At 36.5% G+C, this 129,564-nt stretch overlaps 2 protein-coding genes and 1 non-coding gene across 5 annotated transcripts; 2 read left to right on the forward strand and 1 right to left on the reverse strand.

The window, feature by feature from the left end:
* Nucleotides 1–12,247: 12,247 nt before the first annotated feature.
* Nucleotides 12,248–61,520, reverse strand: IPMK (inositol polyphosphate multikinase). Of its 2 annotated transcripts, none has more exons than XM_046027490.1 (7): nt 60,877–61,520; nt 48,085–48,179; nt 40,524–40,620; nt 31,630–31,802; nt 19,174–19,255; nt 16,163–17,459; nt 12,248–16,122 (listed from the first exon to the last, which is right to left on the reverse strand). In XM_046027490.1, the coding sequence occupies exons 1-6, from the start codon at nt 61,064–61,066 to the stop codon at nt 16,837–16,839; spliced, it is 1,260 nt and encodes a 419-aa protein (XP_045883446.1). In that variant the 5' UTR covers nt 61,067–61,520; the 3' UTR covers nt 12,248–16,122; nt 16,163–16,836. The 2 variants fall into 2 exon arrangements, with proteins under 2 accessions (XP_045883446.1, XP_045883447.1); XM_046027491.1 differs by having other exon boundaries at nt 48,094–48,179; nt 60,877–61,519.
* On the forward strand, nt 24,827–24,933 carry LOC123955839. The gene has a single exon (XR_006821384.1). It is a non-coding gene; the product is annotated as a U6 spliceosomal RNA (small nuclear RNA).
* Nucleotides 61,521–62,486: 966 nt separating the features above from the next.
* CISD1 (CDGSH iron sulfur domain 1) lies at nt 62,487–79,527 on the forward strand. 2 transcript variants are annotated; one of them, XM_046026959.1, is made up of 4 exons: nt 62,487–62,700; nt 68,229–68,323; nt 69,236–69,441; nt 78,865–79,527. In XM_046026959.1, the coding sequence occupies exons 2-4, from the start codon at nt 68,284–68,286 to the stop codon at nt 78,952–78,954; spliced, it is 336 nt and encodes a 111-aa protein (XP_045882915.1). In that variant the 5' UTR covers nt 62,487–62,700; nt 68,229–68,283; the 3' UTR covers nt 78,955–79,527. The 2 variants fall into 2 exon arrangements, with proteins under 2 accessions (XP_045882915.1, XP_045882916.1); XM_046026960.1 differs by lacking the exon at nt 68,229–68,323 and having other exon boundaries at nt 62,495–62,700.
* Nucleotides 79,528–129,564: the final 50,037 nt, after the last annotated feature.

Genomic DNA, 129,564 nt, shown 5'->3' on the forward strand with positions numbered 1-129,564 from the left:
GAAAAAAGACAGCCTCTTCAATAAATGGTGCTGGGAAAATTGGACAGCCACATGCAGAAAAATGAAATTGGACCACTTCCTTACACCACACACGAAAATAGACTCCAAATGGATGAAGGACCTCAATGTGAGAAAGGAATCCATCAAAATCCTTGAGGAGAACGCAGGCCTTCGACCTCTTCGACCTCAGCAGCAGCAACATCTTCCTGGGAACATCGGCAAAGACAAGGGAAGCAAGGGCAAAAATGAACTATTGGGATTTCATCAAAATCAAAAGCTTTTGCACAGCAAAGGAAACAGTTAACAAAACCAAGAGACAGCTGACAGAATGGGAGAAGATATTTGCAAACGACATATCAGATAAAGGGCTAGTATCCAAAATCTATAAGGAACTTAGCAAACTCAATGCCCAAAGAACAAAGAATCCAATCAAGAAATGGCAGAGAACATGAACAGACATTTCTGCAAAGAAGACATCTAGATGGCCAACAGACACATGAAAAAGTGCTCCACATCACTCGGCATCAGGGAAATACAAATCAAAACTACAATGAGATATCACCTCACACCAGTCAGAATGGCTAAAATTAACAAGTCAGGAAATGACAGATGCTGGCGAGGATGCGGAGAAAGGGGAACCCTCCTCCACTGTTGGTGGGAATGCAAGCTGGTGCAACCACTCTGGAAAACAGTGTGGAGGTTCCTCAAAATGTTGAAAATAGAACTACCCTATGACCCAGCCATTGCACTACTGGGTATTTACCCTAAAGATACAAACATAGTGATCCAAAGGGGCACGTGCACCTGAATGTTTATAGCAGCAATGTCTACAACAGCCAAACTATGGAAAGAACCTAGATGTCCATCAACAGATGAATGGATAAAGAAGATGTGGTATATATACACAATGGAATACTATGCAGCCCCCAAAGAAATGAAATCTTGCCATTTGCGACGATGTGGATGGAACTAGAGGGTATCATGCTTAGTGAAATAAGTCAATCAGAGAAAGACAACTATCATATGATCTCCCTGATATGAAGACATGGAGATGCAACATGGGAGGTTAGGGGGATAGGAGAAGAATAAATGAAACAAGATGGGATTGGGAGGGAGACAAACCACAAGTGACTCTTAATCTCACAAAACAAATGGGGGGTTGCTGGGGGGAGGTGGGGTTGGGAGAGGGGAAGGGGGTTATGGACTTTGGGGAGGGTATTGCTATGGTGAGTGCTGTGAAGTGTGTAAACCTGGGGATTCACAGACCTGTACCCCTGGGGATAAAAATACATTATATGTTTATAAAAAAATAAAAAACTAATATATATATATATATATACACATAACAGATTTATATGCACATTTGTATAAGTAGGAAAGAAGATAGATATTTAAAATACATTCTAATATATTAACAGTTATTGTGTCTGGGAAATGGAATTATAAGTACTTTTTTTTAATTCAGGCTGCTTGCTGATTTATAGCTTGCTATAAACATCAGTATTTTGTAAATAAACAATCTTGAGAGTATTGTGTAAATTAAAAAGAAAAAAAAAAGAAAGGATGAATACCCAACTTTTGTATCAACATGGATGGGCCTGGGAGACATTATGCTAAGTGAAATAAGTCAAGCAGAGTCAATGATCGTATGCTTTTACTTACTTGCGGAGCATAAGGAATATCATGGAAGATGTGGGGAGACGGAGAGGAGAAGGGAGTTGGGGGAAATTGGAGGGGGAGAAAAACCATGAGAGACTGTGGACTCTGAGAAGCAAACTGAGAGTTTTAGAGGGGAGGGGGTTGGGGTGTTGGGTGAGCCTGGTGGTGGGTATTTTGGAAGGCACCTATTGCATGGAGCACTGGGTGTGGTGCATAAACAATGAAATCTGGAACACTGAAAATAATTTTTTTTAAAGTGGGGGTGGGGGAAGAACCTTGCTATCAAGATGTTTCATACAAGGTAGTTCTTTCCAGAGAACCCAGAACACTGTAGTGGTGATTTGAACATTGCAGGTCCTCAACACTTTCTCTTCAGTGTTTCTTCTTTAGTTAGTTTGAAAGACATTCTCACCTTAAAATACATTTCCTTTAGAGAAATACCTAGTAGTGCAATTGCTGGGTCATAAGGTAGCTCCATTGTTAAGGAAACTCCTTACTGTTTTCTGGAGTGGCTGGAGCAGTTTGCATTCCCACGAACAGTGCAAAAGGGTTCCCCTTTCTCCGCATCCTCACCAATGTCTATTGTTTTCTGAATCATTAATTTTTAGGGGCACATGAACCCCAATGTTTGTAGCAACAATGTCCACAATAGTCAAAATATGGAAAGAGCCCAGATGTCCATTGACAGATGCATGAATATATGGTATATATATACCACTTTTTCATATATATATATACAGCAATATTATTCAGCCATCAAAAAGAATGACATCTTGCCATTTGCAATGACATGGATGGAACTAGAGGCTGTTATGCTAAGCAAAATAAGTCAATCAGAGAAAGACAAATACCATATGAATTCACTCATGTGAAATTTAAGAAACAAAGTAGATGAACATAGAGGAAGGGAAGGAAAAAATAAGATGAAAAGAGAGATGGTGGCAAACAGTATGAAACACTGAATTTTAGGAAACAAACTGAAGGTTGCTGGAGGGGAGTGAGGGTGGGGTAATTGGGTGAAGGACATTAAGGAGGGCACTTGATGTAATGAGCATGTTAAATGCAATGGATGATTCACTAAATTCTACCTTGGAAATTAATAATATAGTATGCATTAACTAAATTGAATTTAAAGAATTTTTAAAAATAAATAAAAGAATCACCAGTGTCTTGAGGTTTCCAAACAGTCTTAGCCTGCTGAATGATGGTTGTTTCAGAACCAAGGACAGCACCAGCACCTACCGTTCCTATACTATATTTTCTTTTCTATCTACACTTGTAGGAGTGGTGTGATCAGAATTCCCCACATATTCAACTACACCACTCTAAGAAAATAATACCACCAGTACAATAATAGTAACAATATGTTACAGTTAGAGCTTAATATATGGTATACATGCATTGTTTAATTCCCATAACAACCTTACAAGGTATTTTTATTATCCCCAGTTTACAGTTGAGAAATTCAGGACAAAGATGTCAGGTGGCTTTACCACAATCACATGGGTAGTATAAATCAGAGCCAGAACTGGAATCTAAATTATGTATTTATTATTATTCAATTTGACATCCCTAATTGCATAACTCTTTGCCAAAATTATTTTCACCCTGAATAATTTTTTTAAGATTTTATTTATTTGACAGAGATCACAAGTAGGCAGAGAGGCAGGCAGAGAGAGAGAGGAGAAAGAAACAGGCTCCCCGCTGAGCAGAGAGCTTGATGTGGGGCTCGATCCCAGGACCCTGGGATCATGACCTGAGCCGAAGGCAGAGGCTTTAACCCACTGAGCCACCCAGGCACCCCACCCTGAATAATTTTTTATAATAAAGCACTGTTTTCTAGTAATACTATCAGAAATATGTACATTTCACTATAATAACACTGTTGATCATATTTAATTAACCTTGGAACATTGAGCTCCCATGAAACCAGGTAACAGGTGGAGTCCCCAGCAAGGAGTCATACTGAAAGGCTGAGGCAGGCGTCCCCTAGTTAACCACCGCTTTCAGTCTTAACCTGTGAGTGAGGCAGTTACTGCTACCAACAGGGAGGAACCAAGAAAGGGAATAGTCATAAAAAAATTACTGCCTTTCAGGGACTTTGTTAGGCATTTTTGTGATATGGTGAAATTTGATGTTCACTTTTGAAAATAGAGTTTATTGTTTTTTTTCAACTCTATATGCTCGAGAAAAATAAAATCAAAAGGAAAAATTAACTCATTTTCAAATGCCTAAGTATAACCACTCTTTCTATTTTTGTGTATTTCTCTGCAGCCTTTTCTTTATAAAGTTACTTTGATCAAGTCAGGGAGTAAGTTCATTAGGATCCTGGCTTCAAATGATTTATCTTTGCTTCAAATAAAGCTGTTAAGCATTTATCAACCTAAACATACTGGGATCTCAACTAAACTCTCATTCAAAGAAAAGATATCATTAGTTTTTAAAATTAAACTTCAAAAATTTATCTAGTAAGGATTTTAGATAAGATCATGGATATTTTTGAGTTGATTTTCAAAAAAATAAACCATAGATATTTGTAGCTTATGTTGTGATCCCATTGAATGATTGTCAAATCGAGGATTTTGAGAACTCCAGTATCAACTTGCTATCTACATAAACACCACTAGGTGGTAGTAGGCGATTTTCCTTTTTAATTCAAGTAGTAAAGCGTGTGTGTATGTGTGTGTGTGTGTGTGTGTGTGTGTGTGTGTGTGTGTGTTCCTACCTCAGGCCTGTTAAAAACAGTGAAAAAGTGGAAATCGTCTGAGGAACAGTTTGGGGGTAATGGAAAATTCTAAAATCGATTGTAATTTAAATCTCAAATTTGCTAACAGGTCTTGAATTATACCTCAATAAAATGTAAAAGGATAAAAGAAAATTTTCCCGTGCATGGCATATCTTGATAGCCTTCATTTGCTTTGTCTATATATTCATGAGAAAGCTCTGCTTAGCAGTAAGTTAAAATTTTAAATTAATTTATATAATGTGACTATATTCCCACCGTGGTACTTTTAGCTCTAATCTGCACCCTTTCAAATTTACCTAACAATATCAGAAAACCACCACAATGCTGCAAATATCTAACCAGTATAATTAAATACATATTTAAAATCTCCATTCCTGTGTTATATTGTATATTAAATAGAGACTATTCAATTTTTACTTCCATAATTTTAACTTCTTTATTTCTTTTTAGATTTTATGTTATTTATTTTAGAGAGTGTGTGTCAGCTTTGGGTGGGGACGGGCAGGGGGAGAGGGAGAGAAGGTCTTAAGCAGACTCCATACCAAGTGCAGAACTGATATGGGGCTAGATCTCACAACCTGAGCCAAAACCCAGTCAGTCGCTTAAATGACTGTGCCACCTAGGCATCCCTCTCTATGCCTTTTTAAGTTATATTTATTATTTTTCTTAGCAATCTGTACACCCAACCTGGGGCTCAAACTCGTGACCCTGAGATCAAGAGTCACATGTTCCTCTTCCTGAGCCAGCCAGTTGCCCAGAATATCTCCGTGGAGAGTAAGAGTTCATAAACCCACATTTCTTAATTCGGATAATATTTTCAGCATTTGATTGTAGGTGTTTTTTCCTATAGGTCAGTAAGTGGCATATTCTTACTCATCCAGACATTCCTTATTAGGGAATTTAAAGAATTGAGAAGTGAGCAAATCTAGTGTGGTAGTTAAGCAACTTGGCCTCTTAGATCTAGGTTGAATTTCTTGTATTAAAGTCTGAACTTTAACAAGTTACTTAATCTCTATATAGGCCTTTTCCTAGTCTGTAAATCTGAAATAAATCTTTCTTATAAAGACTTTGGGAGGATTAAATGGATTTGACATTAGCAACATAAAGGAGGAAAATGGACTTAAAATTGCCACGGCCAATTGTGCTTGCCGAAGAGTGGTTACCATAATTCATTTGACTTAAACGAAATCTCTGTTCTTCTATTTACAGATATTGCTAGGAAAGCAGGAAAAACAAAGACTAATGACTATAGTAACTATTTATTTTTAATAAAGTTCCAGGAGATGGGGTGGAGGGAAATAAAGGACAATTTAGGGCAAGGATGTTTAATATTCTATTCTGTTTTTGTTACTGCAACGTAACCAAGTTTTCAATTTCCCAGACTTCCCTAGCCTGCTATACAAATGCCTTGTGCAAGCAGTTTGAGAGTAAATCAAGAAAAAAGAGCTGAGTCCCACTCTTGGCTTTGTATGGAGCAGAAAGTACAGTTGTAGAGATAAATGAAATGCTTGGAGAAATATACACTTGGGGCTAGTTCCTATTGAGAACAAGCCCTCGAGAAGTATATTGAACTTCTTACAGGATGTGGGATAGGTGGTTCTAATCAATCATGCCTAGACCCCAAACTAAAAGAATTGAGTTATAAATGATTATAATATGTAAATAATGCAGTGGCTGATATAAACATTCTCACTCTATATTACAGTTGAACCTAACTATTCATGGACTCCGTATTTGCAAATTCACCTACTCAGTAAAATTTATTATAGCTTCAAATCAATATTCATGTCATTTTTACAATAATTTGTGGACATGCACAGAGTAGCAAAAAATTTGAGTTGCCCAGCTGAAGTTGAACAAGGCAGTGCTCTACCTTCATTTCACTTCTCATATTATCTTTTTTTTTGTATTTTGTTTTGCCCTATATTTTTGTATTTTTGTGGTTTTTTTGGGTGATATCATTGTTTAAATGGCCCTTGAGCAGGGCTGAACTTCTACCTAGTGTATCTGAGAGAAGAAGGCTGTGATGTGTCTGGCAAAGAAACACATATATTAGATAAGCTTTGATCAGGGATGAGTTATAGTACTGTTGGCCATGATTTTGATGTTAATGAATCAAATATATAAATTTGTGTGTATATATATGTACAGACATATATATACACATACTAAGGTGATTTAAACAGAAACACACCTTAAAATACTGCAGTATAATCCTGATGCTAACCTCTCAGAGTTTAGCATCACACTCCACAGGTTAAAGGACAGTTTCCAATAAGACCGTTCTTCAGACTTCAGCCACCAGTTTGAGTGCATATACACGGATATCTCCTTTAAAAAACTCCACGGAGAGACTGTGACTGTGAGCCAGGTCACAGTGATGTATTTGACATCACTGGAGGGCTGTGAGGAGAAGGCACAGTAAAGAGAGAGAGGGGTACTTCACAGGAGTTTGCTTTTGCTTTGTTATGTTTAAGAAGGAAGCAGGAATAACAATGATTCTGGAAGTGGCTACACAAGAACTATCACCTCCTGGCCTAAAGTTGTTTAGGTAGAGGAAAAAACAGCTCACCACTTACCTTTAATGTCTTCTTCTGAAAATAAGAGAAATTGTGCAATGCTTTTTGGATGGATTACTATAAAGAGTTTAAGAACATTGTGACACCCGCAGTTATTTGTAGCTTTGTTATGTGAAGCTTCTAATATATAATTTGCTATATATGGCTTACCTCAAAAGTTTATATTATATATATTTTTAGAAGATCTAATTTATTTAATTGAGAGGAAGAGAGAGAGGAAAAGCTTGGTGCGGGCCAGAGGGAGAAGGAGACTTTCCACTAAGTAGGGAGCCTGAAGCAGGGCTGGATCCCAAGACTCCAGGATTATGACCTGAGCTGAAGGCAGATGCTTAACTGACTGAGCCAGCCAGGTGCCCCTGAATATCATATTCCTAAGACTCAAATACTTGAGCCCTTTTGTAAAAGCAAGGTCTCTACAAAAGCTATAAAAGAAAAATAAAGATCGAACAGCCAGGAAAAGCTACATAGCATGTATTTGTGTAGTTACTGAGCAAAATGTCTAATTTTGCTCAGTAACTACACCTATTTGATGTTATACAGAATTACTAAGAACCTAGAAACTGGAAATTAAGGATAAAATTCCTGACTGCTTTGGATAAGTAGAGAGATGTTGTTATTCTTTTTTTTTTTTTTTAAAGATTTTATTTATTTGACACAGAGAAAGAGATCACAAGTAGGCAGATAGGCAGGCAGAGAGAGAGGGGAAAGCAGGCTCCCTGCTGAGCAGAGAGCCTGATGCGATGCGATGCGGGGCTTGATCCCAGGACCCTGAGACCATGACCTGAGCCAAAGGCAGAGGCTTAACCCCCTGAGCCACCCAGGCACCCGAGATGTTGTTATTCTTTTTTTTTTTTTTAATATTTTATTTATTTGACAGAGAGAAATCACAACTAGGCAGAGAAGCAGGCAGAGAGAGGAGAAGGAAGCAGGCTTCCCGCGGAGCAGAGAGCCCGATGCGGGGCTCGATCCCAGGACCCTGAGATCATGACCTGAGCCGAAAGCAGAGGCTTTAACCCACTGAGCCACCCAGGCGCCCCAGATGTTGTTATTCTTAAAAGAAGACTTGTTAATTTTATTTTCCCCAAGAAATATATTCAGAACATACTAAAAGGGTAAAAACCATAATAGTATCTCCTCCTGGAAAAATGAATGAGAAATTCATAGAAAAGAGAAATTATGAAATAAACAGACATTCTTCCTAATAATTTTCACCCTTAGGGGCACCTGGGTGGTTCAGTGGGTTAAGCCTTTACCTTTGGTTCAGGTCATAGTCCCAGGGTACTGGGATGGAGCCCCACATCAGGCTCTCCTCAGCAGGAAACCTCCTTTCCCCTCTCTCTGCTTGCCTCTCTGTCTCTTGTGAGGTCTCTGTCAAATAAATAAATAAAATCTTTAAAAATAAAAGAATTTTCACTCTCAGTGGTATATTATATACTAACAACAGAAAAAATAGTGGGGAGAAAATGAAAATCTAGCTAACCTGACAATAAAACAGCACATTCAAGTTCAAATAATATTTTAGAATAAAGTAGCTCTTGCACCTAAAAACTGAACCAAAAGTACTAGCTCAATTAATAAAACAGTTTCATCAACTGGAAAACAGTATCTACATATGTAATAGAAAGTACATGTCTTTTGCATAATTTTTGTCATAGAAATGTAAGTTTATATACACTTGAAAGAAAATTGACACTCAAGTTATCACCAAGGAACTCCATTAAGATTGCTTAGGATACCTTGTGGTATTACTCAGCCATCAAAAAGAATGAAATCTTGCCATCTGCAAGGACATGGACCAAGCTAAATAGTATTATGCTAAGTGAAATAAGTCAGAGAAAGACAAATACCATATTTCACTCATAAGTGGGACTTTTTAAAGATTTTATTTGAGAGCAGAAAGAGAGAGATCATGAGTGGAGGGAAGGGTAGAGGGAAAGGGAAAAGCAGATGCCCTGCTGAGCAGGGAGCCCTATGCCAGGCTACATCTCAGGAATCCAGGATCATGACCTGAGCCGAAGGCAGCCACTTAACTGACTGAACCACCCAGCACCTCTGTATGTGGAACTTAAGAAACAAATGAACATGGTGGGGCGGGGAGAGGCAAACCAAAAAACACTCTCCTAACTATAGAGAACAAATCAATAGTTACTGGAGGAGGTGAGACTGACGGGAGGATGTGTTAAACAGGTGACGGAGATTAAGGAGAGCTCTTGCAATGAGCACCTGGTGTTGTAAGTGATGAATCACTCAATTCTCCACTCGAAACTAGTATTATACTGTATGTTAATTAACTTGAATTTAAGTAAAAACTTCGGGGAAAAAAAAGAAAAAAGTACCAAAAAAAAAAAAAAGGTACCAAACCATTCCTCAAATAACGTATTATTACAAACTGAGGATGGCAACATTGTGAGACTACCCAGAGGGTTCTACCTAGGGGAGGTAAAGTGTGGGAACCTAGGTGAAATCTTTAAAAAAGGGAAAACAAACGAGATTTTTAAATTTGCACACAGTGTTTATCCTGCTGCCTCTGTTCTGATCAATGGATCATTCTTACGGAATGCCCACATTGTCCACTTGATCTGAATTGCTGCCTGATGAAAACATAGATGATGATAAGCCAAGACAATATTTTGGTGTCCTATATGAGTTGGTCTGAGTTTGGAGCATGTGGTTGATTGCATCATGCCCCTCCGTAGCTGCCCACACTAACTGGATTTGGCAATAATAGCAAACTTGACACAAACAAACTTGAAACCTGTTTGCATGTTTCAGTGTCTTCTCTTGGACTCCCACAACTACCAAAAGAAAATGCCGGGGCTAGCCTGATGAAAGAAGGTTAAGACATGTCATCCCAGCCATCCTAGACTAGCTCACAACCCACCCTCTCCCAGCCCCCAACTCAGCTGACCTGAGAGCTGACTGTAGAAACATGAGTAAATCTAGCCAAGATCAGCAGAATCACCCAACTGACTTGCAAACCCATACAAATAATAAAGGACAATTGTTAAACCACCTACATTTTAGGGTGCTATGCAGCAATCATGCTGACAGAGTGGTCAGGCTAGTCCATTACTGAGATTGGTCTCTCTGCCTCTGGCATAACCTGGATGGGTTAGAGTCGACCATAATAGGGAGTGGAAAATGGAAGTTAAGACTGATGAGAACTAAAAGTTATGGTTTCTTTACAAACTCACAAAAATAAAGATACTCTTTGAACTGGATCAAAGCCCTATAAGCTCTAAATTCAGCCTATTTACCTTATACTTACAACTTTAAAATGTTTGAGGTGATACTGTTCATTCTTCCATAGATAACAAGTGTCCATATGATGCTTCCACATTCACCATCTTTTTTGTGCCCATCCCAAAGCACTTTGCCAAATTATATTAGTTTAATAAATAACAATTTTAAAGACCTTTCTTTACGCCTGGGTGGCATAGTCAGTTGAGCATCTGACTCTAGATATGGGCTCAGGTCATGTTCTCACGATTGTGAAATGGAACCCACATTGGGCTTCACAGTCTAAAATTCTCTGCCTGCATGCCACACTCTTTAAAAGTAGGGTGTGATGCATAAACAATGAATTATGGAACACTGAAAAGAAATTAAAAAAAAAAAAAGGCACTTGGGATCAGCCAAAAAAAAAAACCCTTAAAAAAACCCCCAAACCTTCCTAACTTCTCTTAGAAACATATAGACTCAAAACATCTGAGTATCCAAACCAATTGTACCACATCATTTCTCCCTAAAGCAAGTACAATGTAATTAACAAGCATATGCAGACTGTTTTCTTCAGTTGGCAAAGTAGGCATCGTTCACACATGTGAAAAGCTAACAGCTGCAAATAGAAAAAGATTAGTCTATTGTTGCAGGAGCCCTAAGACCTGGAAGAGGAAAGTTTAATGGCCTGACATAGCTGATGAACTTTTCTTCCATTCAAGAATGGACAGTATTAACTTGAGCCATTACTGGCTGTTATTTTCTCACATTCTTTCTCAGCACTCTCCCTGGCTTTCAAATAGCTCTGGTTGCTTGGATAAAAGTGATCCAAGTTCTACTGCAAATTCTACACTGAAAGAACTTTTTGAAAATCTTGCTACTAAGGAGTGGTCCATGGGCCAGGAGCATCACAGACCCCATCCAGGCCTGCTGAATCGGAATCTGCATTTTCAATGAAATCCTCAGGTGATCATTTTCACTTACTTCATTTCAGCTTTTACTTAGTTCTTACAGTTAGCTGTAACTAGGGGACTACAGCTATGGGATTCTGTTATTCTCAGCAGTTAGGCAGCCAGTCTTAGAAACTACTTCACATTGTATTGCTCCTTCCCATAGTTCACAGTAGCAGGCATAAAAGAGGAATGCCCTCTAGCTTTCTGGAGCCTTGACTCACAATTGCAATGAGGCTATGAATCCCTTCTTCTTGCATTTTATCAGAACTGACTCCTCTCACAGCCCTGCTGGATATTGGTTAAGTATCAGTCATACCCCAATAATATTTTACCCCATATTTAAAGTTTTTTTTCTTTCTACCAGATAGTACATATTTTGAGAACATGTACTGAATCTCTTATGCAGCTTTTCAAAATCTCCAAAGTCAAATATGGTGCCTAATATAGGACAGGTGTTTGATATACCCTCTCTTTTGAATTAATGAATGAAAATAATTAGGTCACTGATTAAGTAGCTGATTCACAAAACTTCAAATACAGGCAAAACTATCTTACCCACTTCTGAAGTTTTACAATTGCAATATATATCTTCACAGCCAAGTCAGTTTGTTCTCCTGTTTTCCACTTCTCCTACTAGGTTGATTCCAAAGATTTTAGTACATCTCACAGAAAAACATTCAGGCAAAAAAGTTAACATTTTTTTCATTTGCAATGCATTTTTTTTTCTGTTACTAGCTTGTCTTTTTTTTTTTTTTTTTTTAAGATTTTTTACTTATTTGACAGAGAGAGAGCACAAGTAGGCAGAGAGGCAGGCAGAGAGAGAGGGAAGCAGGCTCCCCGCTGAGCAGAGAGCCCGATGCGGGGCTCGATCCCAGGACCCTGAGATCATGACCCGAGCCGAAGGCAGAGGTTTAACCCACTGAGCCACCCAGGTGCCCCCTGTTACTAGCTTGTCTTAATCATCCTTGAATCCTTCATGATTCCTGTAGTTTCTGGTACATAACATGCATTCAAATATTTGTTGAATGAGTATGTTATTTTTAAATTACCATGAGTTTGTTAGCATAATACAATTAATGAAGAAAAGCTCCAATTGCAAAACATTTTAATAGGTTGTCAAATATACAGTTATTAGAATTATCTAAATATCACTTATAAAAATCGGTATATCACATTAGATGATTCTATAAAATAAAAACACAAATCACACATTGACAATAACCCCTGCAGTCCAAGTCCAAATACCCCCCGTCAATACTACAAATTACAAACACATTAAAAAAAAAGACATTGTGTAGACATTTAAACCAAAGTAACTTTGACTACACTAAATACATTCATTCATCAAGTAAAATAAATTTAGCATAGTCACTAATACAATTTTAGGTGCAATTTCACATGCTTTCATAAATCTTCCAGTACAACTCCCTATAGTAAAGTGTCTTTGTGCACACCAATTTCATTTATACGCAGGTGCATTACTATTTGAAACTATTTTACTTCATAATTAAACTTACTAACAGATTGTAAGTGAACACCAGGCCAAAATATAACCCCATGATGACAAAGTTTAACAATTAAAACTTTAAAAAGTATATTCTAATTTAATCACACAAATGCTATTTCCTCTTATTAGACACTATCAACATAAGTAACAATTTAAACATCAAAAAACGGAGACTCCAACCTTCCTAAAATATTAACAAGCATTTTAAGTAACAATACAATCACTCTGTAAGTCAAAAATTTCATATTCATTGCCAAATTTAAAATACCAGCGGTTTGAAGATGAGACTGAGGTCTAAAGTACTTGTATGAAATTGTAAAATACAATTTTAAAAATGTGCAGTAATTTGCTTGTGAATATGTAATGGAATGTTTTTCACAGTAATGTTCTATTAAAACACTACTCTAAATGGACAGCCTAAAAATAAACGTACCTTTACCAGCAAAAAAAGTGAAAAATTAAGGCCTTTTTATCCTATCTATAATTACTACCTGAACTTAAGAGTCAAATAGAGGGTATAATGCTGCAAGTATTATTTTTCACCCAACATATTGTCAGTTGCTTCATCTCAGCTCAATAATCATTACCTTATCTTTACACAAACTCAAATGCTAGTTAGCTTCACTATTGATAATGCATATTTTTCTGTATGTTTCTTTTAATTAAGTCCCCAGACCCACCCCATCCAGACAGAATGCAAACAATGGTTAGGGCTTTGTCTGAACTGCAAATTCAGGGCCAAAAGTGCTGGGCACATGGTAGACATCCGATAAATATTTTTGAATGAATTAAGAAGCCTGGCCTATAGGCAACTCTACTTCTCTTCCCAAAGCATTGATAGACAATTGCTACCTCTTTACATGATCCAATTGATTTTTTTTTAAAACAAATTGCTGTCTAGGCTATAAAAATATTGCAGGATGTAGTGGAATGATAACTGAGGCTATAATCATATCAAATCAAGGTTAAAGGCACTGAATAAGAAAGATTATTACAAAGCATTGTAAACAATTTTAAGAGCAAATAAAGTTTTAAAGTATCAAATGTCTATCTGTTAAGAGTACTAAAATGATGACAGTGTTTTAAAAACAGTAATTTCTCTAATTTCACAAATAAAATTGTTTCATACCATTTTCTTTCATCCTGTATTTTCTACAATATTCCAAATCCTAGAAACAAAAGTTTTCAGTTGCATGAAATATGAAAATTACAACTGAAATATCTCTGAAAATTAATCCCTTTTTCTTAAGTTATATTATCAATATATAGGTATTATAGAGATAATATGAAGAACACTGCCTTAGAAATCATAAAATAGTAAATTATACTGAAAATCAGAAAAAAAGTTCTTATTCAGTTTAACACAATCTAAAGCCCCATAATAGCAAATTGTAGTGTAAAGAGGAATACTAAGTATGATCTTTCTAGACATATAAAACAAAGAATAATGAATACTGAGTTGAAAATACCACAAAGCTCCATGTTAGAGCCACTTAATATACACATTTTCACAACTGTTTCTTGAAAAACTATTTAGATAAAATATTTAGCATTTATCAATTTTTATTTGAATCTATGCAACTTCTATCCATATTAAAATATTAGTGTAAATACTTTATTATAAAACTATTATACAATTTAAATTTTTATTAGAGAAATGTATTATTATACTATCCACAATCTCTTAAAGTCCTTTTCATGAGTGCATTCCATAAGAAATACACTAAAATCATTATTTATGTTTCCTAGGGGGAAAAAAAACCTATGATAATCCTATTAACCCAAACTACATCCTTATTATGCTTATTTCTTAAACATGTACATGTTTAAATATGGTTGGTGAATAGTGATTATTCTTCCCCATAATTTCAGCATAATGCTTAATGGCTAACATAATGTTAAACTGGGCTAAACAGTAAAATATTCACATGTAGATTATATGAACAGATACTTCCTCTGTGATATGTAAGCTTACTTATAAAGTAACATAAAATGGCCATTGGATAAGTGATAAAAATGTAAACAAACAGAATTAAATGTTAATCCCTTCCCTGAAAAACAAACGATAAAAGCGATTTTTGTTTTATTAAAACAAAACCAAGATTATCTACTATATCAAAAAGGTAAGACACTGATTTTTCCAAAACTGTATTTCCAAATATGGATAAAGAAAATCTAGAAAGCTGATTCACACTTTATTGAGTTAAAATGTGCAAAAGTCTGGTAATACTTAGATTTATTAAATTTATTGTACATAGACTGATACCATCCCTTACAAAAAACCTCTTGTTAAAAGACTCAAAATTATTAATTATCTGAGCTTATTAAGACTTACTGAACTACCGTCCAAATAAGAACAACAACAACAGAAACCTATACTGTAGGAGAAAAAGGTAAAATTAAATAATTTTTGACTATTTATGAGCACTTGAAATTTATCTCCCCCAAAAAGCTATAGCCAATACCCATTTAGGCAGTAAGAAAAATATGAAGTCTCTACAAAAAATACTTATACTGACTCTAAAAAAGAAAAAATTTTGCTCTAACAAAACTTATATGAATTTTAAAGTAATTCAGGTTTAATAGATTTACCACACATAGAATCATAGAGCATTTGGTACTTCTGTCTGTGCTCAGATATTTGCAAAGTACCCTTAAAGATAAAGATAAAATTGTGATACTTTCCTCCACACCAAAAAAAACTGCTTAGATTTAAAACTTTAATTTGTAATTCTAGGGGGAAAAAGAGGGAAAAGTCCAACAGCCCACAAATCTAAAACATTTTTCAGGAATATGGCAAAACTGTTAACTACTTAGATGGGTTATTAGTAAGTCAAAGTACAATTAATGCTTTCATAAACAGCTAAAATATTTGTAAATCCTTTTTCAATAACTGTTTTTCTAAAAGGTGGTAAATGTGAAGTGCAGATAATACTTAAAAAAATCTCATTTTTCCAAGAAAAACAGCATTCCCCCCACCTATCACAAAATTAAATCATAATTTCTCTCTGGAATAGGGTATAAAACTGTTTGAGTAAGAGTGACATAGAAGCATGGATTTAGATATGCACCAAACTCATAGAGATGCACTAATTTACATAGTACTTTTGATAACACAATACTTGATGGTGTCCTTCACTGCTTACTAAAATTCTGAGAAGTACTTTTTTGGCCACATATATTTATACTACTGTTGAACTAAATGGGGACATACAAATACATGAATTTTAAATGAGAAAATCCTCAAGCTATTTAAAGGAGAAATAAGACAAATCTTCAATCATCTACCTTTTGAAGCTGCATTTAGAGCAAAAGGTATTATATGGTTTACAGCACTTTTCAAATGTAGTAAATATATATTCCAATTTTCACATCAATGAAAGATTTTAAAAGAAAACCATTTTGTTCCTTGCAAATAACTTATTTCTTCTCCTAACCCTGACAAGAATAATTAGTGACCTTAATTTCAAGATTTTTGTTGACAAGAATAATTAGTGACCTTAATTTCAAGATTTTTGTTGTTGTTCTTGTTGTTTAATTATCTTTCTCATGAAGTATAATATATTGAAATATGCATTTTAATGAAAATTAAAGAGAAAATCTGCTTTTGGAATGCAATAATTCTAAATCACTTTACTAAGAAGCACCTTTTGATATGCTGGTCTGAACTTTTAACATAAAACCTAAACAGTACTTAATTGTTCTGAAGTAGAATTTTCTCCAGTTTTAATGACTTCATACATAGTAATACCAAGGACATCAACCTGTGCTTTCTAGATTTTTAAAAGTGTTCCATTAATTTAATGAGTTTAGATATGGCTCATTGTCAAGGTTCAGTAGACAGAGATTTCATGACAAATTGGCTACAGAAAGCTAAATAAACTCTTAATGACTGAATAATGGTTTGCATCTTGGTTCAGCCAGATGTTTAAGCCATGTACCACCACATTCCCTGCTTAAGATTCCTAAGTTTCTTTATTCTTCATAGTTTTCTAATGAGCAAATAATTAGTTTTCCTGAGTAAGATTATAAAAAAGATAACCCTCCTACCAAAAGTATAAAGACAAAATGTAGACTCACAATACAAATTTTTTACATAGCTTTACAAGTACAGAGATATTGACTGCTGCTCTTATGATTGCCCCATCCCTTACAAAGACTGCAGCAAAGGATTCAATTGTCTAAAATACTTTGCAGTACAGTAATTAAATGCTTCAGCCCATAAACATATCCCTCATCTATTGAGTTGCTAGGGAACACATGAGCAAAATCTATCATTCGCACTTCTGCTTCTGAAATCTCTTGGCAACCAGTGGGAAGATGATAGAAAACTTTTTCCAGTTGGGAAAGTACATTTCCATTTAAACGTTCCTGTGACATGCTTTTCCACCCATTGTCTTGCTCTATATTTTCAACTTTCAATGAAGTCTGACTGTGATGCCTTTTTGAACACAATTTTCTGTGACGAGCATACATCTTGGACAGGCTTTTGCCTACTGAAGCATCTATTTTTCCATTCTCTGCGGAATTTAACACATGAAAGTTATTATTGTACTCTAATACATCTGGGTCTGACAGTTGCCCTTTGGACAAAAGTTTTTCTACCAAAGTTCTGTCATCCGATTTTGTAGTAGCTGGCCGAGATGAACCTTCATAAACAAACAGTAATGAACTTGCATAAAAATTAAGCTGCTTCTGATTTTCAAACCATTGCAGAATATTCTCAATCTTCCGAATACTGGCAGCAACAGCATCTTTTCTTAAGCAGAATCCATTATGAAAAAACCTGGAGACTCCTATAAACAGGAAAATATTAGGATTATAATGAAATTATGAACTAGCCATTACATGGGAAATAAACTCATCTTAAGTATAATTCTTAATTATATTTTCTTCCTATAATTATAATTTCTTCCTATCACCCCTTGCAATTAGCTGGACAGGTAAAATTCTAGTCAGACATAGAAACATGAACCTCAACATAATTTTTAGTGAAGATTCTCTTATTAGAAAATGACACTTATGTAAAGTGAAACATACTATTTAGATTAAAAAAATTATTACACAAAGACTGGTAGTTTAGTTCTCTCTATATATATTCTCTTAAGGAATGTGATTCCAAGATTTGCTTCATTTGCTAGTGTGAGGGATTTATTTTTAATAAGATTACTTGTTTGTTAGAATCACATTCAAGAGCTAATCTAAAACCTAGAGTCAAATCACAACTACTTGTAATGGCCCATTACCAAAATACCAAATCATAACTATAATAAATTCTTTCTGTTCTTAATAATATTGATTAAATCAGTCTTCACAAAAGTTAAGCTCACTTTCGGGATCAAAGCTACTCCAGGTTGAATATGTTATTCAAAGTTGAGACTTTTACATGTTTTAAACTATCAGGTTATTAAGCCTCTTTTCACGTTGTTTATGCCTATTTTATCATATTTGAGAATTTATGGGTAAATATAACTTGATTTCTGCTTTTAAATAGTTTGTTCCCCCACTATGGATAGAAATTGCTAAAAACGTATACTCACATTAGCCTGCAAAATATTTTAACAAAGAGTCAATCTGAGTATTATCCTGCTATTGGTTAAGTAAACCAAGGCAAATACTGTTAAGATCACACTGTGTATGTTTGTCTTCTATATATAAAATTAAAAATTTTTTTCAAACTACACTACACATAAGCTCTTTCCCATTTTAAGCAAAGCTAAGAATAAAGTTTTTTTTGTTTAAATTTTGTTTATTTATTTGACAGACAGAGATCACAAGTAGGCAGAGAGGCAGGCAGAGTGAGAGAGGGCGAAGCAGGCTCCCCGCTGAGCAGAGAGCCCGATGTGGGGCTCAATCCCAGAACCCTGGGATCATGACCTGAGTCGAAGGCAGAGGCTTAACCCACTGAGCCACCCAGGTGCCCCAAGAATAAAGTTTTTAATAGAATATCATTTCCAGAAATCTATTAGAGTATCGTTGCTTTTGTAATAGCTCGGCTATAACTATTTTAGAGGTATGTATGTTAACAGGCTTTAAACTACTTCTAATGCCATTTATTTTTACTATGTGGTTCTAGAAGCTTATATGCAGCTAAATTAGACATGGGAGATTTTGATAAAAATATATTACATACAACAATATACATCTTAAAGTCTCTTATGTAAAAAGCAGTTTTATTACACTATGATTTACACACTAGGATTTGAAAGACAACCTCTAGTTTCAGGACTTGAACTATATGGCTGGTTCACAGATGTTCATTATTTTTTAATGTATAATAAGAAATGAACTAAAATAAAAGAAGGCACTCATGGATTCATAGTTTTGGTGTATTACAAACTAGGGATTATGAATAATCCAACTGTGTAAATTTAAGGGTTTACATTTATTTATTATGGATCGAATCATTATACCATCATTATACCAAAGAACTGAGACTGAAATTATTTTAGAATTATTTTGATAACTGTGCAGTAATAAAAGTATTAAAATAAGTTTTTCAATCCATACCATCTTTTAGAGTTTCTTTTGTTAAGCTTCTTCCATAGTGCTGATTTTTTGTCTCATAGCTGTCAGAATGAACATGGTAAACCTGTGAGAAAAAGCACTGAATATTAAAAACTAATGTCCTTGACCATGTGGAGTTTACCCAACAATGCAATGATAGTTAAGGATGGGAAGATCTACTCATATTTCATTCTAGTAGACTCAAGAAGAAAAAAATTCATATCATATCAATGGATGCTGAAAAGGCATCTAAAAAATTTATATCCTCTATTGATGAAAACTCTTTAAAAGGACTGATAAATATTTCCAATATGAAAGAACTATCAACATCAATCCACCAAAAGTTAGCCTCGAGTTTTAAAAGGAAATAAGGAAACATCTGTCCTAAAATACAAGAAGCTTTTAGAAAAAGTCTTCTACCACAATTTTTTTTTTTTTAAGATTTTATTTATTTGACAGAGAGATCACAAGTAGGCAGAGAGGCAGGCAGAGAGAGTGAGAGGGAAGCAGGCTCCCTGCCAAGCAGAGAGCCCGATGTGGGACTCGATCCCAGGACCCTGAGATCATGACCCGAGCTGAAGGCAGCGGCTTAAACCACTGAGCCACCCAGGCGCCCTACCACAATTTTTTTTTTATCATCTATCTAATATCGTTCTAGAATTTCTAGCAAATATAGACAAAAGAAAGGGTATAATAATTTGGAAAGAAGGAGATAAAAATATTACTCTTTATAGATAATAGTTGTGTCTTAGAAAATCAACTGAAAAGCTAATACAAACAATAAGAACTTGAAATAGTTACTGAGTACAAATTGATATCCAGAAATAAGCTTTCATATTTACAAATAACCAGTTAGAAAATATAATGGAAGACCCTATTTACCAATGCAACAACAAAGAAATAAACTAAGTGTAAGTCTATATAAAGATATCTTTAAAACATTCTTAAGACATACAAATGCACCCCCATTGTTCTCAGACTGGAAACTCAGCATCATAAAGGTATTGATCCTACTTAAATTAACAATTTAATTTCCTTAAATCAACAACTAAATCAACTTACTACTACTTAAATCAACAACTAAAGTGAGATTATAATAAAACAACTTTTTTTAACCATATAAACTAATTCTGAAGTTCATATTAAAAAAAAAACAATAAGCAGGAAAAATCCAAATAAGAATAATGAGGGACTAGCCTTGCCATCCTACTAAATATTAAAATATATTTATATTTTCCAGCTTTATCGAGGAATGTATGAGAAATATAATCATACATAGTGTACGTGATTATTTGCTACACATACCCACTGTATAATGATTACTAAGATCAAGATAATTAACATGTGCATCACCTCACAGTTAACTCATTTTTTGTGCATGTGTGGTGAGAAGGTACAGTACACAGTACTGTATTATTAACTAGAATTACCATGCTGCACATCAGGTCCTCAGAACTTATCCTGTAACTGGAAGTCTGTACCCTGTGCCATACATCTCATTTCTGCCCTCCCCAAACCCCTAGGAGCCACCATTCTAATCTGTTTCCATGAAATTGGTTTCTTTCTTTCTTCTTCTTTTTTTTTTTTTTTGGTTTACGTGTAAGTGGTACCACACATCATTTGTCTTTCTTTGTCTGGTTTATTTCACTCAGCAAAATGCCCTTCAGGTTCATCCATACTGTTGCACAGTAGGATTTCTTTCTTGTGGCTGAATAATATTCTATTGTGTGTGTATATACACAAATTACATCTTCTTTATCCATTCATCTGTATGTGTACTGTTTCCGTATCTTAGCCACCACTAATAATGCTGCAATAAACATGGGAGTTCAGATATCTCTAAGACACTGATTTCATTAAAACATATCTTTGGAATCAAATACATGAGAAGTTTGTGAGAACAGTATTTTAAATCAGTAGAAAAAGATGGATAATTTATTAAGTAATGATAGTGCTTTAGGTAGTGATCTGGAAAAAAATAAGTTGTATTTATACCTTATACAAGGATAAAGTCCAAATATATCAAATATCAAAATGCACAAAATGAAATGATAAAAGTATCCCCATAAAGATGGAAGAATAACTGATATTAGGGAAGGCATTTCTAAAACAAAACTCAGAAATTTCCCTCATACAAAGTATGTTTTAAAAAACGTTCATAGTCTCCCTGATATGAGGAAGTGGAGATGCAACATGGGGGGCTTGGGGGGTAGAAGAATAAATGAAACAGGACAGGATTGGGAGGGAGACAAACCATAAGTGACTCTTAATCTCACAAAACAAACAGGGTTGCTGGGGGGAGGGGGGGTGGGGTTATGGACATTGGGGAGCGTATGTGCTATGGTGAGTGCTGTGAAGTGTGTAAACCTGGCGATTCACAGACCTGTAACCCTGGGGATAAAAATACATTATATGTTAATAAAAAAATAAAAAATAAATTAAAAAAAAAAGGTTCATAGTGTTTTTGCCAAGCAGAAATCAAAAGACAAATAGACACAGAGAGAAAGTATTTAAAATTTATACAATGAACAAAGGGCATGATTACTCTTACGGGAAAAAAATGAAAAAAGGATCTGAACAGTTCACATAAATCAGCTTTCAAACACAAGGGGAGCACAGCCCTCCCCCAAATCGTGAAAAATCAAGTGTCCTGGACTTTGCCAAATGTTTCCCTGGAGCAAAACTGCTCCTGGTTCAAAACTACTGCTCCCTATCAGGAAGACTGCCAATATCTACCAAAATTACAAATGCATATAAGCTTAGCAATTCTCCTCTAGGAACTTGTCCCATAAATATGCTTGCATACTGGTGAAATGAGGTAGGTCTCTGTTTATTCATCTGTAACATTATCTGTAATAGCAAAAGACTGGAAACAATCAAAGGGAGCTGGTTAAATCATGGTTTAATAACAGTGTGCCACTGTGGAGAGATCTTTATATGTTAAATGGACAAAAAAAAAGTAATATACAAAACCGTGTTCAAAGTGGGTTTTTTTTTTTAAAGATTTTTTTTTTTTTTTAATTTATTTGACAGAGAGATCACAAGTAGGCAGAGGCAGGCAGAGAGAGGGGAAGGAAGCAGGCTCCCTGCTGAGCAGAGAGCCCGATGCAGGGCTGGATCCTGAGATCATGACCTGAGCCGAAGGCAGCAGCAGCTTAACCACTGAGCCACCCAGGCGCCCCCAAAGTGGGTTTTTTGATAAAAGAACACATATATGCAGTATTTGTATATATTAAAAATATCTCTGGAAGGATACACTGGAGAGAAAATAATAACATCCTATGTGGAAGGTGACTTCTCACTGTGTATGTTTCTACAGTTTTTGGAGTTTGAAGCATATAATAATGTACCTTCTCAAATATTAAATAAATATATATATTTTAAAGATTTATTTATTTTTGATAGAGAGACAGAGCATGCACAAGTGGACAGGGGGGCAGAGGGAGAAAATCTCAACCAGACTCCCCGCTGAGTGCAGAGCCCCACCTGAGCTGAAACCAAAAGTCACATACATGTTAAACCAGCTGAGCTATCCAGGCACCCCTTAAATAAATATTTTTAAGAAGTATTAAGAATATATTGATTTGGGGGTGCCTGGGTGGCTCAGTGGGTTAAAGCCTCTTCCTTTGGCTCAGGTCATGATCCCAGGGTCCTGGGATCGAGCCCCACATCAGGCTCCCTGCTCAGTGCTTCTCCCTCTCCCTCTGCTGCTCTGACTGCTTGTGCTCTCTTGCTCTCTGTCAAGTAAATAAATAAAATCCTTAAAAAAAAAATATATACACACACACATATATATATATATATCATTTATCTTGAGCAAAGTGTTACTATGAATGGAAGAAGGCACTTTATAAACGTCAAAAATTACATTTGGCTACAGGAAATATTATTTTTATAAGAACAGTTAAGTATATCCAAAATGTGTTTTAAAATAACCACTCATGTTCTCTATACACATAAACAGGTTTAAAAGAGGATTCTTGAAAAAAAGTAAATAAATTCATTAAATAAAAAAGAATTTCCAACATGATAGAGGTGTTAGCTAATCTAATGTTAAGGTGGTAATCATATTGCAATATATAAATGCATCAAATCAATATGTTGTGTACCTTAAAATTACACAATGTTATATGTCAATTATATTGCAATAAAAAAGGATGAAATTGAGAAAATTAATAATCTGAATAGATCAATGCAAAAAATGAGAATTTTCAAATTTTCAAGTGCATAGATATGTGAACCATAAACTAGAAAATGTACAAAAAAACCCATTATTTTCAAAATAAAAACGATTCTACTTATTCAGGGGTATATTATCTGAGCTAAATTGTACTTCCCATATAAGAATCTACATCTCACACAGAGAATAAAGTTAAATAGTTTCAGTGGAACTCCTTTATTGATCTTCTCTTTTCCTCTATTTCTATTTTACAGTTAACACTGGCATGGAAAGAGAATTTCTCCATCTCTACTGACTGCCCAGTCTTGGTCAGCAGCAAAGATACTTGTAAATCAAAAGTTACACACCAATCTTGAAAACATCTAAGCATGTAGGAAAAAAAAAAGTTTAATGGAAAGGAAAGCTGGGAGACATGAGTAGGGCAGAATAACAAGCAAACAGGCAAAAGCTGGGAGTCTGGCTGGCTCCGTCAGTGAAGCATGTGACTGACCCTTAATCTCACAGTTGTGAGTTTAAGCTCTACGTTGGGTATGGAGCCCACTTAAAAACAAAAACAAAAAAACAAGCAAAAGCAAGTTCTAGCCCTTCTGGATCATATTTCACCATATGAGTTGCTCATTTTATGTGAACTTAAATCTGGAGTAAACAAATAAAATATCTTTAGCAAAACACCTTTCCTATTAAGTCAATTCAAGATGTAAAAGGTGGGGCACCTGGGTGGCTCAGTGGATTAAGCCACTGCCTTTGGCTCAGGTCATGATCCCAGTGTTCTGGGATGAGTCCCGCATCAGGCTCTCTGCTCAGCGGGGAGCCTGCTTCCCCCCCTCTCTGCCTGCCTCTCTGCCTACTTGTGATCTCTGTCTGTCAAATAAATAAATAAAATCTTAAAAAAAAAATGTAAAAGGTTACTATCATCATATTATAAAGAAAAAAAAGAGTCTGATCTTTAGATAATGTGATCAATAAATACCAAAAGAGAAGAATCATTTCCCCAGTTAACTAGGAATCAGTGATTAAGAAAAGGTACTTCCCTTCAAAAGTATTTCTTTGTCAAAACTTTAAGTTGTTACCAAAAATACACTGGAACATCTGAAAATTAAATCATTTAAAATCTTGAATTCCATGATTTAAATAAATTTCAGGTAAATTTTTATACACTGTATTTTAATTACTTTTGGCTAATAAATCCAATAAACCCCTGTAATTACATCTTGGTTTCAGAATCAATACAAAACTGGAAAATTAAACAAGAATGTATATAATAGTCAATCCATAAGGACACTATTTAAAAAAAAAAACCAGTAAGTCCTAAAGCAGGTTACTTCTCTTAAATCTAACACTTTAAGGTAATACACATCCCACCTACCTATATATAGTATGTTCCAGTCACCTTACATAAACCCTATCTCACAATACACACTACTTCTCAATTTTTTTACTTTCCCTTGTTGCCAGTTCAAAAAATAGGTAACTCTTGTGCTCGCTTCGGCAGCACATATACTAAAATTGGAACGATACAGAGAAGATTAGCATGGCCCCTGTGCAAGGATGACACGCAAATTCATGAAGCGTTCCATATTTTTCTCTGCCTACCTCTCTGTCTACTTGTGATCTCTGTCAAATAAATAAATAAAATCTTAAAAAAAAAAAAGATATCTCTTGCTTTCCAAAAGTTTGTGTAACCCACCTTACATTCACAAAAGAACTACATTAGTATCTGCTTTTGCTAACCAAAAGAGGTCCAAAGAGGATTTTCATTTCTATAAAGAAAGGCAAAAAGTGAAAATAGTGTTCAGCCTTTGTTCGGAGGTAAATGTTATAGAGGCAACATGAACCCCAGCAGCAAGAGCAGCACCCCCAAACTCCTTCACAGGGAACTGCAGTCAGCATTCCAGCATCAGGATGCCATACCTTTGAACTGTGAGTACCTGTGTTTTACTTGATGAATTTTGCGCATCCATTAGCAAAATGGAACCTAAGGTATCAGAAGAGCCTGAGGGGTTATTTCTTGGGTGTGGGAAAACTAAAAACTTTTCCATATAAATTAATGGTAACTGAGTTTTCACTTGAGGCCGTGTCAGATCACAAAAATTTTCACAGGAGCACTCTACTTTCAGAGATCATGGAAAAACTGTACCATCTTTTTAAAGTCACTCTTTAACACATTCTTGACTCCCTTGCTCTTATAGGCTCTACTCTGTTTCTACCTGTTTTGTAACACATATCTCAATAAATCTTGTTATTAAGTCAGTGAGTCTTTTTTTCAAGTTTTTTTTTTCATTTTTTAAGTTATCTCTACACTAACATGGGGCTTGAACTCACAATCTTGAAACAAGAGTTGTGTGTACCACCAACTGAGCCAGCCAAGCACCTGAAAATTAATTTTTTTAAAGCTTTTTTTTTTATATTAAATTTTAGATAGTTAACATAGAATGCAATATTGGTTTCTGGAGTAGAATTCAGTTATTCATCACTTATATACAATACCCACTGCTGATCACATCAAGTACCCTCTTTAATACCCATCACCCATCTAGCCCACCCCCCACCTACCTCCCTCCATCAACCCTCAGTTTGTTCTCTACCATTAAGAGTCTCTTATAGTTTGTTTCCCTCTCTCCTTCATTTTGTTTCCCCCTTCACATATGTTCATCTGTCTTCTTTCTTAAATTTCACATGAATGAGTTCATATGGTATTTGTCCTTTTCTGACTTACTTCACCTAGTATACTACATCCTAGCTCCATCCATGTCATTGCAAATGGCAAGATTTCATTTTTCTTCAGTCTTATCATCCACATCATCTTGGGATCAATGAAATATAGTATAATTACTGAAAGTCCTTAAAAGTAAAGAATTTCAAGGGGCACCTGGGTGGCTCAGTCGGTTAGGTGTCCAACTCTTGATTTTGGCTCAGGTCATTATCTCAGGGTCGTGAGACTGAGCCCTGTGTCAGACTTTGTGCTGGGAGTGAAGCCTGCTTAAAATTCTCTCTGAAAGGGAAACCCTCCTACACTGTTGGTGGGAATGCAAGCTGGTGCAACCGCTCTGGAAAACAGCATGGAGGTTCCTCAAAAAGTTGAAAATAGAGCTACCCTTCGACCCAGCAATTGCACTACTGGGTATTTGCCCTAAAGATACAAATGTAGTGACCCGAAGGGGAACGTGAACTCAAATGTTTATAGCAGCAATATCCACCACAATAGCCAAACTATGGAAAGAACCTAGATGTCCATCAACAGATGAATGGATAAAGATGTGGTATATATATACAATGGAATACTATGCAGCCATCAAAAGAAATGAAATCTTGCCATTTGTGATGACGTGGATGGAACCAGAGGGTATTATGCTGGGCGAAATAAGCCAATCGGAGAAAGACAACTATCATATGATCTCCCTGATATGAGGAAGTGGAGATGCAATGTATGGGGTTTGGGGGGTAGGGAAAGAATAAATGAAACAAGATGGGATCGGGAGGGAGGCAAACCATAAGAGACTCTTGATGTCACAAAACAAACTGAGGGTGGCCGGGGGGTGGGGGGGCAGGGAGAGGGTGGTGGGGTTATGGACATTGGGTAGGGTATGTGCCATGGTGAGTGCTGTGAAGTGTGTAAACCTGGTGATTCACAGACCTGTACCCCTGGGGCTAATACATTATATATTAATTAAAAAAAAAAAAAAAAGATTCTCTCTCTCCCCCCTGCTCCTCCCCCTGCTCACACCCACTCTCTTAAATAAATAAATAAAACTTAAACAAATAAATATAAAAAAAGAAAGATCCTAAATCAGCATAGAAAACTGGCAAGTTATTCTGCCCGTAAAACCTCTTCTACTACTGGCTGAACAGAACAGAAAAATAGTTAAATATATTTTTGAATATTTGATATATTTGGTAAATTTCAGTCTAGTCAGTGATAACAAGGAATTTTTTTTGTTTGTTTGTTTAGAGGCATGACTTTCCTGGAGGGAAATTTTTAAACATTAGAGTATTAATTGCACATATCTCTATGATAATTCTGTTTTCATTTCCTTGGATATATGCCCAGAAGTAGAATTGCTGGATCATGTGGTAGTTCTATTTTTTCATTTTTTGAGGAACCTCCATACTGTTTTCCATAGTAGCTATACCCAATTTACATTCCTTGCATTTGAACTATTCAAAGTTCTAGTGGTTTGATGCTGAGATGCTGAGTATAATTCCCAGAGGAGTGTTAATTCCCTTTTTTCCATATTCTGGGCAATTCTTGTTATCTCTTGTCTTTCTGATGTTAGCCATTCTAACAGGTGTGAGGTAATTGTCATTGTGGTCTTGATTTGTGTTTCCCTGAGATTAGTGATGCTGAGAACCTTTTGATGTTCCTATTGGCTATTTGGATGTTTTCCTTGGAAAAATCTCTATGTAGTTCCTCTGCCCATTTTTTTAATTAGATTTTTTAATCTGTTAAATTGTGCTTCAAAGGAACTGTCAAGAAAGTGAAGGTGAGAAAATATTTGCAAATCATATCTCATCAGGTATTTGATAAAACTCATTCATAAAAAGACAACTATCCCAATTTAAAAACGGCCAAAGGATCGGAATAGACATTTCTCCAAAGAAGATATACAAATGGTCAATAAACACATGAAAAGATGCTTAACATAATTAGCCACTAGGGAAATATAAATCAAAACCACATGGAGATACCACTTCACACCCATTAGGAGGGCGATTGTATTAAACTGTATGAGTACTTTATATAGTTTAGATACTAACCCCGTATCAAATATATGATTTGCAAATATTTTTTTTGGAACCACACTGTCTATTAATGTAGCCTTGGAGTAAGCTTTGAAGTCAGAAATTGTGACAGCTCTAATGTTATTCTTCCTTTTTTCAAGATTGTTTTGACTAATTCTGGGTCCTCCTTAAATTTACACTTGAATTTTAGGATTAAATTGTAATTGTCAGTTGCTGAAAAAAAAAATGCCAGTTTGGATTTTGGTGAGGATAATACTGGATCAATTTGTGTTCCTGTTATTTTTGTTCTCATAACTTCCTTTATACAGTAGTAAACATATTGTTTAATTAGGATGACGATGGTTAAAAAAAAAAAGATAGTAATGAGTGTTGGGCAAGGATATAAAGAAATTGGAACCTTCACAACATCACTGGTAGGTATGTAAAATGGTGCAGAACTTTGGAAAAACACTTTGGCAGTTTCTTAACAAGTTAAATTTAACCACAGGTCCTACCAATTTCAAATTCAGAAATCTATCCAAAAGAAATAAAAAACATGCATGTGTAAAAAAGCTTGTACAATGATGTTCATAATAGCATTAATAATAGCCATAAAATAGAAACAGCCCAATGTCTATCAATAAATGAGTGGATATGGGACACCTGGGTTGCTCAGTCAGGCAAGCATTGCCTTCATTATGATCCCGAGGGTCCTGGAATCGAGTCCAGCATCGGGTTCTTTCCTCAGCAGGGAACATTTTTCCCTCTGCCTGCTGCTCCCTCTGCTTGTGTACTCTCTCTCTCTGACAAATAAATAATATCTTTTAAAAAATTAAATAAATGGATAAAGAAAATGTGGTGTATGTGGACACTGAAATATTATTTAGCAATTAAAAGGAATATAATACTGATCTATGCCACAACATGGATGAACTTTTAAAAACCTTAAGTGAAAGAATCCAGTCACAAAAGACCACCTATTATATTGTACAATTCCATTCATGTGAAATGTCCAGAAGAAGCAAATCTATAGGGATAGAAAGTAGATCACGGATGCCTAAGGCTAGGGGGAGTTGAAAGACTGGAAGAAAAAGAGGGGCGAATGCTAGTCGGTATGATATTTCTTTTGAGGGTGATGAAAATATTCTGAAGTTGAATGTGTTGATGGTTGCCCAACTCCATAAATATACTAAAACCAATGAATCATATCATATATTTAAATAAGTAAATTGAAGGATATGTAAATTATATCTCAAAAAGTTGTTATTAAAAAAATACAAACAGAAGAACTACTTGTCTGGGGAAACCACATATCCCAAGAATGCTAAATCACACAATGTCTTATTGATCCTATATATGTACCTTAAGGGTAATGGAAACCCACTGAAGAATTTTTAAATAGGCTAATGTCCTAATTAGATATGTCTTTTGCAACGTTTGATGAACAGACTGGAAGAGAGCAAAACTGAACTTGAGCGATCAGTTAAGACTAGAGTCTGGAAAGGGATAATGGGGCTCAAGAGACATTGGGAATTAAGATCAATAGAAACTGATGAATGGTTCTGAGATGTGATAGTACTCTAAGTTTTCTGCTTTGTCAAACTGTATGTATGGTGATGCCATTTACTGGGATAGGGAATAACAGAGATGTTACTATTGTTGTGGTTCTTAGTTTGCAAGAGGGATGGATGTGTGTCAGTTTTTAATGTAGTCATTCTAGATGTCTTTACATTATCCAAGTAAAGGTCGGATTAGGAGAGCAAAGATAAACCAGAGGTAGAAGATAAACATTGGGTTTAACCAGTGTAAGTGAAAATGAACCATTTAAGAACAAAAGACACTGCTCAGGAAGAAACAGAAAGAAAAACGGGGGAGTAAAATGGAACTGAGCAGAATACATCAACATTTAAAGAGTAAACAGGAAAAAATGAGCTGGTAAATAAGACAAGTGGTCTTAGGAAAGTGGTCTTAGGAAACAGCCAAGAGAGGGTGTCATGGACACTAAGAGGGAAAGTTTCAAGGATAACTTAGCACTGAAAGTTGCTTTTCAAAATAAAGTGAATAATGAAAAAATGTCATTTGGACCTAGTTAGCAATGAAGATTGTTAAGGTCTTTAGGGACCTTAGAGAGAAGCAAATCTGGAGGGATGATCAAACAGAAGGCAGACTGGAATAAGTTTAATATTGAGTGGAGGGGAGCCTGGGTGGCTCAGTCCTGTAAGTGTCTGACTCTTGATTTTTGCTCAGGTCATGATCTCAGGGTCATGAGCTCGAGCCCTGCGTCAGACTCCGTGCTTATTTCTTGTTTGTTTTAACATTATTCCATTACCTTTTTTTTCTTTACCATATAACCATATTTAATTGTAATATTCTAAAATGAAATAACTGTACATTTTTTGGTTTTATTTATAACCAGAATACCAAATTCAGCTGTGCTATTATTACCATCACATTATGATGTAATTATAATACTTCTGTATTATAGTTTAAAAGTCAAAAGGAACACCTATACATATATCATCTTACATGATGAGTTTCAAAACTACCCACTATACTTATATAGGTAAACAATCATTTATCATATATCCAAATTTGGCCTCCGCACATCTAGAAGGCATACCATTTATTTAGAGAATTTTATTCCACATCACTTCTTAACTGTGGCATACTGTTTGCAAAGATGGCTTCAACAATCCTTCCCATCCTTGTGTGCACTACCATTTATATTGTGACTTCTCCATTCCCACTATCAGAATTGAGGTCTATTTCTTTTCCTTATCAATATGGGCTGGCCCTGTGATATTCTTTGTCCTACAAATGTCACATCAAATGACTTCCTAATGTAAATTTCAAGAGACCTTACAGCTCTCACTCTTGCCTTCTTGGAATATGAAGAAGCTCCAGAGAGCTTGCTGGAACACGAGAGATCACAGGGAAAAAGGCCCAGCCAACAGTATGATCTCCCAGACATGACAGTGAGGTCATTTTAGACCATCTACCCCTAGCTGAGTCATCAAATGAACACAGCCATATGAGGGACCCTAATTGAGATCAGCAAATTATTTACGTGAGCCCAACTCAAATTTTCAACCTATAGAATCATGAGCAAATAAAACAACTGTTTTAAAATACAGCCTGAAGAAATAACCTAATTTTTAATTTTCTTTTTCTATTTTAAAAACACAGAAGAAAATGAATATATAAACTTACCACTTTTCTCACGGAAAAATCACGAGTAATATCACTTTTACTTATCATATTATTTTGCACCTAAACTTAAGCTTCTTTAAAACAAAATTATCAGAGTCAGAGTCTTATGGTTTAGCCATTCATTCATTTATTAATTACATACGTGTCAGAATAACTCCAGACACTGACCATCTATTAGTGAACAAAGGAGATTAAAATCTCCACCCGCACTGGGGAGATATGGATAAACCAAATCCAAAATATATTATCTTCTAATATGTCAGTATTTTTTTTAATATGTATTATAATAACATTTATATTTTCAAAGGGAAGAACATGTAAAGAGAAATGTTACCAATAATCACTCTTACCCTCATGCCAAGCACCAAGAACCCAATCTCTTCCATTAATGGGTACTTGCTGACCTGTTGCTTAATCTTCTCAGATGAGGCAAAAGGATCATAACTCTTTCGCCCTATCTTTACATCCATTATACAGGGCTTATTAAATTTATGGGTTACATCTTCCAGTTTTAAGTATAAATCTGTTATTAAAGAAAAAACCTTAATTAGTAATAGGAAAACATATTACTACCCAAATAACTTCCACAGGAAAACAAAATGAGAAAATCTTAAAACTGAGAAAAGTTAAAATAAAACCAGAGTCAACAATTATTATTATTCCAACTGAAAGAAGAAGAAAAATGGACCAACAAATTTATAGCAAGTATAAATAAAATTCTTGCAGGAAATTATTAAATTAATATTCAATCATAAGCAAAAGGATGAAATAGATATAAGGTTCCTAAGGACATTAAAATGAGATTATTTCAAAAGCTTTTTCAGAATGCATTCCCCTTTTGAATACATTTTATGTCATCTGTGCTTCAGCAGATCTCTTAGTATTTTAATAATTCCAAAAAATTTTCTTTTAAAATTAATAGTAGGAATAAATCCTTCCCAGAGTACACAACAGAAGCATAGTTTAAGAAAGTAAATCTATCTAGGGGTGACTGGTTGGTTCAGTCATTAACTGTCTGCCTTTGGCTCAGGTCATGATCTCAGGGTCTTGGGATGGAGCCCCGCACGGGGCTCCAAGTTCAGCAGGAAGCCTGCTTCTCCCTCTCCCACTCCCCCTGCTTGTGTTCCCTCTCACTGTGTCTGTCTCTGTCAAATAAATAAATAAAATCATTAAAAAGAAGGTAAATCTATCTACATTATGGTTACTGCCAAATACACATTCTAGTCTTACTAGTCTCAAAAGAAAAATAAGTATCTTGCTTTTTAGAATATAAGCATTCATCAAAAAGTTTATCTGTAAACTACTTTGGCATCCTGCATACATCTTCCCACAGAAAACTACTATAAATGGAGATTCAAGTAAAAAATTATAAAAGTTCTAGTTACTAAATACTGTAACTGAACTAATTACAGCTTAGCTTGAAAGTAAAGTCTAGGTACAGAGGGAAGAAAGGAAAAAAATTCTTTACTTGATGAAAGCATCTTCCCAAAGTTCTGATTGAGATCATAACTTTCAGTTATAAATATGTGAAGCATTTCTCCTAAACTTTTTCTCAAAAACAGAGATTTTATCTGCTTTTTACTAAAGTAGCAAAGTTAGAGAAGATATGTATTTTTTATGAATAAAAGGCTACCAGAGAAAAAAGACTTGCCCTATTTTCCTTTACCTTGACCCACACCAAGCATAGTTATTAAATTACAACAAAGAAGGCTGTGTTGAACTAAAAATGAGAACAATCCTCACAGAGCTTGTGAAAGTTTTAAGCCCCTCAGATTCAAGGGGCATAAATATTTTCCTTGAAAGGATAAGAAATAGGGGCGCCTGGGTGGCTCAGTGGGTTAAAGCCTCTGCCTTCCGCTCAGGTCATGATCTCAGGGTTCTGGGATTGGGCCTTGCATCCGGCTCTCTGCCCAGCAGGAAGCCTGCTCCCCCCTCCTTCTCTCTGCCTGCCTTTCTGCCTTCTTGTGGTCTCTGTCTGTCAAATAAATAATAAAATAAAATCTTAAAAAAAAAAAAAAAGAAAGGATAAGATATAAAGAGGTAAGTTTTATCCCTTAGTGAAAGGAAGATGGGGGCAAGGTCATGATTTTGTAGAACCAGGTGAAGTCAAGTGCAAATATGACAAAAAACTATAGCCTAAGAAACCAGCACTGGCACAGAGAAAGAAGTAGGACACATTTTAAAAAAGGACTCTCACAAACAGACATGTTCAGTAAGAGAAAACGAAAGGTCTGGACACAGACACAGGACTGTTGACAATGAAAAGTAAGGGCACTGTGGGAATATCCTGATGAAGAAATTGGAACCCACCCAAGATTCTGTGCTTTCAAAGACTAACCACAGGATGGGATGAGAAGATGGGGAAGAAAGCAGCACAGAACAGTCCCCTTTGTATTCTCTTCTCTCATCTCCAGCTACCTTGAGTGAAAGTAAAGGAAACATATCCATCCTTTTGCTACAGCTATGTAAAAATTTCAGTAACAAGGTTTATATTTCAAATATCAGAAAAGACTCATTAGAACCTAATACAGTAAATCCCTGACATACACAAGTGTATCATTACTTTCTGTAACTCAAAGAGAACCTGAAAGTCTTGAGGAGAGTATAAAATAGTGTGTGAACTTAGCTAACTATCACAGCATCTTTATCTCAGTGTACAATTATTATTTTCTACTTGCCAACTTGGTAGTGATTTGAAAACAAACAATAAACTGTTTCTTGTAATAATTAGAGATGACAGAAGCAAGAGTAGATTACAAACCATAATATAAAATCTCTATTTCCTCCTCCCCTCTTGGAAGAAGGAAAATACAAATTCAAATCCCATATATAGTAGGAATACAATAAATGTTTGCTGAATGAATGAATGTTTGCCTTTCTCATTCCTACTGCCCAGTGGGACTTTGGATTTGGCCTTACTAACACTGTAATAACTGAGTCATTCCTTCAGTAAACAGGCCTGACCATCTTGGGTTTTATTTGACATATATTTCAACTAGCCAAATGTGTTTTTCTTTACTTTACTTTCAGGTTCTTGATATGGGATATATGACTCAAATTACCAAACAACTGCTAGAATATTATTAACCTTACGTTAATAACTTTTTTAAAAATTTTTAATTTTTTTTATAAATATATAATGTATTATTAGCCCCAGGGGTAAGTTAATAACTCTTAAATTAAAACCTGCTGAGTTGGCTTAGTGTTTTTCTTTTAGTTCCCTGGCCTTGATTTTTTTTGTAAGTGAAACTAAGAATTTGAGACTATAATTTCTATTCTTCCCTCTTAGTTGTAAAAATAAAACATCAAAACCTGCTTCAGAGATGCAGTTTTTTTTTTTTAAGGCTATAATGTCATATATCTAGCAGCTTGCCACAAGTATTTTTGAATGAAATAGATAAATAGGAAAATGGGACATGATCTGAGCCCCATTATTATCCCTTCACTAAGGGATAAAAATCTGAGGACTGACACATTTACAGATTTTTTTTAACAGGTTGTTATCACTAGAGTTAAGTCTGAATATTACTTCTTTCTGCAAAATGCTATTAGCAAATTATTTCACTAGCATACAGCTTAATTCAAAATAAGTCAATCTTGAGATTCAGTAACTTAAATGCTCAAAGGCATTTTACTACAGGGGAGTTTCACTTGTAAAGCAATGTCACAGACTGGATAACAAAGGACGCTTTTTCAGCCAGGCCCCTCTGGCTATAGAATGGAGTAGTATTTTTTTTAATTTTCAGGTAAACAGAAAATATGTTCTAAAACTCATCCAGGGTTTTAGCCACCCTGAGTGGCTCAGTCGGTTAAGCGTCTGCCTTTGGCTCAGGTCATGATCTCAGGGTCCTGGGTTCAAGCCCCACATTGGGCTCCCTGCTCAGCGAGGAGCCTGCTTCTCCTTCTCCTGCTCCCCCTACTTGTGCTCTCTCTCTCTCTGTCAAATAAATAGAAAAAAAATCTTAAAAAATAAAAAATAAAACTCATCCAAAAAATAGGATGGACTAAGAGTAAGTGTTCTATCTGGAATATTTTTAAGTTCATTCTGACCAAGGTCAAGGAAATAAATGAAAATACTTTCATACGATGTTTGGAAAATAATGATATGATTATTTAATATGATGTAACTTGCAAGATATGATTTTGAATGAAGAAAAGTGATTTTTACACATACATGTGTATACCTGTATGTTGTATACATCATAAAGATTGACAGAATAATAACTAGATTTACTTTTTTAAATTCTGAAAACCTCTATTTAAGACAACAGATACTGATAAAACCAGTCTGCCAGAGGTCAAAGGACTGGCATTTATGAAACTCAGATCTAAGGAGATATTCTATAATAATTGTATAATAAATAAAAGGCCATCTACTTTCCAGAAATACATGGAGCTCATTATAAAAGGTCACAATGACTAGAAATACAGTTGAGTTTAAGAGGCTATGGCTATAAGAGATAAATCCATTATTTATCTACTAATTCATGGTAGTATACACAGAATTTCTATAATTCATTAATTTTTTGAGGCAAAGATCATGAAAATAACTACCAGGTATTCCAAAATATACCAATTCATGCTGTTATAAGCAGATTACTAAGTAAAATTTCTCAATGGCTCTACCAATGACATGGTTAGCATGCTCAAAATATTATATACTTCATGCTGTTGACGATAGTATAAGATTACCCAAGGTTAGTATGGCTGAAGGAAGCTTCCTATTTTAAATATATTTTCTAATTAAATACGTATAATTAAATATAATTACCTTTAATATAAATTAAATGTAATACATTGCTTTGTAATACATTATGCATAAAAAATTCCTAAGGCAAATTTTCTACTGCTGGAATATATTCCTGACACTCTAAGAAAGGGGCAGAAAATTCCCAGTATCAAAGAGAAAAAAGTAGAAACATTTGAAATACTGTGGAAAAACTGAAAGACCTACATATAACTAAACAGTAAAGATAATTAGTTTCTTTAAAGGAAGGACAAGGGAGAGGGCATTCAGGGAGTTGAAGGAAGAGTTATTTAGATGCTCTTATACTAAATATTACTGATTGTATAAATTATGAGAATATGGGTTCCAAGTTTCATCAAATTCTTCCCCATCATCTCCAGAAAGTCCAGTAGGTATTGATTACTATCTTCATTTCTGAACCTCTCAAAAAAGGAGACAAGGCCAGATGAGGAGCCCCCGCCCAACTAGGAAGCCATATGGAAAAACAGAGGAGGCCTTTTGCTTCTGCTTTCAACTGCAATCATTGGTCATTTCTAAGGGCAAGATAAACTGAAAGCAGAAAGAATCACAGGCAGAGACCTTGAGCTTCCAAATTTACCTAAGTGTATAGAAGCTTATTTCAGTGCATGCTTCCTAAAATTTGACTAGTAGCTAGATCCAGAAACCTAATAATTAATTCAGCTGGAAAGTATATTTAAAAACTCTCAATTTGCTCAAACCCACTTAAAGATATACTTTTCTATCTCCCTAGATAAATATCAATAAAATCTTTTTGATGGTATATATCCTAGGCATCATATGTTTATGCAGATAAGGATGAGATTTAATATATGTAACTAACTCAAAATCTTCAAGGATAATTTATAAATGTTTTAACTTAAAAAAAACCTATTGGTCATGTTCTAAAATTAGCTAATGGTGATGATTTTACAGCTCTATGACTATACTAAGAACTACTGAATTGTATACTTTAAATGAGTGGGTTTTATGATACATAAATTATATCTTAATAAAGCTATCATAAAAAAATCAAAAGGAAAAAACCTTATTGGTCAGCATGATCTTACGCTTCACTTAAGTTACAATAATTTGCTAAGCAAATTTGCAGTACTTTCTACATTTTACTATTCTGGGCTGTAAGAACTACATCAAGTTTATAAAACTACCATGAGCACCTGAAAAATAATAATTTATAAAACTACCATAAGCACCTGCCTGGTGAGTGGGTGGGGGAGGCCAGTTATTCCTACGTAAAATAGAGTAATGCAAACCACAGTGTTCTAAAATTTAAGAAAATATTTGGTTTCATGATATAAATATTTATATTTGTTTCATTATCAAAAGGATAACAGAAAAATGATCCCATGGATTCTCTTAAAAAAGCTAAACACCTGCATAGTGCAACAATTTTTGTGTAACTTCTTCCAGAGCAAAAAAATTGAAAAGCAATAGGAAATCTACCAAGGCAACTGTTCAATTACTAAACCACTCTAGATACAGATACTTTTTATTCCTGTCATTTCCACCCTTTTATTTGCATTTTCTCCTCTCTTCTCTCATTTTCCTCACCTCATTTTCTTATCCCAGTAGCACCAATTTCTCCGTAAGAGAAATTCAGATAAGAATATTAGAATTTTCAAAGCATTCTTATATAACATGCAACTTCTCAAATCTATGTGGTATTATTTTCAATTTATAAAAGAAAAAGTAGAGCTCAAAAAGGTGAATGAGTTGGGGTGCCTGCGTGGCTCAGTAGTTAAGTGTCTGCCTTTGGCTCAGGTCACGATCTCAGGGTCCTGGGATGGAGCCCTACATTGGGAGTTATGCTCAGCGGGGAGCCTGCTTCTCACTCTTCCAGTCTCCTACCTTGTGTTCCCTCTCTCGCTGTGTCTCTCTCTGTCAAATAAATAAAATCTTAAAAAAAAAAAAAAAAAAAGATTCATAATTTAACCAACTTCACAAAATTTGGGAAAAATCGAGGCAAAACCAAGTCTTTTGGGGCATCTGGGTGCTCAGTGGTTTAGCTTCTGCCTTCGGCTCAGGTCATGATCCCAGAGTCCTGGGACCACGCCCCACATCGAGCTCTCTGCTCGGCAGGAAGCCTGCTTCCTCCTCTCTCTGCCTGCCTCTCTGCCTGCTTGTGATCTCTATCTGTCAAATAAATAAACAAAATCTTTAAAAAAACAAAAACCCAAGTCTTTTGACTTCAAACTACTCTTTCTATTTTAGTATAGATGTGTCTCTATTTAGTACTGAAGACCAAGAAGATTATTAATTGCTAGTAAGTCCTTTATTTTTAAATCATATGCTAGTAATTCCAAGCTATGTTATTTTTAATTAAAATATTTCTTCTTACCCAGATTCTTTCTATATACTGTACTTTTCAAAATAATGATGCTGTTTGCTCAGTTATTCCACCCCTTCCTAACAACATTTTTAAAATGAGTATTTACTTATCTGGATGTTGAATACAGTACCATCCTCAGCGACCTCTGTTAATCTTTCACTGTCACTTTAACGATGAATAATGATTTGTTCAAAATTAAACATCAACCAGTGGCAAAGTTTAATGGAATCCAGATATCTTATGTTACAACAGAAACCTCTACGAAGTAAGGTGATCATAAAGATTTGTGAAATAACTTAAGTAATATGGTGATCTCAATCAGGATATACTATATATTTGGGACAAAAAGACAAAGAAAGAAGGAAGGGAAAGAGAAAGTTAAGAAATAAAGGGAAAAAAGAAAGAAGGAGGAAGACAAAAGCTAAACTCACTCATTTTTTTCTTTCATATTACTGAAATACAGAAGAATCCTAAATACCCGGGGAATCATAGATTTACTATTACCTAACTGAGGATACCCAGGAAGATACCATGATTCCCTACAAATGACACTTCCTTACCTAGTAAATAAGTAGAAGAAAAACAAAACTGATGAAGAAGTCCAAGCTGGAGCTCCTTCTCTCCCTCTTCTCAAAATGCAGTTCAAGTACTAGCTACATCAAACAAAGTGTAGCTTTTTTTTTAACAAGCATATCACTAAACTCTAACATTAATCTGCATAATCAAAACACTGGGAGTTGAGCCTATTAATTTGCATTTTAACAAGCCTCTGGGTTATTCCCAAACTCAGTCAAGTTTGAAACTCTTCACCCATTCATGAATGATTCTTCAATCATTAAGCAGTCATGCTACTTGTTTAATTCTGCTCTGTCAAAGGCTTCGAAAAGGCAAATACTCCTCCAAGTATTCATTAAGAAAGAGATGTGCCCTTACATAGATCATTTTGTCCTCTAACCACGAAACTTAGCAGTATTTTTTTAAGACTGTGATTTCTTTAAAGAGAGGGAAAGGGGAGGAGCAGAGGGAGAAGGAGAGAGAGAATCTTAAGCAGGTTCCACACCCAGCATGGAGCTCAATCTCACAACCCTGAGATCATGACCCGAAATCAAGAGTCAGACTGACTGAGCCACCCAGACGCCCCTAGAAGATTGCAATTTAAAGCCTAGAATGAGACAGAGGAAGTTATGTAAACAAAATATTTTTCTTGGTATTCCAAGAAAACCAAAACCGTTTTCCTCAAAATGGAAAAAGAAATTGCCCAATAAATAAGAAAAAAGAACATTTATAAATTTACACAGTATTAAGTACATAGATTTTTTATTCAATTATAAGAAATTGATCATTAATTTTTTTGAAAAGACATTTATTTTAGAGAGAAAGAGTGTGCACATGTGAGTGGAGAGTGGTGGAAAAGGGGCAGAGGGAGAGGAAGGGAGGGAGGGATAGAAGCAGACTCCCTGCTGACCACAGAGCCAACAGAGGGCCGAATGTCATGACTCAGATCATGACCTAAGCTTACGTCAAGAGTTGGTCACTCAACCGACTAAGCCACCTAGGTTTCCCATTGGTCATTAACGCTATACATCATTTAAGAAACTGGGTATGAAAAACAAAAGCAGGGGCACCTGGGTGGCTCAGTCAGTTGGTTAAGTGTCTGCCTTTAGCTCAGCTCATGATCCCAGATCCTGGGATGGAGCCCCACATTGGGTTCCCAGCTCAACAGAGAGTCTGCTTCTTCCTCTCCCACTGCCCACCCCACAACTGCTCATGCTTGCTCTCTTTCTCTCTCTTTCAAAAAAATAAATAAAATCCTAAAAAAAAAAAAAAAAAAGTACGATTCCCTTAATGAAGTAAAGAAAAGACTAGAAAGAAAACCACATATATTCTGTCTGTATAAAACTAGGCTTAAATTTATATACAGGCGTTTAAAAAGATACTCTCAGGTCATGATCTCAGGGTCCTAGGATCGAGTCCCACATCAGATTCCCCTGCTCAGTGGGGAGTCTGCTTCTCCCTCGGCCCCCAGCTCCCCATGCTTATATACTCTCTCTCTCAAAAACAAATAAAATCTTTAAAAATAATTAAAAAAATCAAAATAAAGTCATTGTCATGAATTAATAGTAAAGAACAGATTTTTAAGAAAAGATTACCATTCGGTGCAGTGGGAGGCGACCAGATGCCGTAATATTTTGGCAAATATTTTCGTAGCTCTAAAAGAATACCATCAGTACAGTCAGCAGCATAAACCTGAAACAGAGAGAAATATAACATTTGCATGTCAGTTTCTTATAATGCTTTATAATTGTCCTACACATTTCTCAAATTAAAATGGTACTGGTGAATCATAATCTATCTCGTATTCAGTTTCAATTGGAAATACATTTGGAAGCAAAAAAAAAAAAGATTACTTTGTGTCTCCAACAAAAAAGTATGATTGTTTAGAGCACATTTTTCTTGGTTATCTAATTCTAGCCTTTCACTGTCCTTGAACTATTTACAACTAAGTTGTAGATAAAACTTCAACAAATGCAAAATAATTCTTCTCCATGGAAATGTAAAAAAAATTCTGGCCGGAAGAAGTTCAGCTCACTTCCTTCCACCCTCCACCACCCATCATGGGAGGGCAGAAGATATATATTGTTTCAACTTCCCTTTAATTTTTATAAATTTGTGCTTCTTTGGATTCACTTTTGAACCAGTTTCAATATCTGCTTAGTTCCTTCATTATATAATGAGTTTACCAAAATCTTTAACATATATTCATTTTATATCTGTAAGGGTGTTATGATTTTTTTAGAAGATTTTATTTATTTATTTGACAGAGAGAGCACAAGTACAGGGAACAGCAGAGGGAGAGGGAGAAGCAGGCTCCCTGCTGAGAAGGGAGCCGGAGGCAGGGCTTAGTCCCAGGACCCTGAGATCATGACCTGAGCTGAAGGCAGATACTTAACTGACTTAACACAGGCACTCGGGAGTTATGATTTTACCTTTAAAAAATTATCCTTTAACTCAATGTAAGTCTAATTATTTGTCATTTAATTTCTTTTCTTTTTTTTTTAAATATATATTTTTTTAAGATTTTATTTATTTGACAGAGAGAAATTACAAGAGAGGCAGGCAGAGAGAGAGGAAGGGAAGCAGGCTCTCCGCTGAGCAGAGAGCCCGACGCGGGACTCGATCCCAGGACCCTGAGATCATGACCTGAGCCGAAGGCAGCGGCTTAACCCACCGAGCCACCCAGGCGCCCCATTAATTTCTTGATTTATAATCAGTAATAATTCTAGAAAATACTAGAAATGTTTGCATATCCTGGAACTAGATTCTTAGTTTTTTCCCTAGAAGAGTAGGGAAAGAAAAAATATATATATATATATATTTTTTTTAAAGATTTTATTTATTTATTTGTCAGAGAGGGAGAGAGAGCGAGCAAGCACTGGCAGACAGAGTGGCAGGCAGAGGCAGAGGGAGAAGCAGGCTCCCTGCTGAGCAAGGAGCCGGATGTGGGACTCGATCCCAGGACGCTGGGATCATAACCTGAGCCGAAGGCAGCCGCTTAACTAACTGAGCCACCCAGGCATCCCAAGAAAATATTTTTGGTTTAAAAACAACTTGTAAAACATATTATCCAATGAATTCTTACAATATGGTCTACCCAATTATCCAAAACCATTAAAGTTCACTGGTGTAAAATGTTTCTGAAATCTCAGTATTACAATTCTATTTGTCAAGCCATATTCATGTCAAGTAGTTATACATAAAACAATTCTACAAAATAAACTCAAGTGTGACAGAGACTCACTAAATATCCATGTGATAGATTGTATTACCCAGTTTTCCCTATTGAAATGTGCGCAGAAGTGGTATTAGTCAACTCTAGGCCAAGGTAAGTAAAGGAAGGGTATACCTTACCAACCCTTTGTTCCTGGCATAACATCGGTGAGGGCAGAGTGTTCATGAAGACATAACAACAGGATGGAGGAACCAGGTATATATCTATGTTGATATGGACTTGAAATCCATGATATATTTTTAGGTAAAAAAGATAAAAGAACTGGAAGAGTATATATAAAAGGTAAACTTTATCTTCTTACTTTAAATATTGGGGGGGGAGATGATTTAAAAAAACAAAACAAACTTTCTACCTGGAAAAATGTAGGATAAACTATAATAAACATTTTCTTTTTTTTTTTTTTTTAAAGATTTTATTTATTTGAGAGAGAGAGCATGAGAGGGGAGAAAGTCAGAGGGAGAGGCAGACTCTCCAAGGAGCAGGGAGCCTGATGTGGGACTCGATCCCAGGACTCTGGAATCATGACCCGAGCTGAAGGCAGTCGCTTAACCAACTGAGCCACCCAGGCGCCCTAAACATTTTCTTAAATGTATACCTGAGCTCCCAAGGAAGAGAAAAGGAAACTCATAGGGGTCTGAAATAAAGACGGAACCAAAAGTGTTAAACTGAGCAGTAATGTTTGGGCTTCATAAAGGTCTACTCTGAAGATCTGAACCAAAGGATCTCTTTGGTTCTCACAGATGAAGACAGAGTTACTATACTGAAACAGGGAAAGTAAAAGAAAATCTAACTACTGAATTGTAAAAACCCTGTCATCCTCCCCTTTCCCTACCATTACACTCTAAAAATGCCAGGGACCCCCCCCCAAAAAAAATGCTGGGGGCCAAACTGATCAACAAAAAGACAGAAGCAGCAAATAAATAATATTAGGAATATAAACGAAGTCCTATGTAATCCAACTATATTTTACTATCACAATGACAGAAAAGTCAAGATATTAAAAAACAGAATCAGTGGTTAAAAATATATCCCTTCCCAGGGGCACACGGGTAGCTCAGTAGGTTAAGCATCCGACTCTTAGATTCAGCTCAGGTCCTGATCTCATGGCTTGTGAGAGCAAGTCCTGTGTCCAGCTCAGGTCCTGATCTCATGGCTCATGAGATCAAGTCCTGTGTCCAGCCAGCTCCACGCTCAGCAGTAGTCTGCTTCGATATTCTCTCCCTCTGCCCCTTCTCATGCTCACACTTTCTCTCTCTTTCAAATAAACAAATAAATCTTAAAAAAAAAAAAAAATCCAGGAAAGAAGGAATGAAATGAAAAAAAGGATATTAAAAAGATAAAGGAAAAAAGACAACTGGCTACATTGATGATTTACAGTTAAATTCTACTGAGGCCTTAAGGAGGGGCACCTGGGTGGCTTATTGTTAAGTGTCTGCCTTTGGCTCAAGTCATGATCCCAGGGTCCTGGGACTGAGCCCCACACTGGGCTCCCTGCTCAACAGGAATAAATAAATCTTTAAAAATAAAAATAAATAAATAAATAAATCTTTAAAAATGAATAGGTGAATGAATAAATAAATAAAATGATTAAAATATTTTTTTAAAAAGCCCTTAAAGAACAAAATCCTTATCTGATAGAAATTCTTCCATGAAGTAGAAAAAGAAATTCTCCTCCTTTTATGAAGATATAAGAAATCTGATAACAAAGTTAGACAAGGAAAATATGTGAATAAAATAATAATTTGATCTCATTTTTGGGAACAGGTGGAAAAAAATATTAAATAAAACACTACCAAACAAAATCCAGTAATTCATATTATTAAAAAAAAATTAGGACATGTACAAGTGGGTTTTACTCCAAAAATGAAAGATGATAATAGATTAGAAATCTATTATGACATTTACATTAACAGATTAAAAGAGGAAACTCATAAAATCATTTCAATAGATACGGAGAATGTAGCTGAAAAATATTCAATACCCAGTCACGTCTTAAAAAGTTTCTTGAAATAAAAATAGCATGATGTTGTGTAACTTCCCCTTTTCCCAAGAAACTAACTTCAATCAACTAGATCAGTGGGCATCCCTTGTCCTCCTGCCAGTGTCTCTTAATAGTACAAGATAGTGGAGGGTAGAAAAAGTGTTGAGGTCAGGTTATTTACTTCTCTAATTTCCTCCTTCTTTTACTTCTCTAATTTCCTCCTTCTCAGTTCATACCTTCTAGTAAAGTTACCTTCTCTTAGTTCTAGTAACCACTCCCTTTCTTTGCCCTTTCAGGCCCAGAGATGGTATAGCATTATCTCTTGTAGGTGGCCTTGAACTGTGACCACACCTTTGTAAACAGTCCTTTTATTAAACTGACAGAGTTATGACAGTCTTGATGCCACAGAAGACAATTTCCTTAACCTGGGAAGAAGTACCAGAAACTTAAGAGAGAAAACCATACTTAAAAGGAGAAATATTAGAAGTACTTTTCTTAAATGAGAAGAAGATGCCCTTTTTCTCCCCCATCACTAATTCCATTCACCACTGTACTGGAAGTACTTAAAAGAAATATATGGATTCAAAAGGAACAATAACAGGGGCACCCAGGTGACTCAGTAGGTTAAGCCTCTGCCTTCGGCTCAGGTCATGATCTCAGGGTCCTGGGACCGAGCCCCACAGGATCCCTGCTTCCCACCACCCCCTCTGTCAAATGAATAAATAAAATATTAAAAAAAAAAAAAAAAAGAACAACAACGAAAAAGCCCTTCCAATCACCATAGCTTTAACTGTCTACAAAGGAAACAATTAGAATTGTTATAGTTCAATGAGATTACTAGATAAAAGAAATACAAATATCATTCCTGTATATTAGCAATCATTGGGAAACTTAATTCAAAAAAATATTTATGACAGAAACAAAAAATGAGGTACAAAGAATAAGTTGAACAAATTATGTAAAAGACTTTTACAGAGGGAATATAAAATACATTCTTCAAAAAAGAGGCCATGTATGGCAGTTAAAAGCACATATTCAAGAGCTAGCCTGAGTACATTCAAATCCTGGAGCCATCATTAACTATTTGAATGATCTTGGTAAAATAGTTTCAACTAATGATGCCTTCATATGTACAGGTAAAATGAGGATAATATAGAACCTAACTCACAGGTTTTTGTGAGGATTAAACAAGTTAATACTGGAAAAGCATTTATATTAGTATTTGTTTTTTGTTTTGGCTTGTACTGTTTTTTTCTACTTCATCTAAATGAGCTAAAACTACAAAATTCTTAGAAGAAAATAAGCATAAATCTTCATGACTTTAGATACGACACCAAAAGCACAAGTAACAAAACAAAAAACAGATAAATTAGACTTCAAAATTTTAAAACGTTTGTGCTTCTAAGCACTACCAAGGAAGTGAAAAGACAACCCAAAGAATGGAAGAAAATATTTGCAAATCATTTACCTGATAAGGGACTTTTATCTAAAATACATAAAGAACTAAAACTAAATTTAAAAGACCACCCAATGAAAAAATAAGCAAAGGATTTGAATAGACATTAGTCCAGAGAATAAATTACACATAGTAAGTACATGAAAAGATACTCAACATCATTAGCCATTAGGGAAATGCAAACCAAACAAACTGCAATGAAATTAGCCCTGCGCTCTCAAAAACAAACAACAAAAACCACAAAAAAATAAAAACCACTTCAACACTCACTTGGATGGCCATTAAAAACAAACAAACAAAAACCCTAACAAGTATTGGTGAGGATGAGGGGAAATTGGAAACTTCATACAGTGCTGGTGAAAATATAAAAAAATGGTAAAGCCCCTCTGGGACACATTGACAGTTCCTGTAGAATATTCAAATGACCCACCAATTCCAAAATTGGAAACAGGTATTCAAGCACTAATGCAGGAATGTACATAGCCAACACTATTTACAAAAGCCAAAAAATGAGAACCCAAATGTCCATCAGTGGGTGAATGGATAAACAAAATGGGGTATGGAAGTAAAATGGAATGTTACTCTTCCAAAAAAAGGAACAAAGTTTATGGACATTGGGGAAGGTATGTGCTATGGTGAGTGCTGTGAAGTGTGTAAACCTGGTGATTCACAGACCTATACCCCTGGGGATAAAAATGCATAATAGGGGCGCCTGGGTGGCTCAGTGGGTTAAGCGCTGCCTTCGGCTCAGGTCATGATCTCGGGGTCCTGGGATCGAGTCCCACATTGGGCTCTGTGCTCAGCAGGGAGCCTGCTTCCCTCTCTCTCTCTCTCTCTCTGCCTGCCTCTCTTTCTACTTGTGATCTCTGTCAAATAAATAAATAAAATCTTTAAAAAAAAAAAAAGTAAAAATACATTATATGTTTAAAAAAATAAAAAAATTTAATAAAAAATAAAATGAAAAAAACAAAAAAAAGGAACAAAGTACTGATGCATACTATAATGTAGATGAACTTTAAAAACATTATGCTAGGGGTACCTGGGTGATGCAGTTGGTTAACCAATCAGTTCTTGGTTTCAGCTCAGGTCAAGAGACAGAGCCACAAGTTGGGCTCCACACTAAGCACAGAGTCTGCTTGAGATTCTCGCTCCCTCACCCTCACCCCTCCTGCTCATACTCTCTCTCCCTCTAAAATGAGTAAATAAATCTTTAAAAGAAAAAAAAAACATATGCTAAAAAAACAAGCTAGACCCATATTATACATAACTCCATTTATATGAAATATCCTGGGGGCACCTGGGTGGTTCAGTGGGTTAAGCCTCTGCCTTCAGCTCAGGTCATGATCTCAGGGTCCTGCAATCGAGCCCCGCATCAGGCTCTCTGCTCAACAGGGAGCCTGCTTCCCCCTCTCTCTCTGCTTGCCTCTCTGCCTACTTGTGAACTCTCTCTCTCTCTGTCAGATAAATAAATAAAATCTTTAAAAAAAAATTTTATATGAAATATCCTGAATAGATAAATCCATAGAAAGGAGATTAGCAGTTGCCAGGGATGTCTTAACAGGTACAGGGTTTTCTTTTGTGTGATGAAAACGTTTTACAACTAGACAGAGTTGAGAGTTGAAAACACTGTGAATGCACTAAAAAGTATTCCTAGTCATAGAGTTAATTAGATGTTAAGTATGCCGTGTCCCTTTCCCCAAATTTAAAGATTCATAGTACACATTAGCACATTTAAGGTTCTAAAAAAAAATCCTGTAGTAAAAATAAAAACACTTACTTAAATTCAGCACTTCTGAAATGGGCTCTCAGTTAAGGGGTATTTATTTACTTATTTATTTGTCATAGAGATAGAGATAGAGAGAGAGAGAAAACAAGCGGGCAGAGTGGCAGACAGAGGCAGAAAAACAGGGTCCCTGCTGAGCAAGGAGCCTGATGTGGGGACTCGATCTCAGGAGGACCCTGAGATCATGACCTGAGCTGAAGGCAGCAGCTTAACCCACTGAGCCACCCAGGTGTCCCAATTAAGGGGTTTTTAGAATGTAGGTCTAAATCCATTAATTGAAATCAATTTAGCATATCGAAATAAGGATCTTTAAGAAATGAAGTAGAGTAGGGGCACCTGGTTGGCTCAGTCAGTTGGGCAGCCGACTCTTGATTTCAGCTCAATGTGAGAGGATGTGATCTCGGGGTCGTGAGATCAAGTCCTGAGTTGGGCTCCTCACTCAGCACGGAGTCTATTATAGTTCCTCTCCCTCTGCCTTTTCCCTGCCCCCCTGCTCATGCGTGTGCTCTAAAATAAATAAATGAAATTTTAAAAATGAAGTACAGTGGAAAATACTAGACTGTAAAGATACACATTATATTCATAAAGCTTTTGTTTTAGTCACATATACAATATATATAGGACATGCTGTCAAATTAATTTCTTACCTAGTCATCAGAAAACTATGAAAAACTCTTTGAATACAATGAAACAAACCTTACCTCACTTACCATATTATAGAATTCCAGCTCTCTTGGACCCCTTGGAGGTGGTTGTAACTGTTTCAAAACTGTGCCATCTGGATGTTGCAGGATACCTATAGAACAAAAATCAGCTATTTTTTAATGTTTTGATAATGGTATACCTTGTATCACAAGATAGATGAGTTCTTAAAGTTACAGATAAATCACTTTCATAAAAATTAAGGGGTCTGTTTTCCTTATTTCAGAAATTTCAACATTTAACCAATAGATTTCAGTGCTTGTTATATGCAAAGCACCAGAACACAAATTGTGAAGTGTGGTTTTATTGTCTCAAATTACTATTCCCCTTAGAGCCCTCTCAGACTTTCTAATAAATTTAGAATATATTTCTAAATTTTATAGAAATTCTTCAGTAATAGTCTTTCTGGGAGAAAGTAATTTATAGTTAAACAAAAAATCACAAGCAGTAGTGTAAACTGATTCCACTCTTGTATACAGAAAAAAACAAGTATGTTAAAAGTGGTACTATATGAATTTCCAATTGTGTAACTTTTTAATAAGTTTTTCTCATTTATTATAAGAAACCAACTAAAAATTTTTCCTGATTCAGATGCACTATGTACAGATAGTATGAGGGCACATAACCACTGGGAAAAGTGGGGACTGAAATCAGATAACAAGCCTGAAGCAGGAAGGAGCAACTTCTCATAATCAGCCCACTCAAAGGAGGAGCCTTTTCCTAAAGCCATCACATATGTACTAGCACTGGTCCTATCCCTATACCATGAAGACTCATTACCAAATTTATACGCTAAAATCTTAAATTTTCAAATACTGAGATTTTCACCAAATCACATGTTAGAACACATCAGGGCTCAAATAAGTATCATAAGGGAAAAAAGAGAATAGGTCAGAAAAAATTCCTTCACTGAAAAAAATAAAATTAAGAAAAAAAAAAAAAAAAACTCTTGGACTTCTACTTTCACTTAAGAGACAGAAATCTAAAATCCCATCCCAAGACTCAGGGTCAGAGGGCCTACCCAATATTGAAGCTGCACCAAGACAACAAGAAACACTCCCTACAGCCTTGCATCAGGCTGGTAATTACTAAGTAATAAGCAACAGTAGCCTACATTTGGAGAAAAGGCATGAACATTGAGAAAAATTATCTCTGAAGCATGCGTGCACAAGGAAGACATAAAGTAGAGGGTTAAACAGGAATGTTGAGAAAACTCCTCTGGCAAATCAACTCCATTCTAAACATAAGATTACAAGAGAAAAACTTCAAGCTTGAGGTGCACTAAAGGTGTTATTAGTCTGCTCTAGCTTCCATAACAAAATACTGTAGACTAAGTGGCTTAAACAACAAAAATTTATTTTTTCACAATTCTAGAGGCTGGAAGTCACAGATCAAGATGACAGCCTATTTAGCTCCCGGTGAGAGTTTTCTTCCTAGCCTGTAGACAGCTGCCTTCTTATTTTGTCCTCACATGGTGGAGACAGTGAGAGAAAAAACATACTCTCATGTCTCTTTTTATAAGGACACTCATCCTTTTGGGTCAGGCCCACTGTTATGCCCTCATTAATTTTAATTATCCCCACAAAGACCCTCTCCAAATACAATCATACTGAAGAAGGTTGTTCCTTCAGTGTATGAATTTGGGGCAACACAACATTCAGTTCAAAACAGAAAGTAAGTATAACAACAAAATTCAAACTTGGCTCTATTCCTGACTAGATTGGCTCAATCACCAACACTAACTGCCTAGCAGAAGAGGTATATTCATTTCAGTCATAAATACTGTTTGCTTTCAGTCTCACATGTGATGTCCAGAATTTTATAAAAAATTACAAGACATATGAAAAAGGGAAAAAAACACTACCAAAAGAAGACGCAACATACAGAAGTTTCAGAGATGATACAAATGTCAGAATTATCAAAGAAACTTAAAATAACCACAATTAACATGTTAAAGATTATAACAGAAAAGGTAAATAACATGCATGCAAAGATGGGGAATTTCAGTACAGAAACTTAAGAGACAAATGGAATGTTAGACGTGAAAAAGGGAGTGGCACCTGGGTGGCTTAGTCAGGAAAGTGTCTGCCTTCAGCTCAGGTCATGATCCCAGAGATCTGGGATCCAGTCCTGCAACAGGTTCCCTGCTCAGTGGAGTCTGCTCCTCTCTCCCTCTGTCCCTTCCCTGGTTTGTGTTCTCTCCTCTCTTCCTCACTCTCTCTCAAATAAAAAAAGAAATTTAAAAAAAAAAAGAAGAAAAAAGAGTAAAGAGACAAAAATATGCTTTCCATGAGCTCATAAGCAGAAAAAATATAGAAGAGGAAGGAATCAGGGAGTTTGATGACAGGTCAACAGCAATTACCAAATTGAAACACAAACAGGAAAAAAAAAGTGGAAAAAGTTAGAAGAAAGCATCTACAATCTGTGGAATAATATCGAACAGCCTAAGATAACTATTAGAATCCTAGAAAAAAGAAAAGGCACACTCATGTTCACTGAAGCCATTATTCACAATAGCCAAAAGTGGAAGTGACTAAATGTCTATCAACAGATGAAAGATTAAAAAAATGTGATATATACATATAATGGAATATTTTTCAGCCTTAAAAAAGGAAATTCTTTATTCCATGCTACAATATGGATGAACCTTGAGGGCATATGTTAAGTGAAATGAGACAGTCACAGAAGTACAAATACTGCATGATTCCACTTACATAAGGTATTTAAAGTAGTCAAACTCTTAGAAATGGCAATTACAATGCTGGTTTCCAGGTCCTGGAGGAAGGGAGAGGAGAATTTGTTGCTCAAGGAATAGTTTCACTTTTGCAAGATGAAAAAGTTCTAAGAGATATGTTGCACAAAAATGTTTGTATAGTTAACACTACTATACTGTATGGTTAAAATGATAAATATGGTAAATTTAATGTTGTGGGGCTTTTTTTTTTTACTACAATGCAAAAATTATGTAGGTAGTGGGATTACAACTATGTAAAATAAGTGCATGTTAAAATTTCTATCTGTGGCAAGAACTTTCTAGGTAATTTTTATTTCTTTTTTTGTAACTTTCTCCAGGAGTTTCTATAATAAACACACTGCTTTTATTATGAGAAAAAATATATGACATGAAAAATTCAAATATGCTAAAATGATTATACATTCTATTTAACCTCAATTATGTAAACAAGTTATTGAAAAAGATGAAGGGAAAAGTTTTTAAATGACAGAAAGGGTATGAGGAAATACTTGACAAGACAATGTCTAAAATGTTCTAAAACTAATGAAAAACCTAAAAACACAGAGACGGGAATTCTAAATAGGATAGAAAATACAAACTTCTAGACATTTTTTTTTTTTAAGACTTTATTTATTTGACACAGAGAGCGAGAGATCACAAGGGCAGAGAGGCAGGCAGAGAGAGAGGGGGAAGCAGGCTCTGTGCTGAGCAGAGAGCCCGATGCGGGGCTCGATCCCAGGACCCTGAGATCATGACCTGAGGTGAAAGCAGACACTTAATCCACCGAGCCACCTAGGCGCCCCCAAACTCCTAGATATTTTAAATATAAAGACAGATGAGTTAAAAGTAAAAGGATAGGAAAAAAGACTATACTAGCAACTACCATTCATAAGAAAGTTAACATGTTATTATTACCATATATCAGACTATGTTAATAATAGAGAACTCAAGAAAAAGGAATGTTATCATATGTAAAAAGGGACATTTCATAAGTCAATTCATTTTAGACACAGCAATCCTAAATGTGTGTACCTAATAAGAACTTTAAAATAAATGAAAAAAAAAAAAAAAAAAAGAAAAAAAAAAAAAACCAACTGACAGAACTGAGAAGGGAGACAAACCTGCAATTACTCTCTCAAAAACTGATAAAACATTAGTAGTGACACATAAAACTAAACAACAGTATCAAACAATCACATTGACAGGTACAGGATTACCTGTATAGTACAGTATATCCAACAGAATACACTTTTTTTTCATGTACAAATGGAACTTTTACCAAGACTGACCATGTGCTGAATGATTTAAAAAAAAAAAAAAGTTTAAATTTAAAAGGACTGAATATTTTCTGTCCATAATGGCAGTAAGATATTTGGGAAAATACCAAATAGATGAGAAGTAAACACACTTGTAGTTAATCCATGGATCAAAATACACAAAGGAAATTAAAAAACATTTTTAACTAAATAATAATGAAAACTAATGTAACAAAATTTGTGAAATGTACCTGAAGTACTGCTTAGTACTCAGAGGAAAATGAGTAGTTTTAAATGCTTCTATTAGAAAAAAGAAAAAGAAAGGGGGAGTTCCAACTTAAGATGCTAGAAAAAAGTAAAATACTAACCCAAAATAAGTGGATAAGTGGAAAGGCAGGAGCAAATAAAAACAAAAACAATGAAGTAAGACTAGACAACAGGAAAAAAAAATGAAAAAGATTCTCTGAGATCAATAAAACTGATAAAACTCTAGCTAGATGGAGCAAGAAACAAATTATCATAATTAGGAATAAATGAAAGATGGGGTGTCACTATAAATGCTATAAGCATTAAAGTCATAAGACAATTATGAACTTCATACCAATAAATCCAACTTAAATAAAATGAATAAACTCCTTTACACATAAATTATTAAAACACAAGAAGTAGAAAACCTGAGTTGCCCTAGGTCTATGAAGAACACTGAATTCATAATTTTAAATATCTTTATCAAACATTTACAGAAAAAGATAATAGCACTCTTCCCAAATTTTTTTAGAAAAAGGAAAGTGGGGAACATTTCCCCACTAATTTTATGAAACCAGCATATTCTTTTTAAAAACCCCAACAAAGACTTAAAAGAATATTATAGACCTCATGAACACAGTCATAAAAATATTTAATGAAACATCAGTAAACTTAATCCAGTAATATATTATCACAACCATGAGGACTTATTCCAGGAATGCAAAGTTGGTTGAAATATTTCAGTATGAGTAAATACATTGATATTTTGGATAAGACAGAATTCTCAAAGAGAAAGAAGAGATGTATAAATACAGAGCAGGGGAAGGTAAAGAAAAACCCTGTGGTATTAGGTTTAAATTATAGGTATAGGTATGAACCCAAATTTTAAAAATATGAAATTATGTATCTCTTAGTCCAATCTGCTTAAGGAAAACCAGCAACCATACCCAAGGAGCAATGAGTATACCTGGTGCCCATACTCTGGTTTTTAAACACCATTCTTCCCTAAAGGAACCAGGTTCTTAAAGAAAAATAAGCTTGTTCCAGGGCTGGAACAGAAAAAGTACAAGATAAACACAGAACATCTTTTTATGTTAGAAAGTGAGAAAGTGCTTCAAAAGAAAAATGGGAAATGTTGAAAAGACCAAGTAGCCAGCCTGAAGAAGCTCCCACTGCCCAAATTTGGGACAAGCTGAGCATCAATGTAAGTAGTAACAATAATGGATAAGACCCATTGCGGTCTGCAAAAATCCTTATAATGAAAGAAAGCAAGAGAGAAAGAAGGGAAACCTACAATTCCCTAAAGCAGAATGCCAACTAACAAATTTAACAGGAATGACAGTTATTACCATTTTGCAACTACCACAGTAGTAAGTTGGTCAAATACCATCAATGTATGCTTATAATGCTGGGTGAAAACTGAGGAACAGGATTTCAACAGTCTCCAACAGTCTTTTTTTATTCCTCTCAAATTACTTAATTACAATAGGAAAAATGAAAACTTTACAGTGGAAAACTTGGCAGATATCACCTAACCAAGTTGTCAAAGTCATGTCACCAGTAATGCAATTGACATCCTGTGCTGTATGATGCTTCAAGAATACAATGTAACTCAAATAGTGTTCTGACCAAAGCTTATACTCAAGTATTTCACAGTTATGAAATAAAAGAAAAAATGAAAAACTGCTCCAAATGACGGGTAACTAAAGAGTCCTAACAACTAAATGCAACATGCAGTCTTGGATTGGGGAAATTGCTACAATGGATATTACCTGGGAAAAAAATGACAAAAGCCTAATGTTAAATATTCTCAATTTGATCACTGTACCATGGTTAGGTAAGAAAATGTTCTCATTTTTAGGAGTTAATTATTTAGAGGAAAAGGGGTCATAATGTCTGCAATTTAATCTTAAATGGTCTCCTAAATCATTACCAAGTAGAAAGTGATAAAGCAAATGTGGCAAAATATTAATAACAGGTAAACCTAGATGAATGGTATACATTAATTGATTATACTATTCTTGCAACTTTTCAGTTTGAAATTTTCCCAAAATAAAATAAAAATTCCTTAAAAAAGGCGGTACAATTTATAGTAGCATCAAATACTTAGGGAAAAATCTAGCGAATGCTGTGTCAGATCTCTAAAATGAAAACTATGACTAAGAGAAATTTAAGAAGGCCTAAATAAATGGAGAAATCTGCTATGTTCATGTATTGGAAGATGCAAGTACTATAAAGAAATCAATTTTCACCAAAGCACCCTATAGACTCAAAGCAAACACAAAAATCTTACCTTTTCTTGGGAAAAATTACAGGTTGATTTAAAATCTATATGGAAATGCAAAGGATCAGAAATCATCAAGACAATCTCAAAAAATAAAACAGGATGCTTACTCCACCACACATTAATACTCAATTCCTCACTGAATTAAGACAATGGGATATTACTTCTATGATAAGCAAATCAATGAAAATAAATACAAGTCTAAAAGCAAATCCAGGAAACGGACTGAAAAAACTGGGGTACATATGGACAATGGAGTACAACTGTTAAAAAGGATGAGGAAGCACTCTATGAATTGATACTACTGATTTCTAAGATATATTAAGTTTAAAATTGAAGTGCAAAACAGCAGATAAAGTGTACTACTTTTTGTGCCAGAAAGAAAGAAAAATACGAAAATTTATATAGATCTGCATGTTCTTGCAACAAGTAACTTAGCAAGGATAAATCAGAAAACAAGACTGGTTACCTACAAAGGATGTTGAGAAATGGGTGGATTGACAGAGAATGAAGTGACACTTCTTTTTCGTTTTTTTTTTTAAAGATTTTATTTATTTATTTGACAAAGATCACACTAGGCAGAGAGGCAGGCGAAGAGAGAGAGGAAGGGAAGCAGGCTGCCCGCTGAGCAGAGAGCCTGATGCGGGGCTGGATCCCAGGACACTGGGATCATGACCAGAGCCGAAGGCAGAGGCTTTAACCCACTGAGCCACCCAGGCGCCTTTGAATTGACACTTCTGATAGATCTCTCTGTAAAGTTTTGAGTTTTGGAAGAATGTTAATTTTATAAACATTCAAAAATACATAATTAAATAAAAATGAAAGGAGGGAACTGAATTTAAACACAAATGAATCCAACTGCTTTTCAAATAAATAATATTACCTTAGAGAAGAGGGGGGTTAAGATAACCAACCCCCACCACCCTGCAAACCCCTAATCGAATAGCTTCTGAAGTGTTTCCAACCACATACCCTTAAGTATAAGGGAATCTCATCTTGAATTCTTTATTCTAGGTTTGTTTTCTGTAGTAGTAGGGGTATAGAAATTCTGAAAATTATAGGAACAAGCAAAACATACAAACCAAAACACACATACACAAAAGAACATTAACAATGTTGCGAGCCAGGGTTCTCACTGAGGTAGATGGGAAATACAAATTTAGAATTAGGAAAGGAAAGAACTCTGTGGTACTGGAAAGAAATTGGAAATATCAGTATAAATTATGATTTCTAAATATTTATACATTCTTCTCAGTTATGTTCTTTGGGAGGGCCAAGAAGCAATAACACTCCAATAGCAATGACCACATCTAGCACCCAGATCTTAGTTTTAAAATGCCATTTCCCACTAAAAATGAACCGGGACTCCTGAGAGCAACTGCTGGTTCTAGAATTGGGAAGGGAAAGTATAAGTCTAAAATAACTTGTGACAGAAAGGAAGGAAGTACTCCCACTCAACAAATCTGGGACAATTTGAACACCAAAATAAATATGTTCTATAATGGGTCATGACACTATAAAATAAGAATCTATGGGTCCAAACTATTAATAAAGGACATATACAGGAGTAAAGTGAGGGCTGTTTTTAGAATGCTGACTGTGAAAATAAATAGAGGTAGTGATAGAACTGGGAAGAAAAATCACAATTTTTCAACTTTCAGAGTAAAGACTGCTTCAGGCAAAAATCACCAATAGATGCCAAATCTAGAGATGAAGTCTGAGGAGGATCTGGATATGTCCACGATCTCAAAGTGTCTCTCCACAGTTTATTAGTTGCAAAGTGAAAAATACTAACTACATGCTGGAGAAGCCAGACCACAACTGGACCAAATGATCAAAATAAATATCACTAATAATGGACAGATGGACATTGTAGGCCTCCAGATGTGATACCTTGAGGAGAACACACTTCTATAATAATCCAGTCAGAAACGCATCACCTGAATCTTACCATAACAACCCATCAGAAATCCAAATTAAAGAACATTTCATAAAATAACTAGCTGGTATTCTTAAAAAATGACAATGAAATAAAAGATAAAGGCTGAGGAGCTGTTACAAATTAAAGGATTCTGAGAGACATGACAACTAAATGCAATAAATGATCCTTAACTAAATCCTGGACTGAGAAAAACAAGTATGATAAAAGACATTACCAGAACAGCTGACGAAATTAGAATATGGATTATGGATAAAAGCACTGTATCACTGTTAAATTTTCATATATTTGATAAATGTGCCATGGTTACAGAAATACACACTGACATATTACTGTATAAAGGGACAAGATATATAAAGCCTATCCTCAAATAGTTACCCCCCAATAAATAATATGCAAGAGAAAGAAATTCCATAAAATGTTAAGTTCTCTACACTGTCTTTGCAACTTTCCTGTAAGTCTGAAATTATTTTAAGTCAATTAGTTTCAGAACATACCTAATAAAATAGACCATAAGCCAAAATAGGTAACACCAGTTTAAATCCTTCTTTTATCCAGACTACCTCATTTCTACATCCTTAGATCAGGAAACAAATACAGGATTTCAATATTTGTTTGAAACTTTAAGGAATTTTGAAAGAAATTAATGGTACATGTTAAATAATAAAAAAGAAAAAGGATTTCATGCTAACTTTGGCGAACTTTGGGAATTTAAACCAAATTCCTCCCTATGAAGAATGTGAAACCTCCCTATAGAAAATGTTGCACAGGGGCGCCTGGGTGGCTCAGTGGGTTAAAGCCTCTGCCTTCGGCTCAGGTCATGATCTCAGGGTCCTGGGATCGAGCCCCGCATCAGGCTCCTCAGCAGGGAGCCTACTTCCTCCTCTCTCTCTGCCTGCCTCTCTGCCTACTTGTGATCTCTATCTGTCAAATAAATAAATAAAATCTTTAAAAAAAAAAAAAAAGAAAATGTTGCACAATGTGTTAAGTATACTATATTGTACAAAAATGTTTAATACATTACTTAAAATAGCAAAAAAAAAAAAAAGTGAAAATATAAAAATCTATCCCTAGAGGAATAAATTGTGATAGATTCACACTATGGAATACAACAGGTTTTTTTTTAAAATATGAAGTGTATTATGAATACAAAAATTTGGATATACTACATAATACAGAATTTTAAAAAAGTTGCTGATATATCGGGGCGCCTGAGTGGCTCAGTGGGTTAAGGCCTTGGCCTTTGGCTCAGGTCATGTTCCCAGGGTCCTGGGATGGAGCCCCAATAAGGCTCTCTGCTCAGCGGGCAGCCTGCTTCCTCCTCTCTCTCTGCCTGCCTCTCTGCCTACTTGTGATCTCTGTCTGTCAAATAAATAAATAAAATCTTAAAAAAAAAAAAAGTTGCTGATATATCTATTTGTACAAAAATTAGAGTTCTGTTAATGTATTTACATATGTGCCCAGAAACAAAAACCTGAGAAGTTTCACCATGAATAGTTACCAGTGACTACCTATAGGAGAGGGAGAGTAGGTAGAAGGGTACTATTCCATTTGAATTTTTTTCCTAAAAGATTATGTACTACTTTTACAATAAAAAAAAAAAACAACACTTTGTATTCTTAGATATAAGATTAAAATCATACTTCAGTAAAGAACACTGCTATTACTCTAATAGCAGAACTGTAACATATTCTTATTATTCAACTATAACAAGATCTATTTTTATATTCAAGTACTTTTGTGCAATTGGTTTCATGTTTTTTATTTTTAATTTAACAAAGCCAACAACTCCTTTTTGGAAATAGGTAAGATAGATTATCAATCCAAAATTGAAAAACCCTTAGTTAATGGTAGTAAGAAAAATTTTAAAAGGCAAAACAGGGCGCCTGAGTGGCTCAGTGGGTTAAGCCGCTGCCTTCGGCTCAGGTCATGATCTCAGGGTCCTGGGATCGAGTCCCACATCGGGCTCTCTGCTCAGCGGAGAGCCTGCTTCCCTTCCTCTCTCTCTGCCTGCCTCTCTTGTGATTTCTCTCTGTCAAATAAATAAATAAAATCTTAAAAAAAAATAAAAAAAAAATAAAAGGCAAAACAAATATCCACACACTGTCTTTAAGAAAATTTACTCTGAAAATTTCAGTTGACATCCAAGGCAAAGTATAATCCACACAAAGTACTTTACAACTGTAAGTGATTTATGGTAGTAGACAGACACAATAAATTCTTGAACTTTGAATTACTGAGCATCTTGTTATCCATTTTATGAATACATAAGATTATCATCATTCAGGTGTCCTTTCATTAATATATGCTAGGCTGTGTAAATAACTATGAAATAAATTCAATAAAATATTTATTAGATTGCTAGCACAGTATGTTTGAGGCACTGTGCACTAGTGATACAGACAATCCCTAGTCAAGAGTATCTTACAAAATTTTTCAAATTGAATGCAATAATAAATAAAATTAAGGACTTTTAGAATCTCAACTACTCCTTCAATTAGGTAATTTGGATGCCAAAACAACTTTCAGCCACTGTTTGCAATGTGGTATAAAGTCACATTTAGAGTACCTTTGTGAATAGGCTGAATCGGTTCACTATTACACACTTTGATAAGCAGTGGTTACACTCTCAAATGACAATCACCATTGAAATTGTGTGTATTCTGGGGTATTTTATCCATTTTCCTTTGTACATGAATGGAAAACAATTATTTTTTTTAACGCTTCTAAAATACTATTAGGAATATTATCATTACAATTCATTAAAATAAATCAGTAGGTATGCAGTATAAATTTACTAACAATAATTCCATAATTACTCTCAAACTTTCAATACCAGAAGAGACACAAGAATATGTCTGTGCAAAGCATCTTAAGCAATTTCCTTACATCTAGGCTAAGCACCTTGAGAACTATATTTGTTTCCTTGCCTCCGTGTACTAAATGAACTGTCATTTTTCACTCTTTCAACATTTCCCAATTTGCCTAAGCCCCAATCCCTGGACAAGGCTATGAGAATAAATAGATTTGGTCCCTAACTTAAAGGAACTCACAGTTCAGTGGGGACAAAGGCAGAGTCTACATGACATCATCATTAACACCTAAATTTCACCATAAAAAAAGAAAGGTGGGTAAAGATAAAAGCAGGAAGAAATATTGCTCTTTGAGAAATAACATACATACAAAGATTCAAACAAATACTCATCCACTTTCAAAAATCCTTGTTGGATGAGTTATGTGCAAGAACAATACACGATGTACAGTGTTCTGAGGCATGACCCTTGGTTTCCCGATTCTAACACGCAGTGACGTGTGACTTCAGGCTTGCCACTTAACCAGGTTTGGCCTCAGTTACTCTTCTAAAAATGTCAATATTATCTTACTACCCTAAGCCCGAATCATTTTACTAACATAAACCAAACTGTATCTAATGGCTTCTAAGTCTAAAATCTGCATTACTCACATACTCATACATCAGATTCCCCAAGTAATCATGGCCCGGAGAACCAGTGTGAGTAAACTAGGTGAATTACGGTTCCTAAACTCAACTTTTACATCAGCAAGAGAATCAACTGCGATAGGCCCTACATTGTGCTTTAAACGTGGTGGGCTCACAAAATGTGTTACACAGACCATGACACAGTCTTAAAAAGGTAATCAAGAACAACTGAATGCCTTAACTGTGTACCTTTCTAGTAACAGCAGGGTATATTTCCTACCACGAATTCGAGTTTCTGCATTACCGGAACCACGCCTTCTGAGAAACCCAGGAGACACCAGAAAAACCTCTCAAAGGAATGGGGAGAAAGATCCTGGATAAGCCAATAAAACGTTCCCAGTAAATAAATAAGTGAAATAAGCCCTGTGTTTTTTCTTCCCCTCCAGCTATGCAGCTGCACACAGAAGAGAAGCACTAGATTAGCATCATCTGCATTTCATTCCTTTTCTTGTGCAATTGCTCCCCGCCTATAATAAACAGACCTTGCGCTCAGGGGAGAATTTACTTCCCCGTCCAGTAAGTTCCTATTTTTCAATAACAACGCCGTCTCCAATCAACAACCACCCTCCTGGTAAGACTAGGCACTCCTCTCCCCCCCACCTCCCGCTGCTGGCCTGATGCCCCCCACCCTAAAAATCTCTCCCCCCCTTTCGAGCCTCTGCTGCACGGGTCTCGAGGCTCCGGGGGGCAGCGGAATAGGCCTGGGGTGCTGTGCGCAGACCGGAGGGCAGTCTAGCCCAGCCTGTGAGCGCCAACCTGCCTCGGCCGGCCGGGGGGCTCATACAACCGAAAGGCGAGCGGCGAGCCCCACGCCACCCCCCCCCCCCACTTACCCACTTTGTCTTTCCCGTACATGTGCCCAGCCACCTGATGCGAAAGGGGCACGCAGCCGTTGAGGAAGCAGAGCCTGCCGCCTGCCGGCTTCGGGGTGCCCTCGGGGGGGGCTTCGCTCACCGGTGGGGTCCGCATTTCTGGGGGGCCGGGCGCCTCAAGTCGGAGGGGGGATGGCGGCTCCGTTGCCATAACGGAGAGCCGAAGCTGAAGGTATAGCCGCAGTGAGAGCAGGAAAAAAATAAGGCGGAAGGAGGGGGAGCCGGAGAACCCGAGGGTCGCTTAGGCTTGGCCGCGAGGAGGCCCGGGGGTTCCCGCGGCTGGTGCCCGTTGAGGCCCGGGAAGGGGGCCCATGACGCCGCGGAAGCGCGAGCGCTCCCCTGCCCAACTCTCGGCGGAGCGCGGCTCCCGACTCCTGCTGCTCTGCCGCTGCGGCTACGGTTGCCGGCGCAGCCCTGGAAGCGGAACCTAGCCGAGGAGCGGCGGCCGCGGCGGCGCCCCGCTCTCCCTGGGGCCCTGACGGCGAGGGCGGCCCCACCTCCTGCTCCCCCGCCCCTCCCGCCGTCCTCCAGTCCCCTCAGCTGCCAAGCGCGTCAGCGCCGCCTGCACAGCCGCCGCAGCCGCGAGCTTCCGACTGCGCGACCCGCGGCCGCCGCTGCTACTGAGCATGCCCAGAGGCTGCCCGACGGGATCCCCTGCAGCGGGGCGGGAGCCTGGCGCAGCCAGCGCGAACAGAAGGCTACGGGATGGGGCAAGGGCCCTCGCGGTCTTTCTCACCCCCCACCGCTGAGCTGGCTTTACAGTGCCAGCCGGGCTGTTGTAGCTTCATTCATTCAGTGGGCGTTTCAGCGCTTCCTGTGGTCCGGCTCAAAGACTCCAGGGGCTTCCAGGTGTGAGGAACAAGTTGAGAATTGGGAGGCGGTGATGCCTTGGCTTGGGAGGCTACCCAGCAATCAACTCCCTCCAGCTCCCATCCCGCATGGAAACAAGAAGAGTAAAAACAAGCAGCTTCTTAGAAAATGCATCTTCAAAACACCCTTTGAGTTAATTCTAACCCCCTTCCCCAATTTGGGCCCCTAAACCGCTTTTATAAAATATTTTGTAACTGACACTAATTGCAGACTTAGGAGATAGAGAATAATCTTGGTATCTTTTTGAGTACATTTTTTGAAGAAATAAGCCGCTTTGTTTCTCCTACTCAACCCTTGGCGCGGGTTACAGGGTCCTCAATGGATAACTGGCTCAAAAGCAGAAGAAAGTGACGTACACCGAGAGCGAGGTGAGGTTTTGAAATAGGACTTGTCTGCCACTGGCATTTTATAATGAAAACTGGTCATGGCCTTGCAGGTGTCGAACTGAGCAAGAAAACTAGATAAAATCTTAGATACCTGATTATGTCAAGTGTACTACCAGCACCTGTCCTTTGCTGTAAGAAACACGCACACCTGGAAAAGACTTCAGTCTGGCCTAGAATCTCTATTCTCCAAGCCCTGCCCCAGGCTCTAGGACTCCGCCCTATACGATTGCGCACACTCAGTTGCTACCTCTCTAGGTCTCCTCCTCCCTACTTTTCCCGCTGTCAAAATCCGGACTCAAGACTTTAGACTGGGACGCAGCTCCGCGCATGCTCAACATCAATTAGAGTGTCAATACACACCGGCTCACCGCCAGCCGCGGCGCCTGCGCCTTAGCGGCCTGGAGTCTGTACGCGTCGGACGTTTCTCGAACCTTGACTCCGGGCCTCCGCAAGAACCTCTTTGTGCTTAGTGCCCTTTGCACACTCCTTGCAAGCGACGGCGCCATGAGTCTGACTTCCAGCGTACGAGGTGAAGTGGGGCCTGGGAGCGGGTGAGGCTGGAGGCCTGCGCACCGGTGGCTGCTTCCTCAGCTCCTCTCTGGGCTGTTAGTTACCGCTGCCCTGCGAGCCCGCCAGCCCTGTAACCTTGAGATGTAGAAGGGCAAGCGTAGGGCGGGCCTGCGGACTCCCTGGGCCAAACCAGGAAAGGGGGCGATGTCGGTATGAATTGGTGATCTCTCCAGGCCTAAGGGGTACGGGGGCCATGGAAGCATCTACCCAAGTCTGGACCACATTTTCCTTAACTAGCCGTGTCCTAAAACCTAACGATTCCGCCGCTAGATTTTTTTTTTTTTTCTTGTTCTCCCTTGAGACAACTCTGTTTTCTTAAATCAGAGCTTGGAAAAGAGGGAAGTTTTTTGTTGTTGTTGGTTTTTGTTTGGTTGGGTTTTTTTTGTTTTTGTTTTTTTAAAGAACTGCTCCCCCTTCACAAGTTTAAATCACCGTGGAGTCAGACCATCGATTTTCTGCAACCCTGAAGCAATGCGTGACTAATCACATCTCAGTTTTGCACATTTTCTTAATGGAAAGAAACCCAACCCAAGATCTTCAGTTTTCCCAGGTTTTTTGTTGTTGTTATTGTGGGGTTGGTTTTTTTTTTTTCCCCCTTTTTTTAATCCCTCTGGCATCTGCCACTCCGTGGCAGTAGTCCAGGAGAGAGGATTGAAAACCGAGCTCTTTGAACTCTCGGCTTTCTCAGCCTTGCTTCCTTTGCTCTAGTCTGGCGTTTGGAAACAGGTCCAGTTAAAATTAAGAGATTTGCTAGAATCTACTAATGTTGAGATTCACATTATAACAATTCTTGGTGGTGGTAGACCTGTTAATATAGTACTGTGCACAAGTAATAAAATACTCTGCCCAGGTATAAAACGCCACGCCTCATGGTTTGGTTACCTCTAACAGTTGTTAAGTAAAGGTAAAGAGATTGTCCAGAAGCTAATTAAAAAGAGCCTTGTTGGTTCATTTAGTAAATATTGAGCATCTAGAGTGCCCAGGTTCTGTAAAGGCTCTCTGTTAACCTGAGACCTAATTTTGTAATCTGTTCTTTAAATTGGAGAATTTCATGTCTGTTTCCAAAAGTTACCTGGCAGAGTTAGGGTGATAACCCATGACATTTTTACTTACTAATGAAGTCCGTAGGAGGTGATTATTTATAAAACTTATTTCAAAGGATGCTAATCTTTAAATAGAGGGATCTTGGTGCTCTTAAAATACAATTTTTGTTTTTGTTTTTTAAAAACCCAAACCTGTATTTTCTCAGGAATAAGACTGTTGTGTAAAATAAGATAATCATATGATTTGAGCCACTGATAATTTTATAGGAAGACAGTTTGCACTTTTGTGATATGGGCCAAAAGATTCCAACACGTTTTTAAAATGTGGAGTCATTTTGTGTATTTTAAACCTAGGGTTTAGTGCCCATTGAAATGTGAAGTAAGTGAACTCTAGGACTTCTTAAGACTCCCTGCTGGCCAATCTTGCAATCTAGACAAGTTGTGTGTGTGTGTGTTTAATCCAACCAAAAGGGAATCCAAAGGTGACTTTCCCATTAGCTTGCTGTTTTGTGTGTGTGTGTGTGTGTGTGTGTGTGTGTGTGTGTGTAATCCAACCATAAAGGAATCCAAAGGTGACTTTCCTATTGGTTTGCTGTTTTCTAGGGATAGGAAATTGCTTGTTGAAGAGGGTTATCAGCTTAAACTTGAAGTACTCAACTTTGTAATGAGAAGTAACTACTTCTTATTTCACTTAAAAGTGTAAAGGTTGTTAGGAGGACTGTGGGCAAAGGTCCAAAACCTTTGTAAATCTCTTCATCCAGCACCTTCTTATCTTCTTCTCCAAACATAGTAGTTTGGCAGGGAAGGGACAGATAATGTATTGGGAGTCCACCTTGTAATATTTAGACCTGAAATTGTTCCCAAGTTTTAAACCACACTAAAAAATCTGAAATTTTGATTTTTTTAATTTGGGGAAGATGAATTGAAAAGAAGTCTCTTCTCAACTAAACAGATTAATAATTATAAAGGGCTTAAAATAGTATGTGCTTTGTAAGTATGTGTTAAATAAAAAATAAAAGGGTGTTGCCTATGCAGGTAGAATTCTTGTTTGTATTCAGAAGAAAAATAATGGGTTGTGGGTTATAAATAAAATTAATAGGGATCAGGCCAGGACATAAATCTGGGCGAGTCAATGAGAATAAGTCATTGGAATTGAAATCCAGAGATCCTATTCAGTGAGATGGTTCTTGATATACTTTGGGTGGGTGATGCCAACCTATGTTTTTCCCTTATTGAGGTATAATCAACATACTTACGCTGAACTTATTTTTTATGTGATACCAGATACTACTAGTTTATTATAGTTTCTAACATTAAGCATCTTTCACTACAGTGGAGTCCCCCGTCTTTAGTGACCCCTCCTCAACCCAGTATATGACTTTTAGGAAGTTTACTATATGTGTTGCTCCTTGATACCTCTAAAAGTCATTGAATCTGCTCCTTTAGGTTATATACAATAAATAAATATGGGGGGACATTAGGAACTATAGATGAAACAGAATTGGCAGTGAGTTGATCCTTGTTGGAGCTGAATGAGGGTAAATGGGAGTTCATTATAGTAATCCTTGTATATGTCTGAAGTGTTCCATAATAAAATTTTACTTTTATTTTTTTAAGATTTTATTTATGAGAGAGAGCACGCGTACGCGAGTGCACAAGCAGGAGGTGCAGCAGGCAGAAGGAGAAGCAGGCTCCCCGCTGACCAAGGAACCCCATGCAATTCAGGGCTCCATCCCAGGACCCTGGAATCATGACCTGAGCTGAAGGCAGATACTTAATTGACTCAGTGACCCAGGCATTCCTAAAGTTTTATTTTTAATATAAAGAAATGTTTTAAGTCCCACACTTATACAGTAGGTTAAGATGAGGCCAAAGATAAGTCAGTTGGTGTAAGAGCAATGTGATGGTAAAATAGACAGATGGAGTTGCAAATTCAAATTAATAATCTGTAATTTTTTTTTTATTCAGCTAACATTGAACACCACCTGTAAGCCAGGCCTTAAGAAAAAAACATTACCGGGCATAGCCTGCTGATCTGGGAGAGAGACCTTACGGAGGGAAAGATTTAAACATAGTTCCCCTCCCCCTCTCCTGAGAAGAAAAGGACATTCTGATTCTGTGGCAGTTGACACTGGGGAGGAGAGGACCGTTTTGGACAGATAAGGGACTAAAGGAATAGAAACAGGGTGAGATTTCTGTCTTAAGTTAAAACAAAATAATTTCCACAGTAGAAGAGAAAAGCTGGGGAATGGGTTATAAACAAGAGATTGTTTTCAATATCTGAATTATCCTGAGAGAAAACCAGTATTCTGCTATACAAATCAATATTATACAATAGTAGACCAAGGGAAGAGTAAGAATGGAAAGGATTATTTAGAAATGTATTTCCTGTATTTCGTTTTTTATATTGGCTTATTCATTGTATTTGTAGAGAGAGAAAGCATGGCTAAGCAAGATTGGGAAGGGTGGGGTTTGATTTAACTGTAGGAATACTGTACCTTGAGAGATGTCTATAAGAGACAGGAAGTAAGGGTAAAACCAGGAGAGGCAGTAGTAGTGCTCAGGAGTTTTCTGGACCCCGGTTAGGAAAGAATGTCTGAAAGGTGCCAGCTGAAATGTCTTTGAAAATTGGGTTTTAGTAAAGTCTCTTTTTGCCTTTGAGATTGTATTTATTCTTAATAGAATATGCCCACTATCAAAAACTAAATGTTACTTAGGTTTTATTGTTTTTATTAGTTTGTTGTCTTCGGTTTTCAGTTCTTTCTCTATTCTAATTGTTAACTTTTCAGGCAATCATCATTCTTGCTTGTCTCTACAGTTTCCTTTTCCTTCTTTTCCCTAGAGTTGCCAGTGGTATCCACCGCTTTTTGCCAGAAAAAAAAAAAAATGATTCATTTATCATGAAATGATAAAACAGTGACATATGTCTTATTCTGGGAACTTACATTTGTCTCTATGAGATTAGAGAATTAGGTTTTGGGGGGGGGGATTCTTAAGAATTTATCTAGCCCTGATTCTAAAAAACCCACTGGAACAAATGCAAAGCCATTTTCCTAGCACACAGACGGTACTATGACATTTATATAGGGTCATAAGTCACCTTTGTTAGGGGGTAGAGTAACACTGCGTGTTTTGATTCCCTGTGGGGCAGCTACTTTTCAGTAATATCTAGACTCAGTTTCCATTTCTTCATTTGCCATTGCCTCTTTTGTGTGTCAGTTATTCTGTCGTTTATTCCACTGTCAAAAATTCCAGAGAGGTAAAGGTTTAAAAAAAAAAAAAGTCACCATATGGATTCAGTGGCTAATATGAGAAAAGAGAATAGAAGACTGTTTTGATGGTTAAGAAAGATTCTTTTGGCCTATTATGATTTTCAGGTAGAAATTCCTATAGGATTTCTTTCTTATGTTGTGAGACAAATTAATCTTAACCAATTTTAGTTCTTTGGGTTTCAGACCTTTTTGATATAGGTTGGCACTATTAAAGCAAATCTGCTAGGGATTACTTCATAATTCCCCTAAAAAGTAGGGTATAACTAAAATTAACAATTTTTATTGTGTTAATTTATTCTTTTGGGATATTTCCTCCTTTAAAGTTTATACTGAAGATCATATTTAGCAAATATAATTGAACATATACTATGCATAGCAGTATTTTAGTCCATTTTGTGATACGTACATTAGCTAATCAGAGTGGCTTTCCATTAACTTAGAAGCAGATTGCTACAGCTCCTGACGTTGAGTCCTTTCTCAAGGGAGTTCCATGGTAAATAATACATCAGAAAAGACTATCATGAACCAAGCTAGAAATCAGAGTGAAGTTTCAGCCCTTTTTGGAATTGCTACAGGGTAATATCATGAAGCTGCACTAAAATTCAAGACCAATCTACACAAAATGTGTAGTTAAAAACATTCTTTAGTGAGTCCAAAGTTTGAAGCTGTCAAATAACTTATTAACTTGTCTTAGTCATGTAGCACCTGGGAAGGACATCATGTTAATGTTTATTTTAAAAGGATTTTAGCAAGGAGGAATAGAAATATTGTGGGAAGGAAAACTGTTTTGTAGAGAATACTGTAGTTGAAAGTAGAATCCAAGGAATGAGTTGAAAGAGAGGACCCAAGATAAAAGGAACTAAGTGTGAGAATGGTTGTTCCTTCCCGTTACAGTTTTGTAAGAATGAGCTCCAATTTAATGTAGGACACTATTAGAAAGGGTGATTAATCACAAATAAGAAATTTGACTCAATAGTGCAAATAAGCCATACAGTTAATTATTCATTATATGTTTTTATTTCTTCTTGGAATGTGTTTTTTGTACTTATCTTTCTAGAGCTTTATTTGATAGTCTGGGAACTTATTACAAACACAGAGAAGATCTGACTCAGGAAGTGCTGGAAAGCAGTCCAGTGTGTTTATCCTGACCCCTGTTCAACTTCTTCCTGCAGTTCACTCCATGCTGGGAATAGACAACTCTCCTCTGAGGCTGAGGCTAACCAGACTATGCAGAACTTTCTACTCTCCAACATTCTGTGGAACTGGGGTAGTTAAGTGCTTGGGTTTCTAAAGGCTCCTTGAAAAGCTACATGAAAAGAATAAATAGTTAGTCAAGCAAATAATTGAGTAGAAAAATGTCATTAAATTAAAAATGACGTTCGTAGGGAATTCAAATCATCATCCACTGGTGGGTAATGGAAATTTAGACTTTATTGAGAATATAACTGTAATTATATTCATGTTTTCTCTGAAATAAGAAATTAATACATTCTGATTTAATACATTCTGACTTTTACTCTAATGAGAAAGCACTTTGAAATTTAAAAAACAAAAACAAAAACTTTTGAGTGACTGAAGCCCAGAATCCTGCTGGATATATTTCTTTGAATGTTTAAGGGCAGCTTTGTTTTATTTGTCCTTTTGTTTGTTTGTTTGTTTTCTTCAGATACCAATTCTTTTTGTGGTTATGCACTTTAAAATCACTAAAGGACCTACTATTTAGATGAACTCTGATGAGTCAGTTTGTTAACATAATCACCTCCTGATTTTTTGGGTGGGGGTAGTCTTTATAATCTGAATTTTTTATTTATCAGTTTTTTTTTTTAAGCCATAGGTATCTTCAGGTTTGCATTTTATTTTAAATCTATGAACACTTTTTAAAAATTATTAAACATCGGTTTCTTTTTCTTTTTCTTTTTTTTTTTAAGTTTTCCTCTATCTCAATTTAGCTATTTTCAATAGAAAATACGCAGTTGCCTCAGTAAAGGCTGGGGCAAGTCTTAACAAGAATTGTTACACCATTGCGTTGTGATTATTTTGTTAATAGTAAAAATTTTTGACTATCAGAATGCTTAACTCAAACACTGAATTTCCTGAACATATCATGTTAGTAAAAATACACATTATTAGTGTATATTTTGGTTTTGATGATTATTCCTGTTTTCCTTCCCCACTCTAGTTGAATGGATCGCAGCAGTTACTATTGCTGCTGGGACAGCTGCAGTTGGTTATCTAGCTTACAAAAGATTTTATGTTAAAGATCATCGCAACAAATCTATGGTAAACCTTCACATCCAGAAAGACAACCCCAAGATAGTACATGCTTATGATATGGAGGATTTGGGAGATAAAGCTGTGTATTGCCGTTGTTGGAGGTCCAAAAAGGTGAGGAAAATAAGTCTTTTATGTTAGTGCCATCTTTAATGTAACATTTCTTTTTTAAACTATTCTGTCAAACATGTATCACTAGATATTATTAGGATATCTCTTCATCTTTTTTTTTTTTTTTCATTTGTAAGTAATCTCTGTGCCCAGCATGGGGCTTGAACTCACAACCCTGAGATCAAGAGTCACCTGCTCCACTGACTGAGCCAACCAGGCTCCCCTTTTCTTTCTTTCTTTTTTAATGCATTCTGTTCTTCTCTGTTTTCCATGTTCTCTTCATGATTATATTTCTAAAATGTATAAATTATGCAGTAAAATTGCATTATTCCCTTACTGAGTTCAGGTGAATGTAACTGTATTCTTGACCAAGAAGAGGAAAAAAAAAAAAAATCCCTTTATTTATTCTTAGGATTTCCTCCCCAAGTGGATCTTTGCCTCCACTCTCCCAGGAAAGAGAGTATGCAGCCTAAAACACAAAGAAAAACAGAAGGGTAGATTCTTTTCTTGAGCTTTTTAAGTTCCTGGATTCTAGGACAAGTTTTAGAAAATTCAGGAGAAACTTGGAAAACTATCCTTGAGAGTTTCTTATCTGGTAAATATATTGACACTGTATCTAAGCTTTCTTTAAGCTATAGCTCCTGTAGTTAAATACATAATAGGATTCTTTTAATCTTCTTTGTGATAATTATATTTCATCAAGTTCCATTTGGAACTCTCATCTGTGATACCTGCAGCTTTAGACAGTGATGACAGGTAGTGATGTAAAGATGATAAATCCTTTCCTAAAGTCATCTTGAAAAGCTTCATACATTGTATGTGATGTATTGTAAGAAATATGGTGAGGCTACTGCCACTGTTAGCATTTAAATAAGATGGATTTCACCAAAGATGATACTATAACACTTAATGGACAATAGGGCACCTGGGTGGCTTAAGTGTCTGCCTTCAGCCCAGGTCGTGATCCCAGGGTCCTGGGATTGAGTCCAGCATCAGGCTCCCTGCTTAGGGAGCCTGCTTCTCCCACTCCTCTCCCTGCTGTGTTTTCTCTCTCTCTCTCTGTCAAATAAATAAATCTTAAAAAAAAAAAAGAAAATAGACAATAAAAATGATTTATCTGTTTCTGAAAGCCCATGTTAGGGACCATCTCTTCCCACAGTGGAAAACCATTATCACAAATGGTATATCAAATAAGGAAGACGTCACAAACTAGGTACTGGAAAGTGTATTCTAACTCTCTTCCCCAATAAAATAATGGTGTATATATAACCCAGTGATACATTGCTTAGATAATGCCATTGTATTTGAAACTGCTTGGTGAACATATGGAATGTGAAAAATTAGTAGTTCCATTACAATTTGTACCTTAAAAAGAACAGTGTTCATTTGGTATGTGGGATTATTTATAAGTACTAGGGGGTTTCTAGAAAATAATCCTCAGTAATATTCTGTAGACCAGACCTGGTTTGTATTTTAAAAATTAATGCTTATTATAGGTTTTATTCCCCTCTTGATCACCAAAATATGCAAAACAATACCTTTAGAAATTCAGGAATTTCTAAGTCAGTTTAGTAGTTCTTCAGTTAATGATCATTTAGTGTCTACTATATACGCATGAGAAAAGTTAAATTGTAAAATATCAAGTATCAGAGAAGTGTACAGTAGACTCAGTGCTTTAAATAAAAGAAAGAGCTTACGCTGTGGGCTAGAATTTTCTAGGATAGCATAGTGATATACATGGGCTTTAAATTGCCCTTGGAAAATGTGGTGGTATTTGAATAAACTACTAATTTTGGGGGAGTCTTTATTAAAATCTGTAGGAAAGGACTCAAGTGAGCAAAGGTGGTGGGATCAATGAATAATCTAGTCTGGTCACTGCTCTTCCATCCCCCCAGGAATAAGTCCAAATTGAGGAGAGTCTTGAGTACCTTTGCGAGGAGTTTGTGCCTGCAGACATGGGAACTTGTCAGGAATTTCCAGACAAAGTTATGATACTTATGTTAGAGTGATGGTTCTAGGAGTGGAGAAAAATGAACAGATAGAGGAAACATTTTGAGGGAAGGATAAGCTAATGCACTGACTGATTGATAAGGGAGATTGGTGGAGAAAAACTGAAACTAAAGAATCTAAACCTGTAGTATTAGAAGAGATGGTACTGCTAACAGAAATAGGACTTCCAGGAAGAAAAGCTGATTTTCTAGAAAGGTGACAAGGAATTCAATTCCAAAGTGAATTTTAAGGTGATATTTGAATGGAAATGTTCAGCAGATAATCTGAAATGTGGGTCTAAAGCTGAGACATCAGGGTTGGAGATAGAAATCAGCAAAACTGAGGAGTTAAACGTAAGAGTGCTTATGTTTAAGCATTAAAAATGCTTAACAAGATCCTTGATGCAAATAAAAATCAAGCATGAAATCTTAGGGAATTTTTTGCATTTTGAAAGAGGAATAAGAGCCGAAAAAGGAGATGAAATGGGCCAGAGTTAGAAGAAAACTGGAACTTTCTCCTTTCCATTATGAAGCCATGATATTCTTAAAGACTTGGCTATGAACATAGGCTTGTGCAAAGACAAGTAGATAAGTATTATAGTATGAGTTGCATTAAACAATTAGGCAATTGACCTTTTGGTGTCATTTCAACAGAATAATTAGAATAGAAGCTGTGTCTAAGTGGGTTAACGTGTGAATTACTAAAAATGAAATGCTAGGAGTCTGAGTAACTTTCATAGTGAATAGAAAGGAAAAGAAAGATGACTGCTTGAGTGAAAGCTAAAGCATAGATTTGAGGTCAAGTAAGGGGTGTTTGCCTTGGTTGGATTTTCCCAGAGGGTAAAGAAAGGGTCAATAAAGCAAATAGGAACATATGAGGACTAAGATCTTAAGCGTATCAGGAAGAATCATAAATGGACACAAGCTACTGGTTTAAATGTTTATTAGACTTTATAATTCAACAAAACATTCTGGGATTATTTTTTCATCACACAGTTTCCAGATTCTTAAACCAGAGATGGTCATTTCCTATAAGTAGACATTAAGGAAAGGAATGACAGACCAGTCATTTTATTTCCCATTTTCTCTTTTTTTAAGGCTTATCTTTTATGCTGTTATCCTCTTTGCATTTAGTATTTGTCAGTTCTGAGTTTTCACTGAATTTTAGGAACTTTTTATTCCCACATGAATCAGTTAAGAATTCACTTTGAATTTTATTCTTGTTAATGGATGTTCTTATTCTTCTGATATCTTTGGAAACTCCCCCATTCCAGAGGTATGTAAGGTTATCACAGAGGTGCCAACTCACACATTTCCCTACCAGTGTACAAAAGACTTTAATTAATACCTTTGGGTGTATTGAGTTCATAATCAGTAATTTTTTTCTTCATATAAACCAGTTGTGTTTATAATGCAACAAAATGAAAACACCTTTCTACTTATCTCAAAAAAGTTACATATGATAAAATCTTTAATTCTGTTCTAATTCATTCTTAAGGTACAATCATTAGTAGCCCATTGTGTGGGTTTAACATTTTTGAGTGGTTTTCTCAGGCCTAATGAATCATCTCTTAGCAGTGTGCAGAAATTACATTTTAAAATATGCCTTGTTTGTCCTCTCCCCCCTCCCTCCAAGGATTGGTATGCCGTCGGCTGTTTCAGAAACTTGGTTATTTCATCGTATTTTACAAAAGGGCTATCCATATGTGACAGGAGAAAGAAAGGAGGCAATAGAGAAGTGACTGCGGGAAAGATAGTATTTGAGACAGTGCTGTCTTGAAAGAGGTGGAAAATGAGAGTGGGAGCACAAATGTGAAACTCAGGAAGGAAGAGAGAGCTTTATTTTAGAAATAAGAAAGTGAGAGAACTTTAATGTTAGAGGGAAGAGTATGCAACATAGTCTTGCTAGATTGCCACCCTACCCCCACTCACCTGAGTTGTATTTTGGCCATCTAGGAGGCAGGCGAGAGTTTGAACAAGGACAGTAGGTGGATGCACACACACTAAGAAATAAGAATAGAGGAAAGGCATGCCAGTTATTGTCAGGAACTCAAATGAAGTTGAAACGCAACTGAACATACTATGTAGAAGCATTTTGCTTCATTTACAACTTGGGATTTTTATTGGGTTTTTTGTTAGTGGTGTGCTTGTTTTTGTTTTAGGGTGTGTGTGTGTGTGTGTGTGTGTCTGTCTGTCTGTCTGTCTGTCTGTGTGTTACAGAAGTCTCCAGCCTATTAATGGTTTGGAAGAGAGTGTATGGAGTCTGAAACAAAATTCTGAATGATGATTACATAGCTTATTCAATCCACATAAGGATAGTCTTATAAAATCTTAATTTCTCTTAATATATTTTACTACTATCTTATATTTTACTTAAAGTAATCCCTAAGAATGGAATAAAATGTCATATCCTCTCAGATAATGTCAGATCTTACTGCTTTTCTTTCTCAACCAAAGCAAAACTATTTCTCCGAGTTCATGGTAGTCAAAATGGCCCCCGGCAACTTCCTTGGGAAGTACAATTCAAACTCATTAAAAATACAAAGATTGGAGAAGGAAAATAATTTTTTTTTAATTGTTGCACATACAAAACGTGAGGAGCATTTATTTATTTTTATCTTGAAATACCCCAAAACCAGAAACATCGTAACTTGAGATTAAAGTCTTTAAAAAGAAGCAAATCTTGTGTATTTTATGAAGACTGATGATGTTGCTAGCTTTCCAAATGAAAAGCAAGAATCTCTACGTCTTTTTTTGTTGACCCTAATCATTTTTTAACCCTCTTCTCTAAGTCCTCTCTTCTCTAATTTTAAAAATATGTGGGATTTGTAGTTTACTAATTGGGTTAACAAATACATGTTATTTTCTGGACATACAGGAAGTTCAGCCAATTCAATTTGCAAGTTTTTCTCCAGGATTTGTTAATAACAAACACTGGCGTGTTAGAACAGATTTTAGAATCACTCATGAGCTAAACTTTTCCATCAGTTATTGAGGTTTTACTTTTAAATATTGATGACTATGTGAATTAAATATACCCTTTGTGAGTTTTTTTGTTATTTCATCTCTTTGCTTGACTATTTAACAAATTTCAAATCTTCAATGAAAGGGTATTTTTTGTTTTTGATATATAATTGCATTAATACAAAAACTACTATACTTCCTAGATTACATTTGAAAGTATACACATATTTTCTTTCTCTTGCATAGAAAAGTTAAAAAAATAGAACAAGACACTTCCTGAAAAACACAAGTATTGTTATGTAATTTATCATTTGCATTTTAATGCCAAGTAATTGACATTCATATTGAGAATCATGAATTAATTTCAATAAATATATCCCATTTATATGTATAGTATATTCTTAAGAAATTGCTAATCCAGTCTTGCAGTAACTCATCTTGGTCCTGGTTGGGGGGAAAAAAAAGTTTAGTTTTATTTCATTAACTTAAAGTGAAAACTCTAATGAGTAAATATGAAAATACCTAATCTTCACATGAAGTTTGGGAGAAGAATCTGCCCTAAGTCAGTAATTCCTGAGATTAATAAAGTACTATTAAAAGATACCTGTGTTTCTGAACAAAATGATTTTTAATGCTTGGTTTACATTTTCAAGTCATAAAAGCTTTATATATTATGGAAGCATGAAAGTTTTTTGAACAAATAGCCAGAATCTACTGTTCACTGCCTTTTTTTTTTTAATATTTTATTTATTTATTTGACAGAGATCACAAGTAGGCAGAGAGGCAGGCAGAGAAAGAGGAGGAAGCAGGCTCCCCGCGGAGCAGAGAGCCTGATGTGGGGCTCGATCCCAGGGTCCTGGGATCATGACCTGAGCCAAAAACAGAGTTTTCAACCCACTGAGCCACCCAGATGCCCCTGTTTGCTGCTTTTTAAAGAAATATTTTTTCTTTTAAAACAGGAAACAGACAAATTTCTGTTGTTAGCCATACCTGGATTATCATATAAGAAGTATATTCTCATCTTAGATATATGGCTTTCTTAACCTTTTATAAGATGTTCTTTGTATATTTCTCTCCTGTTCTTGATTCTATGTAGAGAGGGAAATAATTTTTGAACATGTATTATTTTTCTAGAATTTTTTAGTATTTTCAAAATGAGATTCAAAAAAATAAAGATGCTGTTAACAGTAAGTTATTTAAGACTTTTCTATTTTAAATACTTTATATTTTAGAAATACATTTTATAATCTGTATATGTAAAACTGTTCGGTAACATGTTTTGTGTGTGCTGTTTATAAAAAATGGAATCTTTTACAATGTAAATTTGTATTCTCACTGTAAAATCATCTGTGTTTGTTTATTAAACATGTCACCTTGAAATGCTGATCTCTGCTACAGAGTATATTTTAGTTTGATTTTTATGAATTGTTATGGCCTCTTTCTTATCCATGCCAAGAAAAAACTGAGAGCTTAGAATGATTGTTTTTGTTGTGAGGACTTGTTTTTAACAGGAATATACTGTGTACCATATCCTATTGAGGAAAAGAGGAGGGGAGGGAAGGAGAAAAGAAAGAGGAAAAGAAAGCTTTACATACATTGCACTGATGTTGCTATCTACCCCAAGATAGAATTTTTACTTGGAAATATTAGATGTGCTCGTACCTTGACTTGCTGTAAATTTTAACTAATTTATTGTATCTTGGAATTATATACAAATAGTAAAATTAAAATTGAATTTCATTAACAATATTTTAATCTTAGACACTTCTAATGTCAAAGTTGAAGATTATATACCCTTATTGTCTTTTTTCAGGTATCTAAAATTATACTGCCTCCACTGTGAGTAATGAGGCAATTTTAATCTTAAGGCTAAGATTCCTGTTACTTTAGTCTTCTAAATTGGCCTCTTCAATGCAATAGTGTACCTTAAACCAAACAGTGACTCTAGATTCTAGAATGTTAGGTACACTTCAGACATCAAGAATAAAACGAAGATGCTAGCTATCATTATTTAATGTGAAGTAGAAATAAAAGGTATAAATAATAGAAGGAAAGAAAAAAATAATTTACTAGTAATTGGACCTTCTAAGTGTAAAATCCTGAGGAGACACGTAAAACATTGTTGAATTCCATTTTTTTTTTTTTTTAGAGAGTTTATTTATTTATTCGACAGATGAGATCACAAGTAGGCAGAGAGAGAGAGGAGGAAGCAGGCTCCCTGCTGAGCAGAAAGCCCAATGCGGGGCTTGATCCCAGGACCCTGAGATCATGACCTGAGCTGAAGGCAGAGGCTTAACCCACTGGGCCACCCAGGCACCCCCCAATTTTTGTCATTTAACAGTAAGAAGGCTATGCCTGCAAAAACTGTTGATAATATATATGTAAGTAGTTAGATATGAAAATATACCTAATTATGATAACTATAAAATATGTAAGACAGAAATAATGTTATCAGAGTATGCATGAGACCTGAAGATGAGGATTCCAAGAGAAATTAAATAGTACTTGGCAAAAAAAAATTCTCAGGTTTATCTGGAAGAAAAATTGGTAAAGTTTAATAAAGGTACATAGAGAATAAATAGGAAAAGTCTAACAAGAATAATTTGAAGGAAACCTAGCTCTACCAAATATTGAGGCATATTTTAAACATCGTTATTTTCCCAGCAGAGTAGATTGATGAATATGATAATGTAGAACCTATAAATAGGCATTTTTATAGGTAGAACTTTGTAAAATTAAGAATAAAGGTATAACAATTGTTCAAACTCTAATAATATTGAAGCAACAGGATCTTAGAACATCATTTTGTAAAGTGTGTTCTGTAGAACACTATGATAATAGATAACAGAATTAAAAGCGTCCATGGCAGGGGCGCCTGGGTGGCTTAGTGAGTTAAGCCTCTACCTTTGGCTCAGGTCATGATCTCAGGGTCCTGGGATCCAGCCCTGCCATCAGTCTATCTGCTCAGCGGGGAACCTGCTCCCCCCCCCCCCCCCCCCCCCCGCCTGCCTCTCTGCCTACTTGTGATCTCTCTCTCTGTCAAATAAATAAATAAAATCTTCAACAACAACAACAAAAAGTATCCATGGTTCAGTCAGCCTGGGAAATTTTGAGCTAAAATTGTATTTTTTAATAGCAGGACTTCTTTTAAATAATAATTTATGCTACAAATCAAGAGAATTATATGATATGTTTTTTAAAACATAATGAAACCAAATCAGAACAACTTTAAGGACTTCTTTGGACCACACTCTGACAGGCACTGTTAGAAATTTACTTCTGGGGGTGCCTGTGTGACTCAATCATTAAGCGTCAGCCTTTGGCTCAGGTCATGATCCCAGGGTCCGGGGATTGAGTCCTGCATCTGGCTCCCTATTCAGAGGGAAGCCTGCTTCTCCCTCACCCACTCCCCGTGCTTCTGTTCCCTTTCTTGCTGTGCCTCTCTCTGTCAAATAAATAAAAATAAAATCTTAAAAAAAAAATTTACTTCTTGGGTGCTTGGGTGGCTAAGTGGGTTAAGTGTCTGCCTTCGGATCAGGTAATGATCCCAGGGTCCTGGGATCTAGCCCCACATCGGGCTCCCTGCCCAGTGGGGAGTCTGCTTCTTCCTTTCCTATTCCCCCTGCTTGTGTTCCTGCTCTGCTATCGTTCCTGCTCTGCTATCTTTCTTTGTCAAAATAATTAATTAAAAGAAATTTACTTCGGTCACTTTTCTACCACTGAATCCCAAAATGTCAGTTATATTTAAAATGTGAAATCATGTAAAGAAATTTACTCTAGGAGAAAGATGTTTCCATGAAGAATGTTAAAAAGGGAAATACTGGGGGCGCCTGGGTGGCTCAGTGGGTTAAAGCCTCTGCCTTCAGCTCAGGTCATGATCCCAGGGTCCTGGGATCGAGCCCCGCATCGGGCTCTCTGCTTGGCAGGGAGCCTGCTTTCTCCTCTCTCTCTCTCTCTCTGCCTGCCTCTCTCCCTACTTGTGATCTCTATCTGTCAAATAAATAAATAAAATCTTTAAAAAAAAAGGGGGGAAATACTGGCATGTTTGTATGAAACTAATAGGAAACTAACATGAAAAAATTAGAAAAAAGTTTTGGGAAAAATTATTGCAAAGATCAACAAAGGGATAACACACAAATTGATTTTTAAACAAATGAACTTAGGCTCTAAATGGACATAGTTCACTAGATGGGAAATTGTAAGTGTAACATATAAACATGGAAAAGATACTCAGGATCCATGAACAAATATCACAAATGGAAATGCAATTAATCATCTGTATTATCCACAAGTTGATTTCTTCCTTCTACTTGGTGTTTATACTTCAAACATGCTCTTTAAGAATACCTATATAAGGTGGGCTAAGAAAATCTTTTTATTGGGAGTTGACGTGTGTTATATATAAGCAGCACCCCCACTCTGCTAAGCTAATAGTGATTTTGCAATTAGACATTGACCTCCTCTCTTTTTCTAGTTCCCATTCTGCGATGGATCTCACACAAAACACAATGAAGAGACTGGAGACAACGTGGGACCTCTGATCATTAAGAGAAAGGAAACTTAAATAGACAGTTTTGACACTGCAAACAAACTTGTCATGATGTTTTCTGATTGTTTAATTAGAATGACTACGACTTCTGTCTAATTCACCTCCCCTGGGTCCTAGATGTGGTCTATTGGAAACTGCAGCTTTCATATTCATGGCATTTGCCTTACTTGTTGAACCATTGTGGTGCACATTTGTTTAAACAAAGGAAAAAGTAAAAACCAACTTCATGGCTTGTGGGTTATTTTGGTCTTGTAAGGATCCGTTTCTTTATGTTTAATTATATTAGAATATAGTTCTGTATTAAAGTTATCATTAAATTATTGTCAAAATCCTGTATATGCAGGTTGTACTTATAAATTTCAAAGAAAGTTACCACCTTTTAATATTACTTAGTTAACCTAGAAAGTAAATTGGGTGTGATTAAGGTATATTAATCTCTTAGTATAGGAAAGACCTGTTATGACCATGATTCTCTTCTTGACAGAGATGATGACACTGAGGAAATATAATAAAAATGAACTTGGAATTTTATTCTGCTTAGTTATAAGTGGACCGGGCCTAAAATAAAAGGGCACATTAACTTCTTTATTCATTTTCATGAGTATTTAATTGACCCATTAAAGGAACCAATACTGGAAATTTAGATCAAAGTGATAGTAGATTTAAAGTAGTCATGAAGAAGGTCTTAAAATGTTAATGTTCCAGGATTCTATTCCAAGAAGTGGCACTTGAAGCAGGAACATTGAAGGATTTGGAACACATGATGTCAAGCCTCTTGAACAGAAAGCCACACATTCATGACAGAAATAGTAGTCACAAAACTAGATCAAAGGCACAGGTAGATTTTATTTCCCACTCTTGAAAATCAGGCACATGCATATTTCTAGTAAAGAAACTTGGGGGAAAACAACTACATTCTCTTAAATTACATGATCTTAAAAGCAAAAATTTGAAGACAAATTTTTGTTTATATAATATTTTTCAAAGACTCAGAAACATAGCATTCATTTCTGATTCAGAAAAAAAATGAAAAAATAATTAGGAGCAATAAAAATATTAAGACAGGAGTAGTTAACGGGTGAATTTTTAGAGATTAGTTCTTTGGGTTTTATGGATTAGAAGGAAAAGCCAGGACAGAATATATATGTAATACAAACAACTTGACAAAGATAACAAAAATATTCATATCATTTCTTTTAGTCTACTTGAATTCTCAGTAGTAGTCAATAACACGTTTCTATGTGCTAAAATCCAGAATTACCGTGGAAGTCACAGGAATCAAACCAAATATCAGCATTCCTATATTTCATGTACAATCAGTGATATTTTTTAAATGTACAGTTTTGTGTATTACAGTAGGTAGTTTTTACCAAAATTGTGTATACTGATATTAAGCAGCCTATATGACTTAATATGGATGTGTCTTTAAGGCATATCTTGAATACACAATCTAAAATACTACAAACCCTGATTCTGTCTATCAGTTTCTTAAGGTGAATTTCTTTCCATACCTCTGCTTCCTATTTTAAATAAGTATGAGTGGGTCTGCAAAAGAAGCATCATGCTTTCAAAGGTTGATTGTTTTAAGGAAAAATAAATCCATGATCTCCCAGTTTCTGATAAAGGGGCATCCCTTTAACAGACTAAACTGTATTTTTAATTTTAAATTTGAAATTACACTATTGGTCATGCATTTTTTTTTTTTTTTTTTTAATTTGACAGGCAGAGAGAGAGGAGGACACAGGCTCCCTGCGGAGCAGAGAGCCCGATGTGGGGCTCCATCCCAGGACCCTGAGATCATGACCTGAGCCGAAGGCAGCGGCTTAATCCACTGAGCCACCCAGGCACCCCATTGGTCATGCATTTTTATAGCTAGGGGGGGGTGGGGGGGGTGGGGAGGGAATTAATGCCATTCGCAAAACTATTTTTCAAAGGAATAAGATTATGTGTATGTTTATGGTAGAATTAGAGGTGATCGCCTGATTGAAATGCACATCTACTGTAGAATTTTGTTAGTCCAAAATAATTAGATAAATGTATCCTCAGGGTCATGTTAAAATTTTGTTTCATGCTCTTGAACTAGAATTCCTTTAGAGTATTAAAACTCTCCTGTTACTTAACCTAAAAAAGTTAAGTGGGTGTGGTTAAATTAATGTGATTTTTTACACAAAAATCATTGTGTGGAAATACTGTTCTCATTTAAGCACATGAAGTATCTGATTGCTTTTTCATTTGAGAAATCAGGCAAATTGGGTTCCCCAACACCATCACTATCTTTTTTTCCTCTATACATTAGTGTTCCAGTGATTTCCAAAATAGGATTCCATGCTAAGTTGAGAGTTTCTAATGTTAGGACGAAACTTGTTTTGCAGTGATTGAAAGTGGCACTCTGTTAGTACAACAGATATTTATTAAGCATCTTCCATAGATCATGGAATGATCTATGAGAATGAGAATGAAACATTTTGGATAATTAAAAGCTTACAGATAAGATTATATCATTTATGATGTAGGTTATATAATCACGATAATTTATGATTTGGGGTTTTCCTTAAATTATAATATGTATGGCTGCGTATAACAAGTCTTTATACTACAAAGTAAGTGGATTTGAATTTTCATTGGTTATGAAGGATTTGAGTTTGGTTTGGTTTTAAGATAAACATTGATTAAGGTTCCTAATTAGCAACATGTTTAGTGATTATGTTTCTGTGAGAGTGTATTATCTACTAGTTGTCAGAAGCTGTGCTTCCTCTCTGAGTTTAACACAAGCTGATTTCAGGCAAAGCCACTCACCTCTCAGCCTCTATTTAAAATGGTTGGAGAAAATGGCATTTTAGGCAATTTATTTGCAAATTTTAGGACAACCCTAAATTTTCAGCATCCAGAAGGGGGAAAAAAGTAAAAGGCTGGTAGGTAATCAGCTTGAATTTAATTCTTATTATAAGATCATTCCAACTTTTATGGTATCAAAATATCCTTTTATGAAATGTTGGTAGTATTATTAGTTGCTTTAAAGTATCCTTACTTGGCAAAATAAAAAGTTGACAGCTCTGTATTGGTCCCCACTTTTTTTTTCTTTTTTTTTTTAAACTACATGAAATCTAGAAGCCTGGGAAACACTAACCCGTGATCCTATCTAAAGTTCTGGGACTTAATGTTTTATTAGGGTATTAAAACAATACAGTTTTGGGGCACCTGGGTGGCTCAGTGGGTTAAGCCGCTGCCTTCGGCTCAGGTCATGATCTCAGGGTCCTGGGATCGAGTCCCGCATGGGGCTCTCTGCTCAGCAGGGAGCCTGCTTCCCTCTCTCTCTCTCTCTCTCTGCCTGCCTCTCTGCCTACTTGTGATCTCTCTCTGTCAAATAAATAAATAAAATATTTAAAAAAAAACAATACAGTTTTATTCATTTTGATAGTTTATATATTTGAAAATTTTCACATATGATTACAATGTGTTGAGGTTTCATGCAAAGTAAATGTATAAGAAATCATTTTTTAAAGAATGAATTTTTTTCTAAGATTTTATTTTATTTATTTGACAGAGAGATAGCACAAGCAGGCAGAATGGCAGGCAGAAGCAGGTTCTCCACTGAGCAGGGAGTCTGACACGGGGCAGGATCCAAGGACTCTGGGATCATGACCTGAGCCCAAGGCAGATGCTCAACCGACTGAACCAGCCAGGCACCCCAAGAAATCATTATTATTTCCATTCAGATGTACCATCATAGAATGGGCCCAAACTAAGAATAATGGCTATCCGTCTTAATCCTTTATTTAAAGCATTAAAATATACAACACAGAAATTTAGAAAGGATCATTGTTAACTGGGTATATGCCTTTCCTGAGAAAAATCTATATTTTTGTGGACTTAAGTATTTCATAAACAATGGCATAAGTTAATTAAATTGCCAGTAATTATGATGAAGGGGAAAGACTGGGATTAAGATTTTAATCAATAAATTGGTGAATATAGTTAGGATTATAGATTAGGGGTATCCATATGGTATTACCCCTAAAATCTGAATAACAAAAAGGTAGTACAACCTCAAACATGAGTAGAATGCCAAGCTCAGAATGTCAGCCAGACATTGTGTAAACTAAGTTTTTCAGCCGCCTCTGTTACCTGTGAGGATAGACTATTGTTCTTTCAGTCTTTCTCTTACAGATAAGTAGAGGTTAATTTCTGTTAAGATCTGGTTTTCCTGAGTTCAAAAGTTGTTTTGATTAGTAAGGAGAGAGTCACATAGATTTCCAGCCTTATGTTTAAAATAATTGTGGATATTGCCCACCTGCCTACATGCTCATTACTAGGGAATAAATTATTTCTTCTGCTGGTAATCCTGTCTACTAACATTTTCATTATTGGGTTAGGCAGTGAGTGGCTGATGTAATTCCATATTCAAGATAGACAAAAGAGATTATGTCTCTTAACAGCCCTATCATCCATTACACTTAGCTAAATCTGTTATATTTCAAAATCTCCCAACCATGAAAGTTTCATTTATGTACTCCACCTGCACGGAAAGCCTTTTTCTTTATCCGAAACTTTCTTGATACAGGCTTCCTTCATTCTAGACAAGAAGGCTATGTATTCACTTTAATACCATTATTTTATACTTTTAAAATTCTTCAGCCTTCATCTTCCCAACTTGCAATTGCCCTGGAGTCATCACATAACCCTTTCCCCAATCTCTTCATCTCTATGTCTCTTCAAATGGAGAGCATTTTGATCATCACTTAAGCAACCAGTTCTTTTTTAATACTATTTCTTCTAGGATCCACTGGGAAGTTGCTTCTAGCACAGAAGCTAAAATACATTGGTTTTCCATTGCTGGTTACCGCTTCCATTCTGACCCTGGATGCCACCTAGTGTAGATTCTCTGATAATAAAAATATTAAACCGTAAATTACATTTCTCAAAACATTGCCCTCCAGTATATGCACTCAAGTCCCTGTTCCTCTAGTACATTTGTACCCCCAAGAGGCTAGTCACTTACAGCAGTTAGCAGTTTATGGCTTTGTTACTCCTTTATGCTTTTGTCATCTTGTTCACCAAAGTCCTTGGTCATGCTACATGACTCACTTTTTTTTGAACCCCTGAGAAAGAAAAATTTTCAAATTTTAATCATTACAGGAGCGCATGGGTGGCTCAGTGGGTTGAGCCTCTGCCTTGGGCTCGGGTCTTGGTCTCAGGGTCCCGGGATCAAGCCCCGCATCTGGCTCTCTGCTCAGCAAGGGAGCCTGCTTTCCCCTCTCTCTCTCTCTCTGCCTGCCTCTCTGCCTGCTTGTGATCTCTCTCTGTCTGTCAAATAAATAAATAAAATCTTAAAAAAAAATTAATCATTATAATATACCCAGTATCCAGAACAATTATAAGCACAGAGCAGGTACTCAATAAAGACTTGTTTTAATTAGTAAGAAATTTGAATGTAATTTTAAAAGGATAAAATGGTAATCCCCCAAAAGTCAATATTTCTGTCTTGTTCTACCCCCGAGTCCTGCTTATCTTTCCTTTTTTCAAATTTGCTCCTTTACATCCAGTATATATACCTTTGGACATGCTTACTAGGAAAATTTACTAAGTAGCTATCTTACCCTGACAAGATTAGCTGTATAATTTAGTCTAATCAATACCTACATGCCAAAACTCTAGTATAAAAACCAACGAATCCTACTACCCAAATCAGCTTGTTTCAGGACAGTATGCACATGATGCATTATAATTGGGGAAAAATTATGGTACTTACAATATTTAAAATCTGTGGACATTGCTTTAGGAATGTGTTTTTTGGGGGGGGGGGAAGCTGCTATGAAAAAGACTAAAAATTTTGAAGTTTGTCAACCTGGAAGGCTTTCTAATTGCATTTATTACCTCTTTGGAGGCAGTGTGTGTCCTGACACAACAATTATAGCCCTTTAAATCAGACATATTAAAATCCCTGCTCTGCTACTTGAAGAAATAATTTTCCATGGGCCTCTGTGATGGTTAGTTATATATGTCTACTTGACCAAACCACAGACTGCCCAGATATTGGGTCAAATGTTATTCTAATTGTTTTCATGAGGGTGTTTTTAGATGAGATTAACATTTAAATTGATAGACTAAAGCAGATTGTCTTCCCTAATGTTGAGTGGGTCTCATCCAACCAGCTGAAGGCTTGAATAGAACAAAAAAGCTGACCCTCCCCAGAGGAAGAATTCTTCCTGCCTGACTGCCTTTGAACTGAAACATCTGCTCTTCCCGAGTCTCCAAAGCCTGCCAGTCCTTGGACTGAAACCACACCATTGGATCTCTGAGGTCCCCAGCTTGCTGACTCACCCTGCAAATCTTGGGACTTGTCAGCAGCCTTCACAATCTCATAAGCCAATTCCTTCTAATCACATAATACAAACTGTCTTGGCTTCCTTACCGTAAAATCATGTCCCCAGCTAGTACAAAAAGATTCAGAGCTGTTTTCTACACAAATAATATGAGAAACGATTGAATATTGGCATACTTCTGTTAACATTCCCAGGACATTTTTCTAAAACGGTCCCCAGTTTTTCCTGGGGGAAAAAGCAGTTTTTGTTGTTAATTATAAAGTCTTTCTATAGTAATTTTTACAACTAATTACTCAGCGCCTACTGTTTGCCAGGCTGTAAGTAACAAGACTCAAACAATCCCTGCCCTTACAGGGTTTATCAGCCCCCAACTCTTAGGAGGGGTAGAGGGTGGTATTACAACAGGCCATTATTAATATGATTAGAGAGAAGAGGTGAAGGAGATAAGTACAAACACTGTAAGAGTACAAGGGGCAAAAATCCAGAACCAGGTTAAGGCAGAATGAGTAAGTGTTTGAAGGGGAAGAGAAGCAAGCAAGTTTCAAGTCTGGAAGACCGGAGACCACCTTACCCTCTCATCCAACATGGCCCTGATTGGTTCTACCTAAACTTGTTATGTCAGCAACTTCTTGTGGAATGATTGTATTCTCAGTATTTTTTTTCCTAATTTTTAATGTGTAAGATAAAATCCAGTTGTCATCCCTGACTAACCAGATGAAAACAAAGTTAGCATTAAACCGAGGGAGAAGAGGTTAGCCCTTACTGTTTTAGCCAGAACTTAAAAGGTCATGAATTCAACCTTGATCATGTCACTAGAGAGGACAAGAAGTTAAATCAGTGGTGTTCTATAATGTTCTCATTGCATAATGAAAAATACCTGATATGAATATGAAAGGTTTCATAATCTCAGTAACAATAGTGATGTTTTAAATTAAGCTATACCATACTATAATGCTGAAGAGGAAAATTAAGTGGATATGTATACTAAAACCATTCTTAGTATTCATTAACCATCAGTGAGTACCCTGGAAGTTTCCTAACAAAGCAGAGAGCTAAAGACTCCACCTTTTCCACTGTGTGACCTTAGTTGACCAATTAACCTATTTGAGCCCCTGTAAAACAGGGATAATAGGACTATCTCATAGCACTGTCATGAAGATGAATGCATATAAAATGCATATGAAGTCTTTTATATAGTGCCCAATACCTGGAAAGTATGCTGGATTGTTCACTACTGTCAATTCTTGTTCACCTGATAGCATATCATAATGCTGTATGAATCATTAATACTACATAACCATGACCATTTTAATTCAAAGAAACCTTTTTCTTGATCAAAAACTATAATTTGAGTACAATGTTGGTTTGATTAATATACCTTTTGATAGATACAGTCTAAGACCAAGAACAAGTAACTAAAAAAGGACAAAAACAATAAACATACCACACGAAGTTGATGAGATTGGAAATTTAAACTGAGAGAAGTAACCCAAATGACTTTCCTAAATGTCATCCTTCCCCTTTCTTCCTTTGACCTCATCTAATAGTAACCACCCCATGGAAGGAAAGCCTAGTGAGAAATGCAAAATTCTAAACATTCCCATTAGGTCCCCAGTGACCATCACCACCAGGGGGAGTCCTGGGCACGCCTTTCTATTGCAAGATACTAGGGTGGTGAAAAGTCTCTTTTACAAAAAGTTTCTCATTAGCGTTTAATCAAGATCAGGAAAACTGGAGTGCTATTGACTAGAGGGAGTGTACCAGTTGATTTCAAAGGAGCCATTCCAATCAGCTAAATTTTTATTAGTGTCCTAAGAAAAAAAGAGGAGAATGTAAACCCTAAGGGCAGAATCAAACTACAGATAGTAAGAAGATCAAAGCAAGCAAGCGATCTCAGACTGTTCTGAGATCAGGCCCAGAAAAAAACGAGCTCTAAGAAGCTTCATGTGTAATATCAAATAAAATTTCTGATCTCCCATTGTCTTCAAATATATTTTAAACAAAAGGAAACATTTAAAATAATACATTTCTTGAGTGAAACTTTCTCTAAACTTATTGTTTTTCTGAAGAGTTTGAGATTCTTTTCCTTCTTAGTAAGGATTCCATATATTCATAATTCTGTGAGAAGGCAAAATGAAGAGTCAACTACCTATGTATATTGTTCTATATTCATATGTTTGGTAAATATGATGTCTTACAATATCAACCGCATGCCAAAAAAGTCATTTTATAGATACAAATCAAAGTAAAGTATGCAATTACAAAAGAAGTAAGCATGCCTTCAGGGGTTATAATCTTTATTGGAAAACGTACCAGCACAAAGTCCAGAGGGATTTGGAAAAGAGAAAGGAGCCCCTAGGGTTTCAATAATTGGAAAAGACTGTATAGAGAAAGTCAAATATAAACTGGGTATTAAAATACACACAATAAGGAAAGAAAGACCTGTCATAGTTGTCTATTCAACTGCACTAGCATAAATAAATACCTTGACCTTTTCAGAAATATTTGAACATAGGTCAAAGCAGTGGAAGAATTCAGTGTGAAATGGAATTTCATGACTGCCTTCCTTTTAGCAAATGCCACCAAAATTTCTTTATCCTCGGGCATCTGGATGGCTCAGTTAGTTAAGCGATTGCCTTTGGTTGAGGTCATGATCTCTGAGTTCTGGGGCTGAGTCCCGCATTGGGGCTCATGGGGAGTCTGTTTCTTCCTCTGACCTTCTCCCCTCTCATGTTCTCTTTCACTCTTTCTCTCAAATAAATAAATAAAATCTTTTAAAAAATTTTGTTTTCCTTTCTAATCACTTGGGCAGTCATTTCAACCAAAATGATTTAAAATAAGAAATATCTTTGTTCCTGGGGCACCTGGGTGGCTCAGTTGGTTGAGCATCCAACTTAGCTCAGGTCATGATCTCAGGGTCATGGTATCAAGCCCTAGGTCAGGCTCACCACTCAGCTCAGAGTCTGCTTGTCCCTCTCCCTCTACCCCCAAATTGTGCTCTCTCTCTTTATAAAATAAAATCTTTAAGAAGAAAAAAACTTTGCTCCTATTCCATTTGCATAATATGCCATCCCTCATGCATGTGTGTGTGTCTAATGTTACTTATTCTCAACATCCACCTAAAATGCTATTTCCTCTGAGAAGCTGATGACAATCTATTCATTCAAGGAACAAATAAGAAATATCTAATGATGTTTTAGATACCAAGATGAACTTAAAAAGAAATTAACTTTAAAAACATTAAATGATCCCAGCCTAGCTGAAAAACTAATAATAAATGTAGAATAAAATAATTAGAATGAAAATATAAGTATGTGCAAAGTACAATGGTTCAATCAATTCAAATTCTGTTCATAAGGGTTAGAAGGAGGTTGAGACCATCTTTCCAGAAAAACTGGAATTTGTACTAGTACATAAAGGATAAGTGAGATTTTCCCAGTCAGAGAATTAAAAGAAATTATAGACTGGGGGGAAAAAAACCAATTGGAAAAAAAAAAAAAGGCATTAGTTTGCATTGTGTGCTGGCCTCACATGAACTTATTCAATGTAGTTCTTTTTTTTTTTTTAAGGTTTTATTTTATTCATTTGACAGAGAGAGCAAGCACAAGCAGGTGGAAAGGCAGGGAGAGGGAGAGGGAGAAGTAGACTCTCCACTGAGCAGAGAGCCTGATGTGGGACTCAGTCCCAAGACCCTGGGATCATAACCTGAGCTGAAGGCAGATGCTTAATCGACTGAGCCACCCAGGTGCCCCCTTCAATGTAGTTCTTCTTGACCAATCCTGACTACCCTCTGGCATCATCATTCATCATTCCCAACCAATGCTCTGGAATCAGCTCCCATACCAGACTGCTTTCTCTTCTTGGAATGGCTCCACACAACTTTTTTCTTTTTTCTGGATAAAACCAGTTTCTTCAAGAATCAAAGAATTTTTTCAGATATTGCCTCCTCTGGGGGGTAGGGGAGGAATCTCTAGCCCTTTGTTTAGGATTAGGTGCCCCTTCTTTGCAACCCACAGGACTATGCTTATTTTTTGTTCAAGTCCTTATTATACTTATTATAAAACTTTTCATTTAGCCTATAAACTCTTCTGTTTCTCTGCTATTTAACATTTGTTGAGTGAGTATATGAATCAACAAATAAATGCATGACACCGTTAAGTACCAGAAACTATGGTAGACAGGAGGAAGTGGAGAGGGGATGTAATAAGAAGGGATGTTCTTAAAGAGTTCACAGTCCAGGCAATTCATAAGTGGCATTATCAATGGCTGAGGATGAAGGGAGAAGGAGTAGAGGGAACTGAACTGTAGGAACTATTGGCTGATGCTGGATGGAGGAGACAATAAAGGAAATATATTTGTTTGTCCCCAGTACCTACTAACACAAAAACTGAGTGCTGGTAGACCCATGGCCAAAAGAGAAACAGGTGGTTTTTGTTTGTTTCTTCAAGCTAACATTAAAAAGTCAGAAGATTTTATATAATAAGATAGATTTCTGCTTCGTTTGAATAATTTGGTAACATGGAACACATTTTTCAGATGTGAGGAACAGCTGGGTTTTTTTGGGGGGGAAAGGCATTAACTTTATTTAATTTTTTTTGTTAAACTTATTTCAGTTAAGAAACGTGTGATTGGCAGGGGAAGCTAAGATGGTGGCATAGTGGGAGGATCCTAGGCTTGCCTTCTCCCTTGAATACAGCTAGATTAACTATCAAATCATTCTGAATACCCAAGAAATTGATGTGAGGACTGACAAAACAAAGTGCACAAACAGAAGGAAAAAAGATGCTACATCAAAGAAAGTAGAAAGTGCAGAGACATGGTTTGGGAGAGAAACAGATCTTGGGTGCTGTAGAGGAAATGGAGCAGAGAAAGGTGAGTGAGTAGAATGCACAAGGATATGCATAAAGATAACACTCCCCCAAAACCACTAGCTGGGAAATTTTTTTGTGAGTTTTTGCAACTAGCTGGGCTCAAAGACTGGAGATTAGAGGTCAAGGGTTTGGCTGGGATAGAGCCCTGAATGTACTGTCCTGCTCTTGGAGAGAAGGCACACAAGCAACCCTGGGGCAGATGACACTATCTGAAAATAGCCTAAGGCATGAAGTGAATATTAGCTCTTCTTGGAGCACATATGTGAGATGTGCTGGTCACAGAGTTCCCTCTCTTGGAACAAAAGAACCAGAAGGTGCCATTTCCCTCCCCTGCCCCTCAGCATGGGCACAAAAATATCTGCTAAGGCTAACCTGGACACTGGTTATTTAGCCTGCCTTGCCTCATATCCCACTTTCCTACGTCCCAGTGCCACTCCCCTTCTTGGTCAAACCTGAATCAGTTCCAGCATGGCAAGACCATCCACCAGAAGACCAGCACAGGACCCTGACTACACCACATCCCTAAAGCCTGGAGTTTTGAAAATTAGGAGACTTGGCTGGAATACAGCCCAAAGTGTACTGTGCTGCTCCAGGCAGACAAGCAACCCAGAGACAGACAGCATGAAAACAGTGATCAAAAAAAAAAAAAATTGAACACACAAGGGGAAATTATTTGTTTCTCTGGGAGCACATCCCTGAAAGCAGCAAGCAAGAGGTCCCCTCTTTAGGGACAAAGGAGCTGGTGGTACAATTTCTTTCTCCCACCCCTCAGTGTAAACCAACTTTAATAAACAGCACAGCACCCATACTGCTGCCTAACCTGCTTACACCAAGTCCCACCCAAACCTATGCTCTCCTGATACTGCTTTTCTCAGGCAAGTGTGTCATAGGACCAGCATAGCAGGCTCATTCCCCAGGAGACCAGCACAAACCCCTATATACATCATGTCTGCCAACCACAGAGTTCTGCAAGGCTTCAGTTCTAATAGAAGTAGCATCAGGTCTCATTTAACAAGCAAAACATCATACCTAGTTAAAACTCACCATACTCTAGACAAGGTCCAAACACTGCCTTCTGCTGGCAAGGAGAACTTCTGCAGACAACTGACATGAGGGATATAGCAGCCAAAACACAGCAGCAGTGTTTGCTGTACATGCAGTACACACCAGAGACACTCCCTGAAGCTTTAAGCCCTGGGCATTATATGACCTCTTCTTCATAAAGCAATTACCTTCCAGAGCAGGAAACATAACAAGCTTCTCCAACACAGAGAAAAAGACAAAGACCTAGAAAAAATACCAAGCCAGAGGAATTCATTCAAAAAGAGTAAGAAAAGGTCACAACTGGAGATAAAATCAAAATAGATACAATGTAATATGTCTGATGGGGAATTTAAAGCAAAAATCATAAAGATACTCACTGAGCTCGAGAAAAGCATGGAAGACATCAGGGAGACCCTTACTGTGGAGATAAAAGAGTTAAAAAAATAGGTCAAAATGAAGAAAATGTAATAACTGAAATAAACTGAATGCAATGACCAAAAGCATGGAAGAAACAGAGCAATGAATAAGTGATATAGAAGATAGAATTATGAAAATAATGAAGCTGAACAAAGGAGAGAAAGAATTAAGGATCATGAGAGTAAAATTAGGGAACTCAGTGACTACGATAAACATAGTAACATTCATATAATAGGAGTCCCAGAAGAAGAGAGAGAAGGGAGCAGAAGGTTTATTTGAGAAATAATAGCTGAAAACTTCTCTAATCTGGGGAATGAAACAGGCATATAAATCCAGGAGGCACAGAGAACTCCCATAAAAATCAATAAAGCAGACCAACACCAAGACATATTGTAGTTAAATTTGCAAAATATAGTGGTGAAAAAATCCTAAAAGTGGCAAGACAAAAGCCCTACTTACAAAGGAAGAACATAAGGCAAGCTGCAGATCTCTACACAGAAACGAGGCAATTCGGAAAAAAAAAAAAAATGGCATGGTATATTCAATGTGCTGAATGGGGAAAATCTGCAGCCAATAATATTCTACCCAGCAAGACTATCAGTTAGAATACAAGGAGAGATAAAGAATTTCCCAGACAAACAAAAGCTAAAAGAGTTCATGCCCATGAAACCAGCCCTGCAAGAAAAATAAAAGGGGACTTTTTGAGTGGGAAAGAAAGACCCAAAGAGAAAAACATTAGAAAGGAATAAGGAAATCTCCAGAAAAAAATATTTAACAGAAATACATGTCTATCAATAATCACTCAAATGTACATGGTGACAAAATGACAAAGGCTAGAGGGGAACAGAAAAAATCTCCAGAAATAATGACTTAATTAATAAAATGACACTAAATACATACCTATCAATAATCACTGTGATTGAAAATGGACTAAATGCTCAAATCAAAAGACACAGGATGTCAGATTGGATTAAAAAAAAATCTATATGCTGCCTACAAGAAACTTACTTTAGGCCCAAAGACAACTGCGGATTGAAATTGAGGTATGGTGAATCATTTATCAAGCAAATGGATGTCAAAAGAAAGCCAGAGTAGCAATATGTATAACCGACAAACTAGATTTTAAACCAAAGACTCTAATAAGAGATGAAGAACAGCCCTGTATTATAATAAAGGGGACTATCCAACAAGAAGATCTAACAATTATAAATATTTGTGCCCCCAACATGAGAGCACTCAAATATATAAAACAATAACAAACATAAAGGAACTCTGATAATACTACAATAATGGTAGGGGACTATAACATGCCCCATACATCAAAGGACACATCGTCTAAGTAGAAAATCAATGAGGAAACAATGGTTTTGAATGACACCCATCTGGACCAGATGGACTTAACAGATATATTCAGAACATGTCATCCTAAAACAACAGAATACACATTCTTTTCAAGTGCACATGGGACATTCTGAGAATAGATCACATACCAGGTCACAAATCATGCCTCAAGTACAAAAAATGTTGAGTCATATCATACATATTTCAGACCACAAATCATGCCTCAAGTACAAAAAATGTTGAGATCATATCATACATATTTCAGACCACAATGCTATAAAACTTGAGGTCAACCATAAGAAAAATTCTGGAAGGACCACAAATACATGGAGGTTAAACAACATGCTAGCGAAGAATGAATGGGTCAACCAGGAACTCAAAGAAGAAATTAAAAAATACATAGACACCAATGAAAATGAAAACACGATGGTCCGAAACCTTTAGGATGCAGCAAAAATGGTCATAAGAGGGACGTATATAGCAATACAGACCTACCTCAAGAAGTGATAAAAACCTCAAATACACAACCTAACCTTACACCTATAGGAGCTGGAAAAAGAACAACAAATGAAGCCTAAAGCCTGTAGAAGAAGTGAAATAAAGATTAGAGCAGAAGAAGACAAAGAGAAAATCCTGAAAGCAGCTTGGGACAAGAAGTCTGTAATATACAATGGTAGAAATATTAGATTAAAGCAGACTTATCCACAGAGACCTGGCAGGCCAGAAAGAACTGGCATGATATATTCAGAGCACTAAATGAGAAAAATATGCAGCCAAGAATAATATATCCAATGAGGCTATCATTGAAAATAGAAGGGGAGATAAAAAGCTTCCAGGACAAACAAAATTTAAACACCAAACCAGCCCTACAGAAAATATTGAAAAGGTCCTCTAAGCAAAGAGAGATCCTAAAAGTAGTAAACCAGAAAAGAACAGAGACAATATACAGTAACAGTCACCTTACAGGCAATATAATGGCACTAAATTAATATCTTTCAATAGTTATCCTGAATGTAAATGGGCTAAATGCCCCAATCAAAAGACATAGAGTATCAGAATGGATAAAAAAACAAGATCCATTGATATGCTATCTACAAGAAAGTCATGTAGGACCCACAGACACCTCCAGATTTAAAGTGAGGGAGTGGAAAACAATTTACCATGCTAATGGACATCAAAGGAAAGCTGGGGTGGCAATCCTTATACTAGATAAATTGGATTTTAAGAAAAAGACTATAAGAAGATATGAGGAAGGACATTATATCATACTTAAATGGTCTTTCCAACAAGAAGATCTAACAACTTTAAATATCTATGCCCCTAACATGGGAACAGCCAATTATATAAACCAATTAATAACAAAATCAAAGAAACACATTGATAATAATACAATAATTGTAGGGAACCTTAACACCCTCCTTACTGAAATGGACAGGTCATCTAAGCAAAAGATCAACAAGGAAATAAAGGCTTTAAGTGACCTGCTGGACTAGATGGACATCACGGATATATTCAGAACATTCCATCCCAAAGCAATAACATTCTTCTCTAGCACACATGGAATATTCTCCAGAATAAATCACATCCTGGGTCACAAATCAAGTCTCAACTGGTACCAAAAGACTGGGATCGTTCCCTGCATATTTTCAGACCACAGTTCTCTAATACTAGAACTCAATCACAAGAGGACAGCTGGAAAGAACTCGAATACATGGAAGCTAAAGAGCATCCTACTAAAGAATGAATGGGTCAACCAGGAAATTAAAGAAGAATTTTAAAAATACATGGAAACAAATGAAAATGAAACCACAACTGTTCAAAATCTTTAGGACACAGCGAAGGTGGTCAAGAGAGGAAAGTATATAGCTATACAAGCCTTTCTCGAGAAACAAGAAAGGTCTCAAGTACACAACCTAACCCTATACTTAAAGGAGCTGGAGAAAGAACAGCAAAGTAAACCTAAAACTAGCAGGAGAAGAGAAACCATGAAGATCAGAGCAGAAATCAATGAAATAGAAACCAAAAGATCAGTAGAACTAATCAACAAAACTAGGAGCTGATTTTTGAAAGAATTAATAAGATTGATAAACCCCTGGCCAGACTTGTCAAAAAGAAAGAGAAAGGACCAAATAAATAAAATCATGAATGAAAGAGGAGAGATCACAACCAACATCAAAGAAATACAAACAAGTATACGAACATATTATGAGCAACTATACACCAGCAAAATTGACAATCTGGAAGAAATGGATGCATTCCTAGAGACATATAAACCATCAAAAGTGAACCAGGAAGAAATAGAAAACCTGAAGAGACCCTTACCCAAGTAAGGAGGTTGAAGCAGTCATCAAAACCTCCCAAAAACCAAGAGCCCAGGGCCAGAAAGCTTTCCAGGGGAATTCTACCAAACATTTAAAGATAACATTAAAGATAATAAATAGGTATTAAAGAATTAATACCTATTCTCCTGAAACTGTTCCAAAAAATAGAAATGGAAGGAAAACTTCCAAACTCATTTCATGAGGCCAGATTACATTGATCCCAAAACCAGACAAAGACCCCATCAAAAAGGAGAATTACAGACCAATATCCTTGAAGAACATAGATACAAATTTTCTCAACAAAATACTAGCCAATAGGATCCAACAGTACCTTAAAACGATTATTCACCATGACCAAGTGAGATTTATTCCTGGGATGCAAGGTTGGTTCAACATATGCAAATCAATCAATATGATACAATACATTAATAAAAGAAAGAATGAGGACCATAAGATACTATCAGTAGATGCTAAAAAAGGATTTGACAAAGTACAGCATCCTTTCTTGATCAAAACTCTTCACACTATAGGAAGAGAGTGTACATACCTCAATATCATCAAAGCCATCTATGAAAAATCCACAGTATATATCATTCTCAACGGGGAAAAATTGAGAGCGTCTCCCCTAAGCTCAGGAACACGGCAGGGATGTCCACTATCACCATTGCTAGTCAACATAGTACTAGAAGTTCTAGTCTCAGAAATCAAACAACAAAAAGAAATTAAAAGCATCTGAAACAGGAAAGAAGAAGTCAAACCCTCACTCTTTGCAGATGACATGATACTTTATTTGGAAAACCCAAAAAACTCCACTCCAAAACTGCTAGAACTCATACAGGAATTCAGTTAAGTGTCAGGATATAAAATCAATGCACAGAAATTAGTTGCATTTCTATATACCAACAGCAAGACAGAAGAAAGAGAAATTAAGGAGTTGATCCCATTTACAACTGCACCCAAAACCATAGGATACCTAGGAATAAACATAACCAAGGAGACAAAGAATCTGTACTCAGATAATAATGAAAAATAAAATAAAATAATTTTAAAAAATAGAAAAATAAAATAAAATAAAGTATTCATGAAAGAAATGGAGGAAGACATAAAGGGATGGAAAAACGTTCCATACTCATGCATTGGAAGAAAAAATGTTGTGAAAATGTCTACCTAAAGCAATCTATACATTTAAGCAATCCCTATCAAAAATACCATCAATTTTTTTCAAAGAAATGGAACAAAGAATCCTAAAATTTATATGGAACCAGAAAAGACCCTGAATAGCCAGAGGAATGTTGAAAAAGAAAGCCAAGGTTGGTGGCATCACAATTCCAGACTTCAAGCTCTATTACAAAGCCATAAGCATCAAGACAGTATGGTACCAGCAGAAAAACAGACACATAGATCAATGGAACAGAATAGACAAACAAGAAATGGATCCTCAACTCTGTGGTCAACTAATCTTTGACAAAGCAGGAAAGAAAGTCCAATGGAAAAAAGACAGTCTCTTCAACAAATGGTTGGGAAATGGTGTTGGGAAAATTGGACAGCTACATACAGAAGAATGAAATTGGACCATTTCCTTACACCACACAGAAAAATAGACTCAAAATGGATGAAAAACCTCAATGTGAGACAGGAATCCATCAAAATCCTTGAGGAGAACATAGGCAGCAACCTCTTTGACCTCAGTTGCAGCAACTTCTTCCTAGAAACATCACCAAAGGCAAAGGAAGCAAGGGCAAAATGAATAGAGAGACTTCATCAAAATCAAAACGTTTTGCACAGCAAAGGAAACAGTCAACAAAACCAAAAGATAACTGACAGAATGGGAGAAGATATTTGCAAATGACATATCAGATAAAGGGCTAATATCCAAAATCTATAAAAAACTTATCAAACTCAACATCCAACAAATAATACAATCAGGAAATGGGCAGACATTTCTGCAAAGAAAACATCCAGATGGCCAACAGACACATGAAAAAGTGCTCAACATCCCTCAGCACCAGGGAAATACAAATCAAAACCACAATGAGATACCACCTCACAACAATCAGAATGGCTAAAATTAACAAGTCAGGAAATGACAGGTGTTGGCGAGGAAGGGGAGAAAGGGGAACCCTCCTACACTGTTGGTGGGAATGCAAGCTGGTGTAGCCACTCTGGAAACCAGCATGGAGTTTCCTTTAAAAGTTGAAAATAGAGCTACCCTGCGATCCAGTAATCGCACTACTAGGTATTTACCCTAAAGATACAAACATAGTGATCCGAGGGGGCATGTGCACTCAAATGTTTAAAGCAGCAATGTCCCAATAGCCAAATTATGGAAAGAACCTGGATGTCCATCAATAGATGAATGGATAAGATGTGGGAAATATATATACAATGCAATACTATGCAGTCTTAAGAGAAATGAAATCTTGCCATTTGCAATGATGTGGATGGAACTAGAGGGTATTATGTTGAGCGAAATAAGTCAGTCAGAGAAAGACATTTATCATATGATCTCCCTGCTATGAGAAATTTGAGAGGCAGGGTGGGGATTTGGGAGGTAGGGAAGGAAAAAATGAAGGAAGATGGGATCGGGAGGGAGACAAACCACAAGAGACTCTTAATCTCAAAAAACAAACTGAGGATTGCTGGGGGGTGGGAGGATAGGGAGAGATTGGTTGGGTTATGGACATTGGCGATGGTATGTGTTATGGTGAGTGTTGTGAAGTGTGTAAGCCTGATGATTCACAGACCTGTACCCCTGGAGCAAATAGTACATTATATGTTAATAAAAATAATTTTAAAAATAAAAGAAAGATGAGAAGTGTATGATCCTCTCAATAGAGGCAGAAAAAAATTTGACAAAATAAAGTATCCCTTCATTACTTAAAAAAAAAAAAACCGTAACAAAGAAGACTTAAAGAGAACACACCTTAATGTAATAAATGTCATATACAAGAAACCCACAGCTAATATCAGCCTCAGTGGGAAAAATAAGAACTTTTCCTCTATGGTCAGGAACACAACAGATATGTCTACTCTAACCACTGTTATTATACTACTGGATGTCCTAACCTCAGCAATCAGAACACAAACAGAAGTAAAAGGCATACAAATCAGTAAGGAAGAAATAAAACTTTCATTATTTGCAGATGACATGATACTCTATATAGAAAATCCAAGACTCCACCAAAATATTGCTAGAACTGATAAAGGAATTCAGCAAAGTAATAGGATATAAAATTAATGTACAGAAATCTGTTGCATTTCTATATACCAAAAATGAAACAACAGAAAGTGAAATCAAGAACTCAGTTCCATTTGTAATTGCATCAAAAGCCATAAGATACCTAGGAATAAACCTAACCAAAAGGTAGAATATCTGTACTCTGAAAACTATAAAACACACATTTAAAAAAAATTGAAAATGACACAAAGAAATGAAAGGACATTCCATGCTCATGGACTGGAAGAACAAATATAGTTAAAATGTCTATACTACCCAAAGCAATCTACACATTTAATTCATCCCTATCAAAATACTCACAGCATTTTTCACAGAGTTAGAACAAACAATCCTAAACTTTGTATAGAACCACAAAATAGCCAGAATAGCTACTGGCACAAAACAGACACATAGGCAATAGAACAGAATAAACCCAGACATATACCCACAACTATAATCTCTGACAAAAAAAGGAAAGAATATCCAATGGAAAAAATTCTCTTCAACAAATAGTGTTGGGAAAACTGGACAGCAATAGGCAAAAGAATGAAACCAGACCACTGTCTTACACCATACATAAAAATAATTTTGAAATGGATGAAAGACCTAAATGTGAGACAGGAAAAGATCAAAATCCTGGAGGAGAATATAGGTGGTAACCTTTCTGACACTTCTTTTTTTTTTTTTAAAGATTTTATTTATTTATTTGACAGAGAGAGATCACAAGTAGACAGAGAGGCGGGCAGAGAGAGAGAGAGAGAGGGAAGCAGGCTCCCCGCCAAGCGGAGAGCCCGATGCGGGACTCGATCCTAGGACCCTGAGATCATGACCTGAGCCGAAGGCAGCGGCTTAACCCACTGAGCCACCCAGGCGCCCCCTTTTCTGACACTTCTTACTAGATATGTCTCTTGTCACAAGGAAGACAAAGCAAAAATAAACTATTGGAATTTCATCAAGTTAAACAGCTTCTGCACAGCGAAGGAAACAACAAAACTAAAAGGCAGCTTTTAGGAGAAGATATTTCTAAATGACATATCTAATAAAGTGTTAGTATCCAAAATCTATAAAGAACTTATCAAACTCAACACCCAAAATCCAAATAATCCAATTAATAAATGAGTAGAAGCCATGAATAGACATTTTTCCAAAGAAGCCATACAGGTGGCTGAAAGACACATGAAAAGATGCTTAACATCACTCATCATTATGGAAATACAAATCAAAACTACAAGAAGATATAATCTCACACCTGTCAGAATGGCTAAAATTAACAACACAGGAAACAACAGATGTTGGTGAGGATGTGGAGAAAGGGGAACCCTCTTACACTGTTGGTGGGAATGAAAACTGGTGTAGCTACTCTGGAAAGCCAGAGTATGGTTCCAGAGTATGGAGTTTCCTCAAAAAGTTAAAAATAGAACTACCCTATAATACAGCAACTGAGCTCTTATTTAAGTATTTACCTAAAGGATACAAAAATACAGATTTGGAGGGATATATGCACCCTGATGTTTATAGCATTATCAACAAACAATAGCTACGTTATAGAAGGAACCCTAATGTCCATTGACTGATGAATGGATAAAGAAGAGATGATGTATATACATACAATAAAATAAAATCTTGCCATTTGCAATGATATAGATGAAAGTAGAAGGTATGCTGAGTGAGATAAATCAGTCAGAAAAAGACAAATGCCTATGATTTCACAAATATCTGGAACTTAAGAAACAAAACAGATGAACATAGGAGGGGAAAAAAGAGAGGAAAACCAGGAAACAGACTCTTAATGATAGAGAACAAACAGAGGGTTACTGGAGGGGAAGTAGGTGGCAGGATGGGTGAAATAGGTGATTGGTAATTTTTTTCTTAAAGATTTTATTTATTTATGTAACAGAGAGAGAGAGCACAAGAATGGCAAGCAGAGGGAGGGGGAAAGAGAGAGGAAGAAGCAGTCTCCCTGCTGAGCAGGAAGCCAGATGCTGGGCTCAATCCCAGGACTGTGGGTTCATGACCTGGGCTGAAGGCTTAACCAACTGAGCCACCCAGGCACCTGTAGGTGATTGGTATTGAGGAGTGCTTTTGTTGTGATAACACCAGGTGATGTATGGAAGTGTTAAATCACTAAATTCTCCACCTGAAACTAATATTACGCTGTAGGTTAACTAACTGGAAGTTAAATAAAAACTTGAAAAAAAAAAGGGGGAAATGTGCCATTAAAAAATTATGGTAAATAACTAGACAGGCAATAATTGGATGTGACCTTAAAAGCAGAGTTGGTGCTTAAATGATGGTTCAAGGCCACAGAAAGCAACGCATGGGCCTGCCAGATTTTCTACCATTGCTCACTCCCAACCTCACCTGCAACTTCCAGTAATTTGAGTCAAATTGTACATATAAGCTGGGCATATCATACAACCTTCATTGTATATTGCACTCTTTATAAAGTGTCATGTTTGTAATAATTTTCCAGAACCTAATCTCATCTGATATTAATATTGCAACCCCTCTTTCTTTTTATGTATTTTCATAGAATATCTTTGTTCATCTTTTTATTTTCAAATATTCTGAGTAATTTCAATTTAGTGTTTTCACTATGTACAGAATGTACAATATGGAATGTTCTTTGTTTTATAATTCAACCAGAGTCTTTTTTTTAATAGGTATGTTTTAGCATATTTACATATACGGATATAATAGGTATGTTTTAATTCTATCATTTTTTATGATTTCTTTCTTATTTTTAGCCTTTTAAATATAATTTTTCCCTATATGTCCTGTGTTTGTTTTATGTCAGTATATGTATCCTGAAAATTTGGGAAGTTTGTATTTTGCTTTTTGCCATTAACCTTATTATGAAATATACTCTATCTTCTGTTTGTTAAGATAGTGCCTAGATGCTACTTCTTAAGAAATTATAACAGAATATCTGAATTTCTTACTTCCTTCTTTGTCAGCAACTGAAATAGATATCCAAAGGAAATAAGTTCCAGGTAGTACATGAGCAAGTGTGAAGGCCTGGGGTAAATTATGCTAAGTGGTTTGTTTATGTATTTGAAGAATAGCAGGGAGACCCCTGGCACTGGAGGGAATGGGAGTCTAGGAAGTCAGAGAAGTCACTGGGGCTGTGAGTATATGTCTTTTACTTTGAGTAAGCTCAGATGCTACCAGAGGGTTTTTGAGCAGGATGCTGACATTGATCTACATGTGTTCCACACTTTTGTATGGAGATGAATGGTAGGGACGCTAGGTTCAGAGGCAAGGAAAGCATTTGGGAGGCTACTGAAATAATCCAGATGAGAGAAATGAAGATAGCTTTGGGTAGGATGCAGTGAGAAGGGAGTCAAACTCAGGATATGTTTTGAAGGTAGAATGGATCAGATTAGCTGATGGATTGTGTATAGAATGTGAGAGAAAGAGGAAGGGTCATGGTGAGGACTTGACCTAAGTATTACTGAGATGTTCTCCAGAATGCTATGGGGGGGGGGTAGCAAAACCTATTAAACCCCAAATTAGCAACCTTACATTATCCAACCTATTATTAAACTACAATAATAATTGAAATGGTGTGATAATGGAGTATGAATTTATACCAAAAAAAAAATCTATGAAAAAGAATAGTTTAGGAAGGACCTTAATTCAAATCGGGATTTAAAATAAAAATGATATCTCTCGTCATTTAAAAAAAGGATAAATAATTCAAAGGATTGTGCTGAAACAACTAATGGCCAATTGGAGAAAAAAATGTTGGATACCTGCTGCTACCTGATATCGTACAATAATTGATAATTGTCCCCCCAAAATGTAAGGACTTGGAGAGACTATAAGGTTCTGAAAGAAAGAAGAGAAATTTTTAACTCTTGAAGTAGAACACAGAACACCGAAGGCATAACTTTTGAGTTCGTTTTTAAAAACAAAAAAACAAAACAAAAAAAAATCTGCATGACAAATACCCAATAAATAAAAATCAAAAGAAACAAGAAACTAGTAGAATGGAGTTATACTTGTAAGAATCATAGACATATATGCTTTTATTTGTCAATGTTCTGTATTAATAAAAAGTCTTGTTTTTAAAATCTCATAATAAAAATACTAAGAAGAAAAATAGAATTCTACAGAGATTCAGTAATTAGGCTAACCATGAACATGGGGAAAGGAGTATGGTCCTGAAAATAAGAGGATACATTAAATATCTAACTAGGGGCTATAAATACCCCCCACTATGAAATTCCCTGTCAAGTCCACAGGCAGTTAACTGCCCCTTTGCCCAACTCTGTGAAAGATGATTTGATTTTTACTCTGGAGAAAGGCTATCATGGGTGGCACCGGACTTCAAGACTCTAGAATTGGCAAGAGCCCGGATTAAAAAGAGGAGGGCTAAGTTAAAAATTTGTAGAGCCAGACCTGCAGCCCCTTTCCCTAATGGGTTGCTTATAACTTCTCTCTACACTTCCTTCCCACCTTATTTAGTTCAAGCTACTGTAACAAGAATAACCATTAGCTGTTTGGCTTAAATAACAAACATTTATTTTTCACACTTCTGGAGGCTGAAAAATCCAAGATCAAGTTGCTCAACAGATCCTGTGTCTTGTAAGAGCCCACATCCTGGTTTGCAAATGGACATCTTCTCATGCTATCCTTACATGGCAGAAGGCTAACTCTCTTCCTCTACTTATAAGGACATTAATCCCATCATGTGGTCTCCATCTTCCATCTTCATGGATGATATACCTCATAAAGGCCCCACTTTCAAGGGCCATCACATTAGAGCTTCAACATAGGAATTTAGGTGAAGACACAAATATTTTGTCCATAGCACCACCCCAGCCCAACAGAATAACCAAGGGAAAATATTGACATTTGTAACTTAAATATATAGCTCAAAAATAATACCCTTTGGTCAGCAGATCCTCCTTATTCATGCAGAGACTGAAACCAGCTTTTTAAGTGCCTCCTCTTAAAAGTGAAATGATAGGCAATGATCACTAGGCCTGTGAGGTAAACCTCTAACATGAAAAACAGAAACAAATAAATAACAGAGAATTTGAAAATTAATAGGTGCATTATAAACTCCAAGACAAGTAAATATGATAAAAGAAAAGAAAAAGTCTTGTGTGGCTGTGCTGTGAATAATATTTATGTGGTTATGATAATTAAACCACTAGCTTTGACTTCATCAAAACTGGATAGATAGCAAAGGGCAGCTGTTTTCTCTTCAGGGCCTTGTTGTACTACTTGGCTATTAAAACTATGTTCAGATGAGTCTCTGAAAGTCCTAGTCAGTTTAAGAGGTGATGGGGAAAAGAGGGAGAATAAGATACTTAAGAGACAAAGAGATTGAAAAGAACAAACACAATTCTAAGTGGTCTATTTGTTACTTGGTAATTTCAAAAAATTTTTAAAAGATTTTATTTATTTATCAGACACAGATCAAAAGTAGGCAGAGAGGCAGGCAGAGGGGGGGGGGGAAGCAGCTCCCTGTGGAGAAGAGAGCCTGATGTGGGTCTCTATCCCAGGACCCTGGGACCATGACCGGAGCTGAAGGCAGAAGCTTTAACCCACTGAGCCACCCAGGTGCCCCTGAAGAGTCTTAACTATGACATTGTAATGAGTCTTGACTTTGGGATACACATTAATGTATACTTTGACTTTGAAACTGTAAAGATTATCAATGTGAGAATCTCAGAATAATTAGAACATATAAGATCATATGGAATTACTGAATACAAAATCAAGATACCAAAATCAATCATATTCTTATAAACTAGCAACAAATATTACAAAAATGCCAAGAAATTAATTTAAGAAAAAATGCAAAAATCTTTATGGAAAAAAGTATCCAATTTAGTAAAGAAACATTTAAGAAGACCTAAATAAATGAAGACTATAGCATGATCAAGAATGGTAAGAATCACCATCACCACGAGACCAATTTCTCCCCAAATTAATCTTTACAATTAATGCAATTGCAACGGAAATCCCTATAGGGTCTTCCATGGACTTTGATGGGCCAATCCTAAAATTCATATGAATAAGCAACTTAGTTTTCTTTTTTTTTTAAGATTTTATTTATTTATTTGACAGAGAGAGATCACAAGTAGGCAGAGAAGCAGGCAGAGAGAGAGGAGGAAGCAGGCTCCCCGCTGAGCAGAGAGCCCGATGTGGGCTCGATCCCAGGACCCCGGGATCATGACCTGAGCCGAAGGCAGAGGCTTTAACCCACTGAGCCACCCACGTGACTGCAACTTAGTTTTCAAGGCAAATAAGAGAATGGCACTTGTCCTACAGGAAAACAAAACTCTTTATAAAGCTAGAGTAATTGAAATAATCTGGTTTGTTATGAGACAAAAACACCTTTGAAAAAGAACAGGAAACCCTACCAGATCTACTTATATATGAACAGTAGCAGAACAATTGTTTAACCATTGGAGAAAGATAAAATTAGATTCCTGTATCCTTCTGTTCCAGGTAAATTGAAGAACAAAATATAAAGTGAAAATTATAAAATGTTTAGAAAAAAAAATATAGCAGACCACTTTAATGACATTGAGATAGGAGAGATTTCTTAAATAAGACCTAAAAACATGAACTCTGAAGGGGAAGACCTGATTATATAGATTACATGATATTTGATTACACAGATATTTAAAACTTCCATTTGACTAAAAACAACCCATCAGTATCCAGAATATATAAAAAACTTCTAAAAACTCAGAAAAAAAAGAGAAAAATTGACAAAAGAAGTGAAAAGGCAATTCATACACAAGGACAGTCAAATGATCAATAATCAGGTAGAAGATGCTCAATCTCTTGGCGTAATCAGAGAAATTCAGATTTTAAAATAATAATAACTTGCCATTCATCTGATTATCAAAAAAGATTGGCAATACTAAATGTTGGGAGAGAATGAGGGAGTGCAAGTTGGTGTAAGAGTTTAGAGAGCAATTTGGTAATATTGAGTAAAGTTAAAGATGTGTATACTCTATGACCCAGCAATTTCACTTCTAGAATTTAACCTAGAAAAACTGCTTAATTTTAAGATTCAAAAAGCAATAGCTATTAGAGACACATTATTAGTAATAGAAAAAATTGAAACAATCTAAATGTCCACTGACATGAGCTAATGGATAAGTTGTGGTATATTTATACATAATATATAGTAATTAAAATTATTTAAACTGTATATGCATCAAAATAAATAAAACTCAAAAACATTTTCTTGAGCAAAGAAAGGAAATTATAGATTGATAAAGTGTGATACCATTCATGTACTATTCTAACACACAGATATGATATACAAACCAATATTATAACTAATATTTTAATATCTATATAGCCATATATATAATATTACATATAACTGTGTTCATAAATGTGTGACCAAGTTGTAAAAACATGCAACAGCATCACAAAAAACTTCAAAATAGGAGCCACCTCTCCAGAAAGAAGTAGGGGAATGAAATGCCTAACTTTAATAGTAAATATAGCAAAATATAAATATTTATTATATTTGGGTGGTGAGCATAGGAGTTGGGGATCTTTACATAAGTTTGACACTTTTTATATGTGTGAGGTATGCTATAATTTAAAGAGAGAAAGAGAAACAGACAAGCCTAATCTAGTACCAAAGACTAGGATTAAGAATAATTTTAAGTGCGTAATACATGGTTTTTCTACTCATATTCTTCATTGAGCCAAGTCTCCACTTTCCCCATGTGCTCACTCCCAAAGTTTGCTTGAGAAAACTGGAGGTGAGGAAAAGTGGGGAAATGCTTCAAATGTAAACTGAAAATATATTCTCCTTAAACTTCTAGAAGATGTAGTAGTACAAGGCATGGTAGGGCAAACTTTTCTCACACATTTCCTTTTTGAATCCTGGTATATATTACGGCTATGAAAACAGAGAGAAGCCTTGGTAATGTAATTAAAGCCAAGGAGATAGAAGCTAATTTTTTTTTTTTTGGAGTATAGTTGATATAGAATGTTACATTAATTTCAGTTGTACAACGTAGTGGTTTCACAAGCCTATACTGTGCTATTTATGTTATGCTCACCACAAATGTAGCTATTTGTTACCAATAACTTGAGGGGAGGCTAATTTTAACAGTGCAAAATGTTACTTTCTTTTAGGTACTCCACCATAAGACCAGAGTACAGAGTGGGCCTCTTACCCTTTGCTTGTCCTGCCTTCAGAATCTGAAAATCCCTGGTCATCTGATAACCCCAGCAATAAGAACTATTTAAGCCCTGAGAATGAGGGATTTAAAAGGACTGAAGAGTTTAAGAGAAGGGAAGAGATAGAGTGAGCCAAGTTTGGGGGCAATTATGGAGAAATTGGTCATGCAGAATGCCCCTAAGCTGGGAACCAAGACCGTGGCTGAGCTGTTTGGGAAAGATAAGGAGGAATACTCCACAGTCTCTTGCACCAAGCACAGTGTAACATTAGGACACAGGGCTGCAGAGAGCACAGTGCAACTTAAGGGCTCTAGAGATCCAGGACACGATCTGGATTCCCTTTTGAGAAGTCTGGTGAAAGCAGCAGTAGCAAGACTCACTGCCCTGTGGAAGCAACTGCCCTATGGACACTGAAAGCAGCAGCAGCTTGGCACAAGCCCACCGACAACACTGGAGTCAGTACACACACAGTACACAACTAATGGAGGGTTTCAAAAAGAGGAGTACAGAGGAGCCCTTGGGTGGAGGTGAATGACTTCCATGCTTTTATCTACGGTGAGTCTATGCTCCTAAAAGAGTACTGGTTGTTTTCCTGTGTTATATATGGTGTGTCTTTGCTTCTGGAGTTTGCAAATTTTGGATGGTCCTTGTGACATTTTGGTATGAGGTGGGGATACTGTGAAAGACTGATCAAAATTCATCACATAAAAATTTCCTTTAAAACTCTGTGTGTGTGTGTGTGTGTTGTTTGAGAGGAAAAGTAGTGATAACATTTAAGTACTTCTCCCCAGGTAGCCCAAAAGAGAAAAGAAAACAAGACGGAAATTTGATCCATTGATTCCCCTTATCCCAGTAGTAAGAACCTGAGGGAGCTCCTGGGTGGACAATGGTAAGGCTGATGTTCAGTCCAGGAAACATCTGGGTGGCTGTTTCAGAGGTTAAATTATTGAAATTCCTCTGAACAAGCTGGTTAATGCTCACTGCCCATTGATGACCCCTTCAAGTGCTGCCCCAGCTTTCCTGGGTCTGCTCCCAAACTCTGCTCTCCCACCCAGTTCCCTATGATCCAATAACTAAAGGCCTCCACGATCCTATTCCAATATTACAGTCCAAAGGAATGGCCATAAAAAGGTAAAAAGTATTTCTACTTTAGCCTTTGCATCTTTTCACAAAGCTTGTTCCACCCTCTTCTCTGGATAAAATCCTTTTTTCCTCCTCCCTTTTCTACTACCCATGTCTAGCTAGCACTTACTTTTTTCTCTATACTTGTCTCTACCAAGCCCATTTCCTCAAGATAACCTTGTAAGACTATGAGCCAGGAACTGCTGATGTCAGCTCTTCCATGAGAGAAATGCCCAGCATATACACTTCGTCCAGTTTCTAGGTGGCCTTAGATCATCTTATGGAGGGCTTGAGAGTGATTAAGGAAAGGAAGGTGAAGTTTCTCCAAAAAATGCATTTCTTTTAACCTCCTTATTTCCTTTACCTCTCATTTCTGACTTATTTTCTTTATCAGGTAATTTATTACTTGGTTTCTCTCTGCTAGTCAGGAAAAGGGACCGTCAGGCCCTGGTGTGTAGATCTGGACATACTGGGGCACCTGGCCTTTAAATTGGCCTTTCATCTCCTGGTGGGCACCTTTTGGGAGCAGGAATACAGCCAATTTGTGTTCTTTTTTCCCTTATCTTTTTAAGAAGTATGAGGAATGTTTTTTTTCCCCTAACTTATTCAGCTACTTTCCTCTACAAAATATTTTCTCATATCTAGAACAGGTGAATTTTTTCAGTGTGTTTGTCCACAATAGACACTAAGAATATTTTTAAGTGAATGGTTCCATCGGAGTCTGCTAAAATGGGATCAATTCTCTGTTTAAAGCAATAGAAAGGTCAAATAAAAGCAAAAGCAAAATCTCCCATTATTTTAATAGGTTGGTGAAATAATCAAATTTTCTCCTTCCTCAAATAAATATCCAAGTAAATTTTCTGGTAAGAACTAAACAGGAATTTAAATTGAATACCCAGTGATATTTTTCCCACATGACGTAAGAGTGAATGGCTCTTTTAGAACCAGGACCCTTTTTAATATTTACACTATTTAACACCAGCTGGCATTACTAAAGAGATTAGCCACTGATCCTGCTGCTATTCAGTTGAGAACACAGTATTTAGAGTTGTCTGTAGAAGCTGCAGCTTAATTACAAGCAAATTCCTGAAATTTATAGTTTCCCCTCCGGTCCTTTACTTCTGTACACATTTCACTGGAAGCAAAGCTCAGAGAGGCTAAATACCTTGTCCACATTCACATAATCATTCAGGGCAGGATTCGAACCCAAGTCTCTCTGACTCTAAAACTCCAAGCTGTTGCACACAATTCCATTTTTCACTCAATCCCAGACAAAGATGAATGCTAAAGTTATTACTCTCTGTATTTCAAGAGGAGAGAGAACATTCTGGACAAAGGCTGGAAGAAAGACAGCTTAGTTCATCTCTACAACAGAGGGAAGTGAAAGGAAAGAAGATACTTCAAAATAATGAAGTTAAAAGAAAAAATAAACAGGAAGAGAAAAGGCATAAGGGGAGTGTATTAGTTCTCAGTTGCTGCATAAAAATATTACCAGAAATTCAAGAGCTTAAAACAATACATGTTTATTGCCTCACAATTCTGTGGGTCAGGAATTCAGACAGGGCTTTACCTCAGGGTCTCATGAGACTGAAATCAAGGTTTGACCAGATTGTGGTCCATTTCGTGATTTGACTGGGGAAGGATCTATTTCAAACTCAGAGGATTGTTAGCAGAAATCAGTTCCTGTGGCCTGTGGACTGAGAGCCTAGATTTCTAGCTGTCAGCAGAGGCTCTCTTCAGTTCCTGGCTAGTCGTTGGCTAAGGACACCCTCAGCTCCTTGTTACATGGCTGTCGTCAACATGACCTTTGCTTCATAAATGCCAGGAAGATGGGAGTTATACTTCATGTAATATGAATTACAGAAGGGACATGCTGTCACCTTTGCAGTATTCTGTTGATTAGAAGCAAGTCACAGGGCCTGCCCACATTCAAGGGGAAGGGATTTCACAGAGGCGTAAGTACTAGGAGATGGGGATTTTTGCGAACTGTTATAAATCTGTCCACCATAGACAGCAAGGAATTTTCGACCTCCAGGCAAATTTGCCTTTCTCTAAGTCCCCTCAAAATCCCTTGAACCCAAAACCTCCTAAAATTCCCTTCCCATTTCTTCAGCTTCATCCTTCAAATCACAGATCAAATATTTATTTAACTGTGAATGTGGGTGATACCTTTGGTCCCCCATTTACATATTCCATTACTCTCTCCTTTGTTGCTGCATGTTGTCTTGTTCAAACCTCTAATAGAGATTCTAACAGAGTTTCTTGTTATGCAGGTCATTGGCTTGGGGACTCCTGAGTTTGTTGAAGTGGGAGACAAAGTGATCCCTGACATCTTTTCCCAACTTCCAGTCCATGACTTTATAAAGCTACTGCATTTTTGCCTCCATCTGGCAATCCAGCTATATTTTCTTCTTGAGTTTGATATATAAGGGGAATTTTTAGTTGTGGGACATGATAAAGGAATTAGAATGAGAAAGAGCTCAGTGTTTTTGTTTTTGATTTTGTTTTTAGCAAAGCCAACCTTAGTCTGCATCCAGATGATGGATTCATCCTACATAATACATTCTGTCTTCTGAGGTGGGGAAGGGATACAGGAATAAGAATTATGGTCCACAAATGAGATAGCTATCTGTCCTGGTTTGTACTAACCATATGTGCAGAAAAAGAAAGAGGTAAGAACAGAGCAACATCACATGCTTTGGCCTGTGTGACAATAGAAAATAAAATAGGGATGATGTGAGTCTAGGTGTTAGGAACCCATTAAAATGGTTTTCAAAGTTAAAACTTGAGAGATCATTAATGGCAGGAAAGTAACTATAATGAAACTATTCGACAAACTTCATCTCCATTCCCCACCTCCCAAATGCCACCTTTCCCTGTATAAACTACCTCCCTTTTCCTGGCCCCTAAAGTGTCCCTTGCCCCAAGATATTTTCCCTCTATCCCAAGAACCCCAGCCCCTCTTACTTCCTGATTCTCCACCAAGGCCTTTCTCCTCTCCATCTCCAGCCATCCAAACTTTTTCTTAGCTAATCACCATGGTTGTGTTCATTTTTCCAATGAATTTACCCAAGCTTGACTTCTGTTACTGGAGTCTCCTGCCTGTCTGAAGACTGGGACAGCCAAGACTCTGACCTACCTGTCCCAGACTTCTCAAGGCTTTGAGAGAGGTCTAGGGAAGAACACAAAAGGCCTCCTTTCCAGACTTTCCTGCACTTTCCACCTGTGTGAAAGTAGTTTTTGTGCAGTAGGATTTCTCTCTTCTCTTGTGTTTGCAATATATCTCCTAATCTCCCTTTGTCCATTTTCTTGCTTACTATTTCAAGTTTTGCTTTGTACACAACATAGGCTCCAGTAATATGGGATAAACTGAATCGAATGCACTTTTATGGTGAGCTGCTTTGTTGGAACCAGCGACAGTAAAGCAGTAAGGGGTCAGTCTTTTGTTTCTACAAGAAAATAATTTGGTTCCAGTTACATTGAAAACCATCAGTGTCAATCTCTATGAAGGAGATTTTGACACTGCCTTTTTTTTTTTTAAGATTTTATGTATTTATTTGACAGACAGAGATCACAAGTAGGCAAAGAGGCAGGCAGAGAGAGAGGGGGAAGCAGGCTCCCTGCTGAGCAGAGAGCCCGATGCGGGGCTCGATCCCAGGACCCTGAGATCATGACCTGAGTGGAAGGCAGAGGCTTAACCCACTGAGCCATCCAAGCACCCCAGCACTGTCTTTAAAAATTAAAAATTAATATTAATTTTCCAATTAAATTAATTCCAAAATTAATTCCAAAATTAATTAAAAATTAATATACTATTTGACCCAGAACTTTCATTTCTAGGAATTTATCCTATAGATTTATTCACACATAATCAAAGGATACAGTTTTAAGATTACTATGTGATGCACTGTTTGTAATAGAAAACCAAAAGAAACAACTTAAGGTTAAAAATAGTGTTCAGACTATGGACTCTGAAAAACAACCTGAGGGTTTTGAAGGGTCAGGGGTGGAAGGTTGGGGGAACAGGTGGTGGGTAATAGGGAGGGCACGTTTTGCATGGAGCACTGGGTGTTGTGCAGAAACAATGAATACTGTTACGCTGAAAAAATAAATAAAATGGAAAAAAATAGTGTTCAGATTGAATAAATTATAGCATTTGGCTGCAATGAAATAAAATGAAGCCATTAATACTCTCTATATGTCTACAACATGTTCACATAAAAAACCAACTTGTGAAGAGTATGTATATGCTTTATTCATCACTACCTTTTGTGTGAAAAAAGATATTTGTGTGTATATATATTTCTGTGTATGCATATACATGGTAATTACAAATCATAAAGTTTTAAGAAGAATCAAAAGCTTTATCCATAGCTACTATGTTCTAAATATTTGTTACATTGAATATAGTGACAGTAGCTTCTGAAATCCAAGCCCAAATTTGAAAATCATTGGAAATGGTTGGTACAATTTTATCTTAATTATGTGGGTAGACGAAAAGAATTTTCTTTTCTAAGCAGGTCCTTCTAAATCAATTACATTCAGCACTTAGAGTCCTGACAAGCCAGGAACAGACCCAACTTTGCACGTTTTTTTTTAATACAGATTACTTTTCTTTTGTAGTTCTGTATGGAAATACACTCTTACAGGCCCTGCTCTATCCTTTTCTTACAAAGCCTTTTCAACTGTGACAGTCCCTAGTGATGATTCCCTGTCTTGATCCAATACAAGTATTGGTCATGTCTTTATGGGTAGTTGACATATATTATTTATAGTATTTTATCTTTTTATCTTCATTTATGTGTTCTAACTTGTACCCTAAACACCTGCAGAACAATACCACTCATTGGAGGCTGATTCAAATTCACAAATTAGAAACCATGTTGCTAAACCTTGTTTACTTTGCTAAACCTCTCTTAACCTCATCTGTAAAATCAAATTAATAAAACCTACCACATGGAGTTATTGTGATGACTGAATACATAAGAACTGCTTGTTCTAGCATCTGACACCTGTGAGTACCAGATGTGAGCCATCTTTCTCCCCTGGTCCTAACAGAGTAATTTTCAGGAAGTCATTAGTATATCTGTAATTATGATAGCATATGTTTTAAAAAAAGAAACCAGACATAAAAATAATTTTCAAAGACAATTAATGTAGCAGTCAAATGTCTTGCATATCTAACATCTAGATATACCCATTCTATATGACGAAACTTGTTTCAGTAATATAAAAAGCAATGAATAACACTAATGGACAGAAAAGAAATGCCAATGGAGAAAATTTTCATATATTTAACTTCATATATATAAGCATGTTGGTAAAAATAAAAATAAAAATTGAAATATTTTGGTAAAATTTTGAAAAGCAAAACATCAATGATTTTAATTACATTAATGTGTTTTTTGAAAGAGGGGGATGTAACTATCTATTGGTCTGTGAGAGAAATGAATAATATTTTCTAGTGTTGAGTGTTAACTTAGAAAAGTTTGTCAATGACTGCGTGTCTTAACATTCAATAGATTGTATAGCCAGATTTGTTGACCCTTCTTCAGAGCAAATGACATATTTTTAATAATTTTAACTTAGAAGAGTTTCTTTCACGTGAAGAAAACAGATGTACAAGAGTCAGGGAAAGTCTTAAATGTGAGGAAAATTTGGCAGTCTTAAAAATCAGATTTAACAAAAATTTCCAGAGATTACAATACTCTCCATGTCTTTGTCTTCAAGATAGATTCTAGAGGCTTTCAAATGTTTCCACAATGAAAATTTTTCATTGAAATTTTGTCTTTACCAGAAATTACTTTTTCTGTAATTTAGTAAAAATTTCCAGTTTTTTCATCTTTTTTTAAAAGACTATTTATTTGACAGAGAGGGAGAGGGAGAGAGATCACAAGTAGTCAGAGAGGCAGGCAGAGAGAGGGAGAAGCAGGCTCCCCGCTGAGCAGAGAGCTCAACATGGGGCTGGATCCCAGGACCCTGAGATCATGACCTGAGCTGAAGGCAGAGGCTTAACCCATTGAGCCACCCAGGCACCCCCAAAGTTTTTCATCTTATTAAAAAAAAAAATCTGGGAAAGAAAATCTGCTGCTGGTCCTGAAGAAACCACCTGTCATGTTATAGAGAAGGCTACCTGACAAGGAATGGTAGGCAGACTCTAGGAGCTGAGTATCTTGGTCCTACAATATCAAGGGAGTGAAGTCTGCCAATAGTCAGTGACTCCAAAGAAGACCTAAACTTCAGATGAAATTGTCACCTGCCTATCACCTTGATTTAATCTTAATGAAACTCTGAGCAGAGAACCATCCCACCCATGCCTGAACTTCTTTCCCAGGAATACTGTGAGGAATAAATTTATGTTGTTGAAAGAAAAAAAAATCTGACAAAATAAATGAATAATAGTAAATATTGGCCTTTTTTTTGGCATTTTTTGATCCATTGCTTTAAAGAAAGGTTCCAGTGCTTAGAACTCAAAACATTGAATTTTTATTTCTTCTAGCAATGTAAGAACAGCATCTTCCATTGTTTCTTCTGGCATTCTTCTTTGACCTTTTATTCTTTTTTCTTTTTTTCTAAAGGGAGGGGGAGGGGCCTAGGAAGAGGGAGAGTGAGAATCTTCAGCAGGCTCCACACGCAGTGCAAGGCCTGAACCAGGCTTGATCACACAACCCTGAGAGCATGACCTGAACCAAAATCAAAAGTTGGATGCTTAACCAACAGAGAGCCACTCAGGCACCCCTCCTTTTCCTTAATGTAAACATCCCATTTCCTTACATTTTGTTATTATATAGTCTTCTCCTCAATTTCTATGCACAGATCTTCCAAGGACAATTTTAAAGCTTGTTTTACCAGATATTATTAAAGTCTGATTCTTGCTGTTTGCAAATATTTTTGTGTCTGATTAACCTCATCTAAAAATTTCTTACCAGAAAAAAAGATAACTTAAAAGAAATGCTTACATCTCCCCCCAGCAACCCCTAGTTTGTTTTGTGAGATTAAGAGTCATTTATGGTTTGCATCTATCATTGTTTATTTGGAATCTCTAATTTAAATGTGTGAATATGTAAATTACAAAGGTCGGAGGCAATAGCTGCCCAATGACCTGAAACAATTCTAGATCACTATGAACTTACTTTCAAAACAAATGTATGTTGCTAAAGTCCATTGGGTCAAAGACCAACAGTATAATTGGAAATTCTCCAAATTAACTTCTGTGCAATATCCAAAGCTATTAAAGTATTAGTAATAAAAATGTGCTAATTAGAAGCTTACATACGTATTACTAAAACCCAGTATGTGAAGAAAATATTCTAAACTTAAATGTGGTGATGTCTGTATAACTCTGAATATGCTAAAAACCACTGAATTATATACTTTAAAAGGGGGAATTTTATGACTGGTGAATTATATCCCAATAAAAAATGTAAAAAAAAAAACAAACCCTCAAAAATAAAAAAATCTCCAGAGGAATTGAAGTGATAGTTTAGAACTTAGATCAAAGAAAGATTTTTGGGACAGGAGTTGTTACTGACATTGTTTGGAATTGCTGGTAGTTTTATATTATGCTTAAATTTTCTATGGTGAGCTGCATAAAGTCAGTACCCAGGGTTAACATCACCCTTGGCACTTCACTGGATCGTTTGTGTGTCCATAATTCTATGTAATTTAATTGTTATTAAATTTTATTCCTTTAGGCTCTAAACTCAGGGCAGCTATACCATGGCTGCCCTAATGCTAACCACACAGTAATCCAGGGGATTGTGGACTCCAACATTAAATGACATATGCAGGGACAACTTTGCAGTTTTCCTGCTTCTGATACTGAATTTTCTGTCTTGCACTTCCTCTCTGTCTCCCTCACTCATTCTTCCTCTCTCTCTGCCCCCAACCCTTAGGATTCTGTGTTGGTAATACCTGAGAATTGTTCCAAGAGGCTTAATGTTCTTAAGCCTGTTGCCTGGGGCTTTTTAACACCACCAATAGAATAAAGTGATTTTTCTTTTTTAAGGTACTAAGGCTACAGCTGCTGTGTAGTTACAACATCTAACATTCACACTAATTCTACCTCCTTTTCCTGCGAAGGTAAGAGAAACTTCAATCCAGACACCAAAATTTGCTTTGTTTAGAAGTGGATAGAATGTTAATATTAAGATGGGACTCAGTTTTTTCCCATCGCCCACAAAGGTGGGCTGGAGATACATAAGAAATTAACAACTTAACAGTCTCTTATGTAAGTGCACCCTTTGTGGGATGTTTTTGTCAAAATTTAGTATCTGTGGCTCTCTTTTCCATTTCTATTCAATTGCCTTCTCCTTGTTTTCCAACAAGCAAGCAGCAAAACAACATAGTTAATGCCTAGCAAACAAAGGGCCACTGCCTAAAGTCTCACCCTTTTTCTCCTGGTCAAATACGCTTTCTCTTCACTGTTTCCCAGAGAGCTGTACTCTCTCTACTTCCAAGTTTTACAAAGTAGATTGACCCCCCTCATTTTTAATCTCTTCTCATTTCCTGGTCATCAAAAGAGAGGGTGTGGCCCTTTTCCCCAGAACAGCAATGGATGGAGTTCTTTGACAGATAAAAGCCAGAGAGACAGGTGTATAAAAGGGACTGGCTCACAGAATTGAGAGTCACCCCACCTGTTCTCTCTATAACAGGAAGACAAGTAACACTTTTGGCCTAACTGCCAGTGTCAACCATGTTCAGCAGTCATGCCAAATCCCACCCTTTGAGAATCCACAGTTCTTAAGAAAGAGGGATTATTGGAGAGGGAGCATATGTATTTAGACAAAATATGTTGTAGTGTAGAGTAAGGCTGTAAAGTACCATGGCTAACAGCATAGCTATTAGCTTAGTCACTTACAGGCTGTGTGACCTCATGAAAAATTTTTTTCTCTTTAAATTTCAGTTTTTAAAGTAGAGAAAGTTAATTATCATATGGTTTCACTTATTTGTGGAACATTAGGAATAGCACGGAGGACATTAGGAGAAGGAAGGGGAAAATGAAGAGGGAGAAAATGAAGGGAGAGACAAACCATAAGAGAATATGGACTCCAGGAAACAAATTGAGGGTTTTATCGGGGAAGGTTTTGGGGGGATGGGTGAGCCCGGTGACGGGTATTAAGGAGGGCACAGATTGCATGGAGCACTGGGTGTTGTACACAAACAATGGATTGAGGAACACTACATCAAAAACCAACGATGTACTGTATAGTGACTAACATAACACAATAAAACAAACAAAAAAATAAATAAATAAATAAATTTCGGTTTCTATATATGTAAAATGAAGCTAACAAGTTTATCTTTAACAGAAAAGCAAAATTTTTGAATTTTGTGTTTGCAAAATTGGGATATCTGACAATCAATGTTATTATATATTCTATGTACTGTCACCTCCCAAGGTTGTGATGAGGTGTGATTATGTGTGTAAAGTGCACTTTACTGCTGGGAATTCTTCCATGGTAGACATTTTCTCTTTGAGAATGTAGGGAAGCAAGTTAGAATCTGTGGAAATTTAAGATTTTACTCTAATTTTTGGGGATATGGTTTTTATATGTATTTGGATTTATTTTGCTCAGAAATCTTCATATTTCTGAGCTCAACCGAGATAGCTCACCTCTGTTCCAAGAAGCACTTGTCCTGGCAGTGTGAACAGTCTGGAGAATCTGTTTCTAAGATGGTTCACCATATGTGGGGTGTGTTATTTTTAATTTTATCTTTATCATTGACCTTATTGAAGTATAATTTATATACTATAAAATTCACTAATTTAGTGGGAATATAAGCTGGTGTAGCCACTCTGGAAAACAGTATGGTGGTTCCTCAAAAAGTTAAAAATAGGGCGCCTGGGTGGTTCAGTTGGTTAAGTGACTGCCTTCGGCTCATGTCATGATCCCCAAATCCCAGGATCAGGTCCTGCATCAGGCTTCCAGCTCCATGGCGAGTCTGCTTCTCTCTCTGACCTTCTCCCCTCTCACGCTCTCTCTCTCTCTGTCTCAAATAAATAATCTTTAAAATAAAAGTTTCAAATAGAGTGACCTTAGGACACAGCAATTGTACTACTAGGTATTTATCCAAAGAATACAAAAATATAGATTCCAAGGGGTACATGCACCCTAATGTTTACGGCAGCATTATCAACAAGAGCCAAACAATGGAACAAACTCAAGTGTCCATCAATTCATGAATGAATAAAGAAGATGTGTATGCACACACACACACATGAATATTACTCAGCCATCAAAAAGAATGAGATCTTGCCAATTGCAATGACGTGGATGGAAGTAGAGTGTATTATGGTAAGTGATCCTAAGTCAGTCAGAGGAAGACAAATACCACATGATTTTCATTCATATGTGGAATTTAAGAAATAAAACATATGAATAATAAGGAAGGAGGATAAAACGGGGGAAGGAACAAATCATAAGAGACTCAATGATAGAAAACAAACTGAGGATTGAGGGAGGGAAGTGGCTGGGAGATGGGCTAAATGGGTGATGTATATTAAGGAGGGCACTTGTTATGGGGATACCTGGCTTCAGCTCAGGTCATGATCCCAGAGCCCTGGGATTGAGCCCCACAGTGGACTCCTTGCTCAGCAGGGAATCTGCTTCTCCCTCTCCCTCTGCCTGCCACTCCCCCTGCTTACACTCTTTCTTTCTCTCTGTCAAATAAATAAAATCTTAAAAAAAAAAAGGGCACTTATTATGATGAGCACTGGGTTATATGTAAGTGAAGAATCACTAACTTCTACTCCTAAAACCAATATTTCACTAGACATTAACTAACTGGAATTTAAACAAAAATTTGGAAGAAAAAAATTCACCAATTTAAAATGTACATTTCAATGATTTTTGGTGAATTTATCAAGTACAACTCTTACATCCAGTTTTAGAACTTTTTCATCACCCCCCAAATTTCTTTGTACTTGTTTATAGTTCATCTGCTGTGTATTCCCACACAAGGGCAATTGCTTTATTTGATCTGCTTTATTTCAATCTTTGTACTTCTGTGGACATTTACATTTGTTGGACATTTCATATAATGGAATCATACAATATGTAGGTCTTTGGCGTCTGGGTTTCCTCATTTGGCAAAGTGCTTTTGATGTTCAAACATGTTTAGGATATATCAGTAGTTTGTTCCTTTATATTGTTTAATAATATTCCATTGTATGGATATACCATTCAGTTTATCTATTCACCAGTTGATAGACATTTGGATTGTGTCCAATTTTTAGTTATTAGGAATAATGCTGTTATGAACATTCATGTATATGTCTTTTTGTGAACATACATTTTATTGCTTCTGGGTAAAATCCTAAGTATAAAATCCCAGTACTTATATGGTAAAGTTTAGATTTTTTAAAATTTTATTTTATTTTTTAGTGTTCCAAGATTCATTGTTTATGCACCACACCCAGTGCTCCATGTAATACATGCCCTCCTTTTTTTTAATTTGTGAAGTTTTATTTCTTTTTTATTTAGTTCTTCAAGATCCCCCACAATTAATGTATTCATATCAATATGACTCTTTATTTTGATTAACAGTTGAAGTATGTATTTGGCTGCTCCCATATTGGGGGCATAAATATTTACAATTGTTAGACCTTCTAGGTGGATAGGCCCTTTAAGAATGATGTAGTGTCCTTCTGTATCTTTGACTACAGGTTTTAGCTTAAAATCTAATTTATCTGATTTGAGAATCGGTACCCCAGATTTCTTTTGAGGCCCATTGGCATGAAAGATGGTTCTTCATCCCTTCACTTTCAGTATGGATGTATTTTTATGTTCCAATTGTGTCTCTTGTAGACAAAATATGGATGGGTCCTGTCATTTTATCCAGTCTGCAAAACCCTGTGCCTTTTTATGGGAGCATTTAGGCCATTCACATTGAGAGTGATTATTGAAAGATAAGTTTTCATTGACATCATGTTGCCTGGGAAGTCTTTGTTTCTATAGATTGTCTCTGTAAATTTCTGTTCTATGTCACTCTTGGGTTCTTTCTTCTTTTATAGAGCCCCCCTTAATATTTCTTGCAGTGCCAGCTTGGTGGTCACATACCTTTTAAACCTTGCCAGTCTTGGAACCTCTTTATCTCTCCATCCATTTTGATTGTCAGTCTTGCTGGATAAAGTATTCTTGGCTTCATGTTCTTCTCATTTAGTGCCCTGAATATGTCTTGCCAGGCCAGAAAGACTTACCAGGTTTCTGTGGACAGGTCTGACGTTATTCTGATGGGGTTTCCTCTGTATATAAGGAGTCTCTTCCTCCTACCTGCCCTCAGAAGCTCTTGTCTAAAATTATGATCATGAGTTTCACAATCAAGTATTGTGAGGTCTTTCTAAATTCGTTGATCTTGGTGGGTATTCTTTCTGCCTCTAGGACATGAACACTTGTTCCATTCCCCCGATTGGGGAAATTTTCATCCAGAATTTATTCAATTATATCTTCTAGTCTTCTCTCTTTCTCCACACTCTCAGGGATCCTAATAATTCTGACATTGGAACATTTCATGGCGTCATTTATTTTCCTAATTCTGTTCTCATGGCTTCTATGTTGTTCATTCCAGGCCTCTTCCTGATCTTTTTTCTTTATCAGTTTGTCCTCTAGATCACTAATTGTATCTTCTGCCTCAGTTACTAGCTGTTAGAGTATGTAGATTAGATTGTATCTCATTGATGGCATTTTGAACTTCTGCCAGGTTCACTCTCACTTCTGCCCTTAAAGATTCTGTGTTGTCAATAATGGTCTTCTCCAACCTAGCCACTGCCTGGATAATTGTTTCCCTGAATTCCCTTTCTGATGTACTGTTTATGTCCATATCCAATAGTTCTGATAGAGAGGGCACAGTCTCTGAATTTTTCCTCTGTTCCATGTTCTTCTTCCTAGTCATTTTGGTGAGAGGTGGTTGAGGGGATGTTTAGCTGAATATATCAACCACAATCCAGGTAAGGTGCACCCTGGAACTTTTGGAGCAATCAGAAGTCACCACCAAAGAGAAAGAGAAAAGAAAAAAAGTGAGAGAGAAAAAGAGAGAGAATAAAAAGAGAAAACCTAGCCAAAATGAGCCCCCAAAGTAATATTCATAAGGTATACGAAATGAAAACAGTCAAAAAGACTGAAAAAGTAAGTGACAGTAAAAAAAAAAAAAAAAAGAACACAGCCAAAATGAACTCCAAGAATAAGATTTATATAATATCAGAAGAAAAACATATACACAGAAACACTGACAGAAGAAAAAGATGGGAGAGTGGTTATAAATCCTTGATGTGGGCAAGGAAGTTTATTTTGGTTCTTCCTGGCTGTGTCTTGATATCTTTTTTAAAGTACTAAACTTTCCAGAGATAATGGGAGATTAAAACTGGTTTATATATAGGGGTAGTATTGAATAGGGAAAAATGATTACCTTGAAGCTTATATCTATATGTATATCAAAAAAAAAAAAGAAAAGAAAAAGAAAAACACAGGTATATGTAGGAAAAAAGTTCAAGTTAAAAGAGTGTTATGGAATATGTTGTATAAAACCTCTAGTTGTAATGGTAAGTAGGTAAGTAGGTTGTAGGTAAGTAGGTTAAAAAAATTAAAAGAACAGAATCATGACAACAAATTAAAAGAAAAAGTATCTATGAAATATACAGGCTTTAGGGCAATACCGGGAGCTTAATATATTGTTTTCCCCTGATGCTGGGGTTTTACAGTTTATGGGGACCCTGTGGTGGTTGTCTTCTTGTTCTTTTGGCTTGCCTTTTGTGGGCGTGGCTTGCTGCATTGTTTTTCAGTCAGTCTTGCTTGGGTTTTGTTGTCCTGCCCCCTAACAAGGGCTGGGCTCTGTGGAAACTAGTTTTTCAGGCTTTTGTTCTCTGGAGGTTCTTGTCCTTTGGGAGCTTTTTGCAGCTTTTCGAAGGTTTAGTAGAAAGCAATCTGCACCCAGACCTCTGCCTAACAGAGAAGCCTCAGACTGCTCCCCTCTGGGTCGTCCAGAACACACAGACTCTCTCTCTGCAAACTCCGCTAAAGAGCACAACCTTCCACCAGTTGTGAGCCCATTGGTTGTGTGCTCTCCCAGCCACTGTCCCAGTGGTTGACCAAGGCGGGGGCTTGTCTCGGCACCCCTGTGCCATTAAAACCCCAAGTGATATTGGTCCAGGGAGTCTGCTTCCAGTGGCTGTCTTTGCTGGGACTGCTGTCTGGGGTCCAGGTCCATGCAGGGTCCATGCAGGGTGGGGTCCAGGTCCATGCAGGGTGCCCACAGTCATGTGGGTCATGGAAGGTTGCCTCCCCCCGAGGAATCCCACCAGAAACTGAGCCAGGTTGTCTTAGGCGTGGACTGACCCTCAGCCAGTGGCAGAAGGCCTCAGTCCTAGAGAGTGCTGGCCGACGCCCACACCAAGGTCTCTCAGGGGCAGGCAGGAGTGCATTCAGATCTGGGGTCCACCCAGGGCTTGCAGAGTGAGGAACACTGTGCCCACACCTGACTCTCTTATATGCAGGCGGAAGTGCTCCCAGCCAAGCAGTGGTGCAAGCAACGGAGATCCAGGATCTCTGGGACCATGGACTGGAGCCTCCACTGCGCTGTCTCTGGCATAGGTGGTCTCTGGTGGTGGCCGTCCTGGGTTCATGTGCTTAGGCCCATGCCTGTGACCAGCCAATTCCACCAGTTGCCCCTTAAGATCTTTTGATCTTTTTTGAGTGCTTTTAACCGGACTTCAAGTTAATGCTGATCCCCAATGACAGGGAACTTTCATATTGGTGTATTACTTTCCAAGGGTCGCTTCTGGTGGCTCTCTCCCCTTCTGTTCATCCTCCAATATCAGTCTGAGTATTCACACTCCACTTTACCTCTTCACTGATGTCTTCTGTCCCCATAGAGATCCAGAAGTGTACAATCTTGCATCTCAGGCTGATTTCCTGGATGTTCAGAGTGTTCTGGTAGATATTTAGCTCACTTTAGGGGACCAGTTGAAACAGGGTCTCCTACTTCTCTGCCATCCTGCCCCAGAGAACTTTTTTTTTAAGATTTTATTTATTTGACAGGGAGAGGGGGAACACAAATAGGGGGAGTGGGAGAGGGAGAAGAAGGTCTCCCCCTGAGCAAGGACGCCCCACCCCCCTCCAGTGCAGGGCTCGATCCAAGGACACTGGGATCATGACCTGAGATGAAGGCAGTAGCTTAACGACTGAGCTACCCAGGTGCCCCAAGTTTATGTTTTTGTTAAGAAACTGCCAAATGACTTCTTGAAAGTGGCTGTACCATTTTAAACTCCCACCAGCAACGTATAAGCGTTCCAGGTTGTCCACATCCCCTCCAACACTTATCTGTCTTTTTAATAACATTTTTTAAATTGTGGTTAAAAAACCCCAAAATTTTATAATCTTAATTTCTTTTTTTAATACTTTATTTATATTCAAGCTAGTTAACATATACTCTATTAGTTTCAGGGGTAGGATTTAGTGATTCAACAGTTGCATATAATGCCCAGTGCTCATTACATCAAGTACCCTCCTTAATGCCCTCCACCCAATTACCCCACCCCTCAATTGGCCTCCCCTCAGTAACCCTCAGTTTGTTCCCTAGAGATTAGAGTCTCTTAGGGTTTGCCTCCCTCTCTCTTTCCATCTTATTTTATTTTTCCTTCCCTTCCCCTATGTTCATTTGTTTTGTTTCTTAAGTTCCACACCTGAGTGAGATCACATGGGATGTGACTGACTTTCTCTGACTGACTTATTTTGCTTAGCATAATACCCTCTAGTTCCATCCACATCATCGCAAATGGGAAAATTTCATTTCTTCTGATGACTGAGTAGTATTCCATCATATATATACCACATCTTCTTTATCCTTTCATCTGTCGATGGATAACCGGGGTCTTTCCATAGTTTGGCTATCGTAGACATTGCTGCTATAAACATCGGGGTGCATGTGCCCCTTCAAATCACCATGTTTGTACCCTTTGGATAAATACTTACTAGTGCAACTGCTGAGTCCTAAGGTTGATCAATTTTCAACTTTTTGAGGAACCTTCACAGTTTTCCAGAGTGACTGCACCAGTTTGCATTCCCACCAACAGTGCAAGAGGGTTCCTCTTTTTCTGCATCCTCGCCGACATCTGTTGTTTCCTGAGGTATTAATTTCAGCCATTCTGACAGGTATGAGGTGGTGTCTCATTGTGGTTTTGATTCGGTGGTGGTGAGCATTTTTTCATGTGTCTGTTGGCCATTTGTATGTCTTCTCTGAAGAAATGTCTGTTCATGTCTTCTGCCCATTTCTTGACTGGATTATTTGTCATTTGGGTGTTGAGTTTGCTAAGTTCTTTATGGAATGTGGATACTAGCTCTTTATCTGATAAGACATTTGCAAACATCTTCTCCCATTCTGTAGGTTGCCTTTTAGTTCTGTTCACTGTTTCCTTTGCTCTGCGGAGGCTTTTTATCTTGATGAAGTCCTGATAGTTCATTTTTGCTTTGTTTCCCTTGCCTCATATGTGTCTAGGAAGAAGTTGCTGCAGCCGAGGTTGAGGGGGTTGTTGCCTGTGTTCTTCTCTAGGATTTTGCTGGATTCCTATCTTACATTTAGGTCTTTCATTCATTTTCAGTTTATTTTTGTGACTGGTGCAAGAAAATGGTCCGGTTTCATTCTTCTGCGTGTGGCTATCCAATTTTTCCAGCACCATTTATTGAAGAGATTGTCCTTTTTCGGCAGGATTTTCTTCCCCACTTTGTTGAAGATTAGTTGACCATAGAGTTGAGGGTCCATTTCTGGGTTCTCTATTCTTTTTCATCGATCTATGTGTCTTTTTTGGTGTGTCAGTACTATATTGTCTTGATGATTACAGCTTTGTAGTATAGCTTAAAGTCTGGGATTGTGATGTCTCCAGGTTTGGTTTTATTTTTCAACATTCCCTTGGCAATTCAGGGTCTTTTCTGGTTCCATACAAATTTTAGGATTGTTTTTCCAGCTCTGTTAAAACTGCTGGTGGTATTTTGATAGGAATTGCAATGGATATCTAGATCACTTTGGATAGCATAGACATTTCAACAATATTTGTTCTTCCAAATCATGAGCAAAGAACATTTTTCCATTTTTTGGTGTGTCTTCCTCAATTTCTTTCATAAGTGTTCTATAGTTTTCAGAGCACGGATCCTTTACCTCTTTGTTTAGATTTATTCCTTGATTTCTTATGGGTTTCAGTGCAATTGTAAATGGGATCGATTCCTTTATTTCTCTTTCTTCTACCTCATCTTTAATGCATAGAAATGTTACTGACTTCTGTGCATTTATTTTATATTCTGCATGTATTTATATTTATATTTGAATTCCTGTTTCAGTTCTAGCAATTTTTTGGTAAGTCTTTTGGGTTTTCTACATAGAGTATCATGCAAAGAGTGATAGGTTGACTTCTTCTTTGCTGATTTGGATGCTTTTAATTTCTTTTTGTTGTCTGATTTCTGAGGTTAGGATTTTCAGGGCTCTGTTGAACAAGAGTGGTGAGAATGGACATTGCTGTTGTGTTCCTGACCTTAAGGGAAAATCTCTCAGTTTTTCCCCTTTGAGGATAATATTCGCTGGGGGTTTTTCATATATAGCTTTTACAATATTGAAGTATGTTCCTTCTATCCCTACACTGCAGAGAGTTTTTATCAAGAAAAGATGCTATATTTTGTCAAATGCTTTTTCTGCATCTACTGAGAGGATCATATGATTCCTGTCCTTTCTTTTATCAATGTGGGATATCACTCATCTTTGTAATTTTTTTGAAAGAAAAAAGTATTCCAATCCTTTGCCTATCTTTTAAATTGAGTTATTTGTCTATATGATAGCATTATACAGTTTCCTTACATATTATAGATACAGGTCTTTTATCAGATACAGAATTTGCTAAAATTTTCATCAAGTTTGTGTGTTGTCTTTTCAATCTATTGATAATAACTACCTTTAATAGTTTTGTCTTATATTTGTTTTGAAGAATTCTTATAACTATCATGTCACGGTTGTTCATATATTTATTAGATTCATCAGTTTGCTTATTGCTAGTAGTAACAAAATGTTTTCTGAAAAGTCCCAAATGTAAGGTATCTGGGAAAAAAAATCAAAAGGAAAAATAAGGGAAAAAAAGAGGAAGAAATAGGAAACCTGTTACAGGCTTTCAAGAGGGCCCAGGAGAACTACAAGAAGGATGAATGTCTAATGCTAGGCAATAAGGTGGGGATAGGGACTATTCCAGAAAGTGATGTCCAGGGAGTAGAATCCCATGTGATAGCACCAGTCACAATTCTCACCTGTACAATTGCGCTGTACTGTTTGGCCAAAGTTTTATGCTCAATATGGCACCTATTATTACATCAACTCTGATGAAATGAGAGATAAATCAAGGTCTTTCCAGAATATATATGCTTTTCTAGATAAGGTGTTAGTAAATGTAATGTGTTCTCTTTAATCAATGCACTCAGATAAAATTATAAAATTTTGTTTTGTTTTGTTTTTTTAAAGATTTTATTTATCCATTTGAGAGAGAGAGCATGAGAGGGGAGAAGGTCAGAGGGAGAAGCAGACTCCCCATGGGGCTGGGACCCGATGCGGGACTCGATCCCAGGACTCCAGGATCATGACCAGAGCCAAAGGCATTCACTTAACCAATTGAGCCACCCAGGTGCCCACACTCGGATAAAATTATAAAGATTGAGCTTAGAGAATCTGGAGAATCCAAGAGAAATTTCCCCCAAATAACAACTATAATTGAAAGACCAAAAGATAGGACTAAATAGAGATTTTAAAGAGTTGAAATAAGAGAGGGAAAGGAGTAAAAATGATCTTTTCAGACACTTACTCTGAATTGGGTCCTTTATATAATTTTTAAAATTTCATTCATTCTATGGAATTGGTATTACCATGATATTACATCTGAAAAAAAAATTAAGAACTGGAGAGCTTAAAGGCTCCTGAATGGTTCAGTCAGTTAAGTGTCTGACTTGGCCTGGAGCCCCACAGCAGACTGCTTGCTCAGCAAGGGGTCTGCTTCTCCATCTTCTTCTGCCCCTCTTCCCCACTTGTGTTCTTTCTCTCAAGTAAATAAATAAAATCTTTTAAAAAAGAAAGAACTGGAGAGGTTAAGAAACTTACCCAAAGGTAAACAACTAATTGTACTAGAATCAGGATACAAATTCAAGTTTTTTATTCTAAGGTTATGTTTATTCCACTGCATTATATTAATTCCTGAAGAAAGCAGACTTAATTTATATTAAGTCTCTTAATTTAGTTGCCAGTAGGCCTTCAGTGAACTAACTCAGTGTGGCAGTCATCTTTATTATATGTACTCTCAATTACTCTCCCCTTCACCTCTGTCATAAAACTTACTTCCACACTTTTTTTCTCCTGTGGAGGATGAAATCTACTTCTTTAAAGTCAATCCCTATCTCTGTATTCTGCATCAATGTTTCCCAAATTTTAATGTGCAAATGAGTCACCTGAGGATCTTATAAAATACAAATTCTGATTTGGTATGCAATAGGGCCTGAGATTCTATATTTCTGACAGTCTCTCAAATGATGACACTTTATGAACCATGCTCCAAATAGAAATCGCTTAGACCCCTCCCTTAATGCCTTTTCTATTTACTTTTCCTTTTTCCCTGAGGTGACCATCCTCCAAGATGCTTCCAAATGATTGTCACTTCTTGTGTCCATACCTTTGTGTAGTTCCCTTCTACATTGAATAAGATTGACCATGTGACTTCTGAGGTTTGCTTATAAAATCCATTGTGACTTCTACCTTGCTCTTTCCTTGGAAGAAGGAATAAAGTGAAGTTGGCTGCCATGTTGTGAAGACACTGAAGCAGCTCTATGAAAAAGTCCAGATGGTGAAAACAAAGACTGGTGCTACGTATGTGAGTGAGCCACCTTGGATGAACCATCTTCTATTAGGTGACTGCAACTCCAGCTAATATTTTAAATTGTAATCTTATGAAAATTCTCAATCTAGAACCATCCAGCTAAGAGGCTCCCAAATTCGTGACCACAGAAACTGTGAGATAATGAATGTTGATTGTTCAGTTAAGCAGTTTTGTGTTAGGTTAATTTGTTTGGGAGCAATAAATAATAGACCTACTAACTCTTTCAGGTCTACCTTCAAACATAAAGAGATCTTATTTGGAAACAAACACCAGGCTCCTTTTTAGCTCCTATTTCATATTCCTTTCTCACTCACCGGCAAACTTCAAAGTGTGGTAAGAATCAGTTAACTCCATTAAATTCATTCATTTTCCACTCAACTATATTGAGATATAATTGACAAAATTCTAAGATATTTAAGTTGTACATTGTTGTGATTTGATATACATACACACTCTAAAAGGATTCTCCTGTCCTGTTAATTAACACACCTATCAGCTCACATATTTATCTTTTTCTTTTCTTTTTTTGGTGAGAACATTTTCTACTCTCTTAGCAAAACTTAATTATACATACAGTGTTATCAACTATAGTCACCCTGTTGTACATGAGATCCTCAGAACTTATTTAACTCAGCTGAAATTTTATATCTTATTACTAACCTCTTTTATCCTTTAGATAACACTAAATGATATCCTTTAGATATCACTTATAAGTGATACCATGAAGTATTTGTTTGGCTTATCTGTTTGGCTTATCTCACTAAGTATAATGCCCTCAATGTCCATCCTATCACAAAAGGCAGGGTTTCCTTGTTTCTGGTGACTCCATAATATTCCATTGTATGCCCCACATCTTGTTTATTCATTCATCCATTGATGGACACTTAGGTTGTTCCCATATCTTGACTATTGTGAATAAGGCTGCAATAAATATGGGAGTTGCAGATATCTATTTGTTATCTTATTTTCATTTCCTTGGATATATACTCAGAAGTTATATTGCTGGATCATATGGTATTTCAATTTTTATTTTTTTGAGGAACCTCCATATTATTTTCCACAGTGCTGCATCAATATACACTCCCATGAACAGTGCACAAGGATTCATTTTTCTTCACATTCTTGCCAACACTTGTTATTTTCCATTTTTTTTTTTCATAGTGGCCACCTTCATAGATGTAAGATGATATCTCATTTGGTTTTGATTTGTATTTCACTGATGATTAGTGATATTAATCATCTTTTCATATGCTTGTTGACAATCTGTATATCTTGTTTGGAGAAATATTCATTCAAGTCCTTTGCCTATTTTATAATTGGGTTATTTGGTTTTTGTTGTTGAAATAGGAATTCTTTATATATTCTGAATATTAACCTTAGTCATATATGTGGATGCAAATAGGAATTTGTGCAAAAAGGAATTCTTTACAATTCTTTACTCTGGATATTAATCCCTGATCATATTATGTGTTGCAAATACTTTCTGTCATTCTGTAGGTTGCCTTTTCACTCTGTTGATTGTTTTCTTTTATGCACAGTTTTGTGGGTTTTTTTGTTTGTTTGTTTGTTTGTTTGAAGACTTTATTTGACAGAGAGCGAGAGAACACAAGCAGGAGGAATGGGAGAGGGAGAAGCAGATTCACACAGAGCAAGGACCCTGACATGGGGCACAATCCCAGGACCCTGGGATCATGACCTCAGCTGAAGGCAGATGCTTAACAACTGAGCCACCCAGGTGCCCCTGCACAGAAGTTTTTAAGTTTGGTTAGATACATTTGTCTATGTTTGCCTTTGTTGCCTGCATCTTTCAAGAAATTATCACCAAATCCAGTGTCATGAAAGTTTTCTTCCAGAAATGTTATACTTTCATGCCTTACATTTATTTAGATCTTTATATCATTTTGAG

This window comes from Meles meles, chromosome 13 (genome assembly GCF_922984935.1).
Source record: "Meles meles chromosome 13, mMelMel3.1 paternal haplotype, whole genome shotgun sequence".
In the NCBI taxonomy this organism is placed as follows: Eukaryota; Metazoa; Chordata; class Mammalia; order Carnivora; family Mustelidae; genus Meles; species Meles meles.

What these genes read in the sequence shown, in the direction of transcription:
- IPMK (XM_046027490.1), bottom strand. Translation starts at nt 61,066, where the DNA reads ATGGCAACGGAGCCGCCATCCCCCCTCCGACTTGAGGCGCCCGGCCCC. An exon ending in TCTATAATATGGTAAGTGAG is followed by an intron (nt 40,621 to 48,084) that starts GTAAGGTTTGTT and finishes TCTCTGTTTCAG; the next exon opens with GTTTATGCTGCTGACTGTAC. An exon ending in AAAAGAAACTCTAAAAGATG is followed by an intron (nt 17,460 to 19,173) that starts GTATGGATTGAA and finishes TCCTGTTTATAG; the next exon opens with GAGTCTCCAGGTTTTTTCAT.
- CISD1 (XM_046026959.1), top strand. Translation starts at nt 68,284, where the DNA reads ATGCAGAACTTTCTACTCTCCAACATTCTGTGGAACTGGG. An exon ending in CAACATTCTGTGGAACTGGG is followed by an intron (nt 68,324 to 69,235) that starts GTAGTTAAGTGC and finishes TCCCCACTCTAG; the next exon opens with TTGAATGGATCGCAGCAGTT. An exon ending in GTTGTTGGAGGTCCAAAAAG is followed by an intron (nt 69,442 to 78,864) that starts GTGAGGAAAATA and finishes CTCTTTTTCTAG; the next exon opens with TTCCCATTCTGCGATGGATC.